Source organism: Glycine max, chromosome 19 (assembly GCF_000004515.6).
Source record: "Glycine max cultivar Williams 82 chromosome 19, Glycine_max_v4.0, whole genome shotgun sequence".
NCBI classification, from domain to species: domain Eukaryota; kingdom Viridiplantae; phylum Streptophyta; class Magnoliopsida; order Fabales; family Fabaceae; genus Glycine; species Glycine max.
The window spans coordinates 44,958,659-45,083,483 of NC_038255.2; the positions used below are offsets into that span (position 1 = coordinate 44,958,659).

The 124,825-nt window shown below is 32.5% G+C and overlaps 9 protein-coding genes, 1 long non-coding RNA gene, 1 other non-coding gene and 2 pseudogenes across 16 annotated transcripts; 10 read left to right on the forward strand and 3 right to left on the reverse strand.

Moving 5' to 3' along the window:
* The first annotated feature begins 1,448 nt into the window (after window positions 1–1,448).
* On the forward strand, window positions 1,449–8,157 carry LOC100776360 (uncharacterized). Of its 3 annotated transcripts, none has more exons than XM_006604527.4 (10): window positions 1,449–1,576; window positions 1,754–1,946; window positions 2,839–3,064; window positions 3,171–3,318; window positions 4,195–4,274; window positions 4,366–4,408; window positions 4,900–4,956; window positions 5,105–5,192; window positions 7,626–7,720; window positions 7,804–8,157. In XM_006604527.4, exons 2-10 carry the CDS (start codon window positions 1,790–1,792, stop codon window positions 7,897–7,899), a joined length of 990 nt encoding a protein of 329 aa, XP_006604590.1. In that variant the 5' UTR covers window positions 1,449–1,576; window positions 1,754–1,789; the 3' UTR covers window positions 7,900–8,157. The 3 variants fall into 3 exon arrangements, with proteins under 3 accessions (XP_006604590.1, XP_006604589.1, XP_006604591.1); XM_006604526.4 differs by having other exon boundaries at window positions 1,456–1,576; window positions 1,671–1,946; XM_006604528.1 differs by lacking the exon at window positions 5,105–5,192 and having other exon boundaries at window positions 1,565–1,946.
* Window positions 8,158–10,751: 2,594 nt separating this feature from the next.
* Window positions 10,752–46,860, forward strand: LOC100800961 (protein SHOOT GRAVITROPISM 6). Of its 4 annotated transcripts, XM_006604530.4 has the most exons (51): window positions 10,752–10,905; window positions 11,022–11,112; window positions 11,195–11,249; window positions 11,337–11,468; window positions 14,522–14,593; window positions 14,899–14,989; window positions 15,096–15,191; window positions 15,968–16,046; window positions 16,152–16,215; window positions 16,436–16,539; window positions 16,715–16,820; window positions 18,842–18,931; window positions 20,236–20,313; window positions 21,552–21,619; window positions 21,697–21,796; window positions 21,899–22,036; window positions 22,442–22,531; window positions 22,672–22,737; window positions 22,931–23,026; window positions 23,162–23,236; window positions 25,092–25,151; window positions 25,617–25,706; window positions 26,107–26,228; window positions 28,375–28,504; window positions 28,596–28,675; window positions 30,111–30,246; window positions 31,236–31,317; window positions 31,636–31,778; window positions 31,871–31,951; window positions 32,024–32,124; window positions 32,800–33,038; window positions 33,119–33,228; window positions 33,413–33,544; window positions 33,720–33,794; window positions 33,876–34,009; window positions 34,140–34,212; window positions 34,622–34,753; window positions 35,674–35,849; window positions 35,929–36,051; window positions 36,494–36,554; window positions 36,643–36,738; window positions 39,544–39,644; window positions 40,933–41,038; window positions 41,743–41,856; window positions 41,945–42,019; window positions 43,858–43,956; window positions 45,372–45,443; window positions 45,541–45,626; window positions 45,724–45,817; window positions 46,125–46,232; window positions 46,315–46,860. In XM_006604530.4, exons 1-51 carry the CDS (start codon window positions 10,875–10,877, stop codon window positions 46,492–46,494), a joined length of 5,133 nt encoding a protein of 1,710 aa, XP_006604593.1. In that variant the 5' UTR covers window positions 10,752–10,874; the 3' UTR covers window positions 46,495–46,860. The 4 variants fall into 4 exon arrangements, 3 of the variants coding, with proteins under 3 accessions (XP_006604593.1, XP_006604594.1, XP_014627235.1); XM_006604531.4 differs by lacking the exons at window positions 10,752–10,905; window positions 11,022–11,112; window positions 11,195–11,249; window positions 11,337–11,468 and adding an exon at window positions 11,527–13,500; XR_001386544.3 differs by lacking the exons at window positions 45,541–45,626; window positions 45,724–45,817; window positions 46,125–46,232; window positions 46,315–46,860 and having other exon boundaries at window positions 41,973–42,019; window positions 45,372–45,420.
* Window positions 29,615–29,772, forward strand: MIR4349 (microRNA MIR4349). Its single transcript, NR_048669.1, has one exon. It is a non-coding gene; the product is annotated as a microRNA MIR4349 (primary transcript).
* LOC121174123 (uncharacterized) lies at window positions 36,749–39,034 on the forward strand. The gene is made up of 2 exons (XR_005889940.1): window positions 36,749–37,154; window positions 38,634–39,034. It is a non-coding gene; the product is annotated as an uncharacterized lncRNA (long non-coding RNA).
* Window positions 46,861–52,869: 6,009 nt separating the features above from the next.
* On the forward strand, window positions 52,870–57,529 carry LOC100776894 (UDP-glycosyltransferase 73C2). Its single transcript, XM_003554355.5, is given in 3 exon segments — window positions 52,870–54,010; window positions 57,145–57,379; window positions 57,381–57,529. Coding segments are annotated over 3 exon segments (1,506 nt in total). The 3' UTR covers window positions 57,511–57,529.
* Window positions 57,530–58,098: 569 nt separating this feature from the next.
* LOC100777426 (UDP-glycosyltransferase 73C6) lies at window positions 58,099–60,317 on the forward strand. The gene has a single exon (XM_003554356.4). The coding sequence runs from the start codon at window positions 58,243–58,245 to the stop codon at window positions 59,692–59,694; it is 1,452 nt and encodes a 483-aa protein (XP_003554404.1). The 5' UTR covers window positions 58,099–58,242; the 3' UTR covers window positions 59,695–60,317.
* A 4,225-nt stretch (window positions 60,318–64,542) lies between these two features.
* On the forward strand, window positions 64,543–66,177 carry LOC100527132 (UDP-glucosyltransferase family protein). Its single transcript, NM_001248451.2, has one exon. It carries the CDS (start codon window positions 64,599–64,601, stop codon window positions 66,054–66,056), a length of 1,458 nt encoding a protein of 485 aa, NP_001235380.2. The 5' UTR covers window positions 64,543–64,598; the 3' UTR covers window positions 66,057–66,177.
* A 1,902-nt stretch (window positions 66,178–68,079) lies between these two features.
* LOC100777956 (UDP-glycosyltransferase 73C3) lies at window positions 68,080–70,581 on the forward strand. The gene has a single exon (XM_003554357.5). It carries the CDS (start codon window positions 68,815–68,817, stop codon window positions 70,294–70,296), a length of 1,482 nt encoding a protein of 493 aa, XP_003554405.1. The 5' UTR covers window positions 68,080–68,814; the 3' UTR covers window positions 70,297–70,581.
* A 185-nt stretch (window positions 70,582–70,766) lies between these two features.
* LOC102667860 (UDP-glycosyltransferase 73C2-like) lies at window positions 70,767–72,700 on the forward strand (annotated as a pseudogene).
* A 3,149-nt stretch (window positions 72,701–75,849) lies between these two features.
* LOC100801500 (UDP-glycosyltransferase 73D1-like) lies at window positions 75,850–77,362 on the forward strand (annotated as a pseudogene).
* A 455-nt stretch (window positions 77,363–77,817) lies between these two features.
* On the reverse strand, window positions 77,818–81,226 carry LOC100802034 (putative pectinesterase 14). Its single transcript, XM_003553519.5, has 5 exons — window positions 80,595–81,226; window positions 79,804–79,975; window positions 79,454–79,660; window positions 78,543–78,793; window positions 77,818–78,065 (listed from the first exon to the last, which is right to left on the reverse strand). Exons 1-5 carry the CDS (start codon window positions 81,014–81,016, stop codon window positions 77,885–77,887), a joined length of 1,233 nt encoding a protein of 410 aa, XP_003553567.1. The 5' UTR covers window positions 81,017–81,226; the 3' UTR covers window positions 77,818–77,884.
* Window positions 81,227–82,656: 1,430 nt separating this feature from the next.
* On the reverse strand, window positions 82,657–91,295 carry LOC100802562 (increased DNA methylation 1). Its single transcript, XM_006604536.4, has 20 exons — window positions 90,541–91,295; window positions 89,547–89,618; window positions 89,255–89,459; window positions 88,958–89,066; window positions 88,019–88,111; window positions 87,729–87,821; window positions 87,524–87,604; window positions 87,335–87,416; window positions 87,200–87,259; window positions 87,060–87,112; window positions 86,795–86,961; window positions 85,571–85,781; window positions 85,328–85,385; window positions 85,139–85,195; window positions 84,800–85,039; window positions 83,741–83,805; window positions 83,603–83,659; window positions 83,432–83,525; window positions 83,115–83,255; window positions 82,657–82,943 (listed from the first exon to the last, which is right to left on the reverse strand). The coding sequence occupies exons 1-20, from the start codon at window positions 91,030–91,032 to the stop codon at window positions 82,839–82,841; spliced, it is 2,535 nt and encodes an 844-aa protein (XP_006604599.1). The 5' UTR covers window positions 91,033–91,295; the 3' UTR covers window positions 82,657–82,838.
* A 19,284-nt stretch (window positions 91,296–110,579) lies between these two features.
* Window positions 110,580–113,956, reverse strand: LOC100778488 (probable 2-oxoglutarate/Fe(II)-dependent dioxygenase-like). Its single transcript, NM_001254669.1, has 5 exons — window positions 113,900–113,956; window positions 113,325–113,622; window positions 112,775–113,022; window positions 111,910–112,249; window positions 110,580–110,945 (listed from the first exon to the last, which is right to left on the reverse strand). Exons 2-5 carry the CDS (start codon window positions 113,613–113,615, stop codon window positions 110,697–110,699), a joined length of 1,128 nt encoding a protein of 375 aa, NP_001241598.1. The 5' UTR covers window positions 113,616–113,622; window positions 113,900–113,956; the 3' UTR covers window positions 110,580–110,696.
* Between the last annotated feature and the right edge of the window lie 10,869 nt (window positions 113,957–124,825).

The window sequence follows — 124,825 nt, forward strand, 5'->3', positions numbered from 1 at the left end:
ATTGAATTTTATGTTGTCATTTACAATCTAAAAATATATTATAGGAAAATGGAGAGTTAGGGCAAGGGTGGGGTAAGTAAAACCCAACCTTGACCCGTCCTGACATGTCTAGGAACACGTTCCTGGTTCCGGATATATGATTGAAGTTAAATGTAGATGGAGAACTGTTTCAACTTATAGTTGTGTTATTTTTTAAAAACATTTTCTTTTCCCAAAATTTTATTATTTTTTTAATAGGTTTAATTATTATTATTTTAACGAGTTGTTATTTTTTATATTGTATTATTTTATAGTGAAACAAGATAAAATAAAACACTAAACTCATTTTATCCATCTTTGTAACAATTTTTTAAAACTAAAAACTAAATCTAGTTTTGGTTTTTAAAAATTCCAAACTAAAAACGAAAAATCATTTCGTACAGGACTTTATTTAATTAATTTAATTTTAATTAAATAATACAATAAAAATAATGATTAAACCAATCACTTCAAATTTAGTTTTAAAATATTATTAATAACAAAATTAAAATGATTTTTTATGCAGGGAATTTTTTTATTTTTATAAACAATGAATGTTCACTATCTAGTCTGTTGTCTTACAATCGTGCACAATTTGTACAAGACACCAACATTTTTAAAAATGTTGAAGTTTCTCAACATTATCACTTCTCCACCATTCATTAGTTTGAATGTGTGTTTGGAATCCGTTTCTATTAGGGCAAACGGAATTTCCACTTTCTAAAGTATAAATTATAAAATATTTAAATATACTTTTATTTTTAATTCATATAAATTATATTTATTTTATTTTTTAATTCATATAATTTAGTTTTTATTTTTAATTCATATAAATTATATTTATTTTATTTTTTATCAATAAAGTACTTTAAATAAATAATGAAAAATATTATTTAAAGTGTTATAAGGATAAACAATAAAACAAACATAATTTATTAGGACTAAAAATAAAAAATAATAATTTATAAGTTTTAAATTAAAAACCATTAAGTTGAAGGAATAAAAAGATATGTAAGCCAACAAAATAAAAAGCAATCCAACTATTAGTTGTAAGCAAAATAAATAATTTTTTTCTTTACCTTTTAGTATAACTGATGTCATATTTTTTAATGGGAGAAATTTATTTAAACTTATCTTATTTGCTTATTAAAAGTCACTTAAAGTTTATTTTTCCTTAACCCTCTAACAAAAAAAGACTCTTTAATTTGGAATTCGATTAGGACACAGATAAAATATAAATAAGAATTATTTTTAACAAAAATTAAACTCAGATAATATTTAAATAATTTAATCTTAACTTTAACATATTAATCACTTATATTCCATCATTTATTGTTTAATTTAAAGAAACCAGGCCTAAATTTTTTTAATAGTGTATATTTAGTTTTATCACGTAAACTATAAATACAAAATTTAAGCATGTATCCATTACTGTTGGAAAGAAGGATGTGATGGATTATGGAAAATGTCCAGTCACCTGTGACCAGCGATGCGTTTGCCTTGTTGGGGGCAGTATTTTAGTCGGTAGTGGAGGCAACTGGCAAGTGTCAGGTTTAAGGTATTTGCTTTCGTCCTAGAATTCCGATTTATGTTGTTGTTGGGTTGGGACTTACTAGGATTAAGGAATGAATAACTAACGACTTGCGGAATAGGTGGCCCCCATCTTAATGTAATGCATTCCTAGTTTCAACCTCGTCAATGCCCACAATCTTTTCTTGTTGCCAACCTTCTCTAGGGTTCGTTTCTCTGTTTCTTAACTTTCTTCACACCAATGGCCAAGAAGAGAACCACGCCTCAGAAGAAGAAGACCCAGACGATAATTCCCATGCCAAAACATTCTCAACAGCCAAGAAGCTCACCTCCCAAACGCCGCACTGATTTCTCTTTCTTCACGCGCTCCCCCTCCTCCTTCTCCAACCCTACTTCTGGTACTTCTTTTTTTTTTTTGTGAATTTCCTTCTTTCACGTTCTTTTTAGTCTTTCTTGAATTTGTTCTGGCTATGGAATTTAATCGTTCTCTTTGTGGGTTTCTTGTTTGTTTTTATTTTCTTTTGAATTAATCGTCAACTGTTGACTGCAAAGCTAGTGCCGTTCGTGCAATTCCCCAATTGAATTGTCATGTTTTCGTGTAATAAGACGAGCAATTCTAAATGAAATCATTAAATTCCCTTTCCTCCTTCCTTGGTCAGAGGGAGTGTGTGATTTCTTGTATATGTCACGATTTTGTAGATGATGATGTACTTTTTAAAAATTTGGTGCGGTGGTAGTTTGTTAGCAATGTGGTTGAGCTGTGAAATAACTATGTGCTTTGACAAGGTGTGTGTTCTGACAAAGGAATGAAATCATTGTTTTGTTAGAATGCTAATGGCTTGTGCATACTGAAATTATTTTTAACTGTTTGATTTCAATCTTCCAGTTATGTGTATCTGTGTTGGAGGATATTATTTGCATTGCCAAATAATGAACACTTGTTGAATTTAGCTCATTGATATTGTCTTTTGTCATTTACAAAGGTCATATCCGAAGTCACATGCATCAACCTTTTAAGGTTGACTGCCTCCATTGAACTTTGTTGGAGCTAATTTCATACACTTGGTACTCTAAATCTTTGTTGTTGATGTTGCCAAGCATGGAGGTTTGGCCTGTAGTTTGTTCTCCATCTTCAAACATCTTACTATGTGTAACATGTGATTCAAATTGAATTATTCATTCTGTTAGGATTTAAATTCAGTGTCTGTCCTTCTCCTTCATAAGCAAACTTTGATTGAATTTTGTTGAAACATATGGCTGATCTTTCTTCTGACCAATTCTTTCATGCAGGTTCCTCACCAGGTTCATCTTCTGGTGAAGTGAGGTTGTCCAATGTTGCTTCAAGCAGTTTGCAGGGGAGGAAAATGGTAATGAAACAATTTTCTGAAGATATAATGGTTCAATGCAGCATTTACCAAGAGGGTAGACCAGTATGTTCATCTGAGTCTTTTGATACTCCAGTTGTGGAAGTTGATTCAGCTGTTCAAGATGAAATTCTCAACCTTGGAGGACATAGGTTTGTTTTGTGCAAGCGTGCTAGTGCAAATAAGTTGAGTTTGAGACCTTTCAGCTTTTTTGTTTCTTAGTAGACTGAAACTTTTAAGTTTTTGGTTTCTATATAGGGCTGCTTGCAATGAAAAAATTGATATTTCCAAGATGTCAGAATCTACCCGTCTTGAATCATATGTCTGTGATAGCAGTTCTCTTGCTGCAACTCCTGGAAATGTTGTATGGGCGAGGACAGATGGTCAAGTGTGGTGGCCTGCTGAGGTATTTACTATTACATCCTGCAGTATTTGTTGTTTTCTGTCCCTATCTATGTACTGGTTCGTGAGTCAATATGGCATATGATTAGACAGAAAGAATCCATAGATACAGAGCCCATCCTCTCTTCCAGGCATCCTTGAAGAATCTCTTGATTTTACATGAAGTTCACTTATCATCTAAGTTCTTCAGATGAAAATTCACAGTATGATATTGTAACATGTCCTTGTCTTGCTAATGGGAAAACTTGCTTTGAATTTTAAAACAGCTTTTGATATAATCAATAGCATAAATTATATATCAGTTCAAGCCTTATGGTCTTTCCCTTTTTCCCTTTTTAATAATTGATGTACCATAATGTAAATATAATTCTTGCTGATATAAATACAGGAGAGTGTCATCTTTATTATCTTAGCTGCAAACCATGATAAACTTCCCTTTTATTTCTCTGTTTACTCATTTTACCCTGTTCCTTTTTATTTTCCTTCGGAGATTTGTGAGACAATGTTCTCTCATGGGAACTCTAGAAGTTAAGATTAATGTTTAAAGTCCATTCAAATATTAAAGATTGAACTTTTTGTGCATGTTCATATCTTATACAATATGGCCTTGATTTGTCAAAACTTTTCTCATGTTGTTAAACTAAAAAAAGATGTGGAAAACCAATTACTCAAATGCTTTTGTAGTTTACAGTATTAAAACTATTGGTGCATATCTGTCATACTTTTGATGTTAGATGTTGAATCCAACCTTCTAAACATACTAGTTAATAAAATGGATAAGCTTATGACTTTGGCGTGAAGTTTATTTCTTTGTGTCACTATTTCATTTTGAATTTCATAACCCATTTATCTATTTTAATTAAGAAAATAAACTTTTCAGATCCTGGAAGAAACATCTGCATTATCCAACCCTGGCAGTGGTGGACATGTTTTAGTTCAGTTTTATGGAAATCTTCCCAGGTATGGTAGCATATATTTTCCAGATGGAAGTTTCTTGGATTTGCCCGACCTGTCTACTTATTGTACTGAATGTTTCTCTGTTCCTTAACAGTGCCTGGATTGATCCAATGACAGATATTTCAACTTTTGAGGATGTGAGTTTAATCCTTTTCATGGTATTTAGAACCTTAGAAGTCAAGCCACTATCTTGTATTTATATTTTGTTAACATTTAACTTCTAAGTAAAGCCATGCTAGATGAGGAGGCAGAAAGGATGCCTCCTCCTCATCTTCAACCTCAAAATGAAGAAATAAGAAGGTGGAGAAAGGAGGCTTATTTTTACTAATTGTAAATTTTCTAATATGTTTCCCCGCATCATGTTTCACAATTTTTGTAGTAAATTATTAAAATAGTGTTTTGTCATGAGTATTGTCTCTGCCATTGCAAATCCTTCTATTCTACATTTTTTTTTTAAATTTATGAATTCCCCTTTTCTTTTCTGTTGAGAGTTGGGTTGTTGAAGACTTACGAATTAGGAGGCATTTTTACACAGTTCTGTTAAGCAGGACATAAAATTTCAACAATTGTGAAGGAGATAGTGTATTGTTGTTTGCTTAATCACATTTGTGCATGATTTTTATTGCAGTCTTTTGAAGACAAGAGCAACAACCCTTCAGAAGATTTTCAACAGGCTTTAAAGAAGGTATGTTTAATCTAAAAAGAAAACTTCAGTATGTTTTGCTCCAATAAATTTTACAATTTTCAGCCAACAGAATCTGTATGTTATCTCTTTTATCCCTCCTCCCCCTTTCTTGGTATGATTTTTTGTGTGCTTATTTTATTGATACTAGGCCTTACAGAGGAAGGCACAACTTAGTTCTTGCCAAAAGTTGACTCTTGATAGGTCTGCTCACTCTGATATGCAAGAACGTTCATCTGGTACTATCTTGATTTCTACTTTGAATTATGTTGTGTATGGTGAAGACGAGGTACTAGTATTACTACTTTGTGTTACTTTCAAATATGCATTATTTAGAATTGGGATAGGAACACCAAAACTCAACAAGGCAAAGTGTTTACAGAAGAGTAGAAGAGAGAAAAATATTTATTGGAGAATTCAAAATGCATTTTGTTAATGATATATTAAAATGAATGAAACATGTGAGTCCTATTCAACAAAGAAAATATCCTAAAGCCTTAGGCAAAGCAATAGGATCAACATTACAAAATTACTTGAAATTTTAATTAAGAACCATAAAGAACTCGGTTTCCCAATTGCCAAGCTCTATATTTTTCAGATAAGAGCGAACCAAGTTGACACACGTATCCTCAGAAATGTATTTCTCAACAGCAACTATTGTGCTTGAAAACTCAAACCTAATACTCCAAAAGCTCTCTCCACGATTACATATGGGGGCCCCTTCAGTTTTAGTCTCCCATCTCTCCAACCTGGCCAGCCTTTTTTTCTCTTTTCTCATATGTAACTGTCCTTTTGTCTGCTTTTGAGAGTTTGTAACACAAACCGAATCGGCCCTTATTTTCCATCAGCCAAGGCAGTTAGCTTAGACCTTGTTAATTCCTTCCTAGTTCCTAGTGCATAACAATACTGTTTTCAGGCATGCCTTTTGTCACCATCGTAAAAACATCTGATGGATGGAACTTAGTGATAGGCATTTGCTCCTTCACATAGATGGCGTTTGCAATTTTGAACGCTTAGAATGAGGTATCAAAAACCTCTTGAATAACTTCAATATAAGGGGTGGATGAGGGTTCGCCAACCAATAGATCCTCCTTAACAAAGATAATGACTAGCTTGCCATCAATGACAATTTTCTACTTTTAGTGAAGTGTGGAAGGAACAAGCTTCACACAATGGATCCTCCAAGGTCTCCCCTGAAGGCCATTGTAAGTTGGTGTAATGTCCATAATTTGAAATGTTACCTCAAAGGTAATAGGATAAATCTGGGTTGACAAACTTATCTTTGCAATCACTTCTCCAGGAGACCTATCAAAAGCTCTGACTACCATAATGCTTGGCTTCATGAATGATCCATCATAAGACAGTTTTGCAAGTGGTGCTTTTGGCATCACTTTCAACTAGAACTTTTTCCAAAATATGGTTCATGCATTTCACTGATATGTGTAGGGCATTATTCTGCCTTGCCTCTTCCACTAGTATCTCATCATTAGTAAAAGGTAGGGTAATTATTGGTAGTGATGTTACCAATGATACCTTCAAATTTTTCCATGGAAACGTTATGGATGACGTGGGCCTTATTCAATATCTTCAACAATATCTTCTTGTGTGGTTTTGAATTAATATTCAGGGAAGGAAGTGATATTTTAGCACAAATTTGGGTTAGTTGGTTAATCATTGTGTACTTACTCTATTTTATAAGCTTTAGACTCAAGCTTTTTCATCAGAAACTACCCTCTTCTGTTCCTCCTCCCTTTTACTGTTTACACAATAATGAGTTCCTTATTAGTGATTCCTTTTCCTCTTCTTTGTCCTTCACCGCTTCCTTTGACTATTTGCCTCTTAGCTCGTTAGGAGTGTAGATCTGACCACTCGGAGTCACTGCAATCCTAATGATATTCGTAACATCACGAGCTTCTAAATTGATGCCTTTGACCGGTTCTCTTTAGAATTGTCAACACAAACTTAGGCATAGAAATGGGTGCATTCATGAGGAAAGATGAGTGCTACAAGCTGATAAAGCTTTTACATGATACTAGTGATGTCTGAGTGAATCAAATAATATTTGCGAAGTCCTTAATGGAGTCACCATCCAGAGTCTCAGAGAAGTTGGATAATCCACTGAAAATCTTTTACTTTCCTATTTTGTGACGTCCTCTGTTGTGATATGGGTCAAAATAAGAAATCTTAGAGTCCTATGGCTGCATAAACACAATAAATAGAAAGAACCCGTTTTATATTAGTGAAATTATTATTATTTTAACTAACAATAACATGCTCCGTGTGTTGATTGGATTGTCTTATGCCATTACACAGTCATTTTTTGTCAAAATAAAAGTAGTAGACCCAAAAATGTTTCAACTCATTTACAATATGATAAGTCAGTTTTATTTTGTGAATAATTTTAGCAAACAAAAGGGTTTTGGGACACTTTAAAAAAGTCTCATGTGCATTGTTTGTTATCCACACATCATTTCATCTGTTCTTGTATGTTTCATGTGTTTGTCAGCCTCAATTACAAAACTTTTTCAAACTCCTTTCACTAAAGCAGACACACATTACATACCACATACTGGATACTGCTTCATAGTTCATATGCTCGTGTGACTATTGAAGATTATAACTTGGCAATTTTCTCCTTTTTCCTTTTTAATATGAATATATGGTTTGAACAGATAAATGCACTTCAACTAGCACAAGCAAAACAATTGATGATGTTCAAGAGAAACGAAGAGGGAAAAGGGAACGTAAACCGAAAGTTCACTTTGATGTAAGTTTCTAATTTAAAACTCGTGGCATGATCACTATTAGAACTTGTTTGCCACGGGCTTAAATGAATAAATCCTCTTTCAGGAGGTAACATACCCAATGAAGTCTGAAAGAAAGGTTCGTCGGTTGAAGATAATGCGGTACCTCGGCCTTGCTCCTCCAGTTGGTTCTCCCTTTTGAGTTTTGACCATGATCACGAGTAATGCATATTTCAAATGTTTGCAGCTTTACAGCTGTAGTCGATTCTCCCTTTCTTTAACCATAATAATCATGAAATATGCATATTTCTAAAAATTGCTTCTACTTCTTGCCACTAGCTCTGTAAAATTTTGTAGGATTATATAGTCTCAAATAGTATTACATTACTATCTGTAAAATCCATATAAGAATTTCATGGAATATCAGATTAGTTCTCCAATAAAAGTTCCATTTAGCACATGTTTAGTTTGGATTTTTTTTTTTATCTTTAGGCAATATTTGTCAAACCTTAATGATCATTTTATGCAATGCACGTTAATTATTAAACCACCAATTCGAAACATGTGGCCAAAAACTAAATTCAAAAGCTATTATGGGGTGTAATTGGAACATTCTGATTTGGAAGCATCCGTTGAGAGGTTCATTATTGTACCATGCTTGAAAATCCAAATGCAGTTTATAATATGTTTGATAGAAATTTTGTTGAAGATTGAAAAAAGTGAACTTGTCAGGGAAACATTATCTATCGATGTTGAAGCCAACGTGACTACCCAACCACTTAGATCTGTATTATTGGTGATTCACAGCAGTCAGTGTTGCAAGTGATTTGCCTAAAATCCAGTCTCATATGTGCGTCTTATTCAATTTGGCAGAAACTTACAATAAAGTTTCTAATACCAACATGATGAAAAAACCAAATGAAAACCAGGAAATTGAATCAGCCAAAAGAATGGAATGAATAAGTAAAAGACGAAAGGGAGCATGAAATACTGTTTGTGGAGAAAATCTTGACATCACTTTAGACCGAAGAAGCAAATTCAAAATCTCATTATTATACAATGATACGTTAATCACTTTATTTAATTATTTTGACATTTTATGTATGGGTAGACTTATTGAATAATATTATATTAATTATAGGCTTAAATATTTTTTTTCCATCTAATTAGCATTTTTATTTTTGTTCTTTTAATTATTTTTTTCCGTTTTAATTTTTGTAAAATATGTTTATTTTATTTTTTATCCTTAAAACTCTTTATATTGTATTTTTTTCATTGTTCAAGACACTTTTTTTTATTATTCAAAGTATTATTAAAAACGCTCTAAAGACGAAAAATAAAACAAATGCATTTTATAAATGACTAAAACAAATTTTTTTACAAGAATAGAAATGAAAAAAAATACTAAATTGTAGTTAAAAAAAGTATTTAAGCCTTGATTATATCATCAGATAGCAATATAATAAATTTTTATTTATCAAAATTAATCTATAATTTGTGTTTACCTTTTTTTTGTTTCCTTAGCTATGTGACCTGCCTTGTGTTATGGTCTTACTGTCCCAGCAAAGGATTCCCGAGCGAGATTATTAGGGCATCCCGTAATAGTCTTAGAGGGAAAGGAAGGAACAAGTAAGATAATTTTGAAATCATGAAGAATACTTGTAGATAAAATATCACTGCTCCCTCTACAAGTCCTTAGATCCTATAAAACATTGGTGTTAATACGGGACAAATTTTTAAGTGTACAAAATGGAGGTGTTTGTGGGATTAGGTGATGTGGTTAATCTATTCGTGATTTATTTAAATTAAATACATTAAACGTTTGGTTAAATTTAATTGTTTAAACCATACTTAAGTTTAGTTTCTCACTCGATTATATAAATGTGTTAAGTTAGATTTTATAGACTCAACATATAACAAATTTTTGAATGGCTTTATTTTTGGGCAATTTGTGAATGACTCAACATTACTTTATTAAAAATGACTAGCTAGATATTTAGTAGAAATATTTATTATTTATGATCAAAATTATTATATATTTGGTTCTAAGTTAGAGTCCTGTGACCTAGATAAAAAAAAAAAACTGAAAACTAATAAATATAACTTAACTTAGGAACAAAATATAAATTTCTTGTGAAGCAAAGTGCAGCACAAAATCAAACATACTATATGTGAAAGCTTCCCACTTATAATATAGTAACAAAAAATTATTAATATTTATCATAATTATCTTAAAAGTTATTACTATGCTATAAATTATAAATAATTTTCAATTGTTAACACTACACTTTTTTACATGGAGAATGAAATTTAATTTTTTTTTTGTGGAAGAGAATGCGTGCAACCTAAGCTCTAATAAATTTGTTCACGAAATGTTTTCTTGTTGATCCTTGATGAGACGGAACCCATAGTTAAATGTGAAAAAGAGTAAGTTTTTTTGTTTTTATGTGGGGAAAAAAATATATTAGAAAAGATACTACAGGTACCAAAATCCATATGCATGAGGATCATACAAGTAAATATTAGCTAAGAAGGTTATTGACTATTTCCGCTCAAAGCAGGAATAGATAATAACTTTTCATTACAAATAATTCCCCCCCACGGAAAAAGTGATAAAAACAACATTTAATAATTCACAAGAACCATCAAAATGAACAGGAGTAAGTATTTATTTATGAATAAATAATTAAATTTATTCTCAAAAAGTGTAATGCGTTGCTAAAAAATAAAAAATATAAATTTAATATTTAAATACATAAAAAGTGTAAAAAATAATTTAATTATTAAATTTATGAGATCATTTAATTATTAAATTATAATTTTAAAAATTAATTCAAAAATAAATTATATTTTTTAAGATTAATTTAATATTAAATTACAAGTGACAAATTTGTCATCAAAATATCCGCAGAAGTAATTTATTCCACCTTTTACTTATTCAAAAATTATTATTATTATTTTTTTTAATCTATCAAGACTAATTTTTCAGCAACTCACACTTTTATCTACAAATTTGGCTAATTTTCCTTTATTTATTTATTTAGTGCAAGGCAACACATAACCAGCGGCCAGCGCAGCGTGTCTGTGTGTCCCCGGCGTGAAGACGCACCACACTTCACCACCTCTCTCTCTATTTATGTTGCTCTCGCCTCTCCGATTCTCGCACCTTCCATTTCCATGGCTTCCTCAACCTCAATTCCCGCATCCGGTACCTTCTCCTTCTTCTTCTTCTTCTTCTTCTTTGAACATTCCATAGTAATCTATTTCTCCAATTCAATTCGTCTTCTTCTGATCTCAATCAACGAATCAATCTCTTTCTCGCAGAAGCCGTGCAGGTTCTCCTCTCCTTGCTCGCCGATGACACTTCCTCCGTCAGAGAAGCCTCCATGTCCTCTCTCAAGGACATTGCCGCACTGTAATTACCTCTCTCTCCTCGCTGCTTTCCTTTCCCTGCTTCGTTCTTCAAAGCCTCACCGGTCATCGCGTGTTCTTTTCAGGAATCCTCTTCTCGTTCTCGATTGCTGCGCCGTCGTTTCGCGCGGTGGACGTCGGGTGCGCTTACTCTCTGCCTCTCTCGCTTTTCGTTTAGGTTTTTTGCTCATTCATTCGTTTATTTATTTTTCTCCCGTGGTGTTTCAGCGGTTCGGGAACATGGCTGGAGTTTTCCAAGTGATGGCGTTTGGAGTTCGAGCTCTCGACAAAAAAGACGTTGATTCTGCTTTCATGGCGAAGCTCGCTAAGATTGCTACAGCTGAGTTGATATCGTCTAAGGTGCTTTGCTTTCTGTTTTCTTGCAGGACTGAGTAGCTAGCAGCGGTAGTAGTTATAATAATGACTACAATTCACCGACAAATTCATTATAAGTTTAATAGGAATAAGTTTACAACTTACAACTACTCAAATTAATTATAGAATGGAGATGCCTCGTGGTGAAGAGGAAAAATTCTGTCAAGTCTGAGGGCTCGCAATGATGGAAGATAGTTTAGTTTTTGTTTTCTTTTACCAAAAATGAGGATTACCTTTCAATGGCATTTTCCCACTTTTTGATAGAGAATTTTAACAACACAGAACATAAGAAGTTAAGAAAGAAGGACCAAAAACAGCTTGCTACGTTGAATAAATGGGAAGTAAATAAATAAATAAAAAAACAGAAGCTAAATTACATCAACATAGCACTGATCAGCAAACCTGCTGCATATAGCAAAGGAATGTCCTAAAAGTCCATAGGCTGGGCATCATAAAGACACTAAGAAGGCAGATTTGTTCCATAAAATTGGCACATATTAATCCTGGAATTTTACGGGATATGTCCCCCAATTGCGAACACTCTACATCTGGATGGTGTCTATGATGTTGCAACAAAAATGGTCAAATTAAGATCCAAACACTAATAGCACATATTAGAAGGTTTGATAATTGATGTTACCTTCACGCTTGAGTTGATTTTGTTTCATTGTTCTCTGCTGGAGAAGAGGTAAGGAAGATTAAGGTGATCATGATTATTTGTTGATGTTGATTTGAATTCAAAGGATATTTTCCTTAAACATTAACCTCTCTGATTCATGGGGATGGGTTTTGAAGCTATTTTACATATAGTTTTTGCAGATATAAGAACCATTCTTGGGTCTTCATCTAACAGATGATTGAGCTAATATGTGCTATTAGTGATTCAAGGTTTGAAATTTAGCTGTCCAAATTTTAGTAGCACATTATTTGGCAGCCTCTCCCCCTTTCATTTTTCACATGGGCAAATAATTTGCTGGGAATTGAAGGCATGCAAGTCTGATATGAAAGAAGATTTGGATGAAGAAGACAGAAGGAAGATATAGGGTGACAAAATTGAAATTGGAAGTTACTGAATAAGAAAAAAAAGGTGGGTTACATGCTGGGCATAGTATTGATGGTTTTAGACTTACACATGCTAGTCATGGCCAGATGATTAACATATAGTCTCGGTGAATATGCTGGATTTATGTCACTTTGAACTTGAAAAGTTTGTTAGTATATAGTTGGATTAACATAATTGAGGACAAAGGAGTGCTCATTTGTTCTGGGGCTAAGTTTTGAACCTTATAGGTGGTTGGTGGTGCTCAAGACATTAAAAAACATGTTTATCAAAGAAAATGGTTTATAGTTAGGCCTACGGTGGCCTAGCTTGTGTTTTTGACTCAGTGAGAAACCAAATAATTGCTGTTAGGACTCAGAATCTAACGAGGAAGAAGCTAAAGAGAAGTTGTAAGTTGTATGATACTTTCAACTATGAGAGTTTGACTAATCTGGCAGGTTTGTTGGAAATCTTGGATTGTTTGATCATTTGGTTTATGTGGGTATGCAAACTAATATGCAGGATTGAGCAACTTGACTTTGTGTTCCTAACTGTATGAGGTTTGATGCATGGTAGTTGGTATCTACAATTTGTGATACAATTCGTACAATACGAGTCATGAAGCTGGTGTTATGAATTGTTGAACAAATCGTTTTTGTGCCTGTATTGCACCATGAATCGGACTTGAATCGCAAGAATCGTGATCTGGAGAAGAATTGCATGATTCTTGTGTAGGTTCTGTTAGGCCTCAGAAGGAGTGGCAACACCCTGTCTGTTGCTCTTCCAACGGCTGTCATGCCTGGCTGGAGTGGTGCTTTTCGCCACCAAAGTTGAAGGAAATGGCGACCAGAGTGGCCAAATCACATTGCACTTCAGTTCTAATTGCTGTTCCACTCATGGCTGTGCTTGCATCTTGTGGGTCAAAGAAAAGAGACGATCTGATTCACAAGCCTAACGGACCTAACCCCAAACGACAGTGTGTGTGTATACATATACTTTTTTTTTTTTAATATTTCAGCTACTTTGGACTGTGTTTTAGTTGCTAGACACACCGTGTTTCAACTATGACTTTGGACTGCCAGTTTTAATGTTTAACATGATATTTAAGTATTGTATACTTATATAGTATCAAACAATTTTTTTAATTGATATTATAGTTGTTTTTATTTCAATTACTGTTTAATATCTTTTACCATAAATTCTATTATAAAACATAGTAAAATCTGTTATAGTTTTTCAAATACAAATATTAAATTAATATACTATATACTAATATATAATAAATTTAATAGCAGAATGTTTATAAATTTTAATATTATTCTTATAACAAATTTTAACTAAACTCATGCATCTCATGCTCTTAAGAGTTATTTTTTTAGTTATTGATCATGAATATGTGCTTTACTATGTCTTTTAGTTTGCATATGCTATGTTTTATTACTGATCATGACTCGTAAGATTCACGATACTATTTGATTTGTGATTCGTAAAATGATCCGTTCGATTCACGATTTTTATCCCGATTCAACTACCTTGGTTTGACACTGTGCAATAACTTTACTTTCTAAAACATGAATTTGGATATTTAATTATTGAATCTCTATGGCGAAGCTATTTTGTAATAGCCATGATGACAATAATTTTTTACCAATAAATACTATAAACAATGAAAGACACTATTACAGTTTGTGTTGGGTTTATTAATAAACCATCAGTATCAACATTTAGTCTCACATAATTATACAACATTGAGATTTTCTTTTTCTCATAGAGTATTTGAAACACTAATTTGAGGAGTACTCTAGGCTTATTGTTCTACCTCACCATTCCTCTATTTGAAATGACAGTAAGTCTATTGTACTCATTATTAGATCCTTCCTTGTGTGTTATTTTCTTGATATTATGGTCATTTTAGGATATTCCAGCTGATGATGGCTTCACCAGATTTGGTATGTTAGTGCTCATGCTTTATTGGATTCACACTGGTTGTTCTCTGCAGGAACTAAATTCTGATTGGCAACGAGCAGCAACAAGCCTACTTGTTGCAATAGGCTCACATTTACCAGATCTCGTGAGTATCTACTTTTAGTACTTCTAGTACAGACTCTTTTATTACCTGTTAAATAAGTCTAAGTAATGAGCTGTTGTCTATACTCCATAGTTTTTACTTTATCTCTTTAACTGGGAATTATTACAATATTTTTCTATCATGCTAAAGTAATATCTCCCACTCATTTTACTTTCATGGGATGTACCATTGGCTTCTATTTATATTTTATATACTTTCTTTTGCACTTCTCCGAGTTTTCCTGGATTCTAAGCTGGATTCTTTGTCTCATGTCTTTAATCTCTCTTTCCAATTAATTGGTATTGCAGATGATGGAAGAAATTTATCTTCATTTATCCGGGGCAAATTCAGCATTACAGTCTATGGTTCAAATCCTTGCAGAATTTGCTTCTACTGATCGTTAGTAATCAATTTATACTATGTGCTTCAGCTGTCAAATTTTATTAGGGAATCACATTCTATGGTTAACACTGATGTGCTTTTCTTCCATATAAATCTGATACAGCCTTGCAGTTCATTCCACACTGGAAAGGTGTACTTTCACGAATTTTGCCAATTCTTGGAAATGTGCGAGACATGCACCGGCCAATTTTTGCAAATGGTATGGTGAATCGGTGATTTTTCTGTTACTTTGTTGATGGATGATTGGATGTTTAATATGTGATTCCATCTTTAATATCTTTTGGTGATTTATCTTTAACTGGTTGAAGTTGCTGACAAGTGCACTTTATGTGTAATATGCCCGGCCAAATTTAATTGCATGGGAAATTACTTATTTTGTAAATTTCATGCCATAATAGGACATTGCATAATACTGATAAATGCAAAACTGGCAAACCTTATCAATTAAATGTAGTTGTGTGTGATGAACAACTTGAAAATCTTAGAAACTTTAAAGGGCAGTGCATCTTGTAGTTTCTGAAATTTTAAAGACCTTGGCCAAGAAAAACATTTTAAGATAAGATTGGTGTCATTAATAGGGTAACATTTTGAGTGAATGGTAAAGTGTGGTTGGAGATTTCTAATTTAGCCTGGAAGTGAACAATCTTGGCGACTTGGTTTTGGAGCATGCCAAATTTGGTGATCTTATTTTCAATTTTTCATTGTACTTTTTTTTAAAGTTCACTCTAGATTTAGTTTTTAATGCAGTATATTAAGGCTCATAAACCAATGAAATATTTTAAAGTTGTTTTGAAAATATACAATTTTCTAAGTTTGTGATCCTTTTGCTTTTTGTTGTACTTTTAATTTGGGATCTCACTTTTTGATGGTGGGGCAAATGGGGGAAGAGGAATTTTGGCTAACCTTGCTCAAAGGTGTAATTGCTGTGGATAATCTGATTGATCTATTTAACTCATAATTTGTTATTGTTTGCAGCATTTAAGTGTTGGTGTCAAGCTGCTTGGCAATATAGTATAGATTTCCCTTCACATTTTCCCCAAGATGGTGATGTCATGTGAGATCAATATATAATCTTGTTTATTTTCTGATTCAACACATCATGTTTCCTTTATTTCTTGTCTGAAGGTGAGAAATATCTCTAATTCTCTATGTAGTGCAGGTCATTTCTAAATTCTGCTTTTGAGCTTTTGTTGAGAGTTTGGGCAGCTTCAAGAGATTTAAAGGTCACTATTATATTGCTTTATTTTTGTTTTTTTACATTCTACTGCTTATATGATTCTCTATTCTTTTCCTTGTATGAGTTGTATATATAAATTGAGTTTCTGAACTCATTTTGTTTGTGTAGATGAATTGACATTTGATAGTATATAAATGTATCATTTACATGATATATTTACCTGATTGTTTTTGATCTTTGTCTTATGTGAACTTATTTGGTTTTAGGTTCGCGTGGCTTCTGTAGAAGCACTTGGGCAGATGGTAGGTCTCATAACACGAACACAATTGAAGACTGCCCTACCAAGGCTTATTCCTACAATATTGGACTTGTAAGATTGATCAGTGCAAAGCATTTTATATTTTAGTAGTTCTCTATTATTGTTATTTGATGAGTGCTTTATTCTTATTTAATGAGTGCTTTCTCATAAGATCAGAATATGAAAGATACTTATAATATCAACATGTATTATAGAATGGATTCATATTCATCTTTTCTTCTGTCAGGTATAAAAAGGACCAAGATATAGCTTTTCTGGCTACATGTAGTCTCCACAATCTTTTAAATGCCTCTTTACTGTCTGAAAGTGGCCCTCCTATGCTTGATTTTGAGGTAATGAATACTATAATGTTCTTCTTTAAAAAGTTTTTTGGTTTTTTAGATAAGAATTTTGTTTAATAAATTTTGTGGTATTTTGAGATTTTTTAATCATACTTCTGGTTATTTGGTAATCTTCAATCAAAACTTAAAATTTGTCTTTGATTTGTTTCCGTTTCATTTGAGTGATGGGAGGGTTGCCATGTTACTTTGGAATGTACTATGAACATCTATGCGTTGCTTACAGATTAATAACTTTTTTTTTTCTCTCTGTTATTGTTTGGGCTAAGCACTTATATGTAGTTCTGAAATATCATAGATACTTGTATCTCCTTATGGTCATGGAAGAAGAGTGGTAACTGGTTTTGGGTTGAATGTTTGTTGTTGTTCTACTGAGTAATGTGGTGATCTTAAAAGTAGAACAACATTACTCAGTAGATGGGTACCTCAGGTACAATTTGGATAGGCCATGACACTTGTTGCAATTTCTAAAATAAAATAACATTGTTTTGATGCAAGAATTCCTACTAGTGAAAGACATAAAGTGGAAGGTCCTAGACAAAGGATACTTCTTGCATGCTCTGCCTATATACATTGATCATCCCCGTTTTTCGTAAACGCTCTTCTATTCAATTTTTCGTAAACCTAAAATGGTATCAAGGCCAGTTTTTCGTAAATGCTCTTCTCTTTGATTTTTCTAATTCCTTCTTCCACATCCATGGTATCAAGAAATTATGGATAAGATGAAGAAGATGAATAGAACGACGCCAGGATCCATGGAGAATCGATAAGCCGAAGGAGGATTCGCTACAAAGGAATAACTTTCTTGATAAGAGTCAATTTGATTTTCAGTCAAACACCAAAGAAGAGGCTAAGCTCTCTCTAAGCACAAACTTAATTTCAATTATGTCAAAAGTTCCTACAATTAAGAGTTTCTGAGTATTTATAGAACTAGCTTAAGAGGATAACTAAGCCTTTAATAAGGCCTATTTACATCAAGCTCAAGCCCATTACACAAATAAACAAAAATTAGGAATTTTCGTAAATTCACGCTGAAGGTGTGCGCTAAGCCAGACAGCTCGTGCTAAGCCCAATTTCTCCTAGGTTTGGAATTGCGCTAAGCCAGATAACTCGCGCTAAGCCACTGAAGGTGTGCGCTAAGCTAGACAGCTCGCACTAAGCCCACTGAAGGTGTGCGCTAAGCCAGACAGCTCGCGCTAAGCCCACTGAAGGTGTATGCTAAGCCAGACAGCTCGCGCTAAGCCCAATTTTTCCTCGGGTTGGAATTGGGTTAAGCCAGACAGCTCGTGCTAAGTCTGATAATGTGCGCTAAGCCAAGGTTTGTTGTTCACCAATCTTCAACATGCTCCAATTCAACTCCTTGTGATTTTCTCCTTCCGTTCCTTTGAGGAGTAGTCCATCCTTGATCCTCTTGGCCATCTCTTCTTGTAGAAGCTTGACTCTAGATTTTGTCATTGGCCCCTTCAACTCATAAAGTGTTTCTAGGTCCTTGTGCTCTTTGGATAACCCTCTATCATAGATGACTACATCTCATCTTTATTTATAATGAAGAAATCATAATCAGTATTGATTACATATCAATCAATTACTGATTATTAGGTAATTACATATCAATCAGAATCATAAGTTTCTATGTAATAATAATACAAGATAATCTAAAGATAAATGTAACACACACACACACACACACACATATATACAACCAGATAGCTTGTGCTGTAATCATAAAAAAAGAGGTTTGTGTTGCAAGCTTAACAGTTAAGATCTAACTGACTTATAACAGACTCCAGCTGTCCTAACAGAATGACAACTGGCTAACTAAGTCTGACAAGGTTCTGACTCAGCAACCGAGTCAGCTCAACAGACAATCTAACACAGCAACTCTTATACACATATGTAAAGATAATAGCCCATCACCAAGTACACTATCAGCCCCTTTGTATAAGCATTTGGTTTATCTGTATCTTGCTGGAATTTTATCACTTGAGAAATTTAAATAAAATAATTGGTTGCAGGATTTGACTCTTGTTCTATCAACACTTCTACCTGTGGTTTCTTTCAATAATGACAGCAAAGACCAGTCAGATTTCCCTGTGGGACTGAAGGTAATACTATCGATTTCATTTGTTGGAAACTTGGAACTATTTGAGTATGATTACTTCTGTAGCACCTGTTGCTGCAAATTCCAGCTTCATTCCTTTTTTACCAACTCTATTTTTTTAATTCTTTGAATTTAATGGTGCATGTCTTTTTAGTGTCTATTTGTTATTTTTGTTTCTTGGAGTTCAGTTCCAATAAGAGGCATAATGATTGGTGCAATTTTTCTTTTTTTTGGTGCCTTTTGCAATGAATGTGAAGGCTGATTGTGGCTGGGTAGTTCAAGTGAAATTTGTCATTATCATTTTGTGGAGATGTTCTTTGTCTGTGGGGTTGGTATATTTTTCTAGAATTTAATGTTAGCATTTATAGCCTGCATAACTTGTCTCTGATTTTAAGACAGAGTTGTCTTCTTTGACTTCCTGATGGGTTAGAAGGAAAAACTCCTGTAAGGAAGGAATGGTGTATCCACCCTTAAAATTTTAGTGGATTAAGAGCACAATGTGTTTTATATTAAAATCAAGGGTGGGTGGATACACCCGTACTTGCTCACTTTAGAGGATACTTATCAGGATTAGATGTTGTGGTTTCTCCATGGATTTGCTTTTTGACACTTGCAAAGAGGGTTTGGACTCTAGAGAGTCTTTTGAGATGATAATTGTTCCTTTTGTTCATGTTTTTTGCGGATGTCATTGGAGGTTTTTCTTTGGCTTTGTGCTAGTAGTTTCTATTCCTTTGATTTTCTTTTGGATAAGGATCTTCTAATGTGAGGTTATCTCTAAAGTGAATAAGGGTGTCTTAGAATGTGGGTTAGAATCTAACTCAACCCTAAAAAACTGGCTTGTAAGGGGTGGGTTGCCCCTGCTTATACACTTTACTTGGCACTATCTATAGCTAATATATGACTTGCATTTTTCCCAATGCACCCCCTCATGCTCAACACTTTTGGGTTTGGTGCATGGATAATATGGTAGGTAGCCCGTTAATGGATCTAGAATTGACTTTGATATCATCCTAGAATGTGGATTTGAACCTAACTCAACCGTACATAATTTGGTTTGTAAGTTGAGGGCTGACTCCCACTTATATACTTTATCTTGACACTAGTTGTAGCCAATGTGAGATTTAGGTTTTTTCCAATAGGGTGTATGTACCTATAATTTAATGTGTATCAGAATCTTAAACTACTAAGATTTAAGGGTTGATGCTCCTTTATTTGCTCACTTTGAGACTATCAATTTAGAAGAGCTTTTTCCTTTTCCATTATCCAGAGTAAAAAGTTACATTTAATTTGTTCAATTATGTATGACAGATGTATAATGAGGTTCAGCATTGCTTTCTGACAGTTGGCTTGGTGTATCCAGATGATTTGTTTTTGTTCCTTGTAAATGTAAGTACTTGCACATTTGATAGTATGTTGGTAATTCTGTATGGTCGCAATTCTTGACAGTAACTTTTCTTCCTTCCCTCTTGTTGATGAAAAAAGAAATTTTACTAAGATTAAAGGAGGATTAATATAATAGCAGAGGATAGATGAAGTCAACAAATAAAACATCAGGTAAAATTAATTAAATTACTGGAAGAAGCTTGAATAAAAATTTCAAATTGGATGAAGGCATAAAATAATCAATCAAATCAGGGCATGCTGTTTTTGTTTTCTTTGTTGCTTTCTTTCTAATTTCATTTTTGGTTGGTATATTTTTGTTAATAATTACAAAAAACCTATTTTGTTTTCAAAATTTATTGAAGAAATATTTGAAACCAGGAATCAGGATTAAAACAATGTGTGGGGTTTTTATAATTATTAAAACTTGTCAACTAAAATGAAGACTGAAAGCAAACCAAACATCAGTTAGGGTGTATTTAGTTTGTTTTTATTTTCAATTGATATGTTTTTGCTAATGATTACACAAATGATGCATTATTTTCTAAATTCTTCAATACAGGAAATGAAGTGAAAAAGTGTGTTTTTTTTTTTGTGATTACTAATGAAAGCATGTAAACTGAAAATGAAAACAGAACATAAATCAAACACACCCTTAGTTTTTGTAATATCTTGTTTCTTCAATTTAAAATTGGGTAAAATATATTTTTGGTCCCTCAAAATATTTCAAAATGTTGGTTTTAGTCCCCAAATTTTAGTAGAAACACGTGTTTTTACTCCCTAAACAAGGGACTAAAATCACATCACTTTTGGTAAAACATTTTAGTCCATACATTTAACAAAAGCAATGTGGTTTTAGTTCCTCAGTAGGGATTAAAATTGTGTTTCTAACTTTCTATTATTCCTCATTAGGGATTAAAAATGTGTTTCTATTAAAATGTAGAGACTAAAACTGTGTACAATTTTTATAGGGACTTAAACCAACATTTTGAAATATTGAGGGACCAAAAAATATTTTGCCCTTTAAAATTTAATTGTTGTTAGTATGTTCAGTTGAAGAGGGCATTTCATTGTTAGTATTTTGATTCCTTGGTTCTCTCTTTCTATTAAAGTCTATTCTTTTTCCAAGGAGAACAATATTATTAGAGAATGTAGACTAGAGTATACATTACTCTAATAAATATTCTTTTCTGTTTGTTGTACTATATAAAAGTTATGCTTCTGACTATAGTTCCTGCTTTCAGAAATGCAGGTTGAGGGAAGAACCATTGACTTTTGGTTCACTTTGCATTTTGAAGCATCTCTTGCCAAGGTTTCTGCCATTTCTAATCCTGATGAAAATTATTCGTAATTATCTAGCATAAGTTAACCTACAATTCTTATTTGAAGGCTGTCTGAAGCTTGGCATAGTAAAATACCTCTACTAGTCGAAGCTGTAAAGTCCTTGCTTGAGGAGCAGAATTTAGGTGTTCGAAAGGCACTTTCTGAGGTAAGTCTTTGTTGTTTTTTAAATATTAAATAAGAGAATTTGTTATTTTCACTAATAGGTCTATATATTTTGGCTTCTCATTCTTTCCTTATTTATTTATAGTTAATCGTGGTTATGGCTTCTCACTGTTATTTGGTTGGTTCGTCTGGAGAGTTGTTCATTGAATATCTTGTACGCCATTGCGCTATAACAGATCAAAATCGGAGTGATCTTGAGAGCACACCAAATAAGAGAATAGAGGTACCCCCTCTTTCACCTGCCTCAAAGCAAAAAATTGCAAGTACATATCTTTGAATTACCATGAGTTCTCATGAATTTTTAGTAAAATACGGTGTTACCTAGGAGCTTAATATGTGTATATTTGTTATTTTCTTGGATATAGCAGTTCTCTTTGCTCCTTTTCAGTGTTTTAGGGAGAGTTTCCTATGTTGATATGATTGGGAGGCTCTGTTGTTTTGAGTCTTCTAGTCTCTTTCCCCCCTTTCAATTCAATGTTCATTTTTGTTGTTATTTCTCTCCTCTCATCTATCATAAAATTTCTTCTTTTACTTTAAAACTAGAATAATGACAGGAATATTTCTTGTACCGTTTTGTAGTGCTTTTATTTTATAAATTATGGATCCCCTAACTCTTGGTTATTCTTAGATGAAAATTGGTGCAGTTACTCCTGGTGAGTTAAGAGCAGTTTGTGAGAAAGGTCTCCTTTTGGTAACTATTACGATTCCTGAAATGGAGGTAAATTTTATTTTTTTCCTTTTGATAATTTTTGTAGTGATTTCACTTGTTTTGTGGGACCTATTATTTCTTTTATTATCTATTTGCTAATTTTACCGGAAAACTTGTTTTGAAATTTGAATTGATATTGCATTTTACAGCATATTCTTTGGCCTTTTCTGTTGAGGATGATTATTCCATTGACCTACACTGGTGCTGTGGCCACGGTAAAAGTTCTATACTAGTAAAACTTCTGTAGGGAATTTCAACTCGATTTTCAGATGCTTGGCTAATTTTATACATCCATGTTGTAAGATTTGCAAATTGTAAGGATATATATGCATGCACTGTGAAATTAAGTTTTATTGTTGCAGTAAGTTTTCATTGACAAATTAGAAGACTTCATTACTACTTTTACAGGTGTGCAGGTGTATCTCAGAATTGTGGCGGCATAGGTCATATAGCAATGATATGTTGAGTGAGTGTAAAACCCGTCCTGATATACCATCTGCTGAGGTAGGATATCTTTAATGGTTTTTTTTTTTTTTTTTTTAAATTTTATAATTACCTGTACTGTCAATTGTTAAAAAAAGGCACCGTTTGCCATATTCAGCACATATCACCTGGTTGAATAATTTATGCTTGATATAGGAACTTCTTGCCCGATTGTTGGTGCTTTTGCACAATCCTCTAGCAAGGGAGCAATTGGCCACCCAAATTTTGACAGTGAGCACATTACATTTTTTAATATTGCACATTGTTCCTTTTGAGTTATTCATGGTATTTTCACATCTAGAGTCCTTCAGCATAATTGTTTTGTAATGTTGCGATGCTGTATATACTAAGATTTACTAATCTATTATTAGCTTTCATCTAAAACTTAAAGATGTTTACAAGTTTGTTGCATAGTTTCCTTACTGGTATCAGGAACTACATTTTTTCTCTCTTCTCTGTTTAATCAAGATTTGTAAGAGAGAGAATTCTGATTAAATTTTTTATTTATATGATCTGAAAAGTACTGAAAAAAAATGATCTGAAAAGTACAAAAAGTGATGAGCCTCTGTTATAAGTATATATAGACCAGAGGATCATCATGAGACAGGTGCCGATTATAACTGTCTGACAGTGACTATATAACTGACTAGTGACTAGCAGGAGCAGACTAACAAACCCCCTCGCAAGCTCAAGGTGGGTGAGAGACTAGAGGTAACTTAACCACCTTAAGCTTGTTTCTGAGAAATGAAAATCTAGTAGGAAACAGGGTTTGGTTAAGAGATCAGCCCACTGATTCAAGCCAGGGATGTGCTGCACAGAGTTGCTTAGCTAGAACCTTTTCTCTGACAAAATAGGATTGTGGGAGAGATTCACTGCAGTCTGCTCTGAGGTTATCACAGTAGACCACGGGAGTGTGATGGGGAACAACTAGCTCAGTAAGTAATGTCTGAATCCACAGAAGGGCCAGCAGTAGCAGATCCAAGGCTGCAATTTTCAGTTTCTATGCTTGATCTGGCTACCACAGTCTGTTTTCTTGACCACCAAGAGACTAAATCCGGACCAAGGCAGATAGAAGCTTCAGAAGTGGATCTCTTGATTGGGTTCTGCTTACCAATCAGCATCACAGAAGGTTCTAATGGAAAAGGGTTGATGAGGGTCATCTGGAGCATGCTGCAGGCCACATTGTAGAGTACTCTTGAGATGTCTAAGGATTCTTTTAACAGCAACCCAATGAGATTCAAGTGGGACAGACATGAACTGACAGATTTTATTCACAGAAAAGCATATCTCTGGTCTACTGATGGTGACACACTTAAGAGCACCAACAACTAACATGTAAAAAGAAGGACCAGACAGTAAATTCCACCCTGTTTCAAGAGTTTACAGCGAGAAAGCATAGGAGAGGAGATAGCTTCTGCTTCAAGCATTTAGTTTTGGCAAGGAGGTCCCTGTATTGTGTTTGAGCCATGAGAAGAATGCCATTGGATTGGGCCACTGGGGTCAAGCCTCAATCCTAGGAAATAATCAAGAGTGCCCGTTTGCTTGAGAGATCACAAAGTCCAGCTTGTGAATGAGGTGCTGAACGAGCGGAGGAGTTGCCTGTGATTATTATATCATCCGTAAATAAACAATGCAGAAGTTGTGGTAGTAAATGAACAGAGAAGGGGCATATTTCCTGTCTTTAAAGCCAAATTGTAGTAAAGCGGTCTTGAGTCTCTCAAACCAAGCCCTTGGAGCTTGTTTGAGACCATAGATGACTTTATGAGGCATGCACACTAGAGAAGTATCAGTGGCTTCAACGCCCAAAAGGTTGGGCCATGTAAACTTCTTCAAGGAAGCCATTGAGCAAAAACCTTGTTAACATCCAACTAAAAAATAGACCATTAGTGAGTGAGAGCTAGAATCAAAATAATCCTGATGGAGGCATGTTTGATGATAGGGGAAAATGTCTCATTAAAGTTTACTTAATATGTATGATGATTTTTTTTTTGTTGGTCTGATGGTGTCAATCACTAGGCTCTTTTTATTTATTTATAAGATGCACATATTTCCTTGGATGACATGTAAGTTTACATTTTTTTTGTAGGTCCTATGTCTTTTGGCACCTCTATTTCCAAAAAATATCAATTTGTTTTGGCAAGATGAGGTAATATTTTTCTGCTAAAAAAATGTTATCTGATTGAAATCTTAGTTCTTTGCTAATTTCTTTACCTTTTGTTAGAGGTTGACCCAAGTTTTCGGTTATACATTACTATTGAAACTTGTCATACTCATGCAAATAATTATTGAAGGTTTAGCATTTTCGTCTCTTGATTGTGCATCTATTGATACAAATACTGAGATCATAAAAGTTGGAGTTTTGTTAGGCTTTCTGATCCTTAAAAATATTTAGATGAAGCAAACAGTCTACAGCAGTTTTGTAATTTTGTATCAAATGTGCCTGTAGAATTCTGTATGTATTATTGATAAATCAATAAATGCTTCACATACTTATTTCATTTTATAATATAGTGTATCATAAAATGTGATTTTGAATTAGTTACAACTTAGAATTTCAAGATGGTTATTATAGATCAAAATGTAATTAATGTGTGTATTTGGTAAGCTCTAGATTCCAAAGATGAAGGCATATGTTAGTGATACAGAAGACTTGAAACAGGATCCATCATATCAAGACACTTGGGACGACATGATAATCAATGTGAGTGTGATTGACTTGTTTAACATCCTATCCTCCCCTTGTTCTACTGTATAATGTGTTGTAATTAGTAAGAAGTATTTGTCTTGGAGTCAAACTTTCTGATGAACGCATTAGCTGTTTTTATTCAAGTAGGTCGGGTCATTTAATTTGTTTGCTGCTGGAATATTTCTTGAATTAGGTAATTGTGAGCTACAAAATAATAGTGCTACTGAAGCGATCAAACATGTTTCTGAAATTGGTTTTGTTGCTAAGCAAAAGCACAATGGTTGATCAGTATATCAATTCTGGTTATGTGAAGCTAATTTAACTCACTTTGATGTCCTAGACATTGTGCTAAATGTGAAATCCAAACATCCTCCAGCAAGAAATTTTGATATCATCTCTTTATCTTGGGTTGCAGTTTCTTGCAGAATCATTGGATGTGATCCAAGATGCAGATTGGGTTATGTCTCTTGGAAATGTTTTTGCCAAACATTATGAACTTTATGCATCTGATGATCAACACACTGCACTTCTTCACCGGTATGAATGCTCTAACCTAAAGTGTTCTTTTGTAGATGCAATAGAAACATAATGTGTTAAATATTGCTTTCTGTTGCTTGAGAAGTTGTTTTATTCACAGTTCATGTTTATATGTTATCGATACAAAATAAGGAAAATGAAATTGTATTTGTACTGGTAAGATTCAGGTTGGCTACGGAATTTGAAATTGATAGCTAATGATTCATCCTTTGTCTGATGAAAAACAATGCCAGAATCAATGTTGAACTGCTTGTGCACTTTTGGTGTTATCCATATTGATATGGGGTTTGGTTGTTGGTTCAGTCTATTCATTGTTCCTGTGGATCTATGTTCTTATACAGTGATTAAATTGGTTGATTATGATATATCTACCCTTGTGTAGCTTAACCCTCCCCCATACCTTCGCTTAGGAGCCTTGTGGCACTGGGTTATGCTGGTTTTTATTCCTCACTGTTCTGTCTTTTCCCCCCTTCTTATGTTTAGGGGCCTTTGCTGTGCTCTTGTAAGGCTGTACGCACTTGAAAAGGTTTAGGTTTATGTTCAAGGGAACTAATGTTGCATTGGAAATGGTTCTTTTTATCCTCTCCTATCTCATGCCATGATTTTGATGGTATGAACCATTCAGCTAGGGTTATTGTAAGATATACCTCCTCACATATTTATCTTGAAGTTCTTTACACTCGTGCAAAATTGTGCTTTTGAAAGTTGCTATTACCTCCTATACAATGACAAAGGATGATGCTAATTTTCTATTAGATGAAATTCCATTGTCAAAATTTCCTTCATATTTTCTAGTTTCTACTGGACACTGTAGCTTGCATGAAATTTTAGTTCATGAAGTTTGTTTTCCCCTTTCAGTACATTTAATTAACTATATTATATTAATATATGGAAAAATAAGGTAGAAACAAAGCGTGTTGGAGATGCCATATCAACTAGAGATATGACTAAAATAGAGTATACAAGTGGGAGCAATCCTCACTTTATATGTCAGTTTTGTAGGATTGAGTTGTGCTCAAACCCAAATTCTAAGATGACATCAAAGTCTATCCTAGCAATTGTTGTTGACCCTATCAGGCCACCCCACTTGCAGATGTCCAATCTTGCAAACTTCACGCTTGAAATCAGGGATGGATCCAAAATTGTATCAAGGGGAATTTTTTTTTACACAATTATTTAAATATCTAACTTCTAATAAATAATTATTTAATAAATAATTAGTTTCAAAAAATATTTATTAATAATTTTTTGTGTAAACCTAAAGATAAGATCCACTTCTAAAAGAAAATTAAGCAAACGTCAACTCAACACCTTATTTTTTTTTATTCATTTTCCTCTATTAATATATTTTAAAATTTTTTTTCCTCATATATATAAGGGTGTTGAGGGAGGGGTGATCAAGGCCCTTGCTTGCCCCCTTGGTCCGTCCCTGCTTGAAATGGTCAATCCTTTGCGCGAAGAGATTGTGTTGGAGATCCCATATTGACTATTGATATGACTAAAATAGAGTATATAAGTGGGGGATAATTCTCGTCTTACAAGTTGGTTTTGTAGGGTTGAGTTAGGCCTAAACCCAAATTCTAAGAATATCTACCACTATAAGTTATACCAACTATTACACTATCTTTATGGGATGATTTAATTTAAAGTTGTATTGAAAGTTCTTATCATATAGGTCATATCTACGAAATGTTATGTTTATTAAAACGGTTTAAATCTCATTGATGTACATCAAAATTGATATAATATAGGGGTGTAATTTGATCCCTTTTCTCTCTCTGTGTATATATGAGAAAGAATCACTTAACAGTAAGTATCAAATTTTTGCACTTACACCACTTAATAATTTTATTTAGAACATGAAATTAACTAATCCAGTAGTTAAATTCTTTGATATTTTCTTATTGACCATGTATATCAAATTTCAAATAACTTTAAACATTCATTTGTATGTTATCCAACAATGAACATTTATTCATATTGTAAATGGCATATTATCTGTTAAAATAAAGTTGTACGATATGAATATTTTGGTTTTGTCTATACATGTCTCTCTATGCCTGCTTTCTGAAAATTGAACATAATTTATGGACATATTGAACTTAAGACTTGAAAGGGTGTGAAAAGCAATATTGAACTTGAACAGGTGCTTGGGAATTCTGCTTCAAAAGGTTAACGACAGAGCTTATGTCTGTGATAAAATAGATTGGATGTACAAGCAAGCAAACATTGCAAATCCAACAAATAGACTTGGGTTGGCAAAAGCAATGGGATTGGTAATTTAGCCTCTTCTTTTATTTATTTATTTAAATCTTGTTGGATTCATTTTCCTTTTCCTATTGCTTAACTTTTTTTCTATTTAAAAAGGTTGCTGCATCACACTTGGATACAGTGTTAGAGAAGCTGAAGGATATTTTAGACAATGTTGGACAAAGCATATTTCAGAGGTTTATGCCAGACTTATAGGATTGAGTGCATACATTTTTCTTTCTGAATTGGTTTATCAGCTGATATCATAAGCCCCTGCTGATGCATATGAATATTGAACATAATTTATGGACATATTATGTTGCCTCTTTTTCTAAATCTGCTCCCTCTTTTCTTTATGGTTCGAATGTTCATAAATAAACTTTACAAGCTATGTTGTATCATGCTGTTGTGTTTTTTGAAATGTTCTTTGATGAAGTTTTAATGTTGTTCTGATCTTATTGTCACACTCATGATTTATTTTCATCATCCATTGTCTCCTTTTATGTTTTTTTTTTTTATTTTCACGTTTTCGATGTTTGCAGTTCAATATCACATTGAAGGTCAAAACCCTAAGTATGTTTTTGATTTATAACTGACGAAATTGTGGCTCCTTGTGTAATATGTTAACAAACTGATAACTAAGCTTGTATATCTCCGTAGTATTACTGGAACTTTCTCTGTCACTGAAATTAATTTAAATGGACTCCAGAAACAGAGGATATCAATTTGCATTGATCCTCTTTAGCCGAAAAAGGAAAATACAGAATGCTAAGAGGATAAAAATCTTTACTTGATGCACATCACCCAATACCCAATCTGTTTCCTTCTCTTTATGCATTTCTCCCATATGTTTTTCCCTTGCTTTCATATACTGCCAAATCCCCATTCTGTCCCTTATTGCCTTGAGTCTCTTACCTATCCTTCCTTCAGGTGTTCTTAAAATGTTTCTTTTCTTTTCCTTTCTGAGATGCAATTAGATTCAGAATTTGTCTTATTTGTTTGTTCATATATATTTCCTTTGGTTGAACAATAGGTTTGCATCAGAACATGTCATCAGTTTAAAGAGAGATCTTTATTTCCTTTCATTGAACATTAACTTAGTTTGCATTAGAACATTGCAACATATTGGGAAAAACCCAAGTCCCATATTGGCTAGAGATAAGACAAAGATAGAATATATAAGTGGGGCGCAATCCTCACCCGAGCTAGGTTTTGGGGTTGAGTTATAGGGTGAGGGTTGCGCCTCACTTATATACTCTTTCTTGGCCTTATCTTTAGCCAATGTGGGACTTGGATTTTTCCTAATACATCCCCTCACGCCTAGCACTTTTGGGCTTGGTGCGTAGATAATATGGTGGGTGGCCCGTTAATGGATTTAGGATAGGTTCTGACACCATCTTAGAATGTGGGTTTGAGCTTAACTCAACCCCAAAAGCTAGCTCATAGGGTGAGGGTTGTCCCTCACTTATATACTTTTTCTTGGTCTTATCTCTAGCCAATGAGGGACTTGGATTTTTCTCTGTACAACAGTTCCTTAACTTACCCTTTGGATGCTTTTTTTCCTTTTCCTTTTCTAAGATTTAATTAGATTCAGACTTTGTGTGATCTGTTTGTAGCTTTCATTTGTTGCAGGATACTGTCATTGTTCTCTGATAGTTTCAGAACAGAAGAGTCTGATGACATACATGCTGCTTTGGCACTAATGTATGGATATGCTGCAAAGTATGCCCCATCAACAGTTATTGAAGCCAGAATAAATGCCCTTGTTGTAGGTCATCTTTTTTCTCTGCTTTTGACTCGGTAGTTATACAACAATCTTTACTTTGTTGTGTTGCTTTATTTCTTACCAGATACCAAGGGAATAAAAATTGCTGTGTTTGGAGTTTTCTGTTTAAATGCAGCCTTAATTTATCAAATACAGAAAGAGCTTTTATGAACAATAAAAGAAAAAAAATTGTTTTGAGGTATTTTTTTAAACATCAGCTTTCAAAAAGAGGCTAATAACAGTTTATATATTATTACAGTTTTTCCATTGATGAAAACAGGTTTATTAATAATGAGTAGTTTCTTACGAAGTCAGTTTGTATATTGTTGGGTTATTGCACACCGAGTAGGTGTATATATATACAAGGGTTTGCTAAGGTACACACTTGTTTTTTAGTATGAGTACGTTAGCAAGTTATAGTTAGATATTGTCTTAAAATACACCAATGGTGTAGCTTGCTAACACTCTCATACTAAAAATAGGTATGTGTACGTTAGCAAATGCTTGTAGGATTTGCTAACGTTACACACTTGTTTTTTAATATGAGTGCGTTAGTAAGCTATAACTAGAGATTCTCTTTAAGTACTCCAATGGTGTAGCTTGCTAACACACTCATACTAAAAAGCAAGTGTGTACATTAGCAAATCCCATATATATGATTTTGCCCTTAGTTGACAATAGATTGAACACAAGTAATAGAAAGACTAATGCTTGTAGAATAATGATTCTCATTACAAAAAAGAAAAAAGATGAATTACAGACTTATTTAAACTGAATATAGCTGGATTTCCAGCACAAAATCAGGAAATCTGATCCTATTTACTAGAAAATAATCTGAATACAGAAAAGAAATATCCTTATATGCATGAAAGCTACAAAATAGTAAAACAAGTGTAGGTTGGGTATCTCCTTTCCTGTAAATGTGTTATTTTGGTTATTTGCTTATGTTTGTAGTTAGGCAAAGTTGATTTGATGGTGTCATTAATGGGCAGGGCACCAACATGCTCTCTCGGCTTCTTCATGTGCGTCTCCCCAAAGCAAAGCAAGCTGTCATCACCGCAATTGATTTACTAGGTTTATAATTATCTTTTCCGAATTTAACTATCATTGATTTTCATGTTATTCCTTTCATTTTGTTACTTCTGCCCAATAATGTTGTCATCAGCACTTATGTGTTTTTCTTGTCACTTCTTTGAAAATTTTATGCTAAAAATGGATTGCTATGAAACCAACTTTAGAGAATGAACATTTTGTGAAAGTTGTGTTTATTTTTCCCCACATACTATAGTTTAAGAAATCATGCAATTCATGCTTTGTTTGTTTAAGGAATATATATGATGGCTGATTTTGTTCCATTAATTTTGTGAGCATGATGTAATTCTGATATTGCAGGTAATGCTGTCATTAATGCTGCTGAAAGTGGCTCGCCATTTCCATTGAAAAGAAGGGACCAACTGCTTGATTATATTTTAACTTTGATGGGCCGGGATGATGAAGATGGTTTTGCTGATTACAATGATCTTTTGCGTACTCAGGTATATAAAACTGTGCTAGGCCCAAGGTGAAGTCACTTGTTAATTTATGCTTGAGAGTATTTGAGTTTTCTAATGTGCTTCATTTTAATTAGGCCCTTGCTATAAGTGCCTGCACTACTTTGGTCTCTGTGGAACCAAAGCTAACAGTTGAAACTAGAAGCCATGTAATGAAGGTATGGGCATTTCATTTGATTTATATATAATTCAACCTTTTAGCCATCTGAGTTTCCTGATGAATTTGACAGGCTACGTTGGGGTTCTTTGCTATACCAAATGATCCTGTTGATGTTGTCAATCCCCTTATAGACAACTTGATTACTCTTTTATGTGCAATTCTTCTCACTGGGTAATTTAAGTAAAAGACTTCATGTTATTTATTCTGCTTAAGTTTCTGGTTTGTTTAAGTTACCTGTCCTTTTGAAGATTGTTTAACTTTATTGTTTTCTTGTACTCTGCATCATTGTGCCTCCCAAATGATTATTTTTGATATAGAAAAAAATGTTGCTCTTTTGTTAGATCTGTTTTAATTGCATCCTGGCTATCACTTGTAATTTGTTGTTGGCTAAAAGGATTGAGAGAATTTGCAAGAGAAAAAGAGAAAGAGAGAGAGAAGATTGAGATTGAGAAACTGATATTATTCAACCCAACCATAAACTGATTACAAGGATGAATATATAGTTGGATAACTACCAACTAACCTAACTGTCAACTAACCCAGCTGTTACAAAGCTGATAGACACTAACTAACTAGACTCTCAACTGATAACAGTCTAACTACTAACTGCAGTGGTTAGAATATCAGTTAACGAATAGAAAACAAAAAAAGAAAGCACTGCGAGTAATGAATATTCCCTTATATCGGCACTGCATTTTACGCATTATAAACATGATATCTTCGTCTTTCATCTCTCTTTTTTTAACTGCACCTGTCACTCAATATATCCCATTAAAAAGTTTGTTTCACACATATTAGATTGTCCTGTGTATTTAGAGTTACTTTTTTATTTTTAATAATATTTAGTGGAGAAGATGGAAGAAGTCGAGCAGAGCTGCTAATGCTTATCTTGAGGCAAATTGATCAATTTGTCTGTTCTCCTGTTGAGTATCAGAGGAAAAGAGGCTGTCTTGCTGTCCATGAGATGCTTCTAAAGTTTCGGATGATTTGTGTCAGTGGGTATTGTGCACTGGGCTGTCGTGGGAGTTGTGCACATAACAAGCAAATGGACCGAACTCTATATGGGAATTTTTCAAAGCTGCCATGTAAATATGTTCCATTAGACAGCTCTGAATTGCTTGTCTTTCATGTATTCTAAAGTATATTTTTTCTTTTCTACGGCCAGCTGCATTTGTATTACCAAGTCGAGAAGCTTTGTGCTTGGGTGATAGGGTAATAATGTATCTTCCACGTTGTGCAGACACAAATTCTGAAGTCAGAAAAATATCAGCACAAGTAAGTAGTATCTGAGAAGTCTTGTTCCTGTTATAAGGCACAACCTCTCCTTAAGTCCTTGTATAGCTTCTGGAATATAATATGGTCTATATTTTATAAAGTGCATGTTCTCTAGTATTCAATTCTATAGAGAGGACATGGCTGACTTGTTCTTAAATAGTCCAATTAATTGTTTTTTGTGCAGATTCTTGATCTACTCTTCAGCATCTCTCTTTCACTTCCAAGACCTGCTGGTTCATCTATATCTGCTGAAGATATAGAATTGTCATACAGCGCATTATCTTCTCTTGAGGATGTTATAGCCATATTGAGGAATGTAAGTTCACTGATCACCTTGTTTCACTACCTTGCTTGTTGTTCTTCTTTTTCCAACTTTATTGTATTTTATAGTTGCAAAGGAAAAAAAAATGAGACTGAAGATCTTGGTTTTCATGTGTATATATATATATATATATATATATATATATATATATATATATATATATATCCAGGATACTTCAATTGATCCATCAGAAGTTTTCAACAGGATTGTTTCCTCTCTCTGCATTCTGTTGACAAAGGAGGAGGCAAGTGTCTTTGATTCTGTGTGTGTGTGTGTGTATCGTATCTAAGTTATAATTAATAACTGTCTTGGCAATCATGTACAGCTGGTTGCTACACTGCATGGTTGCTCAGTGGCTATATGTGATAAGATCAAGCAGTCAGCTGAAGGGGCTATTCAAGCTGTTGTTGAATTTGTTACGAAGAGAGGGAGAGAATTGACTGAGATTGATATCTCAAGGTTTAAAGCATAGTTTATATACCAATATTGTTACTTGAAAAACCAACTTTGTTGATATCATCATATATCATCTTTTGAGCCGGTAAAATTTGAGCATAAGTTATGATGGAATTACATTTTTTGCCTATAGGACAACCCAATCATTGATTTCTGCCACTGTGCATGCAACTGACAAACATTTGCGTGTGGAAACTCTTGGAGCTGTATCCTTTTAATATTCTAATGTTTAAAGTTGATATATGTCATTGACCGTCTTTTGTCATAATTTTAACTTGTTGGAATCAACACAATTGTTTATAATATTGCAGAAATATTGTTTTTCCCTCTCTCTCGTGTGTGTTGTGTGTGTGTGTGTGTGTGTGTTCAGTACATGTTGTTATCTTATTAGAGGGCGAGCCCTGATGGTAAAGTTATGCCTTGGCGACCGGTTGGTCATGGGTTTGAATCTAGAAACAGCCTCTTTGCATATGCAAGGGTAAAGCTGCATACAGTGTCCCCTCCATACATTCACTTAGCGAGGAGCCTCTGGGTACTGGGATGCATCAGCTTTTTTTTATATGCTGTTATCAACCTGTTTACCTCAGGCAAATTCATCCTTTACTTGTGAAAAAGATTTCTTCTTTGGCTGAAAACACTAGCCCAAGAACTGTTTTTGATGAAGTCCTGGCTGCTGCTGGAAGGGATACAATCACAAAGGATATATCTAGGTTACGTGGGGGATGGCCAATGCAGGATGCATTCTATGTAAGTTTGTCATTGTTTTCAGTAAGAACTTCTTTACCTCACCATTGTACGGATTGTTCCCTGTTCAGTTTTGATCTTCAATTTATTTGCCTATAGAAATGATTAGAATGGTAGAAAAATAGTAATTGCAACTTGTAAGTAACTGTACTTCCTTGGTTGCAACTTGCAGTAAGTGTAAGCGTGCAATTTTGAGAACATGTATAAATGCTATTAAACATTGAGTTTGATGGTGGTGTTTCATAATCCAGTTTGTAATAATCTATACCTAAGAAAACAATAGAAGAATCCATTGAAAAATACCCTTTTGTAATTGGTTTTATTGAAAACGTTTAATTTTTTTATAAAACCTAGAGCACTGACTGATCAATGTAGACAAACCAACTTGGTGGGATAGGTTGATTGTACAAAAGAGTATCTTTGTTATGAGTTTCCAGTTCAATCTCTTCCTACTTACCATTCTTTTGTTCTTTGTTAATTCTTATCAACAACCAATTATCTCGTAAGTTTAAGCTGTGAAGGAACATGAATGATTTTATATTACATCTCTAGCATGCCCCACTAATGGAAGAGTCCTTTGGGCTTGAAACATGGGCAAGGCATAGGCTCACCTACATAATGTTTAAATTCAACCTTCTATTGAAAAAATGGGTGAAAGATGAATTGAACTCTAGACCACTTGGTCATAGAGGCTTTAATTTATATTACGTTATGAACAAACAATCCCAAAAGCTTAAGCTATTAGGTGATGACACAAATGATTTTAGTTTTTGCACTTTTATTTCTGATTAACATCCCTGTTCTTTAAATACCATTATAAAATGAGTTTCATGTTGTCATCTGTACTCCCATTTGAAGTTTTTTGTGTTTTTGTTTTGTTTTTTTTACAAATTAATTGATTTATAGAGTACAATTTTTTCCAGGCATTTTCTCAGCACATGGTACTGTCAGTTTTGTTTCTAGAACATGTGATATCTGTTCTTAGCCAGATTCCTATCCTTAAAGGTGATGTGGAGAGACTTGAGGATAGCCAGGTTGACAGTCATACAGAAGATGGCAAACTGCAAGCTGCAATTTTTGCTCTTACCGCTTTCTTCAGGTCTGTGTTATCAGTTATGCTTTTTGTATTTAAGATACATAAATCATCCAACAATTTCACAAACCATTATTTGATGCAGAGGTGGGGGAAAAGTTGGAAAAAGGGCCGTTGAACAAAACTATGCTTCTGTTCTTTCTGAGCTTACACTGCAACTTGGAAGCTGTCATGGTTTAACCTATTCTGGTCAGCATGAACCATTGAGGTGAGAGTCTAGCACTATTACTTGCATGTTGGCATCTATGTTTGTGCTGCAAGTAAGATATGTCTTTATTTTATTTTTTGTTTTATGTATAAAAAACACTGTAAAATTTAAATGTTGAAGATAATTTAAAAAATAGTATGTTTTGAAATGTACTGTTAATGTTATTTTTGGATAGTTTTCAAGGGAAATTAGGGAGATATTTAAATCTGTAAGTAAATCCCCAATGTGAGTTTTTACATTCTGACCCACCATTCTTTTTCTAGGACATGTTATTTTAGTCATATGATTTAGTTGGTGTCTTTAGGGGATGAAGATACCGAGGAAACTGAAGTCAGAGCTGTATTTATAAGTGAACATAAAAGTTGTGAACAATTACACATAAATATGTACACAACTGCACTTGTGGATTCTATGTATAATCCACTTTCATGTTCTTGTGCAGGAATCTTCTTACTGCATTTCAGGCATTCTGTGAATGCGTTGGTGACCTAGAGATGGGCAAGGTAGACAAACGTTTGAAAATTGCTCCATTTTATGGATGTAAGATATGGTCTTGTAAGCAAATTAATATAAAAATATTCCTTTATTCAGATTTTAGCTAGAGATGGAGAACTATTGGAAAATGAGAGGTGGATTAGTCTCATTGGAGACATAGCAGGCTGCATATCTATAAAGCGACCAAAAGAGGTAATATGATTTGAAATATAGTTCAACAACTAGTTAATGCATTAATTTATATATCCAGATGAGTTCATAATTTTATGACCGAAAGAAAATGCTACTAGAATATTGGAGTAGCTTTTGTTGTTGGTGTTGAAGTTGGAGATGTAAATCAAATCCATTTCTGGAAATTCTTTGACAGTTCAAAGCTATTAGTTTTAGGATGATTAAGTTATTGACATTGTATCTTAAATCATAATCTCTTTGATCAACTGATTAGGAGTTCAATCCTCACTGCCTCTATTGCATTAGGGGGTATGTTGGGTTACAAGTGTGAGGTGAAGTCCCACATCGAGTAGAAGTGGAAAGGTTGAGCACCATATAAGTGAGGAGAAGACCCATAAACCTGAGCCTTAAGGTTTTGGGTTAGAGTGTGGTGTCAGGTCTCCTTAAGTGGTGGCTCGTGGTCCACAGGTATACCCCTCGAATCTCCCCAACAATTGGTATCAGAGCCGATGGTTCAAGTTGGTGACCGACTCAGACGAGTATGCAAGTACCGCAGGTGGTCAGAATGGCTAGCGGCACAGCGTGCCCCGCAGGTGAAGCGGGGTGGCCAGAATGGCTAGTGGGCAGGGCAAGTACCGCAGGTGGCCATGGCTATACTCATGGATGATAAAGACTTCCGCTCGAGGGGGAGACTACCATGTGGAAGAGACTCACACTTGAAGGGGAGATGTGTTGGGTTACAAGTGTGAGGTGAAGTCCCACATCGGGTAGAAGTGGAAAGGTTGAGCACCATATAAGTGAGGAGAAGACCCATAAACCTGAGCCTTAAGGTTTTGGGTTAGAGTGTGGTGTCAGGTCTCCTTATGTGGTGGCTCGTGGTCCACAGGTGTACCCCTCGAATCTCCCCAACAATTGGTATCAGAGCCGATGGTTCAAGTTGGTGACCGGCTCAGACGAGTATGCAAGTACCGCAGGTAGCCAAAATGGCTAGCGGCACAGCGTGCCCCGCAGGTGAAGTGAGGTGGCCAGAATGGCTAGCGGGCAGGGCAAGTACCGCAGGTGGCCATGACTATACTCGTGGTCTCCTTAAGTGGTGGCTCGTGGTCCACAGGTATACCCCTCGAATCTCCCCAACAATTGGTATCAGAGCCGATGGTTCAAGTTGGTGACCGACTCAGACGAGTATGCAAGTACCGCAGGTGGTCAGAATGGCTAGCGGCACAGCGTGCCCCGCAGGTGAAGCGGGGTGGCCAGAATGGCTAGTGGGCAGGGCAAGTACCGCAGGTGGCCATGGCTATACTCATGGATGATAAAGACTTCCGCTCGAGGGGGAGACTACCATGTGGAAGAGACTCACACTTGAAGGGGAGATGTGTTGGGTTACAAGTGTGAGGTGAAGTCCCACATCGGGTAGAAGTGGAAAGGTTGAGCACCATATAAGTGAGGAGAAGACCCATAAACCTGAGCCTTAAGGTTTTGGGTTAGAGTGTGGTGTCAGGTCTCCTTATGTGGTGGCTCGTGGTCCACAGGTGTACCCCTCGAATCTCCCCAACAATTGGTATCAGAGCCGATGGTTCAAGTTGGTGACCGGCTCAGACGAGTATGCAAGTACCGCAGGTAGCCAAAATGGCTAGCGGCACAGCGTGCCCCGCAGGTGAAGTGAGGTGGCCAGAATGGCTAGCGGGCAGGGCAAGTACCGCAGGTGGCCATGACTATACTCGTGGATGATAAAGACTTCCGCTCGAGGGAGAGACTACCATGTGGAAGAGACTCACACTTGAGGGGGAGATGTGTTGGGTTACAAGTGTGAGGTGAAGTCCCACATCGGGTAGAAGTGGAAAGGTTGAGCACCATATAAGTGAGGAGAAGACCCATAAACCTGAGCCTTAAGGTTTTGGGTTAGAGTGTGGTGTCAGGTCTCCTTATGTGGTGGCTCGTGGTCCACAGGTGTACCCCTCGAATCTCCTAACAGGGTATGCATGTTGGAGATATGAATCAGAACCACATTTGGATATTCTCTTATAAGCTTAAGCTTTTATGTTTTAACTTTTAACTTTTTGGCTTTTATATCAATTAATTGTGTAGGCATTTGTATGCCAATATTTCTGTGTTTATATTTGATAAGTCTCAATTACCAGGAATGTGTGAAACAGGCTGTTTGATGTCATTGAGTAGTGGCCTGCTCACTAGCCATGAAGATTTCCTTTAATTCAGTTTGTGCTTTTATGAGAAAAGATTAGGTCTTTGTATGTGGAAAGTTTGCGGTATAATGGAGCATTTTACCAATGGAATGTAATGCAATAATTTTCAAAAATAAGTTTTTACTTACATTGGGTTTGGATAGGTTATTTTGGTATGACTGAAATACAATGATTATTTTAACTGATTGTTTAAATCACCATTATCATAAATAAAGTGGTATGTTAGTTTGATGTTAATTTGTAATTCAATGTCTCATCTCTTTATTTATAGGTTGCTTATTTTTAGCTCCACCCGGTCACCTCCCTACTCTTTTCCAATACAAATAATGAATTAAATGATATTTGAACTATGGAATAAAATACATGCATGAAAGAATCTGTCTTACCACAAGAAGTGATTGCATTGCTATTTTAGTTTAAGAATATATCTTGCATTTGAACTTCTGCTTTATCATTTGATAGAAAGGTGTACCATCAGGGATCAATTGCTTTCCTTGAGAGCTATTTAGTCAAAAACATTGTGCTGTGTAAAGTGTCAACATGATTGCTCCTAAGCATGTTGGCAAGAAATAATTGTGTTCTCATGAAAATTTTGACAAACTTTCTTGTCTTGTTGGAAACATAGGTACAAAATATTTGTCTATTTTTTCAAAACTCATTGGATCGACCCCAGAAATATCAAAGGGAAGCTGCAGCTGCTGCATTGTCAGAATTTGTTCGATATAGGTGTGTATAGAATGACACTTTGAATAAGTTGCCTCCCAATGATGCTGCAATATTTTATTAATGGCTCATTTGCTTTATCTTTTTGAAGAAAGCATGCCTTTTTAATTCAAAAATGTATTTTTTAAATTTTACTTTATGCAAGTCTTTTGAAAATAAAAATTAAAAAATAATCTATTTTAATGCTTTTTCAGAAATTAAAAATTATTTGCTTATGGGATGGGAAAAAACTCTTAAAAGCTGTTTTCCTTAAACCAAAGGGTCCCAAGTATTGGATGTTTTTGCAGAAACTTGTCATGTTTGTCTTTAACATATACTACCAGGCTTCATTTTTCATATTAATGGGATGGAATAATTTTCTAAAAGTGATTGTTGTTCCTATACTAGGGATTGAGGATCAAATCCGAGTCCCAATCTGCTTACCTTGGTCTTTGGCGTGCTTACTAAGCATGTTCAAGAGTTGGTGCCATGACACATGCTTTTTGAAAATGATATACTCTTAGTTAAAGAGCTGAGAGAGGGAATATGTGGTCAATGGTTTGTCCATGGACAATACATGATGGACTATAGAACACTGGCATTGTTTGATCCATGTAGGATGTAGCCAACCCCAGCTAGTAGTAAAAAGGATTGGTTGTTGTATACTTGGTACTAGGTACTAGGTACTAGGTCTACATTTGTATGTCCATAACCAATTACTTTTACTTATTGAATTACATGCCATTGACTTCATGGGCGATCTTCTTTTGTTTTGTTTTTGGGTTAAAAATATAAAATCATACCTGGTCCTCTGCCTAATAGTTTAAGGTTTTGGGGTGTTTGTTTTGCCTTTTATATTTTTAGAGATGATAGAAATCTTACGTGTTACAGTGAGTGCAATTATTTCTGAAAGAAAATTTTACCTTCCTCCAAATGGCCGATTGGAGTACTTCCAACACTAAAACAAGCATAGCTTTGGTTTTTTATGTTTCCATTTTCCACAACCAACTAGTTAGGAGTTTTGATCCTTGACAGTTCCATTTTTCATAATTAAATTAAATTTTTGCATATGGTAAAGCAACTTGAGGGGATGCATTAGAAATATAAAGTAAAACCATTTTTGAGCCTTCGCTTGATCCTTCAAGCTTTTAGAAGAGTCATTCATTGACAATGTTTCACTTTTTAACTTCGAATCATTAGATATTGCAGTTTATTGTGTTTGCATCATAATAATTAACCACGAGTTTTCTTTTTTTATATATTCCGACTCCTTAGTTGAAGTTCATATTCATTCCCATTTTCAATTATACAGTGGTGGACTTGGTTCACTTTTGGAGCAAATGGTTGAGGTTTTATGTCGGCATGTATCGGATGAGTCTTCAACTGTTCGGCGATTATGTTTGCGAGGATTAGTACAGGTCTTGGGTTTCATCCTATGATATTTTGTCATGACTCATGTAACCATGGTTTCTTTATTTTCAATTGTAATTATTTCAACATGAATTTAACTGTTTGAAAGCTTGATTGCTTGCCAATTATCTGCTCTTTTTTCAAATTGATTTTCCTATCTAAAGAATCTGCTTGATTGCTTTCCAATCATCTACTCACTTATCTTTCTGGGCATTTCTGTTGAGATGAGGATTAACTTTTTATTCAAAGTATTAACTTGTGAAAAAGTTTCTATAGACTATTGTATGCCAAACAAATTACAAAATTACTTTCATTGTTCATAAGCTTATTCAATATTATATTGTAAGAGATGCAGTTACTCAACTGCAATCTCAGGTAGTAAGTAAGCTGTTAGGTTAGTTATGACCGCTGTCATAGAGACAGCGGAATCTATAATCTATAAATAACGTAACAGCTCAACTGCTGTCTCTATGACAACTGTCATAACTAACCAAACTGCTTACTTTCTACCCGAGATTGCAGTTGAGTAACTGCATCTCTTACCATACTCTAATATTCATTGAAAAGTATTGCATGTATATGATAATTGTGCATCTGATATGATCATTGAATTGTGTCATGTTATCAGTTAGATTTTCAATTCTAGGTAGTATATCTCTATACACTTTTATGCTTCTCTTTTAAATCATCATTACCATATTTGAAATTGCAGATCCCATTGATTCATATTCTGAAGTATACGGCTCAAGTCTTGGGTGTTATATTAGCTCTACTAGATGATTTAGATGAATCTGTACAATTAACTGCTGTATCATGCTTACTGATGGTGAGGTTCTTTACCTCCTGTTTGATTGTGTTTACCTTTTCATCCATTCTAAATTCAGTTAGTTACTTTATGTTTTGGCTCTGTGTAGATTCTCAATTCTTCACCTGATGATGCAGTTGAGCCCATTCTGCTTAATCTTTCAATACGGCTTCGAAATCTTCAAGTATGTAAATTTTCTCTTCTATGAATCATTTTGATTTTATTTATTTGGGTTCTTAATGTTTATTAGAAGCTAGTGTGGTATGAGAATCAGTAGAGGTTGAGCTTATGCTCCTATAACACCAGCAGACCAGATTTGGGGCAAAATCTTAAGGTACCATCAGCAGTACTGAATGCTACAAGCTGGGCTGCTTGGGTCAGATTTTCTTTTTGCAACCATAACTCATGGTTGAGAGTGCCTTGAGCTTGAAAGTACCTTAAGATTTGTTTGACAGCCTTCAAGCATTCTTTAAGTTGGCAGGCTTTTTTGACTGCACAGCTGATTTCAGGTCTAGTCATTGTAGTGATTAGAGTCTGAATGAAGCTAAGACTAGAGAGCAGAACCTGGAGACTCTAAGCAGAAGTGGGACTGAACTGAACCAAGCCCTAATATCACCTTGAAACTATTGAAGAACTTAGAAATATTGAAAATATTGAAGAACTTTGCTTCAGTCAATTAACACTCAACATACTTACAATCATATATTCATCAAAGTATTAATTACAATGTGTTACTGTTATTTACAAGATTTAGTAAAAAGAAGAAAGCACTTATATTTGAGTTTCTCTTCTCTTGGGGATAGTTTGGTGTTAAGATAGATGCATTGTGTTATTTATCTTTTGTTTATAGGTTTGTAACAAGCTAAAGCTTAAGAAAGTGATAAGAACCTTAGGAGAACTACTTCACAAATGGTAGCCATTGTAGTTGGAGAGCCAAATGCCTTGTAAATCCCCCACTAGAACCCCATACTTCCAATGTGAGACTCAAGTTCCATACCTTGCAATTGGATTCTAACATCACACCGTGCTCCGCTTCCTTGGCATCCACGCAAGCTGGCTGTGCACTAATTTTTTAACATAGCAATGCTGAAGTCACCATCCGTCATTTGTAGCTGAGACGCAGTCGAAAGCTTTGATACCGATTGATAAGAGCATTGGGAGAACCACATCACAAAAGCTAGCCATTGTAGTTGGAGAGCTCAATGCCTTACAAATCTCACATAAGAATCCCCTATTTCCAATGTGGGACTCAAGACCCATACCTTTCAATTGGATCCTAACGGATAGCTGTGGTTTGTGGTGAGTGCTAGAGAGTATTATGAATATAGTTAGATTGTCATAGAATATCTTTATTGATTTTTGCTTTATTAGGTTGCTAGTCATATTGTTAATGGGCCTGACCTTGTAATAGTGTACTACTAGTATTTGACATTAATTTAGTAAATTTTTTTTTTTATCAGCAAATATATATATATATATATATATATATATATATAAATAATTGAAGTACCAGAGGTACTTAATACATGGGTAGGGAAGCCATACAAATGGTTCCATAGTCAGACAAACACAGTCTGAATAGGAACCAGACTATGACTACATATGAAATGTACATCTGCTGTTTATCCTATTTATACTACCCTCTGTTAATACAAAAAGCCCTGTCGGAGGTAATTTAGTAAATATAAGCGCCTTTAGTTAAAATATTGAACATCATATCTTTTATTAAATTGTGTTGTCTTATCTCTTTTCCTTGTTTAACACTAAGTCTATAAATGTTAACAAGAAGAGGGTAGTATATCCTTGTTTAGCACTATGTCTTTATCAAAAGTAGGAATTCATATATCCGTATTTGTGTATTATATAACTTAAAGATACTTTCTTCTTGCTTTTATAATTTCCTATGGATGTTTTATTCTCCCTTCATATTACTAATATTAATATACTTTCTGTTTCTATAAAAGAATAGAGAACTTTCTATTAATTAATCTTGGGATATTCTTACTACTTGTTAAAAAACAGACAAGCATGAATGCAAAGATGCGAGCCACTTCTTTTGCAGTATTTGGGGCGCTAAGCAAATATGGAATTGGGGTACTAAGTGAGGCATTTGTCGAGCAGGTATATTGCTAACTCTGAATGTAGTTGTACTTTATCTTCTTTCCTCCTTTTTTTTAAAATAAAAAATTATGGACTCAAGTAAATAGGTAGGTTCAATCTGTTACCAGTAAAGCTAATATATAATGGATGTTTGTCAATAATGGGTATTTGTAGATGAGAACAGAAAAAGACATTTATATTTTAATAAGGAAACTTTTCCTTGGGGGCTTACTATTTGCAATTATTTGTTATTTTCCATTTTTGGTTGCTTATTATTAGGTGACATAACTAGCTTATAACAATTTTACCACTATATGCTCATTTTGTGATTTCCAGTTTGGTTAATTTAAAAAAGGGTAAAATATGCTTTTAGTCCCTTGTTTTATTTTGATTTCTGTTTTTAACCCTCATAATTTTTTTATTGTTTTTAGTCCCTGACTTTTAATTTCAAATGTTAAGTGATGACATGGAGAGCATAAATTGTGTGTTAATTTTATGTTTAAGTTTCTGATGGCTTTTAAACTACAAATTTTCTGGCAGTCTAATGTTGACTCTAAAACATTTTCAGTGGTTTCAGGGTTTTGATTTTTTTTTTTTGTGTAACATTTCTGGTGGTTTTAGTCTGCTAGAAAATTTGCAGCAGTTAAAAAACAGCAAGAAACTTAAACAGAAAATTTTTCAGTGCAATTTATGTTTGTCACGTTATCACTTAACAATTGAAATTAACATTAGGGACTAAACAGAACAATTTATGAGGGACTAATAACAGAAATCAAGATAAAACGAGGGACCAAAAACATATTTTACTCTTTAAAAAATGTAGTCAATTTGGTAATAGCATGGGATAAAAAAGTGGCCACATTTAAACTTGTAGTCAATAGACTATTTGTGTCTTTTTTCTGCCAACCATTGATTTGTAGACTTATCCATGCTAAAGCCCCGAGCAAGCTTCAATGCCCAGACATCTCCATCTCCTCAACTAATCTCCAAATACAGAATTTCACTCTTATCTACATATTCCATTTTAAAGATAGTTTTTTCTTTACCCAATAACCAGATTTGGAATGTTCAACTTGGAAACTTCAGAATCTAGTGAAATACTTCATCAACTATCAGTGAACACATGAATCAAAATGAAGGAAAACAAAATGTTAATGTAGACCCTAATGTAATAATCTATGCCTTTTAGTAGGTACATTATACATGTATCTTGTTATATAACCAGTGTCAGTATATGCAAATAAAAAACACATATTCTTCGTAATATCTTCAAGTTGGCTAGTTTATCATGGAGTATTCCAAGGGATATGTCTTTTCATTATTTTGGTGAACCTTTTGATGGCACAGTAGGCCAACTGAACTGGTGATTGTCATATATTAGCTTTTCTTAATATTTCAGCAAGCTCATTCCATGTCAATATGATTGTTTTTAAAAGGTACATGCTGCTGTTCCTCGCCTGGTCTTGCATCTTCATGATGAAGATTTTAGTGTCCGATTAGCCTGTCGGGTAATCAACTATCATCTTGAACTTTCTTGAATTGGAGATTTGTAAATAAATGTCTAACATGATAAATGCTTTCTTTTTGAAACATACTGACCGATAGAATACCCTGAAACAAGTTTGCCCATTGATGGAAATTGAAGGAATGCTTGCTGTACTAAACACACACAGTTTCCTTTCTGATCATCGGTATGATTTGACAGATCGTAAAATTGTCTAGTTATGCAAGAATTTTGAAGAATTTCCTATGGGAAAATATGATAACTGGCTTCTTTTGTGTTTTTAGAAGTGATTATGAGGACTTTCTCCGAGACATTGCAAAGCAATTTACTCAGCATCTTCCCTCTAGAGTTGATAGTTATATGGCATCAACAGTACAGGTTGTTATTTAAACTTTGTTATAACACAATTAGTCATGATATTTTTACTGACTGAAATTAAGATTATGTTTGTTGGGATTAACTTATTTTTTGTGTAATGATGATTTTATAGCCAAAACTCGAGTCTTAATGAGACAGCATTTGAATTTTTTCAAAAGTGATTTTTCTCTAGAAGAGTTTAATTTTCATTTACTATCTGTGTAAATTTTTTTTACTACTTTCTGAACCCAATACTTTGTGGATCATTTTTCCTTCTGTTTAAATCTAAGGTCTTGAAAATTAGTTGTTTGCTTTCTTGATGAGGCAGGCTTTTGACGCACCATGGCCCATAATTCAGGCAAATGCTATATACTTCTGCAGCAGCATGCTTTCTCTATCTGACAATCAGCATATTTTAGCTGTTTATCATTCACAGGTATTTCCAGGATGTGCTTGGAATTTTTTGGCGTTTCAGCTAAAACCGAAGTTTCACCATATTTGTCTGTATCTTCTTTTAGGTCTTCGGTATGCTGGTGGGAAAATTGAGTCGATCACCTGATGCTGTTGTTAGAGCAACAAGTTCTGCTGCTCTGGGCTTGTTGCTGAAATCCTCCCATTTATGCTCATGGAGAGCTGTTGAACTCGATCGGTTAGAATCAACATCACGGAACCATGATGTGGAGTCTACGAAAAACTAGCAACAATTCTGGAATATATACCAAAATCATGATTAGCTATGCGCTTGAAGCACTGCCTTTTGGGAATGGTCGAGTGGACTAGGGTGCTGCTCCGCATATTTGTCATGTGAAAGTCACCCGGATATTGGAAGAGATCCCTTTGATGTTCGTGTACAGTGTTGTGTTAGCAATCGCCTCTTCCGTACTTATCCATTCTTTTGTTTTGTTGTAAAGCTTGAAATAGACCATCGATTTCTTAGTTTTTCTTTGAAATGTACATTTATGTTATGATCGTGTAAATTGTTGTATATTAGTCACACTAGAAACTACATCGCGGAGGAGATTTTTGCACATTTCATTATTTGTTTTAATAATTTATATTAAAAATTGATGGTGTCCAAGTACTAATAGATAGCCAAGGTATTTTAAATATTTGGTGCTCTTCGCTTCCCTGTCTCTTTCTTTGCGTATTTCTTTATAAACAACAATATAGTAAACTTCATAAGGATTGATTTGAGCCGCTTGTATGTGAACATATTTCCATTCTTTTATGTGTTGTGATAATTTCTGTAAGAAACTAACGATGAAAGGGAAAATAAATTGACTTCATCACGTGACTAAAGTTTGTTTCTTTTTTTAAATAAAAAATTACATATTTCTTTATTAAATGATTTTATGGAGAAAAATATTGAAGGTGTTCAGAAACTGGCTTTTTGTATTGAATGACATCCTTGCTTCATTACATTAGTGTAAAAAAAATGTAGCTGTCTTTTGCAAGGTATCAGCAGGGGAAGTTTGATATTTTCATGAAGTTATGAATACTTTTGGGTTTGACTTTGCATATACACTTTTAAGTATGAAATTAATTATTATCTATTATTTACTCATTTCTTCCAACTTTTCAAGCATTAAGACAATATATTGAACAATGTAATGTTTTACGTTTTTTCTTTGGTTAGTTACTGGATTTGGACTCACGAAGTTTCACTCAAAATTGAGGGGTATTTTTTACCTTTCACTCAAAATTAACACAATCAAGTGTTAGTGTAGGGAGTGTCAAAGAAGCATTTTAACAGAAGAATGCAGTGTAATATTCAAGGAATTTTTGTAATATATTTTTATTTATAATATTTAATTTTATAATTTTTATCATATATATTATTTTTAATTCCTTAGAGCACTTCTCATTATTCTTGTCTATAAGCAACATGAAAGTTTTGAGTGTTGTAGAAGTCCATGTATGAGTTTTAAAGAATCAAAATTTCTTTTTTTAACAAAAAATGTAGCATTTAATTTTACCAATATTTCACTAATTTTCTAAAAAAATCTTTCATTTATTGATTTTCTATCTAATGCCTTGAAAATACTCAATTTTTTAAAGCTTGTTTGTTATGAACTCAAATCCAACCAATGTTGGCATGGTTTAAAAAGAATGAAACTAGATCAAATGAGAAAAATCGTGAGAAGAACTAAATTTACCAAAGATTTTTTTTTTTTTGAGAACTTAACAAATCAAACCATGTTGGAAATGAATTAATTAAGTTTGGCCACTAAATTTAAAAAATAAAATAAAATAAAATAAAAAATGTCCACCAAAGTAAACTCAACTTCAATGGTTATCTAAGGAAGTTATTAATTTTCAGAAATAAGCTCAACCACTTAAATGGTTAAATGATTTTTATATTATTATTAGATAATTTTTTTCTCATATTATTGTGTATATTGAAATATATTTGAGTTCTTTGTTGTTATGTTTATTTTTGTGACCAATGGAACATAATTAATTAAGGAAAAAAAATGTTTTTAGGCCATATACTTTTATAAAATCTTATTTTTAATTCTTGTAGTTTTATATCATCTAATTTAGTTTTTATATTTTACAAAATACTTATTTTTAGTCATTTCTCATGATTTTAACGTTATTTCCTACATCATAAATAAATTATAATGTTTATTTATTACACGAATTCATGGAAATAATATTTAAGAAATAAATAAAATAAGAAGACACAAAAACAAATCTGCAACAATTGTTAATAATGGTGATGAAAATAAACACAAAAATAAATCCTTTAAAAGTTTTAGTTAAATATGTTCAGGGAAGACATATTGACAACTTTTTTTAAAAAAATAATCTTTTTAATAAAAAAATATACTCTATTTGATATGTGAAACAAAAGTTAATGTAATTTTTAAACATTCGATGAAGAGGAACTAAAAATAAGTTTTCTATAAAATATAAGTATTAAATTTGATGATATGAAATTTCGAACACCAAAAATAAAATTTGACCAAAGTATGGGACCGAAGACATATTCTTATGGTTAATGAATTATGAAGACACTAATGTTATACAGTGAAACCCTCAACTACAAGAATAGCCTTGTTTAGAGTTGAAAGGCTATTGTTAACTTTGACATCGACACGACATAGTCACAACATTTGGATTTTTATTTTATTTTATTTTTGAATTCATAAATTCATAACGTGGACTCGGGCAACACTAAGCTAGATATTTAAGTTAGCATCCGCTTTGTGTAATAAATTTTGTAATTAGTGTCGCACTGCTGCCACTGTGACAACTTCATCCGCTAATAGAGGGAAGGGTGTCACCGCAATCGTCGTTGTTTGTTCCACTCAGCATGCCTTTAGGTGTGAAGGCAACTTCAATAGCATCAGATTTAGCTTTTTATGTGATTGGGTTCTATGGACTGGGATAGATATGTTATTTTTTTGTCTCTGATTACTGTTTATGATCGGGGATAAAATTCTGTTCTTACCTCTGTCTTTACACTCTGAAAATTATTATATATTTGTATATATTTTTTTTCTAATTTTGAAACTAAAATTAATTTTAAATTTAAATAAGCCATAAAAATGTAATAATTCATAACATAAACTCAATCTATTACAATAAAAAAAAATGTCAAGTCTCATGAAAGGAGGAAATAAATAAAGAAAATATAATTAATATATCATTAAAGAATGGGGTGAGTAATTACATACTTGTTCCCGTTTTAAATAGGTCAAGACTGACCAACAATAAGTAAGATGTAAAACAAATTTTAAGAGAATTACTTTTACTTTAAATGAGAGAATTATGTATTTGATTTTTTGCTAAGATATGTGACATCTCTTTTAATAAAGGTGAGATTTTTTTCTCTTTTAAAAACTGGCGACAAATGTTTTTTATTAATGGGTCTATAACATGAGTTTTAACTATTTTATCCTAGATTCTATCTTGAGTCGGCTAATACCCATACTCAGTCAAAGTAATAATTTGTCAAAATTAAAACCAGTATTCCGGTATATGCACGTGGATATGAGAATATTTGTGATCCCTATATGTTGGTGCATCATTGACTTATCCAGTGTGTATTGACTTAAGGGTTGCACTAGTATAATTTTTTCAATTGTGCTAATTTTCCTGTTGATTTTGCTTAAAAATTCGTAGGAACACATTTCTTGTGAATTTTAATCCACATGTAATTTTTCTGTGGATAATAAGTTTCTGTGAATTATTTTTCACAAAAAGATGACCTGCAGATTTTCTTGTGGATTTATAATCTCCAAGAAATTTTTGGTCAACTTATTTGCAGGAAATTTTCTGTGGATTTTAAATTTGTTGGAAATTTCGTAGGTGACTTTTCAGCCAATTTTAATTTTGCAAGAAATTTTGCAATTAATTTTTCTAGAAATAAAAAATTATTTATTTCAAAATTTGTCAAAATATTCATATAAATTATTACCTTTTATTGTAGTTTTTTTAATTATATTGTTTTTGTTTTCCGTGAAATATTAATAAATACGTCAATCAATCAAAAATCCTGAGCTATGGAGGCGCTCTTCTGGCAGAACAGGGGTATGGGTCTATCAAGGTATCAATCTGAACTATGGAAATTATTTGGTGTGCTGTTATTTCATGTGTGTGGTAGACAGTGCGGACAGACATACTTTGATGGAAGATAGTCGTTTTGTAACTTGGTCCTGCCTTGCTAATTTTTCCCTGGATTTCACAACTCGTATCACCAATGGGCATACAGGGAACACAGGTGCGTGTATCACAGCTTCAAAGAAAGGTTTGAAACTCTCATTGATGACTTTCTCATTCTTACATGTTTGGTGGGTTCTATGGGCCGGTGGATGTGCATTTGTTCGCTGTCAATATTAATACTTTTGAAAATTTTGAAAATTTTTAAATTTTAAATACTTCAATTAAATTTTTTTATTTTTAAAATTTTATGTTTGCATAAAAAAAATTAAAATTATGAGGATGAAAAAAGATGAATATAAAAACAAGAAAAAATATGATTGATGTGTTTTCAAAGAGAAAAATACTAATGTGGCATGGAAAGTGGGAATCTACCACATAGCATTTCGTCAACAGCACAAGGCATGACCCAGGCCCCTCCGTGCCGATGAGCACCTCCGGTGCTATCACGCGATGGCTGCTCCCCTGACGAGCATCTTCTTCCCGTGATGGGATGGGTAGCGATGGCTGCTCCCCACATCTAATCGTGTTCCACGAGCTCTGTGTTTTTTGAAGACGAGTTCAAGAACAAAGATTTCGGGAACTTTTAGGTAGAAGAGATAATGAAAGTTATAAAGGAAATACACAAATATTTTGAAAAATTCTTCTATCAAGAAGAGAATTTCAATTTCTCATCTTTTAGAAAGAAATTGAAATTTCATATTTTTAGTTGTTTAAAATTCTGTTTTAAAATTCCAAAAATTTAAATTTTTCATAAAAAAACATTTAAATAATGAATTTTAGATTACAAAAATTTAAATTTTGTGATAAATTACTTTCCTTATTTTCTATCCAAATATACTCTAAATATCTCTTTGGATGAAGTATTTTAAAATTGAGGAAGTTTAAAATTCAGGAAAAATAAAATGCATCAATTAAAATTATTTATTTGGATAATCCAATTGTAAAAGCACTAAATCAAAATTAGCATATTTTCATTACTCACATTCCATATCTTAACTTCTCTCAACCACAATTTCTCTTTAAACTTAATTTAATTTCAGCGCACTTGATTCAATCTCCTCGTAACTATTTTGCTCCTTCACTGCACTTGATTTTGCCTCCACCGCTAAATCTGCGGCTTGCGAGTTCACCTGACTCCAATTCGAGGATAGCAACTCAGCATATTTTGACTTGTCAACTTTAACACTCTTGCCCTTTCTGAGGTTGCGAGATCTACAAAATCTGGAGTGGGTTTCATTGGATTTGGGTTTTGAAGATTAAGAGGATGGTTTTTACTAAGTAAACAATGGAGTGAAATCTAATGTTGTCTCTGCTCGTCAATGCAGTAGCACCGCCAGCAACAGGATCGATCTGTGAAAAGGAAGAGTCATGTTAATCCTAGATTAGAGAAGAAAAAAAAAGCAGAGATGAGAAATTAACAAACCAGAGAGAGCAATGGAACTGCAAAAGTGATTGTGAACGTGACACTAATGAGAGTGTGTGAGGGTCGAGCGAAAGTGTGAGGGAAGGTATGAGAAATGAGTGAACGAAAATAACTGAGGGTTTTCAAATTGTCTCTTTTTAGTCAAAAATTAGAATTCCTTAATTAACTGACATTTTTGTTTAAAATTTCTTGAATTTAAAAATCTTCCAAATAAAATATCCAAACACCAAATTTTATCTTAAAAAATTTTAAATTTCTATTTAAATTACTTTCCCTATTTTAAATACCTGTTTTAAATACTCATCTAAAGAGTGTGAATGATTTAGATTGTAATTTAAAATTCACTATCAGTTATACTCATTTATGACTAATTATACTTCATTAAGATGAGTCTGGACTGAAACTTTTTAATGCTGTTGTGTCAATTTCATAACCCACACTTCGAGTTTCATTAAATATAAATATACTAGTATTAAATAATATAGTATTTTTACAATTTTCTAATAATACTAGTATTAAATAATATGTTTTATAACGTGGATGTTTAGCAATGAGAAACTATAGAAAAAAGTACATCATAACTTTTCATAATACTTTTTTCTTAATGTCTAGTACACATCTTTTTTTTCTTGCTATCCTTCTTGTTTCGAAAAATATCATAAAAGAAGTTATATAAGCCACAGATAACTAGAGGCACTAAGCTAACCACATGCAAAAACCGACAGTGCAGATTTTCTGGTGATGCAAAAAGCCTCTTAAGTCGACCACACGATGCTATTCCCATCCAATATCCATGCACCAGAAGCACGTACTCACTTCACATAATCCAATTCGCATTGCATATGCTCTTACGTCACCACCACAAACTATGTCACTCTTTATAAAAATAGGAACAATCTAGCACACACTGCAAAGAGCAACACAGTCACATACACATACTACTACTCGTTTCATTTGCCTCTTGTAGTAGCCAATAGCCATGGTTTTCCAAACAAGCAATAATCCCCATTTCGTATTGTTTCCCCTAATGGCTCAAGGCCACATCATCCCCATGATGGACATTGCAAGACTATTGGCGCGGCGTGGTGTGATTGTTACCATATTCACTACCCCAAAGAATGCATCACGTTTCAATTCTGTTCTTTCTCGTGCTGTTTCATCAGGCCTCCAAATCCGGCTAGTTCAACTCCACTTTCCATCCAAAGAAGCAGGACTACCCGAAGGGTGCGAGAATTTCGACATGTTAACATCAATGGACATGATGTACAAAGTCTTCCACGCCATCAGCATGCTCCAAAAGTCAGCAGAGGAGTTGTTTGAAGCACTGATACCAAAACCAAGTTGCATAATCTCTGACTTTTGCATTCCTTGGACCGCTCAAGTAGCTGAAAAGCATCATATTCCAAGGATTTCGTTTCACGGTTTTTCTTGCTTCTGCCTCCATTGTCTGCTCATGGTACACACTTCAAATATTTGTGAAAGCATCACTTCAGAATCCGAGTACTTCACTATCCCCGGCATACCTGGTCAAATTCAAGCTACCAAAGAGCAGATACCTATGATGATCTCAAATTCAGATGAAGAAATGAAGCACTTCGGGGACCAGATGCGTGATGCTGAAATGAAGTCATACGGGCTAATCATAAACACTTTTGAAGAGTTGGAGAAGGCATACGTGACGGATTACAAGAAGGTGAGAAATGATAAGGTGTGGTGCATTGGTCCTGTTTCATTCTGTAACAAAGATGATTTGGATAAAGCTCAAAGAGGCGACCAGGCCTCAATTAATGAGCACCATTGCCTGAAATGGCTAGATTTGCAGAAATCCAAGTCTGTGGTCTATGTTTGTTTTGGAAGCTTATGCAACTTGATTCCTTCACAACTTGTAGAGCTGGCATTGGCCTTGGAAGATACTAAAAGACCATTTGTATGGGTTATTAGAGAGGGAAGTAAGTACCAAGAGTTGGAAAAATGGATCAGTGAAGAAGGGTTTGAGGAAAGGACCAAAGGGAGAGGCCTTATAATTCGAGGTTGGGCTCCACAAGTGCTAATATTATCACACCATGCCATTGGAGGATTCTTAACACATTGTGGTTGGAATTCAACACTTGAAGGGATAGGTGCTGGATTGCCAATGATTACCTGGCCTCTATTTGCTGATCAATTTTTGAATGAGAAGCTTGTTACTAAAGTGTTGAAGATTGGTGTGAGCGTAGGGGTAGAGGTTCCCATGAAGTTTGGAGAGGAAGAGAAAACAGGGGTGTTGGTGAAGAAGGAAGATATTAATAGGGCAATATGCATGGTGATGGATGATGATGGAGAAGAAAGCAAAGAGAGAAGAGAAAGGGCAACCAAACTCAGTGAGATGGCAAAGAGAGCAGTTGAAAATGGAGGGTCTTCTCATCTTGACTTGAGTTTGCTTATCCAAGACATTATGCAACAATCTAGTAGCAAGGAGGAAATAATGTCGACGCCTAAAGAGTCACAATTTTCATGTAACGTTTGATTTTTTATTTATTTTTTAAATAATGGCGATGATAAGAAAAGAGACTAAGTCGAACTTAAATTTTCATGTATCTATGCTAGCTCCTACTACTATGCAAATCCAAGGTATGCTTGATTTTTTTTTAACCATATGATATTTGCATACTCATTTTATTTACGCTACTTTTATACACATTTTTTATGGTTAAAAGATGAGAGAAAATTAAAGTTGAATTTCTTTTTATCGTAAAACAATATAAGTGTGAGGATAACGCCAAAAAAATGAGTGGGGCATGCATGGAATGTTTTCTTTTGTGAATCATAATAATTTGAAATTATTTTATTCGAAATATTCTTCTTTGCACAGTGAATGATAACAGGGGGCATCTAAAGAGAGAAGATGAGGCAGTATGTTAGCTGCACAAGCTGTTCCTTATTCGAAAAATACTGTGTTGTTATACTAAAACAGAATCATATATATTCTCGACTGTAGCTTAAAGTTAACACAGTAATTTTATATACATACTAATATATTCAATTTTTATTTTAAAATATTTTTAAGCTAAGTCTTTTAAACAATGAAAAAATAAAATGTTAACAGATATTATAATGGGGTGTTTGTTTAAACTTGAAAAAAACTTTAAAATAAATATTTTTTTATATAAATATTTTTTAAAGAAGCAAATAAGATTTATTTATTAAAATAAGTAGAAAGTTATATTTTTAAGAAGAAATAATTTAGATAAATACACTAGAAAATAAATGTTTTTTATAAATATTTTTTAAGAAGCAAATAAGATTTGCTTATTAAAATAAACATAAAACTATTTTTTTAAGCAGAAGCAATTAAAATAAACATTTATTTTAAGAAGTTTAAGCAAATTAGCCCAATATTTATGTATATATGTACAGGCTGATTGCTCATTTGGACCACTTTTACAAATATATTTTAAAATGGGTTTTTTCCAAAATTAATTACTGGCATGAATCTGTGTGGATTGACTTGCAAGCTTATCGACACATTAACACTTTTTTAATAAAATAAATTAGGTGCTACAAATATTTTGCAAGTCAAAATTGTGATTTTGATCATCAAAACAAAACGGTGCAAGTAATTAGTTGATTCATTTTAAAAATAGTTTGTAAAAGTAATTCAAATGAGTCAATCAACCTCTCTCTCTCTCTCTCTCTCTCTCTCTATATATATATATATATATATATATATATATATATATATATATATATACACTAAAAATTGTTATGAAATAAAATATAATTGTCACAAAAAGTTATATTTGTATACTAATATATATTATAAATAAAATTTATTGTTCAATAATATTAAATATTCAAATTAAATATTATATGTAATCAATATCATATTTAATATTATATATATATATATAAATATTCAACATGAAGTTAATTTAGGCAAATCATAATATATATTATTTAATAAAATTAAATATTATACTTATTGAATATATTGTCAAATTAATTAAATACCATTATTAAATATTAAATATTTATTATATTGTATTTTCAACTATTTATTAAACATAGTATATATTTAAAATGATTTTTTAATATTCGTAAAATTTTCAAAGATTATATTATTAAATATAATATGTATTCAAACTAAACATCATGGGAAAAATATTATATTCACTAAATATAATATATTTTTAAAATTTTTGAAATGTAATCATTAATTAGAGAAGTTGAATTTTTTTAGTGCATTAGAGAAGTTGAATGGATATGTCAATATTTAATAATATGAAACTGAAATTGAGACTAAATTTTACATTCAATAATTATCTTCAAGTCTATTTTACTAAACTCTTTATAATAATGTATCTTTGTTGTGATATTTATTACACGGTCATTGTAATTTTAAATAAAGGTTTATTTATTCTTCAACTAATTAATTATTTTTAATCCCGTCGATAAGAATATCTTTTAATACTTTTTATAAAGATAATTAAGGCTTGAATTCTTTAAGCATGTGATCAAGAATTCAAATCTTGACCGATATATATAAAAAATTATTATTGAGAGAGAATAACTTACCATCAATGATTTTATAAAGAATTTAAATTTTTTTATGACCGATCGAGATACTGTGTAGAATTATATGAAAAGAAAAGAAGTCTATTCATATATGCTTTGAAGAAATTTTTATCCGTGATTATGGACATATCCACCTAATTTTTCGTAAAAAAAAAAACAGCATGAAAATCTTCGATCACGCGTTAATTACCAGTGCTCCAGTATGTACGACGTGATTTACTAGTAGTAGTGACAGAGACACATTGATGCATAAAAATAAACACACCTTCAAGATCATGTATTTAATTATTCTCGTTGCTACGTCGAAACTTGTTCTTACTAGCAATTTTATTTGAAAATCAAGCAGACAAAATGCCATAGAACTTGACTCATAAGTGTCACATGATCCAAAGTGCTTACGTAAGCGCTTACATGACCATTCACCCATATTACAGTTATGCATATAAGTCTTGATGGGAAAACAAGCTAATAGCAAACTCAATCAGACTGAAAATAAATTCTCCTAAGTATTAATACCAAAAATATAATTTATTTGACGAGAAAAACTCCTCAATACAGATTAAAAAACATAATCGTTCAATCAATAACGAGCAATGCTGGAAGCCTTCTCATTCGGGGGTTGGGCACCTCAAATATTAATATTATCTCACCCTGCTATTGGAGGGTTTATAACACAGTGGTTGGAACTCTACCTTTGAAGCAATATGTGCTGGGGTGCCAATGCTTACGTGGCCACTATTTGCGGATCAGTTTTTGAATGAAAGTCTAGTGGTGCATGTACTAAAAGTTGGATTGAAGGTTGGGGTGGAAATTCCGCTTACATGGGGTAAGGAAGTGGAAATTGGTGTGCAAGTGAAGAAGAAAGATGTTGAAAGGGCAATAGCAAAGTTGATGGATGAGACAAGCGAAAGTGGAAAAAGAAGAAAAAGGGTGAGAGATAGAGAAAGGGGGTTCATCATATTCTAATGTGACCTTGCTTATCCAGGAAATCATGCAGAAAAACAAGAGAGATGTATGATAATCTTCATTTTCCATAAGCCATTTTGAAATAAAAGGCAACACCTAGCATGTAGATTTTCATTTAATGTACTTTCTTTTAAGTTCTATTCATGACCTCTTTCAAATTTACTAATTATCTATATTTTGAATTGTTTGCCATGACTTCATGATCTTTCTGAAATTTCTTTGTACTTTTGTAAGTTGATATCATAGTTTTAGGCAATTATTTGCTTTCTGTTGTCCCTTCTTATTGTATTTAGGAGAATAATTTTGGGGTTGGTATACGGGGAAATAATATTTTTTCGTGTTATTAACACGAAAAAGCTACAAATATATCCACTTAAATTTTTAAAAAAATAAACTTTGAATCTTCTTGGATGATGCGTTAATTACTAGTGCTCCTCCATACATGTCAGAATTTCTCCACACGTATGTCCGACCTGATTGTAGTGTGTGTATTAGGCATTATTCTAACAATGATTGTTACTCTCATGGACAGAGCTTGTGATGGACAAAGAGACAAATCCATCGATAAAAATAAACACTACTCTTAGATTATGTATTAATTTATTCTTGATCGATCCCATAGAAATTTGTTTTCTAGAGCTATCCGATTTGAAATCAAGCAGACAAAAGGCCAAAAAACATGACTCATAAGTGTCACATATATAATCCAAACGTGTTTACGTAAGCGCTTACATGATCATGCCCTTCACCAATAGTCATACATACAAGTCTTACAAATAGATAAGATGAAGCGAATTCCTTGTACTGTACCTCATCATTTCACTGCAAAAATATGGTTTCCGAAGCACAAAAGCCACACTTTGTCTTGTTTCCATTGATGGCCCAAGGCCACATGATCCCCATGATGGACATCGCAAAGATATTGGTGCACCGCAATGTTATTGTGACTGTGGTCACAACGCCACATAACGCAGCTCGTTTCACACCAATCTTTGATCGTTATATTGAGTCTGGCTTTCCTGTAAGATTGGTTCAACTTCAATTCCCATGTGAAGAAGCTGGAGTACCAAAAGGATGCGAGAATCTCGATATGATACCTTCACTTGCCACGGCCACAAGTTTCTTCAAAGCAGCAAACCTTCTACAACAACCAGTGGAAAAACTGTTTGAAGAGTTAACACCACCACCAAGCTGCATCATCTCTGATATGTGTTTGCCATACACAATCCACATCGCCAAAAAATTCAATATTCCCAGGATTTCTTTTGGAGGAGTAGGTTGCTTTTATCTTTTGTGTTTGCATAATATACGCATCCATAATGTTGGGGAGAACATAACATCTGAGTCCGAGAAATTTGTTGTGCCTGGTATCCCTGACAAAATTGAGATGACAAAAGCACAGGCTGGACAACCGATGAATGAAAGCTGGAATCAGTTTGGTTATGATGTTATGGCGGCTGAAATGGGTACTTATGGGGTAATCACGAATTCTTTTGAAGAGTTGGAGCCAGCATATGTAAGGGACTACAAGAATATCAGAGGCGATAAAGTGTGGTGTATAGGCCCTGTGTCACTCATTAACAAGGATCATTTGGATAAGGCTCAAAGAGGTAGGGCCTCAATTGATGTGTCCCAATACTTAGAATGGCTTGATTGTCAGAAGCCAGGGACTGTAATCTATGCATGTCTTGGAAGCCTATGCAATTTAACAACACCCCAATTGATAGAGCTTGGTTTAGCCTTGGAAGCATCAGAAAGACCCTTCATTTGGGTTATCAGGGAAGGAGGTCATTCAGAAGAATTAGAAAAGTGGATTAAGGAATATGGATTTGAGGAAAGCACCAATGCTAGAAGCCTTCTCATTCGGGGTTGGGCTCCTCAATTGTTAATATTAGCACACCCTGCTATTGGAGGGTTCATAACACACTGTGGTTGGAACTCTACAATAGAAGCAATATGTGCTGGGGTGCCAATGCTTACGTGGCCACTATTTGCAGATCAGTTTTTGAATGAAAGTCTAGTGGTGCATGTACTAAAAGTTGGATTGAAGGTTGGGGTGGAAATTCCACTTACATGGGGTAAGGAAGTGGAAATTGGTGTGCAAGTGAAGAAGAAAGATGTTGAAAGGGCAATAGCAAAGTTGATGGATGAGACAAGCGAAAGTGAAGAAAGAAGAAAAAGGGTGAGAGAGCTTGCTGAGATGGCTAACAGAGCCGTAGAGAAAGGGGGTTCATCATATTCTAATGTGACCTTGCTTATCCAGGATATCATGCAAAAAACCTAGAGAGATGTGTGATAATCTCATTTGTCATAAACCAATTTGAAGTAAAAGGCAACTCATTTGTCATAAGTGTAGTAGATTCGTGTGAATGTTGGGGCAGAAGTTCCAATGAATTGGGGAGAGGAAGAGAAAACTGGTGTGTTGGTGAAGAAAGAGGACATTAAGAGGGCAATATGCATGCTGATGGATGATGATGGAGAAGAAATCAAAGAGAGAAGAGAAAGGGCAACCAAACTCTGTGAGATGGCAAAGAAAGCGGTTGAAAAAGGGGGCTCTTCTCATCTTGAAATGACTTGGCTTATCCAAGACATCATGCAACAATCAAGTAGCAAGGAGGATATAAAGTTGACACCCAAAGAGTCGCAATTTACATGTAGTGCATGATGTTGTTAATGGTTAATCTTGTAAAAGTTTTCTAAATATTTTGTTTCTTCTTATGTAACTATTTTTACTTATTTGCGCGTGGGTAATGTCATGTTGATTAAGTATGTATGGGTATAGTCTGATTTTGGGGGAAATCGTACATGTAATGACAATGGGAACATATCTTATTTATGATACAAGTATAGGCACAATGTATGGCATGGCATTTTTCTTTTATATATTTCACAAAATTATGAATGAAATTGATGGCTATGTATGGTACTACAGCAAAAATACAGAAGTTGTTTTGCTCTCACATTTTCCTCTCTGTTTATGGTTTCTATGTTTCATGGTTCTACACTTCTAGTAATATTGTATGTTCTAATAGTGATATCTACAGTTGTGTTCTTATAGATTGTGTCTGAAAAAATTGAGAGCAGAGCTAAACTCTGGTGAGAGATCAAATGGCTGCGAGTAACATTATCTTTATTGTTCTTTAATTTTTGAAATTAACACATATAGATTGTCAAATAAGATAATTTTTGAAGTCTTTTGGTTTATGGGTGTATGTTGATCGAGATAAACAAGTTCCACTGTTTTGAGTTAATCCTACAATAACTCAAATCAAGAAACATGAGGAGGAGACATCGAAGAAAGAGAAAGTTTTTCCGTGTTTGCATTCAGCTTTGGTAGATAATGTATTCACAAGCGTTGTGCATGTCGAAACAATCGTTTAAATATATTTGTTTTTATAAGTTAATATTTTTATTTTATTTTTAGTTCTTATAAGTTCATTTTTTTCATTTTTAATCATGTAAGTTTATATTTTTTTCAATTTTAATCATTTTAAGATACTAATTATTTTTATTATAATATTATTGTTTATATTTTTAATTATATGTGAAATATTTATATTATTAGTATTAATAATTAAACATTGATACTAATAGGGATATAAATATCAATATAGCAATTGATAATTCTCAATTGCTAAAATGGCATGAACTTCTTAGTCTTCTTGACACAAATTTCTGTGACTATTTATTTGTCTTAACCCTCCAATTCATTCAAAGAAAAAGAGTATGATTAATCTGAAATTTAGTCGAAAGATAAATATAGCTTGATCAATAATTTTCTCTATCAAAGATCAAATTTAGATATTAATCAAACGATTCAATCTTAACTTCAGCATATAAATTACATGTCTTCAATGACTTGGTTTTTTCAGTGACCATTTGATATTTATTTTGAGTGATACAGCTAGCAAAATAATTTCAATCGCTAATTAATAAAAATGTGTTGTTATATAGCGACTGAAACACCTCAGTTGCTATTTTTATAACATTCTCTCTGTTAGCGACCAATATATAATCAGTCGGTTTGTCAAATAAAAGTTTCGGTCACACAGTAGGTCCCTAGCATTTATAAAAATATTTTAAAAATTTATGCAGCAGAATTAAAAATATTTTAATCATGACTATTACATTTAATTTTTTATTTTTATTTTTTCTTTCATATAATTTATGTGTAAAATCAAAAAATTATAATTTTTGATTAAAATTATACTAAAATACATAAATATATATATATGTAATAAAATTATCAAATATTAAAATCTTAATAATTATTTTTTAATCATTATATTCTTTATTCACCTTAGGAAAAATATATATGGTTGCAATTGTAATTTTTATAATTTTTATCTGTAACTTTTCATTAAAAGTTATACTTTTTATCTATAACTTTTAATTAAAAATTATAATGAAAATGTTTGAAAAATATTTAAGGTATTATACTGTAAAATAAATGGAAACTATTAACCTAAAGTTTGTTTTTTATAATATAACTATTTACAAGTGAATTAAAAAAATAATTATTAAGATTTTAATATATTATAATTTTAATTATTAGCTTTTAATTAACAAATATAAAATTTTAATTTTAGACATAAATGATATAAAAGAAAAATTAGAGATGATATATTAAATATGATAGTGATAACATCAATGATAAAATTTTAGAATAAGACAATTATTAAATTTTATTGATTATTTAAAATGGAATTGTTTAATCTTATTTTTATTTGGGATCAATTATATAAATCCTTAAAACAAATAGATATTTATATTTCATTGCTCTTTTTTAAAAATAAAAAAAAAATCTCTTTTCCTACCTATTTGAACTCAACCAAATTACCCCTCATAGCTCCAAACAATCTAGCCTTCCTACTTTCAGCTCGTTGCAATGCTCTTCCACTTTAAATTTTAAATAAACGAACTTGGATCATTTGTTTTTACTAGTGCTCCATATATGTCAGAATTTCTCCAAACTTGATTTTGACGGTAGTATTGTGTTATGTGTATTGAACATTATTCTAATTCTGATTGTGACCGTCTCATGGACAACTAGCGTGTGATGGATTAAACTAAGAGGCAAATTGATGCATAAAAAATTATTAAATAGTTATTTTCTTCATTGAATGTACATAGTATTTGACAAATTGTCTATAAAATTGAAAATTCAAACTCTAGTACCCAAAAGTGAAAAAATATAACAAATTTATTCTTCTATTAACTTTTATCTGTTACCATTAATGAAAAAGCTTATGTCATACATTCATCGTTAAATTTGTTAAAACTCTACATATTTATAGACGAAAATGACTATTTATCTAAAATATAAATTTATTCTTCATCTTCTCCTTTTTAATCGTTGCAAACATAACATTATAAAAAATACTCTTAAAAAAATAAGAAAGGAGTATAAGTTAAAACAAATATAATAATAAGCATAATTTGTTTGTTATTTTGAAATTTCTATTGTGACAACATTAGATAGTGACAAAATTAAGATGAATCTTATTTTTTGTAAGGATTAACTTAATGGTTGTGCATTTTTGTTCGAGTCTCATACATTTTGTAGATACCGTCACATTAAAAATTTTAGAATAATAAATAAATTATTTTTATTAATCAATATTAAGCTTATTATTATGTTTGTTCTAACTTATGCTTGCATTCTTATTTTTTAAGTACTTATTGAAATGTTATGTTTGGAACGATTAAAAAAGGGAAGATTTTGGATAAATAATCAATTTTATTCGAAAATGTGTAAAACACAAACAAATGTAGACGAAAGAAAATTAACGGATGAATAAATTTGTCTCACTTTTTTTACTTTCAAGACCTAAAATTTGAATTTTCATCTTTCGAGAATGAATTTGTCAAAACTCTATATATTCAGATACGAAAATAATTATTTAACAAAAAAAATGATAGATGAACATCCAATATAATAATGCATACAGATTGCAATCAAGAATTGTCATCAAAACTAGAAACAGAACGCTTGAACCTAAACTAGAATGGCAACATCTAGAAACAAAACCAATGCCAAAGAAGTAGAAACATAACACGTTTTTAAAATTCAAACTCCAATGTTTGATCAATCATGAAGGTCAGAAATCACACTCATGATGGTGGGTGGTGACAATGAATCAGGAACCCAATTGGTGGATTGTGGTGTGGAAGATGCAATGAAGCTTTCTATCAGTGTCCCCACAGCATCGCATCCCCACAACGGTAGATCTAGATCTGGGTCGAGCGTGTTGGTCTGCTGTTGTGGTATTGTGGTTGAGATTTGGGAGTTAAGTGGATCCCGGTGGATGATAGTGGTGTTGGAGGCACGGACGGAAGAATAGTTTTTTTTTTAATTAAAAAAAATAATAACGTGGAAATGCGTGTGCTTACGTGGTTAGTAACTACGCGTGATGACATGACATTCCGTCTATTACGTCATCAAATGAAAGAAGACTTCCATCTCCAAATTTTACTCAGACATAACTCGCTTCTTTTTGGGTGTGAAGCAGTGTCAAACTAAACTACCCAACAAGCATTAGCTCTCCCTGAAAAGGAGGTGATCCAACCGCACCTTCCAGTACGGCTACCTTGTTACGACTTCACTCCAGTCACTAGCCCTGCCTTCGACATTCCCTTCTTTGCGGTTAAGGTAACAACTTCGGGCATGGCCAGCTCCCATAGTGTGACGGGCAGTGTGTATAAGGCCCGGGAACGAATTCACCGCCGTTTGGCTGACCGACAATTACTAGCGATTCCAACTTCATGGAGACGAGTTGTAACCTACAATCCGAATTGAGGACGGATTTTTGGAGTTAACAGATATAGACTGTAGGTATTAACATGAAATGCAAGAATTTTCCAAGTATATGAGAAGAGAAATGAATATTAGGTAATTTTTAAAAAACGAACTATATTTAAGATATGAAAAATTTAATTAAGAAAAAAAAAATCACTGCTTCCAATTTCAAGTATTACTGACCAGTTGATTTGGAATCAAGCGACAGAGAGGCCACAAAACTTGACTAATAAGTGTCACATAATCCAACGTGCTTACGTAAGCGCTTACATAACCATTCACCACTACAGCAATGTGCATTATATATATACAAGTCTTACAAACAGACAAGAAGAAGCCAATTCATCGTATTGTAATTGTTTTGTATCTCATCATTTCACTTCAAGAATATGGCTTCCGAAGCAGCACCACACTTCGTCTTGTTTCCACTGATGGCTCAAGGCCACATGATCCCCATGATGGACATAGCAAAAATATTGGTGCACCGCAACGTTATTGTGACTGTAGTCACAACTCCACATAACGCAGCACGTTTCACATCAATCATTGATCGTTATATTGAGTCAGGGTTTCCTATAAGATTGGTTCAACTTCAATTCCCATGTGAAGAAGCTGGAGTACCAGACGGATGCGAGAATCTCGATATGATACCTTCACTTGCCACGGCCACAAGTTTCTTCAAAGCAACACAACTTCTACAACAACCAGCGGAAAAACTGTTTGAAGAGTTAACACCACCAAGCTGCATAGTCTCTGATATGTGTTTGCCATATACAACCCAAATCGCCAAAAAGTTCAATGTTCCCAGGATTTCTTTTGTTGGAGTAAGTTGCTTTTGTCTTCTGTGTATGCATAATATAAACATCCATAATGTTAGGGAGAGCGTAACATCTGAGTCAGAGTACTTTGTTCTGCCCGGTATCCCTGAAAAAATTGAGATGACCCTCGCACAGACTGGACAACCTATGAATGAAAGCTGGAAACAGATTAATGAAGAAATTAGGGAAGCTGAAATGTCTAGTTATGGAGTAGTCATGAATTCTTTTGAAGAGTTGGAGCCAGCATATGCAACGGGCTACAAGAAGATCAGAGGCGATAAATTGTGGTGTATAGGCCCTGTGTCTCTTATTAACAAGGATCATTTAGATAAGGCTCAAAGAGGTACGGCCTCAATAGATGTGTCGCAACACATAAAATGGCTTGATTGTCAGAAGCCAGGAACTGTAATCTATGCATGTCTTGGAAGCCTATGCAATTTAACAACACCCCAGTTGAAAGAGCTTGGTTTAGCCTTGGAAGCATCAAAAAGACCCTTCATTTGGGTTATCAGGGAAGGAGGTCATTCCGAAGAATTAGAAAAGTGGATTAAGGAATATGGATTTGAGGAAAGGACCAATGCTAGAAGCCTTCTCATTCGGGGATGGGCGCCTCAAATATTAATATTATCTCACCCTGCTATTGGAGGGTTTATAACACACTGTGGTTGGAACTCTACCTTAGAAGCAATATGTGCCGGGGTGCCAATGCTTACGTGGCCACTATTTGCGGATCAGTTTTTGAATGAAAGCCTAGTGGTGCATGTACTAAAAGTTGGAGTGAAGGTTGGGGTGGAAATTCCGCTTACATGGGGTAAGGAAGTGGAAATTGGTGTGCAAGTGAAGAAGAAAGATGTTGAAAGGGCAATAGCAAAGTTGATGGATGAGACAAGCGAAAGTGAAAAAAGAAGAAAAAGGGTGAGAGAGCTTGCTGAGATGGCTAACAGAGCCGTAGAGAAAGGGGGATCCTCTTATTCTAATGTGACCTTGCTTATCCAGGATATCATGCAGAAAAACAAGAGAGATGTGTGATAAGTCCAAATTTTGTAATTTTTCACTTAATCATCTGTCTTTTAAATGCTGTCCAGTGTTTTTTGTTTTAAAAATAAAAATCAAACAATGAAATAATAAGTAAACTCAATTATTCAAACTCTGTTTCTTGTTTTTACTGTATGCCCACTCCACACGCCTGCCACAATATTTTTTGAAAGGATAAAACGGAGTGTGTCCAGTTGTATTCCTTTGTCATTTTGACAAACATACAGGGCTTATTTGATTTTGTTTTTATTTTTTTATTTTAAAAACTGTTTCTTAAAATAATTTTGCTTTACTTAAAAATAAATTTATCACGCATAGTTTATTAAATTTTGAAAACAGTTTATAAAATACTAGTAGTAGTTATTTGTTATTTTACCTTTGTGATAAAATAAATAATTGACTACTTCTTACAAGGTAATCAAATTACATTATTTATTTATCAAACAAGTGTTTTTGTTTTTTTATTTTTAAAAGTAAAAATCAAACACACTTTAGATATACAATATTTTTATTATTATTTTAAAGGGCCCGAGTCTAAAAGCTAAACAAACATATTACCAATGAGTTTGGTATTGTAGAAATAGAAGGGAATGGAGAGGAAGGAAGAACAACGAAGAGAGTGGAAATAAGTTATTTGGTAGGGCAGAAACAAAGAGAAATTAAAAAAAAAAAAAAAGTAATTGGATCACAAAAAATTCCACGCTTAACTACACGGAAATGCGTAAAATTGTGCCAACCGCATGCTATAAATCGATTGGAAAATGCTAAATGTTAAGAATTCGTGTCACACGAAAACTAAAAAAGTAACCACCCGTGATTTGTGTCAAGTTTGTAGTTTTTTCTACCTATTTTAATTTAACATTTTTATGTATGCTTTCGTACTGAATATATTGGCTTTTTTATCAATCAGGTAAAAAAAAAATTCAATTTACGGATTGGGGTTATATTTTAAAAAATTACTCAATGATAAGTCATAATACTTCTATCTTAAAAGTTATAATACTGTTACAATTTATTATTTATTTTTTAATTTTTTAAATTAAAATTGTAAAATTATTTATGACTTGTAAACTTAATTTTTTTTACGATTTTAAAGTCATATTTTTAAAAAAATAACTAAAGTCCTAATATTTTACATGACTTTAAAGTGATAGAGCCTATTTTATTTTTTTAATTTTTTTAAAGGTTTATGAATTCAAAGTTATAAACCTATTTTTTTTATTAAAAAAACTACTGTTTTTTACTATTTGCAGCCACGTTTATGTTTTGTTCACTTATTTTCTTTTTGCAAATCTGTTTTTTTTTAATTTAATAGCATTTACGATTTTAATTTTTTAAAATAAAAAAATTAAAAAAATATTTAAATATATAATAAATAATATTAAGTTGATTTTATTAATATATTTTTTGTGATTTTATTTGATATGTTATTATTTTATTTTAATGTTTTATTATTTAAAACGTGTTATGTATATTTTTAATATAGTTTATTTTAAATATTTTTTATTTAAAGTTTAAATAATCTTTCAGTAAAAACTAAAAACAATATAATTAATACATTAATATAAAACGCACAATAAAAAAAACATAAAAATTACAAGTTATTAAAAATACAATATGAAAATTATTAATTAAGATAATTTAGATACGATGGGAGAGGCCAAAATTGTTACTATGATAATTTCCCCTTTCTTGTTAATTTATAATATTTATTTTTTTAAAAAAAGGAACCTTCTGTATTCCACGCTTTTATGGCTAGCTTGCTTGCTAAATTTTCTTTATTAATTCTTGATTTTTTCAATTCACCTTTCTTGATGCTTTAAAGTGACCAAAATTTTTATGCCCTTCTGCGTTTTCATCCTAGTTTCCTTTGTTTCAACTTCCAAGTTTCAACAATGAGAACCTTATTTACCTTGGATTTTGGTTATTTTATTTCCTTAAAGCTTAGCTTCATTAGTTTGTTGTGGACTTCGAGTTTGGTTCATCCATAGAGTGTGGATCGTGCTTGTACAGTAATAACATATAGTATAAAATATAAATTATGTGTAACCTTATCAATACAATTAAATTTTCCACCACAACTACCTGTATTTAAGGACCTTCCGCATAAAGAGTAGAAAGAGTAACATATAGTATAAAATATAAATTATGTGTAACCTTATCAATACAATTAAATTTTCCAGCACAACAACCACAACCACCTGTATTTAAGGACCTTCCAAACTTGTCAATACAATTAAATTTTCCACCACAAGAACCACAACTACCTGTATTTAAGGACCTTCCGCATAAAGAGTAGAAAGTGTAAAGGTGGTTGCAGAACCCTAAGATTACCACCCTCCTTTGACTATATCATTTTGTTTTCTGTCCGTTTATCACGAGCACTATATTGCAGCTGCACCTTCATACACTCAGTACCCTGTAATGAACCTGTCACCTGGCAATACTCATGGAATGGCTTAGTTAGCAGAAGAGAGAGAAAAGGAGAAGTTAGTTACAAATTATCCAAGAAATGCGGGTGTGAAGAAAGGCAGCAGCAGAGTGGTTAGGTGTGAATTGTGATTTTTTCTCTCCCTCTGAATATTCCCTGTGTTTCATCCTTATTTGTCTTTTCTGCTATTTTTCATATTGGAATTGTACTAGTCCTCACTGGTTGAGAGTGGAATTTGCATTTAGCAGAGCAATAAAACAGCACAATCTTATTTCCATCTTTCCTCTGTCGCATTGCATACCTTACATACCCTTCTACTCCATGGCTTTTCAAGCTCACCACCAACACTTCCTTCTTGTTCCCTTCATGTCCCAAAGCCATCTCATTCCCTTCACACACTTGGCCAAATTACTTGCATCCAATGGCGTCTCTGTCACCATAGTCCTTACACCCCTTAATGCAGCAAAGTTCAACACGCTCATTGACCAAGCAAAAGCCTTAAAACTCAAAATACAGTTTCATGTACTACCCTTTCCTTCCGCAGAAGCAGGGTTACCAGAAGGGTGTGAAAACCTGGACACCCTTCCTTCCCCTCAATACAAACACTTGTTTTTCTCTGCTTCCAATATGCTGAAAGAGCCACTTGAGAAATGGCTCTCAGAGTTGGAAACACTTCCCACTTGCATGGTTTCCGACATATGCTTACCTTGGACTACTACTGTTGCATCGAAGTTCAAGATACCGAGGGTTGTCTTCCACGGAATCTCATGCTTCGCCCTCTTGTGCTCACACAAGATTGGCCATTCCAAGGTGCATGAAAATGTCACCTCAATGTCAGAGCCATTCGTGGTGCCGGACTTGCCTGACGCAATTGAATTCACCAAGGCACAGTTACCTGGGGCAATGAGTCAGGACTCGAAGGCTTGGAAGCACGCCGTTGAACAATTCAAAGCTGGGGAACATTCTGCAGCAGGGATATTGGTGAACACTTTTGAGGAGTTGGAGAAGATGTACGTGAGAGGGTACGAGAAAGTGGGAAGAAAAATTTGGTGTATAGGACCACTTTCTTTACATGACAAGTTATTCTTGGAAAGGGCTGGGAGAGATGGTAATGAGACATCACTGGATGAATCTGAATGTCTAAATTTTCTTTCTTCCAACAAGCCTTGTTCTGTGATCTATGTCTGTTTTGGAAGCTTGTGTCGCATTAATGCTTCACAACTAAAGGAGATTGCTTTGGGCTTGGAAGCATCAAGCCACCCCTTCATTTGGGTGATTGGAAAGAGTGATTGTTCTCAAGAGATAGAGAAATGGTTAGAAGAAGAGAATTTTCAAGAGAGGAATAGAAGAAAGGGTGTCATCATTAGAGGATGGGCACCACAAGTTGAGATACTGTCCCATCCTTCAACTGGTGGGTTCTTATCTCATTGTGGTTGGAATTCAACACTGGAAGCAGTTTCTGCAGGGATTCCAATGATAACTTGGCCAATGTCTGCTGAGCAGTTCATCAATGAGAAGCTCATTGTGCAAGTGCTGAAGATTGGTGTGAGGATTGGGGTTGAAGCTCCTGTAGACCCCATGGAGACACAGAAAGCATTGGTGAAGAAAGAGTGTGTGAAAAAGGCTGTTGACCAGCTCATGGAGCAAGGTGGGGATGGGGAACAGAGAAGGAACAGAGCTAGAGAGATCAAAGAAATGGCTCAGAAGGCAGTTGAAGATGGTGGATCATCAGCTTCAAATTGCGAATTATTTATTCAAGAAATTGGGGCAGTTGAAGATGGTGGATCATCAGCTTCAAAATAGCCATGAGTCCATCTTTTGGGTTTATTTAATAAATAAATTAGTCATGGGTTCATATCCGTTGGTTTTATTTTATAAAGTAGAGCAAATGCTTTTCCTACTACATTTATGTTCTTTCTATGTATTTTTTTTCTAAAAAAAATTAAGTGAATTGAATTCTAAAGACTCATCAGAGCATACCTCAAAATTTATGGAGACACTTATAGATTACCCACTAAGAAAACCTGTTTCATCACTCTCATGCCCCCACTTATGTTTGTTTCACGCATTCTTATCCAATTGTATCCCATTAATGTTTATTTAATTGATGAAGTATCTAAGCTCTTAAGAAAATATGTATAATATAAAAACGTGTTCTTTGTTGGCTGAAAGCCACACAATCCTAGTCAAACCATGCCGGCTTGACTCATAACTTGCATAGGTAGGCGCTTACATCACAGAAATAGCTATAACATATAGCATACTTTTTAATTGAAATTTCTAATAGATCATAAACAAGTGCATTTGAGAATAGTGTCTGTTATTCGACCAATCTAAATCCAAATGGCATCCCAAGCACCTCAGCTTCACTTTGTTCTGTTTCCTCTCATGGCCCCCGGCCACTTGCTCCCCATGACAGACCTTGCAACAATATTAGCACAGCATAGCAACATTGTTACAGTAGTCACAACCCCACATAACGCTTCTCGTTTATCAGAAACTTTTGCTCGTGCTTCTGACTCAGGCCTACACCTCCGATTAGTTCAACTCCAATTTCCATCACAAGATGCTGGACTTCCAGAAGGGTGTGAGAATTTTGACATGCTTCCTTCAATGGGTATGGGCTTGAGTTTCTTCCTTGCTGCAAACAACTTTCTGCTGGAACCAGCTGAGAAAGTGTTTGAAGAGTTAACACCAAAACCAAACTGCATCATCTCTGATGTGAGTTTGGCATACACAGCCCACATCGCCACCAAATTCAACATCCCCAGAATTTCTTTCTACGGAGTTAGCTGCTTCTGTCTCTTGTGACAGCAAAAGTTGGTCACTTCTAATCTTCTCGAGAGCATAGCCACGGATTCGGAGTATTTTTTGATACCTGACATCCCCGACAAAATTGAGATCACCAAAGAACACACGCCAAGACCAATGCATGAAAACTGATGGAGCGAGTTTGTCGACAAAATGGCCGCGGCTGAAGCGGTAAGTTATGGCGTGGTGGTGAATTCTTTTAAGGAGTTGGAGCCAGCATATGCAGGGGATTTCAAGAAGACCAGAAACGATAAAGTGTGATGTGTTGGCCCTGTTTCACTCAGAAACAGGAATCAATTGGACAAGGCTCAGAGAGGGAACAAGGCTTCAAGTGATGCGCACAGTTGCATGAAGTGGCTTCACTTGCAAAAAACAAATTCAGTAATTTACGTGTGCCTTGGAAGTATATGCAATTTAATTCCGTTGCAGTTTATAGAGCTTGGTATGGCCTTATAAGCAGCTAAAAAACCATTCATTTGGGTTATCAGGGAGAGAAATCAAACACAAGTGTTGAACAAATGGATTAAGGAATCCGGGTTTGAGGAAAAGACCAAGGGGGTGGGTCTTTTGATTCGAGGTTGGGCTCCTCAGGTACTGATATTATCACACCCTGCAATTGGAGGGTTCATAACACACTGTGGTTGGAACTCAACCTTAGAAGCAATATGTGCTAGCGTGCCAATGCTTACATGGCCGTTGTTTGGGGATCAATTCTTCAATGAGAAGTTCATTGTGCAGGTACTTAGAATTGGAGTAAGAGTTGGGGTGGAAAGTCCGGTAATCTGGGGTGATGAAGAGAAAAGTGGGGTGTTGGTGAAGAAAGAAGATGTTGTGAGGGCTATAGAGAAGTTAATGGATGAGGGAAATGAAAGGGAAGAGAAGAGAAAAAGGGCTAGAGATCTTGCGGAGATGGCTAAGAAAGCTGTAGAAGGAGGATCTTCTCACTTCAATGTAACCCAGCTAATCCAAGATATCATGCAACAGTCCAACAAAAACTAAGGATTATCTTCGGTTTCGGTTATCAAAAGCATATTTATATATACTATTTCATGAGAAGTTCCTTATTTGCTTATTAGCAAATCAGTAAGATATATAATGGTATCTTTTGTAATCTTGAATATTTGTGTGTGAGCGTGCCAAAGGATTCTTGCCCTATGTTTTTGCTGATTATGTAAGTCCACTTATAGCACGTTTAATGAATCAACTAACATTAGTGATATTCTTTCCAACCCTCAACAAGCTAATTAGGAACTTCTCATGATATATATATATATATGCCTATTGATAACCTAAGATGATCGTTGTACTAGCCTTTGTTGGACTGTTGCATGATATCTTGGATTAGCTGGGTTGCATTGAAATGAGAGGATCCTCCTTCTACAGCTTTTTTATCCAATTCCGCAATCTCTTTGGCCTTTTTTCTCCTCTCTTCCCTTTCATTTCCCTCATCCATTAACTTCTCTATAGACCTTAAAACATCTTCCTTCTTAACCAACACCCCAATTTTCTCTTAATCGCCCCAGAGTACCTGACTTTCCACCCAAACTCTTACCCAATTCTTAGTATCTGCTCAACGAACTCTCATTCAAGAATTGTTCCCGAAACAACGGTCACGTAAGCATTGGCACGCCAGCACATATTGCTTCTAAGCCGCAGTGTGTCAATACCCCAATAGCAGGTGTGATAGTATCAATACATTAATATAAAATACATAATACAAATGAAAGAAAAACATACAAAATACAAGTTATGTTAGTCATGTCCTTGTTTCTATGGACAGTTAGTACGATTATGATATTCACTTTTATCTAATGAATAGTTTTTAGGCCTATTTGAAATTAGTTCGTCCATCTTATTATGTCGACTTCTTGATGTTTGTCATCGTTTCAAAGGATCAACCATAAAATATAGACCTAAATATTGAGGTCATGTGTCTTCATAATTTAAATTGTAAAAAACATCCGTTATAGTTACATGCGAGTAAGATAGTCAAAATACTTAAAATTGTCCACGATCATATGATCATTCATTCATTGTTTTTAATTTTATTATATATTTTTATTAATATATTATCTAAATTTTAAATAAAAAAACATTTAAATAAAACAATATTAAAAATATATAACGTAATAAAACATTAAAATAAATTAATAGCATATAAAATAAAATCATAAAAAATATTTATTTATTATACATTTAAATAATTTTAAAAAAAATGAAAAAAATTATAAACTATAAAAAGATTAAAAGATTAAAAAAAGTGATTTACGACTTTAAAGTCGTAAAACAAAAAAAATATTACTACAACTTTAAAATCATAAAAAAAATTAACTCAAGTCATAAATAAGTTTACTTAGAAGTGGTATTATATAACTTAAAAGTCGTACTACCTGGTACGTTAGATCATTTTTTAAAACTCACCCAGGAAAATCACGCTTAAAAATACCCTTTTAGTAAAAAAGCCTAAAATTCTCACACCCTTCTGGAAGCCCAGCGTCTTGTGATGGAAATTGGAGTTGAAGCAATCTGAGGTGAAGGCCTGAGTCACAAGCACGAGCAAAGGTTTCTGAGAAACGGGATGCGTTGTGTAGGGTCGTGACTACTGTAACAATCGTGACTACCTGTAATAATCTTTTAAATATGTTATTATATAAGACTTCAAAATAAATTTATATCATATAAATAAGTTAGAATTCATTTTCTTCAAAATTTGGTGTAGAATACTAAGCTCGACCTTAGACATGTACTCCAATGCTAGAAAACACTAATTTTCACTACACATTCAACATAGGACGCGCGTGATAGTTTTATGTTGAAAAATACATCAAGTCACAATTTTTTCATGAGATACTTAGGGTGGTTTGATTGAAGAGAAAAAAATTATTATTTAAGAAGAAATTTTCAGAAAAATAATGAGTCTCACTTCTATTATACTATTTTAATTTAAATATATTTTTTTTTAATTTTCTTTCATTCTTTTCCATTCCACATAATTAAGTCAATCCATAAAATTGCAGATTTAAATATGTGACTTCCAGATTATTAACATAACACTCTAACCAACCGAACTAATAGATTAATTATATTATAAAATAATTAATGTCGTTATATATAATACTAAAATTTCTATTATATATTTAATATAAATATAAATTTACATAATAAATTCTATGACAACTAATTTTGATTTAATAATTAGTTTATTTACATATATAAATTTTGATCTAATTAATTTATATATGTATCAAATATATATTATAAGTTTTACTATTATATAACAACATTAATTATTTTATAATATAATTAATTTATCTTAGTTGATTACTAGTCAGATATTTGAATCTGCATTGCCCATAATGGACTTACAGATTTGCAATTTTACATAATTGCCGAAATATTTTTTACCTGATGTCTAGCCAACAGTGAAGGCTATTGGAGATTTATTTGTGGGCTATGACTACATTTGTTATGCGTGGGGCCCATTTTAGCTGCTATTTAAACCTTTTTGCAAGACTCGCTCATCAGTATACGTTGGAAGACAACTTCTCATAAGTACAATATTTTAACTATATCTTTTGCTATTTTTTTATATAAAAATTAGATTTTATCTTAATAATTTATATAATAAAGGTTAACATATATTAAAGGTCGACAGTAATTGGTAAGATAGAATTTTAGTTTTAATTAAAAAACAATAGTGAAAACTCAAATTTTGTCTTAGTTTTAAAATGGTTAAAATGTTTATGGTTTACGACGAATAAACGAAAATTTCAGTGAATTCACTAGTATGTAATTTGCTTAGAAACTTCTTCATTTCTTCTCATGGGATATTACATACTCGAATCACGAAAATTCAAAGGTACATTTGCTAAGAAACCTATATTTCTTCTTTAAAATTGATTATATATTACTCTTCAAAACCCACGTATTTACGAAGTTTACTTGGAGGGACGGAAGGAACCTTCTTTTGAAACTAAGCTTAGATAATTTCAGTATCCAATGGACGGCTTTCTAGTATTTTGTATAGGTATTATACTTTTCAGCGTTTATATAAATCATCACAAAATACGCGTCCCCAATATGATTGAAGTTAAACATATTATAGTTATTTTCAATAGATAATACTGAAAGAACATTAATTATCTCATTTTTTTAATATATAGATAAAGTATTTTTGAATTTTATCAAGTAACATATTTATGGTCTAAATAATATTCTGAATATAAACTTTTAAACTGTATGCATGAAGTAAAAGGTAAATATAAACTGTTTATTTGTAAAAATAGAAGAGAGTATCAAAAAGTTTATCCTAGCTAACGCACAGGACATTAATTATCTACATTTTAATTTGTTTGTTTTAGTATTTTATCGCCATAAAATAATATACTCTCGAAGGTTTGAGATCATCAGCGGTTTATAAAGAAACGTCACGTGTGACGAGTGGTCAACAATATATTGGCCTTCTCGATATATGTACCAAACCTATTTAATTTACACCAAAGAAAATAACATTTTATTAGCCACATAATTTTACTTCATTACGTAATGGTTTTGCCACTGAAGCAACCTCATTTTGTGTTAGTTCCACTTCTTGCACAAGGCCACATGATCCCCATGGTGGACATGGCAAGGATTTTGGCAGAGAGAGGGGTTATTATCACGTTGGTAAGTACCCTTAACAATGCCTCAAGATTTGAGCAAACAGTTATTAGAGCAGCAAAATCTGGCATTCCAATTCAACTCCTACAAATCCCATTTCCATGCCAAAAAGTTGGACTTCCATTAGGCTGTGAAAACCTTGATACTTTACCATCAAGAAACCTACTCAGAAACTTCTATATTGCCCTTGAGATGACGCAAGAACCTTTGGAGAAGTACCTCCAAACCACCCTTCTCCTCCAAGTTGCATAATATCAGATAAATGCCTATCTTGGACTTCTACAACAGCCAAGAAGTTCAATATTCCAAGGCTTGTCTTTCATGGAATGTCTTGTTTTTCATTACTTAGCTCCTATAATATCAAGCTCTATAACTCTCATCTTTCTTGTTCTTCTGACTCAGAACCTTTACTCATACCAGGATTGCCTCAGAGGGTTGAGATAACCAAAGCACAACTCCCTGGAGTATTTTTTTTCTCTGCCTGATTTGGATGATTTTAGGCACAAAATGTTGGAGGCTGAAATGTCTGCTTCTGGGGTTGTGGTAAACAGCTTTGAAGAATTGGAGCATGGTTGTGCTAAGGAGTATGAGAAGGCCTTGAACAAGAGAGTTTGGTGCATTGGTCCTGTGTCTTTATCCAACAAGGATGGTTTGGACAAGTTTGAGAGAGGAAACAAGCCTTCAATTGAAGAGAAGCAATGCTTGGAATGGCTAAACTCAATGGAACCAAGATCAGTTCTTTATGTGTGCCTTGGCAGCTTGTGTAGGCTTGTTACATCTCAATTGATAGAACTTGGGTTGGGTTTAGAAGCATCAAATCAAACTTTTATTTGGGTAGTCAAAACTGCAGGAGAAAATCTTTCAGAGCTAAATAATTGGTTAGAGGATGAAAAATTTGATGAAAGGGTAAGAGGTAGAGGACTTGTCATAAAAGGGTGGGCTCCGCAAACTTTGATATTGTCTCACCCTTCAGTTGGTGGATTCTTGACCCATTGTGGCTGGAATTCAACCATAGAAGGTGTGTGCTCCGGGTTGCCAATGATAACATGGCCTTTATTTGCTGAGCAATTCTTAAATGAAAAATTTATTGTGCAAGTTTTGAAGATTGGAGTTAGAATAGGTGTTGAGGTTCCGGTAAGGTGGGGTGATGAAGAGAAAGTTGGTGCAATGGTGAAGAAAAGTAGAATCATGGAAGCTATAGAGATGTGCATGCTGGGAGGTGAAGAGGAAGAAAAGAGGAGGAATAGAGCAATAGAGCTTGGAAAGATGGCAAGAAATGCCATAGTGAAGGGAGGTTCATCTCACTTCAACATTTCATGCTTAATTGAAGATATTATGAAACATTAATTAATTAGTACGTAGTATACTAAATATGCAGGGTATTAAGATCTTTGTTACAGCCGATGATTAATAAGCGATCTTTGTTTTTCCTTGTGTCATTTTCTCATGGATGACTTATAATGAATAAAATAAAAATAAACTTTTTGGTACTAAGATAAGTAAGAGACTACAATACTTTTCATGATAAAATATATATGATATTCTGCTTCTGCCATTGACCGTTTTACATATATATGTAACTATACTTATAAACTGTATGCTTTTTTGGTCTTTCATTTGATGTGGTATGAAGGCTATTATTATCAATGTACTTTCCTTGTTTCTGTTTATTCGTCATACACAATAGCTATTTTATATGGTGTGATTATTAGTTAAATAAGAGAATTCATATACAGGGATTAAACACTCAACAGTTAATTATTCCTCTACAACTTGGTTTGAACTTTTATAAGTTACTTTAAATGTACTCATTAAACTGCTGAATGAGCGAAAGAAAAAATAAAGCCTTGATTGTACTTATTGGGCAAATATATATATGTACATATATATTTAGCAGTTGAGCTTTATTAATTGTTTCCCATTAGATATATGAAGGGTTAACATAGTTTTGAAAATAATCAAGAAGCCAATCAGTTCCATCAATGTACGAAATATTCGTGTAGGAGTTTGCTTCGTAATCCCTGAGTTGCTTGGCATAAGGGACTCTGGATGTATAATTTGCTCCAGGTCCAAGACAACGGTACTCCCCAAAGAAGACACTCCTGTGTTAAACCAAAAATAACGCTCTGTCAATCAAACCAGATAGTGAATAACATAGACAAACGTTTTTTTGTTTTTTTTTTTTAATTTCTTGTCTCTGTTAATGCATTAAACCAAAAATAAGGCTCTATTAAATTCTGCAAATATACTTTCGAACATAAACATGTCACGAAACTTAATTTACTCTCTAACATGTATGTTCAACACTCAAAAATACTGTGAACCGTTAATCAAATATGTGTCCCTAGTTTCTCAGTCAGAATTTGAGTAACTAAAAATTACAAATTTTTATCTAAGAAGGGTTAAAAAGAATATTTTTAAAATTGGAAAAACTAAAAAGTACAAATTTTTATTTAAGAGACTAAAATAAACATACCTCCTTATTTGAGGGGGAAAAACATAATTAAGAAAAAAAAATCATGTGTTGAAAGTTGAGTTAAAAGAAAAAAATGATAAGGACGAGGAGAAGAGATACAGACTGGTCTCTAGAGGGATCTCTCCAATCATTCCATCCATCAGGAGCTACGACATCAGACATGTATGTTCTTGAGAATACCACAGTGGCATAGGCTCCCCATGCTCTTCCAAGCCACACTCTCCCACTCCCAACAATGCTGCAATTCACAAAGGAAAATCCACTTTCCTCATTCATCGATTGTCTCCCTTGAGCGGTGATCGACCCGCTAATCCCATCCTTCTCTTCTTTTGCTACACAGTTTATGGTACAATCCTGCACATGCATATCAGAACTTAATTATAAGTTAATTTCTGAGTTTTCCAAACCATATATCAAGTTTTCTTTCAGAATGATATCAGATTAATTGCATACTGCAATTCAAGAGTGTGTTATAAAACAAACAAAAAGAATGTTTTCAATCTAATTTAAATTATGTGAGTCAAAGTTAGTTAGGATTTCAGTCCTTTAAAATGACATGAAGTTATATAATGAATTGAAAAATGAATAAAATAAATTTTAATTAATTTAAGTATGTATATGCTAGAATGGCATTTACTTCACTTTGTCAAATGAATGATATACGTTTATATACCTTCATATAATAATTAGGATTTTGTTAACTAGTATTTTTAGCACATTGGTTAAAAAATTAAAATAAAAAAATATTTAATGTGAAAATTATAAAAAAAAACGTAAAAAAAAAACCGTAAGAACTTAACATTTGTTTAATAATTAACTTGTCATTTAATTAATGCCCCCATATGAACATTACTAGTTTCACCTAATCTTTCAATTATGATGGGGCCACTAAAATTTAAAGTCGTATCATTGCAGAGGATATAATCTGTTAATTTGTGTATGTGGCAAAGGATATATTGCGGTAGACAAGACATACTTTAAAGGCAAGGCAGTTATTTATTTATTAATTTATACCTCATAAAGTGATCTAGCATTTCCAAATATGAAATCAATGGATCCTTGGATGAAGCATTCTTTAAAATAATGTCTCCCACCATCATCATTGAGTGTGTCCTGCGCACCATAAAACCCACAACCATAGAAAGCTGCTTGATCACCGGTTACCCTCAGTGCCACTGCTTGTGCCCCAACAACTCCTGGTGACGGTGGAGGAGCCGTGTTCTTTTTAAAGAAACAAAACGTTAATTAAGATCTCACAAGCCGCAAACATGGCAATAATATATATATATCCACGTACGATGCAAGCATGCAACTTAAGTAACCAATTAAATTGCATGCAGCTTAACATGCATGCTTAATATTACCTTAAAGCTGATGTTGTAAGCAGTGAACTTAGAAGCAAAGACGGCGAAGGAGTAGCTATAGGAAGTACCGCCGGTGGAATTTGCGGTGTCGTTCCATTCTATGGTTGTATTCAGATACCCTTGACCTTGAACTATCAAGTTTGTTTTGTTGGCCTGCACCACTACCTTCTCTCTGTGATTTGTAAAAGAATTGAGAATTTTTCTTTTAATTTTCAAAATAAATTTAATTGATTTAACTTTCCTTCAAGTGGGGTTGTATATGTTGTTCCATCTAAAAGTTTGAGTTTTTTTTCTTTCAAAATTTTGGTGTATAATGCTAAAATAGCCCTTGTAAAAAATGGGATTGAGATATAATAGGAAAGCCCTATAATTATCTATGTAGGCAAGCATATTTGATCATGCCCTACAACTTGGATTGAAAACAGTTAATGATGTGAGAAAGAATCATTCAAGGATAATTCTCACCTAATAATTTAAGCTTTTAGGTAGTAAGTTCATGACATGGAATAAGAACCTTTAGGACCAAGTCATCTAAAATTTGATCCCTTACTGCCTCCAATATTATTACCAACATTAAATTTTAACATACGGTAAATAAACCTGTGCATTAGTTACTCTTGAGTCTCACAAGACTCTTGAATGTAAGAGATTCTGAGATCTAATATTAATTAAACCATTCATTTTAAAATTGTTATGTTCACAATATGTTTTAACAAATGAAAAGGAAGGCAAAAGAAAAATGGAGGTGATTTGGCAGAAAGGATGAATTAATAAAAAACTGAGATAACAACCTGTATGTGCCAGAATCGATTATGATAAGGGTGGTATCAGAACTAGATTCAGGAACAGCATCAACAGCTTTCTGCACGCTACTGAAGTTAGCACAGCCCTTTAAGTCAACCGTGAGAACAAGACTCACATTATAGTCTTGAATAAGCTTGGAATCCCATTTGGACCTGTCACATTTTTCCTTATGACTCCTCCGGTGATGATGTCTCCTCCTAGCTATACTTGTTATCAGAGACATAAAGTGTTCAGCGCCACTAAGCTTTATAATCTTACTAAATATACCAATCTGGAAACTGAAGCTATCTTGAGGACTAATGGCGGTGTTGGCAGCGGGGGAAGGTGGCGTGGTATAAAGAACAAATATGATAGAAAAGAGAAAAATTACAAAGACAGAAAGCCAAAAGAGGGTTCTGTTGAATCCCATCTTTTAGCTTTATGAAATGGTGTAGTATATTTGAGTTATTTTGAGCTAAGAAACGGGTTTGTGGTGGAGAGGAGGAGAGTGAGGAATGCTTTTATTATGTGCATGTGAAAAGGGTATGCTAGTGATGCTTGATTGGAGTGGGAGGTAAGAAATGTACGTATTGGCCTGTGTCATGTCTAGCTAGGCGTGTATAGAGGTTCATACTAAAGCCTGCTTTTCAAAGCATTATGGATTTATCTAGGAAAACATTTTATGGTAAGACAAAGATGCGCAGTAATAGATTGGAAGATGGACACGCTAAGTAATTGCACAAATACTGAAAATAAAAAAAGTTTATTATAGGTGAGGATAGAATAAATGAAGGTTCATATTCATTCATTATTGGGGCGGTGTCAGTGAGACTATTGATAAATATGTTTTATTTAATTTGTTTCATTCTGAAAAAGAGTGAAGTTGGGTTCTTAGCTTGGAATGCACTGTGTTCAGTTTATATTGCAGATACTTCGAATTGAATCCGTTGCAACCACCCCTCTTGGACTGGTGTCTTGCGTATTGTTGATTAATACTTGGCTGAGAGAAATTCAGGGGTTGTGTTGCAAAACCAAACGATAACAGTGTGTACAGAACAATTATATCGGCACAATAACACTACAAGGCTTATATATTTTCTTGCGAAGAAAAATAATGGAAGCTACGAATTTAATCCTTCCGAACTTTTAGCCTTAGTTGGGTTAAAATAAATTAAGAGCATAAATAATTTTAGCAGATATATTTTTGGGTATATCAAGAGTAACAGTTTTATTTTTTTTGGCTAGCATGTGATGCCAAAGTGACATTTTAGTACATATTGGCATCGTGAATATATTTCGTATGCTATCAATCTCGTGAAACGAAGCATACACAGCATATATGATTATTCACAATTCTCGCAGAAAAGAAAACGACGTATGTTCAAACACCTATATAGATAAAAAAAAATTACAGAAAAATGAGAAATACAGCATGAAACCCTAAATTAAAAAAACAATTGTATACCTTTCCTCCTAGGTGATGAAGGATGCTTTATGTTATGTTTTTTTAACTTTTCCTGTGATTCTTTTTTAGTCGGCTATATAGTCTCGTCTTTTAACAGAACCAAACAAGAGAAGAAACTTAGGGATTGTGTAGAAGGAAAAAAAATATTCAAATTAAAATAGAGAGAAAAAGGTACGAAACCCACATATATTTTTAAAAAATTCTTCTCATTTCTTCCCCATTTCAACACAACCAAACCACCCTTTATTCGCTTATCAATTTCTTTCTCTGCTCATTTACTTACATCAAACACCGTTTTAACTGTTGAGCTGCGTAGATAATTTTTTTAATAATGTTGTGAATAAAAGTTAATTTTTAACTTAAGAACGAATACTAAAATTACTATTTTAAGTTTTTAAAATCTTTAAAAAATCATTAATCCAGTATATTAATCAACTCAAATGTATAAACATCAATATTACAATACATGGAAAATTGTAAGCCAAAGCCTACATTCGCAGACAACGAACTTGTGGCGCTAGTATTATCGGGTAAAGATATTTTATATTTCGAAGTACTTGTCCGAGATCAAGAACTTCTAAACTTGTATATTACTAAAATTAAAATTAAAATAAAAATAGAATACATGGCATTATAAATGTTTAAACAAATGGCAGGAACGCTTCAACAATGGCTTCAAATAGCCAAAAGTTTAATATATACAAAACCAGAAGAAAGGGAAAAAGGAAGCGAGAAAGCTAGGGGTTTTCCCCTTTCACGATTGATTTCGTTTCTATAAAAAAAAATGTCATGATTGATTATTGATGACCCGACACGAAGGTACCATTTTATGCAGCATATTGGTCCCTTTGAAACTTACCATCTGATGGCAGTTCTTTCTATAGTTGGTGAGCTGCAGCACAAGATGAAAAACAAAATAGTGTTATGACAAAAATGCAGATTGCTAAGTTATCTGCCACAGTAACCTAGTAAGAGCTAACCCGCAAAAATGCTGGACTGAAAAGAAGGCCAAAAATTTTAACATAGCTACCACATCAAAAGTACTTAAATGCAGAATACATACCTCATCTGGATTCATCTTGCTAAACCCAAATTTATCAGTCCATATTGATTCTGCTTCTTCTGCAGCTGGCAGTACAAGATTCTTCACATTCAAGAAAGCCAGCAGCCTCTCGATGCAGGAGAAGAGTGTTTGGAAGTAGCCCTGCTCAGATCAAACAAATACAATTATAATTTATAATTAATGCACTATAAAAACAGCTGTAAGTGATCATAATATACATCAATCAATGGAAATTCTAGAGTGCAGAAAATTTGAAATAAAGAAAAGAATAAGTTGCAAGCAAGGAAGACAACCAGAAGAACACTACAGCCTATTACCTTTCCATGGTTCCCATTACTCGTTGCAACTAAAGGGAGTTCAGCAACATCTGAGCCAAAAATTCTAAGCATGCCCGCAGATACCACAGATGAACTTCCACATCCAAAAAACAAACTGTAAGAAGTACTGTAAACATTAAAGAAAGTTAAATACAGAAAACCACTTCTTACTTGACTATTAGTAATGCACAATACATTCCTCCAAACTCCTGACCTCGCACATTCCTCCTGTATGTGGATGGAACTTTAATTGAGACGAAGAAAAGAGAGAAGATAAAGACAAAAAAAGGTTTAAAAGGAGTTTCTAACCCATAAACCATGGCTGGAATAAGGTCACGTCCACTAGCTGCATCAACTATAGGATTAAAGCATTCCTGAAACAAGCAGGGGAGCCTCGTCTCAATCAATCCAATTATTAATGTATTAAATGATTGAAGATGGTTTCCCAAGGGATAAAACAGAAAAGTGCCACCAATAGACTGAAATTGTAACAAATTTCACAAAAGCAATACTTAATGCAAAGCGCACATAATATATGCAGAACTTGTATACAAGTTGAAATGAAAGAAATAGAGTTCAAGGACTTTCTTTTCCAGGTGGGTCTCAGTCCCCACAAAATAGCTTCCTGAGTTGAATGGTGGGAAATGGGATCATCTGATCACATGCCGATCCTACAGCTAAAAGGCCATACAAACCCACCAATCATACCAAAACGACTGTAAAATTGTGCAAGCTCACTAGGAAGATTGCAATTTTGACTGTTGCGGGCATGATAAAACCAGCCCTTGCACAAAAACATGAACGGCATCACTAAAAAAAATGGCGAAGCTCAAACCAGAGGAGGAGGCATGACAGAAATCAACTAAAAAAACCTTATCCCACTTGGCATATGACAGAAATCACAGACAAAAATTCACATATCACCAGTGGTGACTGCACAGTGATGACCACTTTGTCAAAACAAGACCTGATACTCTATGCATCACAGGGACGTGTGAACACCATGGTAGTGTAACAGCACCAGAGATGTGGAATCCCCGTTATTGGATACTCTGTTCAATGTTTTCCTAAAAATGGTACATATACATACATACATACATATATATATATATATATAGCAGTTTTAAATCATATAATTCAACCACAATCAGCATCAGGCTGTGATTGGAGACCACTTGGAGCACAACACATAACAGTGTAAGGTGAAGCTTAACTGAGAAAAGGAAGGACAGTAACAAAAAATAAGGAGGTAAAACACCAAAGCAGCTCCATCATTTGTTAGGGAACAAACAAGGAAAACTACCTCTATAAAATTAAGTAGAACAAAAAATTATTATTGATAAATTCAGAAGGGTAAGCAGTAATTACATGAAAGATTGAAACAGCCTCCAAAAGCAATGGTCTAGTTTCAGGAGAAGCAATTTTGCCATTAAGAAGCCTCCATCTTACATCAATGATGGGTTCTAATCCTTTTTCCTCTTGCTTCTTCTTTATAACACCCAAGAGAGATTCAGGGAGTCTCTCAGCCCCCTTAACCAAAAGATTCTCCAAAGTAGAGTGTATTCTTGTGCAATCATTGCAACAAAGCCAATTACCTTCTGGCAGTTCCTGTAATTAATTTGACACATATGATGCCCAACAGGCAAAAGAGAAGTTGGACTCAAAAGTAATATATCCTTATATAAAGACATGACAAGAACAGCATACCTTTAAATATGCCATCTTGTGATCCCTCAAACAACCAACATGATATTCCTTTTCACACTGCAACAAAAGCAAAAGGGGCAAACAAAAAGCTAGCTCAATAAAACTAAGAAATAGAAACTTAATATTGCACCTATGATTATAGAGGCCTTGTAGAGAACATCAAAATCAAAACTGGATCAGAATGCATACCTGATCGCAGAGTATTATTGTGCGTGGACCAAACCCAGATCTGCTGAAATCAACACCCCTACATGAACAAAATTTTATCTTTATATTGTATAGCTCGGTGCAATCATGAATATACAATATTGGTTTTCATTAACTTGAACATCAGAACATATCCGCATGGTGGCAATTGCCAGTTTCAGGTAGAATGTTAGATGACAGCTAAGTCTATAAAATGTATTTTAATCTTTACAATGAATTTGTTACCTGCATAAAGCACAGCTACTAAGATCAGCTTCAATGTCTTTGACTATGCGAATGCATCTATTGGCAATCTGTTCAATAGGATCAACTCCTTCAACCCTTCCAGCTGCCACAGCATTGGCGTTGTGCGCCACAAACTTTTCTCTCTGGAACATGTTTTGGCAAAATTGGCAGTACCAGTCACCACGTGGAATACTTGATAGAGCTGCACATTCTGTACATTTTCAAACATAGGACAATAACAGTTTGCTTAGAAGATGACTATCTCATAATTTACCCAACAAAGCATATATTCCTCATGCTGCATCCATTCAGAAAATCTTGAAACAAAATTAAGACATCAAAAACAGAAGTTTCAGCTATTTCTATATTAAATAAAAGATAATACCATTTAAAAAGACATGCAAAATATAATAGTTCATACAAATCTTTCCTAAAAGCAAGGTGAGAGTACAAATTTGATTAGACAAACAATCTCATTCATAAAATATATACAAAATAAGTTCAACGGAAAAGACGCTGCTAACTTGTAAGCTTTTAGATAACAAATCTAGTATAACACAACTATTAACTTTACCCAAGCAGGAAAAAAATATATAAGTACGGCCAAAAATAGATAAATAAGAATTTCTCTAATTCCTTATCTTTTGTTATTTTTGCAAAGAGTTATAGAAGACGCAAGTGCTGAATTACAAAATGGCGTCTTACATTTTAGGTAACCTATGAATTATAATCATGATCATCATGGTCACTTAAAGTCTTCTGTTGTCCAAGAACCTAACATATTATCATCTTAGGCAGTGTTTTTCTTAACTCGGTTTGGTGATCAACCCAGTCAAGGTCCAGGTCAACCAAATAACATATTTGTATATTAATGAGCACAAATAAGTGCATACTAACCTATCACGGAGTATGACTAACATATAACTGGTGCAGTAGTTGCTATCACCTGAATTAACTGTGGTGCACTAAACATTTTGCAAAACTGATTCAAATCATAAAACTGGCACAGGTTTAACCTTGATTATAGCCAGTTTAGGTCGGTATCTGGCCTAATAGGCTACTTGGACCAGTTACCTAACTGATTCATCAAGTAATTTCGTTTGAACAACCATATAGTAATGAAAGGATATAATAATAGTGGGGAAGAAAGATGATTCCACTCTTCAAACAATTGTAGCAAATAGATAATTTGTCCAACAAGGTTTTTTGTAATGTATATCTGACCTTTATGAAATGCTCTTGGGCATCCATCACAAAGCAATAGATTACCACCATCCCAACAAACAATGCATAGATCATCATTGTCCTTTGCAGAGTATTTTCTATCTTTTGAGAGAGATATTGCCAACTCATGGAGAGACACCCCATTTGACGTGTAAATGTATGCATAACTGGCCAACATTATCGTACTTACATTAAAATCTATATCCATAATCAAAAAGCAGTTTAATATCCCTCTCATCAACTCCCAAGGAAGAAAATGACTCACGGTTTCTTGCGAGAAGCCCAGCCTGCATGGACCTCAAACTGTGAAGGGCTGATCTGCACAACATTTAATACATTGAAACCAAATTATACTTACAGATTCTTAAGGAATACCTACAAATATACGAGTGTAAGGAGCAATACCTCAGTGTTGCAGCATCGACAAACAATTCCAGAGCCCATTTTGAAACCTTCAAGCAATTTCTGTCAACCAAATGTGACTGTTAACATAATAATAGACATACAATGACCTGTACACAATACGCACACAAAAACAACCTGTCCACGAGCATAATAAGCTACTTCAGTTCCATCAGGCAATCCATTTTCTTCAAAAACTAACTTATGCAATCGCTGATCCCTTGAGAAGAAGACATAGGATTAACAAAATGATTGTCATCAGCAACGAGTAATAAAACAATGCGGCCAGATAAATACACAAAAATGAAAGGGTTGTAGGGAACTAACTTCTTAGTTATCCTCCATTGACTCTTATTAGATTTCAAATTTAAAGTTTTTTTGGGGGACTTCAACTTTACTGACAGCGACCTGGTAATAAGTAATAACAGTTGATTATAATAAAGAGGGAAAAAAAATTGGCTGTAACAATTCACCCACAACCATATTATCCTAAATACATCAAGAGTGACAAAATATGAAGGTAGATACAAACTTCTTTTTCATCTTCAACAAATTTTTCTTCCGGGGTAGAACAGCCACAGAAGCATTCTTGGAAGTATTTGAACAGATAATCCTTTTTGATGCCCTTAATAACAGAGTTGGCAGAATGTAAGTTCAGAGAGAGAGAGAGAGAAAGAGAAGACCACATAACAATTATCAAAGAATTCATGGAATCTATGAAGTTTCAAACTATGTAACAACATAGGCCATTGGATACGCGAAAAACACCATGCAAAAATATGTAAGAAATACAGGACAGATGAAATAGATATGAATACCAACTTTGTTCTTTTCTTCCTGTGTCTCTTAACTTGTGAAGAGACAGACAGCTCAGAAGTACTGGATGGGTTGGAAAGAACCACTGGTCTAGGGGACCTGAAATATTGTTATAAAATGGTAAAAGAACGTATAAAATTAGAGGGAGCAGGGGAAGAGATAGAAGACATGTCATTGTGCCTTCCACGTGGCTTCAAGTTTCAAGTTTCAACATTTTGAACCTAGCCTTGATTTCCATTAAACTGACATTATGTTATTTCATATGAATCATATGATTATATTCCTGGCCCCAGCTTAACAAAATTAAGCTATTACTATTGTCTACAAACTTTAAATCGCAACCTTGTTTAGACAAAAGCAATTGATGTATATTCACATGTCATAACCATTGTGTGCTCAGTGACCCACACTAACATGATAAAAACTCGAATACTGGGTGCTGGAATCATACATGTACTGGTTACTGGTTAAGTAAATTCAATTTTAATCATTAAAAAGAGAAAAAAAAAAAAACTTAAATATCTTTCTAGTCTGTCAAATTTGGGTCAAGTTCATTTTTTGTCCCCCAAATTAAAAAAGTGGTTTTTTTTTTGTCCTCATAATTTGAAAATAGTCCACTTTAATCCTTAATTTACAATTATTTTGTCCCTGGTTACGACTAAAACTGGGTTATTTTCAAATTAAGGGAATAAAAAATCACTTCTAAATTTGGGGGTCCAAAAGCAAACTTGGCCCAAATTTGAGAGACCAAAAAGATATTTAAGCCAAAAGGCTTACCAAGTTGATAGATGAGAAGGAAAAAAATAAAATGTTTCACTTTTCTGTATTAACCTACTTAAAAAGAGCCGATTAAACAATCAAAACTCGATTATATCTAGAATTTCATCATGATGCAGGTCCTCAAACATGAGTATAACTAACAACTCAAGTAGAAGAAATGAGTACCTAACTCTTTTGCCAACTACGTTATTTGAACTTTCTTCAGACTTCCTTGATTCCACACAAGAACGGCATATAGGCCCCACTCTTTCCACAAACGAAGAAGGGAAACATCCTATGGGGAAAATAATAATACTAACAGTAAGCACTGAATGAAAACAAAAAAGGGGAGGGGGGGGGGGGGGGGGGGGGGGGGGGGACTCAATTGCATTTTCCCTTGATTTTTGCAAATAAAAATATGATCTGCTTGACACTCTGGCCAACAAAAAACTGATGACTTTGGATAACAGAAGCAAACCTCACCTTTGCACCTTTTACATGTAAAGTATCTTTCTTCATGTGGAGAACAAACAAAATTTTGAACTGTCACCTCCAAAGTATGCAGGGTAGCTCCCCTGCATGCTCTCAACAGATCAAGCAGGCTCTTCCCATTTTCGAGGCAAATATACTGCGCAGCTCTCCTATATTGTTTGCAAGCATGGATCTCGAATTGGGAAGGTGGAATAACCTACATAAAAATAATAATTTAATATTCGGCAAGGCAGTCCAAGACCAAAGAAACAATTGGGTATGTAAAGACAGAATCGTAACTCACCCTGCGTCCATTGCATAGACAGCACGAGCACAATATTCCCCCATCTCTAATCACACCTCGTAATCCCGAAGCCTACAATAATAACATATCAAACTATCGGGCTCTAAACATCATGGGCAAACAAAATACTAAAGCAAGCAACTCTCTTTCAAACAGAGTACCGAGCACCAGCTAGAAGGATAATTAGGAAATAATTTCACAGGTTCGAATTCTTAGATGCTCAAAAGGCTAGATATAATAATACTAATAGTCGTGTCCTACTTTTAACTACATTTATAACGTTATGAATTATGACTAAATTGGTAAATGCCTCACTCTAACTGCAGCTAACAAGTCCTCCTAAGTCCTAACTATAAAAAGGTTATTGACTCTTAACGCTTCTCATAAGTCCTAAATCCTGATGGCTCATTTAATTAACTAGATACTCACTCAATAAGTCCTAAATTACTCAATTACTATTTTTTAAAAATAAATAAATAAGACGTGGCACAAACTTTTTTTGGTTGGGGAGGAGGATATCCCGACTCTACCAGACCTAGAATCAGTCACTAATTCAATTGGTCCAATAACGTGTGTGAACTGTTATGAAGCTACTGATTGCATCTGATATCTGACATTCATGCTACAACACCATGTTAGTGACGTGGCACAGTTTGTCTATTACCAAGTAAAAAATGAGTTTACCTTCAATTTAAAATACATGTTGATATCGTTCAAAAGACTATCCAAATTCGATTCTATTCGAAAATAATTCTTAGTCATACTTTATTTATTTTAGAGCCAAATTCCAAATTACTCATGTCCTTTCCCCGGTGATCCGAAGGTTTAAGACCCAAAAAAAAATGCATGCAAATATTTCCCACTAAAATTGATAGCTAACATGCAATATTACTATATATATATATATATATATATATATATATATATTCTAATAATTTTATTTTCCAGAATGTAATGTTCTTCATTCACGCAGATAATATCAAAACGAACGAACCTTCTTAATGCCGCCCATGTAAACCACGGAAACGCCATCAAGAAAACCTGTATCAAAGAGCTTTTTCACAGTCATAGGCTTCCTGTTGACCACAATCTTCTTCGACATCTTCAACTCCATCTTATTCCTCGGAGCTCCCAATGCACCGTTGATTCCGCTTCCGCCATTCGCAACTACTTGTTCCGTCTCACTCACAACCATCTGATCACAACACTCAACCTTCGCTTCCAACGCCGATCGCCGGCTCCGCTTGCGCGTCCTCGCAACCACCTCTGTGGACTCATTTTTCAGCTTCTCACACTCTCCGTTCTCCGTTTTAACTTCAACCTCGGCGTTATCCTTCAATTCCGCGTGTTCTGAAAAACCGTTGCACGAATCCAGTGACCTCTTGGCGCGAGTGTAGACAATGTAACCATTCACCACCGAAACTTTCCGAGGCTGATCCGTCGAAACGGCCGCGTATTCCGTCTCCGGCTTCACGGCGGCGTCCATGAACGGCTAAATCTGCGAGAAATTGAGATGAGACCTAAGCAACGGAGAGGGGAATTGAATTGAGCAAACGACCGTAATTGAACATGAGAATCAGCGTAGGGGTTTTGGTTTTGATTGGATTGGAAGAAAAAGGGGGCGAGGAAGGAAAAAAAGGTTTCACTGGCACTGGTTTCACTCAATCAGTGAGGCACAGAGAGAGAGAGAGAGTGAGAGAGAGAGAGAGATAACGTCGTAGAAGATGAGATTTGAAGAAAGGGGAGAATGGCAGATCCGTAAATAAAATTCATCAATTTAAAACGAAGTCTTTTCAATTGACAGAAATGCCCCCCGTCACTTCACAAAAATTGAACTAATTATTAAATTTAAAATTAAAATGGAGAAGTATATTTAAAATGAATAAAAAAATAAAAATACTTAATATATAAGATTAAGATAAAATAGGTCGCTTAATGAGGAAGAGAATTACTTAAAACACTTCCATTCAAATTTATAATAGAAGTCTAGATTAAATAAATAAAATTTCAGTAATTTTTTATATCAAATAAACCAAGAATATTTATTTGATAAACTTATCAAGTGTGGTTTTAAAAATCTTACACAAAGATCAAAAAAATATTTTAATCATAAAGAAGTATAATTTTATTTATTTGGAACTGAAGAAGTAGTCATAGGTTAAGTTTCAAGTAGAAAGGGAACGCACTCAAAGATTGCTTAAGTATGTCACGAAAAAACACCGTTTGATGACCTAATATCACAGTTCCCATAAAAAGGAAGTAACTATGTGTTAGTGGTGGATCCGATATCTTCCCTTTTAAGTTTAAGTCACACAAATGGCTTGAGGTTTACGTATGCTTGAACTATTTTGTGTCTAACAAATACTAGTAGTATTTTGTCAGTTTAATTATCGATTTGATTTTGTATTTACGGTGAATATTCACTTTAGTTTCTATATTTTGCAAGCGGTGACAATTTTATTCCTGTATCATGAAAATAATTGATTTTAGTTTACAAAAGTATAAATATATCAACAATTTAATCTAACCAACAAGTTATTTTTGTTTTTGTTAACGTTGATTATATATGTAACATATCATTGCTGGCGTAGCAAAATTACATGTGCGAGGGGCATTTTACATTAGACAAAGGTATTTTTTAACTAAAATGTCATTAAAACTTTTTTAACTTTTGATTTCAAAAGTTTTAAAACTAGCCGCTATTTTGAAAAGAAATTTATTCTTCATGGTTTCGTGCTAATGCATTCTTTTGCAACGATATTTTGGTCCTCAACAAATATAATTTCATAATAAAATGGTTCGTGATAATTAACCTCCATAACATAAGTTCGTATAAAAAATTAATTTGAAGTCCACTACGATGAATAGCTATGGAGATAGTCAAAAAAAAGAAATAGCTATGGAGACAGAGGCATTAAAACAGTTAGGTAAACAAAGTTTTATGAATAATTTATGTGATCTTATTATTAAAGTAAATTCATATTCATACTAATTTACATTTGAGGTTATTTAAACAAATCCAATTGAAAAGTTTTACACACAATTTTAAGCAAGCATTTGGAAGCCCAAATGATTGGAAACATGTTATTATTGGCTCTATAAAATTGTTCTTAGTATTTATTAGTCAAGAATAATTATCAAAATATTCTTAAGCATTTCACCTCACATACCACTCTTTTTCATTTCTTTTATCTTTTCCTCTTTTTCTTTCTTAGTTTATTCATTATTTTCCTCTCTCTTCCCTCTTGCATCCACGTTGTTGAATGTATTTTTTTTTTCATTTTTGTAAACAGAACAAAATCATAATTTTATTGTACATTTTTATACAACATAATGGAATTGTGATTTTTTTGTGTTATAGTTTTTATTACAATGGAATCATGATTCAAATTCACATCCCAAGAAACATAATAGAATCATGATTTCGTTATGTTACACAAATTTTAACACAATGAAATCACGATTTCTTGAATAACAAAACTTGTTACATAACAGAATCGCGGTTCTGTTGAAATGCAAATTATTCAATAACCAATTTTTTGTGTTGATTGTATAAGTCAATGGATTGAAATACATATATATTTGATGAAGTTACAATGCCACCTAGATGGAAAAAATATAGATGATGAAAGTCAAGATTTCTTTTACCAATCCTTCCTTTTATATGGAGTCGAGCCTAATAATATTGATATGGGGATGATGATGATGAAAATATAGGCGGTGATGACACTAATATGCATTCACAACCTAACTATCCTAACTTTTCTAGTTATTTCATGACTTTCCACATAGGAGTCTCACGCTAGCTACATCTTCTCTTATTGCAATTGGATTTATCAATGGAAATCACTTTGTGCAAGTATACATTATTCACTAAAGATATTATTTACTTTTGTAAATTAATATTGATTTATTCGCTAACTCCTACTTTTATATGATAATGCAACTTTTTAAGGGATAATTGTCTCTTGTCTCCTATTGTATCACACTGGAGAAGATATTGCACACCCGAAGCTTGTTCATGGCAAAAACCTTACATGAAACGCATTTAAGCTTTCAACTCAATACAATTTCAATCAGTTAGAGAATCTCAATATGTTATAAGCATTTTTAAGGATCGAAATAATTTTAAACATTCGATGATATGCATCTCCATATGTAATAGATATTTCAATGAAATTTTGTCTAATACATAAGTTTTTTTCTCTCTATGTGACCATAAGAAAAACAAAAAAAAAATGTACAATGGAAGTGTGATTTTGTTGTACTTTTTTATAGAAAAAATTGTAAATAATTCCATGATGAACATATTTGTTCAATTTTCTACAAAAAAAATGCAAATATGTTCATCATTCGTATGATTCATACGGATTATGTAATTCGTATGAGTTAATTCGTATGACTCATACAAACGGATTACGTGATCCGTAAATATTTTTTTAAAAAAAATTAATAAATTAATTTTTTTAATAGAAAATATTTTTTATTTATAAAAAATATACAGATTAAATAATTCATATGAGTTATATCAAAATTAATTGTAATAAAAATTATTATTTAAATTTACATGCGCATTAAATATACATTAGAAATTTGTAGTGTTATATATAGCAACATTCTTTATTTTATAACATAATTAGATTATTAGCTTAGTTTGTTAAAATATTGTGCTAATAACTTGAAAGTTACAAGTTTGACTCCTGCTTGAGCCAGATTGAGCCTCATACAGATCAGTTAATTTGTATGAGACTTACAGATTAGCTGATCTGTATCCCTTTTATGGAAAGGCAAAATGGGAAAATCGCAAAATTGTTGGGTGTATCAACAATTTTGCTAGGTGCAGGTAGCAATGCCCAAAACATTTCGGTCCAAGTTCACCAGAAGTCCAGAACTATATCCTATATGAACATATATCATCCAACCCACCCATTGGCCATTCTAATTTCAGCTTAATTAATTATCATTTAAATACGTCTAATGGGTACGTAGTACAAATATTAAAATTCTGTAGCAATTAAGAAGTCTCGAATCAAACACTGTAAGTACGTCTTGGAAATTAAACTATCAATCCAGATAGATTGCATGCTAGGAGTAAAATTACTGAGCAATCCTAATATAACCTCTATGTTAAGTAAGTTTAGATAATCCGTCATTATTTATAATAAATTTTGTTACTTAAATTTCCTTAAATTAGAAATTAACTTGCAAAATTCAGGTAAGGTTTACCACAAGTTATTGGTTCAAGTAATATGGGATTTGATTTATTTAAGTAAGATCTTGATTTAAATTTATGAATAAAAAAATATGATTGAATGAAGAGAATCCTATTAAAAGTGATTAATTAGATTTTCAATAAAGATTAATTATCACAAAATTGATAAATATTTTGTATCAATAATATGGTTAAAAAGAGGTTGATAATGTTCAATAGGGAGATTAAAAAGAGAGAAAAATAAAAGGAGGATTTTTTTTTAAAAAAAGTTATTTAATATTTATATATGAAAATAAAAAAATGAAAAATTATATTTTTAAACAAATTATGGACATGCCGTATAACTCATTCGGTAATTCCTATGTAATAAGAAGTCATCTCACACTAATTTTTGTGAAGAGAATGGGAAATTGAAAGAAGAGGAGAATAAAAATAAGAGAGGGAGAGAGAAACCGACACGTGGTGGCAAGTTCCAACATGCAAATAAAATCGGCAGGTTAATTAAAATCTGCAGATTAATCAATATTACTCAAAAATAAGATACGCTTGAAATTTTGAAACTGCTATTTTGCCTTATTTCCTAGGAAGTTGCAAAACACGTTTACCACACTAGATAGTGGAGAGCTGCTTTAGCTTAAAAAAAAACACCATATACCCATTGCAGAAGTTAGTAGCATTATTATGTCCAATTTTAGACTAAAATGTAAGAACTAAGAAGCAAAATAACTTACCCAAGTGAACACAACAACATACTGTGACAACAGTTCTCTAAAAACCAACATTTATTGGCTGCCTATTATACTATATATTAGGCAGCATCATATCATACATATTGATACTTGATAGTGTACATATATATATATATATATATATATATATATATATATATATATATAATGCAATTCTAATTTAAACACAAAGTACAAGATAACAAAGAGTACAATTAATAGTACATAGTATAGGGATATTACATATATATTGCCAAAGTTCCCCTGAGAACTTGATTCACACACAAAGTGAAGTGAGTTCGAGGAATTGGAAAATGCCAAAGGATGGAAGTTGCCCTTTTGAAGAGAATTCGCCCTTAAGAAAAAGAACGGTTCATTCCCAGCAATCTTTCAACTTATTACATAATATTCATGCTCCACCATGATTGAACCAAAAGGAAACACCGACAAAAATGCACCATATGCATCTCCACCACCTCCACTGCCACAGAGGCAGCGAGGGCTATTATTCGAGAAGGGGTGCAGTTTGGAGAGGGTTCGAGAATGAATGTTGGATTGGGTGTTATAGAATGAATTGAAAGTGTGAGATGACTTATGTATATAATAGCTATACAGTCTAGCTAGTGTGGGGGGGTGACTTTTTGTCAAAGGTAACATAAACAAAACAGAAAAGGGTGAAATGGAGATTCTCAATTGAGCATCTTCCAAAGCATATGCCACTGCCACCTCCATTGCTCTCCACATCTGATATACACTTTTCCGTAAGGCATCATACGTATTTTCTTTTTGGCGACACACGATGGACCGTTTTCCAAAACTGATCTAGTTGGTATATATAGTATCCCACTATCCCCTAAGCTTTCTCTTAACTATAGCTACTTGAGCAGTTGAGCTATCGGTTCCTTGTTACCTAAACTACCTACCATATATAGTATCCTTTCTCCTTTCCCAGTTCATCACTCTAGTTACATTTGTTACCTAGCTATAATGCCTAACTTACCTTTATAATAATTATGAGCAGGGAAAACACGGTTACAAAATTCAGATAGATTTACCATATGTTTGTATTCTAGTTGAAGTTGTGGTAGTATGCATTTTGATGCAATCCTACCCTGCAAAGGCATTAAATAGAAGACTCCAAGAAGATTAAGCTAGAGATGAAAGAGAAGGTCCTAGGATTCTCATGAGTCTTAGGATAGATTTTGGGCTCATGGAATAAGTATGAGTCCGTTTATCTTTGTACATATTAGATTAAGGTTTCATTATTTTTGGGCATTGTATTTAGGGCTCCATAATATAGGTAAGATACCCTAAAAATGTAGGATTTTTCAGCCCTTACATTTTAGGGCACCTAGATTAGTTTTTGTATTAGGGATAGTTTTGTAATTTCACATGCATTAAGTGAATATTTGATGTGTGTGGTTGAAAATAAATTTAATTGAATGGGGAGAAGTCCAATCCAATTAAATTTTAGAGGAGGAGGTGAACATTTACTTGATACACCCCATTGTCACATCATATGGACACACTTTGTGCATGTCCTTCATGCTTTACATGCTTCATGACACCTAAGCACACTTAAGAATCTTGGACTTGATCTTGGATTAGTGGATTGAACCATAGTTAAAATTCACTAATCGTAATTAGTTAAATTTTAACTCCACAAATTCAATTTCAAATTCAAGTGAAATTTGAATAGAAATTCAAATTTTCCTCCAATTTTATGTGACACTTAGACTATAAATAAAGGTCATGTGTATGCATTTTTTCAACTTTGATCATTTGAGAATTAAACTTCAAAGTTCAGACCTCTTTTGAGGCACAAAATTTTGTGCTCCTTCTTTCCCTCTCCCTCCATTTATTTTCTCCTACCTTCAAGCTCTTATCCATGGCTTCTTATGGTGGTGAGCTTCTTCTAGACTCATCTTCTCCTTGAAGTGGCGTCTCCAATCATCTTTCTCCTTCTCCATTTCACTGCCATCAAACTTCAAGAAGCAAATGACTCCATTGATGAAGAAGATCCAAGGCCTACAAGCTCCACATGAAGTTACATCACATTCTCATAAACATCTAACAAATGAATGTGGACGAATGCAAAAGATAACCTTTGGATCCATTGACAAACGCCATTTCAAGAGATGCAAATGTTTAATCAAACATGCACGTATGTGTTTGCTATCTCATCACATCAACATTGATCGAGGTTTAAGCCAACACATATTTATTTATAGCTTCTTATAAATTAGAAGGACTTCCACGTATATGTATAATGGTATATTGTATGTTTCTGTTAATTCTCAACCTATTATATTGACTTGAGCGTGGATTCTATAACTCCTGAGAGCACCATCTCATTAATAGAGGAGTTCCTGGATTGCTTTATTTCATAAGGGATAACATCATAGCAGTGATAGCAACATTCTCACAAGGCCTTTCAAGCACATGAACTAGGGATAACAAATTTTGTACACTATGATATTGCGTTTGTATCAGATAAATATAATTATTTGTTGGTTTCTGATGTTGTGCTTTGATAACTGCGAAATATGAGTTAATTTAATAGTCAATTTTAGTTAATAAATGGATGTAATTTTTTTACTTTATTATTGTTTTTAAGGAAATAATGAAGAAATTAACATCTTTGAAATTTTTTATTAGCAGAATTTAAAAGAATAAGATCTCAAGTGCTTTAGAGGAAAAATTGATGCAAAAACTGGAAGAAAAAGTCTTAAAGAAAAGTTGGAAGAATTTGACAGCTCGTTTAGTGCGCCCTGCAGACTTAGCACGTTGTAGGCTTAGCCCGCACTGCAAGCAGACTCAGCACGTAGAAAGCCCACAACGAAGTCCAAAATGTGCGCGAATTCAGCCTGAAAATTAAGCTACGTGAAGCTTATATAAGGAGGAGGAAAAAGAAGGGAAAGACACACGGAGTCTCAGAGCTATCCAAAGCCTAGGCATACCCCTTAGGGGAAATCCTCTTTTCTTAGTTACTCCCCATTTTCTTACTACTAGTCATCCAACCCCTTCTTCTATTAGCATCTGAAGTGTAAAGTCTCTCATGATTATGAGAGCCTAAACCCCCTTTATTGGAACCTAGCAGCCAATGTCCTTATAATGTATTTGTTCTTTTTATCTATTAATGCAATTTCAATTTTTATTGTCTTTTTTCTACTCTTCATCTCTATTGTGTAATTTGGTCATTCATGCATCTGTTTTTAGGGGTTATACATTGGAAAATGGTAATGTCTAAAGAATTTGAAAAAGACATCTCGACCTTACATTACATAGAGTGACTTTGTTGTGTCTGAGCATACATCTTCTACCTAATGTTATTTATGATTCAATCTTTGTAAAGGGATTTGGGAGAGAGAATACATAAATTAAGCTATTTATCATGAGGGATCAGGATTAAGCATATTAGTATATGTGAATGAAAATTAGAAAAACATGTTAGGCCTCAACATAATTGTATTCTGAAATCATCATTTGTTTATCTTGTTTATTTTATTATTCTTGCCTCTTTAAATTAAATTTCTTTCTTTCTTCTTATTTTTATCTTACTCTTTCTATTGTTTACATATTGAATATTTATGAACGCAAGTACAAACAAAGTTTTATAGACTTACACTCGATCTTCTGTTTTAATCTTTACTACTTATAATAAAATTAATATGATTATCAATCTCGTATGTGACTAAATAAAGATTGCAGAAAGAAACTTCATTTCTAGGGAGGAATTCAAGCATTTGTGCCCCGCCCCCATCCCACCACATTATTTCATTATGTAGCTGCAGTTTGGCTGTGATCTTTGAGATATTACGGACAAATGCGACTGAAGCAATTTTAATAAAAAAAAAAGCCTAAAAAAGATTATGTTGTACACGCAATTGCAGTTATGGACCACTTTTTGAAAATAATTTTTCAGAATAATACTCCTTTGCACATTTATTACTCTAACTTTTTTACACCATCAATATTATCACCTTAATTTGTTAATGACATCTGAATAATAAGGCAAAAGCACCAAAAGGGGTAATTTTTTTGTAATTTTTAAAATGAGAATAAATTTTAAATTAATACCCAAATAAGCATAAATTATAGGTAGTTTACAATTTCTGATCATGAAATCGTAAAAAGATGGATGAATTTGTTTTTTTGAACTGAAATTATAAAAAGTAAATGATTTTTTTTTATTTGAAGTTTTAAAACAATTAACAACTTCAAAGTGGTTTAATTTTTTTAATTAATTATTTGAAGTTATAAAAGGTTATACAACTTCAAAATTGTCAAAAAAAATTATTTTAAATTAATTTTTGGACTTTAAATTAGTTTTAATTTTTAGTTTTATTTAATATTTTATTTTTGCCTTACCCTGACGACTTCAAAGTCACTTGCCTCAGCCTCCTGTGTAGTACTTTTTATTTTTTATTTAAATTTTTTATTTTATTTTTAAATTAATTTTTATAGTTTTAATTTATAATTTTATTTAATATTTTATTTTTGCCTCAGCCTCACGGTTTCATAGTCGTTTGCCTCAGCCTCCTGTGTAGTAGTTTTATTTTTATGTAGAAAATATTAAATAAAATTATAAAATAAAATTAATTTAAAATCTAAAAATTAATTTAAATATAAAAAAATGTTTGATGACTTTGAAGTCTTATAACCTTTTATGAATTCCAATAATTAATTAAAAAAATTAAATAACTTTGAAGACGTTAATTGTTTTACGACTTCAAGTAAAAATTAAAAAAAAAATTACTTTTTACTATTTCAGTTACAAAATGAAAAAGTTAAAGTTGTCCATCTTTTTGTAACTTCATTTTCAGAAATCATAAACCACCCTACAATTTATTCTTTTTTGGTATTAATTTAAAATTTGTCTCCAATTAGTAAATTAAAAAAATTACCCATTTGATACTTTTGCCGAATAATAGTTAGTCATGAAACTTACAACAACATAATGAGCTGAAAATTTCCTTATTGTGGTTTGCTTGACGTATAAGATTCATCTCTTTCCCTTTATATTTTTCACACTTACAAGGTTTTCACTGTAGTAGTATTAAAAAATAAAAAGTAAAAGACAAGAACAAAAAGAACAGCACCTAGGAAACTAACTGTTTTCCTGTCTAGCATGTGCCATTAGGAGAAGGGATGGGCAAAAGGTATAAAAGGAACAGCCTCGACCACGCGTCACAGAATATTTTATTGTTAATTTGAGCAGTTTATACAGGGAAAAGAAAATATCAACTTTAAAAAAGTTTTAGTTCTGTTCAAATGTTAGGTTGTTAGGCTTTCACTTTCTTCCTTTTTCTCTTTCTCCTATGTATCTTAATCTTAGTGATTTATATTCTTTATGACAACAGCAGCAGCATCATTCGTAACTCCCTTTTAGATATACTATACTCTTCATTTTCATTGAGTAATGCATTCCTTGACTAGAGGATTTACTCCTTGAAGAGCATGTTGAGACCAGTTTTAAGCACTTAATTAGGGGGTTAAGAAAGACTCCCCCATGATTAGCGAAGAAATAAGTGGGTTTACACAAATCGATAGCTGGTCCAAAACAAATGAATGAAACGCATAGTGCACATCAAGCCAACCAATTATATATTTTGAGAATATTTAGAATTTTTTTTCTTCTAATTTTCTAAAATAACTTTTGGTAAAGGACAGAACCGTTATATAATGAATAGATTTCACTTAAAGGGTAAAGTAAATAATTTCACCATGTGTATAAAAAAAAAGTAAATAATTTCACTGTGTTAATATAAAAAACTGTCAAAACCATGTTGCTATAGGCACAAGCTACAAATATTGGTGCTGACATGAAGGTGGATATGTGTTGGTGTGTGATGAGAAAACAAACACCTCCTCGATGAGAAAACAAGCAAGTATTCAGTTATTGATCGAAAGATCAACTGATTTACAATTATACATACATCATAAAGCATGAATATATACGAAAATCAAATATTGATTTTTTTTTCTAGAAAAATTGTTACTTAGTTTATTTTTATCGATTTTAAAGAAGCCGAATTCTCTCCTCTAGACAACTCAAAGTGTAAATTACACAATAGTATAAAATTATATTACATTTACATACCTCTCCTCTGGACACACCATCAGTCATTTCTTCTTTTTGTTCCTTACACACATTCGTGAGAATAGCATAACAGTGATAAAGATTAAAGAAAGGCCTACTGATATTTTGAATACGAGGGAGTAAAGACGCCAATTACATGCAAAAGTTACGAGCTTATCTGAGCTAAGCATATCTTTTATTTCCATTTTTCACAACGGGAAAAATCCACTTTGTAAAGTAAAAACAGAAAGAAGGGGATAGTGACATACGTCAGCGGTGTACTTTGAACTTCCATAAGAGAGGCATATCATTTGATGCCAGAATAACATAGTAAGATACTTTCACCTGATTTTTTTTTTCTTTTTTGCTTTTGTCTGTGCAGCAAAAAAGTGACTTAGATTATAGAAATTAGAAAATGTTTTATAAAACAAGGCCTGTGTAGCCACCCTCATTAGTGCATGCATGTTTATATTAAAGTTTGTAAATTTAAATTTATAAATTGAGTTTGTAAAAACAATTCAAGTTTTGTTTTTATAAAATTTGAGTTTTCAAATAACGTACTTTTGAAAACAGGTCAATTATACCGTGCACAAATTTAATAAGTTTGGTACAATACACAAGTTTTTTAAATCCTTGCATGAAAATGTTGAGGTTGTCTAATCTAATATTCCGTTTTATCGTAAAATAAAAAAAATTATTTAAAATTTAATGGAGTTTTAAAAAATTAAATAAATGAGAGGAAAGAGTTTTTGTTAATTAAAATAATGATTTTATAGTATTAGAAAATAAATAGAGAAAAATAATGTTGTAGAAAATAAATTGATGTTTTAATTGATTATTTATTTAATGAAAGAGTAAAATAAAGTTTTTTTTATAAAATAATAAAATAAATAAAAATAGAGTAAGTAATAGGCTTAGAGTACCGTAGTTATAAACAGAGATATATTCTGTCAGTTTTTACAATTACGATGTGTTTATACGTCATTTATTTCTCTTAAATTCGTTCTCCCTTCTTAAATCCTCTTTTTTTCTGCATAGACCAACATTTGTTCCAATAAAACTATGATCTCAGACTTATTAACCGTTGGATCGTCCTAATATTTGGACACCATCTTTGAAACTCATTTTCGAACATTTTCACCGTTGAAATTTGTGAAATAAAGTCTGCAGAGAGAGAAATTTCCCTCGCACAGAGACATTGAAATCGAGACTTCAATCCATTCTCCTTCTCTCTAACGCTTGAAAACCCTAGCAGAGCAACTAAAGGAAAAGCTTGAGGAATCTTAAGAAACCTCTAGAGATGCCACTATCATTGTTGGACTACACACGTGAGCCCGCTTAGAGGTAATGAGTAAGTTTTTCACAATTGGGATTATAATGAACATGTGTAGGGATCCTTATATGATCAAATTGGGATTTATTTTGGGATGTTTACTGTATTGTAATTTTGTCTGTACAATGATAACTATAAGTTGCTCATGTTAGCCGGGTCAATGGATGCCTTGATGTGAATTGGATGGTTTAATTGAGTGTTTGGTTTTGAATGTTAGAAACCTAGAAATTTGGAAATTTTTTATTTTTGCATGTTTTATTGAAAATTGATTGAGGGGTTTTGTTCCCCATGATGTGATCACATGTTAAGTGTTATTCGTTTTGAATTTGGGTATGTTTTGAAGTCTGAATTGTACCTCTTTTACTTCACAAAATAAAGGTTTTTCATGAAGCACAGTCGTGCTTGATGAGAGCATGCTTATGCTTAGTGAAAATTAGTTGGTTTAAGCCCGTACTATTTTTTTGACCACGTGAGTTAACTTGTAGCCTAAAAATGACTAATAAATGATTGAATTAGGTTTTGTGGTCTTCATTAAAGTTGTAACCTTTGATGTTAGCTAACAAATGTTGTTGGTTTCACCTGATTCGGAGTTGTATAGCCCTCTAGAGAGTCAAATTACTGAGCAAAGGTCGAGCTGTCAAGATTAAGCAATGATCCAATGTTTACCTTAAGTTTAGACATAGTTAATGGTAAAACATATTTTTGTGATCGACATAAAAGTTGTAGATAATTGTCTTAACTTTCAAACAATATAAGTATGAACTTAATAGGATTAGTACATCCCCTGTACTTGTAATTTTACTCTACAAAGGTCGTAGTAATTTAGGAGGAAATGTAAGGATATACTTGTTTGTTATACATGTACGTGTGATAGCTATTAACTGAATGAATAAGTGAATGATTATATGCCTTAAATGTTGGAAGAGCGCTATTGTATGATGTGTGTGTGTGTGTGTGTTTTGTGTCATGTAAATATTACTATTGTGTGATGTGTATATGATTCATGAAGCGTAATGACATGACATTTTGGGATTATGAAATTGTGATTGAGATTGAATATAAGTGGCTAGTTGAACATATGTTAATTTATGAGATACACGTTAACATGTGATGGTGGATTGTGACATTGTGAGATGTTAAATTATGGATATGAAATATGGTTGCGAATAAGTGTTTGGTTAATACTTGATGTGATGTAACTTGTGTTGTGAATTGTGAATTATACAATAACTTGACTGGTGTTTACCTTGAGAAAAATGTTTATGCACGAGGTGTTAAAAAGGAAAGTATTGGGTTCCAAGTTAGGAACCTAAGGTGTTAAAAGCAAAGTCTAGGGTTCCAAGTTAAATTGTGCTAGCTCTTTTTCTAGAAGGGCAAGATCAATTTAACAAATTAAAACAACTTTTAAATACTTTAGTTAGATCTCTGGACTATTTTTTCAGTTAGATCTTGAATTTTTATTTGTTTTTAATTAGTTCATTGTCATTAACGATTTAACGGTAGAAATCTAATTAAAAAAACAAATAACAGTTTAAGAATCTAATTGAAAAATTATTTAGGAACCTAATTAAATAATTTAGGGACCTATTGAAGAATTTAAAAGTAAATTAAGAAATATATTAAAATATCACTTAATTGAATAATGTATTGAGTGCATTATGTTTGTCCAAACAAAGTTTGTAAGGAAAAACTAGAAATGCAATCAGGAATTGATGTTTTTGGAATTAAAAACACTAAGTTTAGAACATGCAAATGTGAAAAAACAAAGCTGTCAATACTCAATATTGAATTTAAAAGTAGTCTATAGATGCTTAAGAAAAATGCTGTGAAAACTTGGATAGAATTTGGAAATTACTCACAAAGTCCTTGAACTATTTGAAAATTTTAATTTAGTCCCAAAACAATTTTTTCAATTAGTTCTTAAACTTATATTTGTTTTTAGCTTAAATATATTTTTAATTCTTCAAATTTTTTAAAAGCTACTTTTAGTTTTTTTATTTCTTTGCACTAATGTTGTCATGTGGTGGTTTCTCACTATCCGTTTCTTTTTCTAATTTAATTTCTTTAAAAATAATTTGTGAAAGTTTAAATTCATTAGAATATATGTAAAAAAATCATCATAATTCATCTTTCATGTTTTTTTTATTTTTCTTCTTTAAAATCGTAAAAAATGTAAAATAAAAAACCACCAATCTATATGAGTTAAATATTTTGGCAATTTAAAATCATTAGAAATTAATTTTTTAAAAATTAAATTAATAACATTTATTTTAATAGTTAAAAATTATAACAAATTATGAAGACATAAACATAATGAATAAAGAGGAATTAAAAATAAATTTTCCATAATTTAAGAGACTGATAAAAATAATTTTATTTTTTAAAGAAAAAATAATTATCCAAATTTAAAGCACTAAAAATATGTTTATACCTTTATTTTTTAATCAGCTACATGCTGTAGTGGGCCGGACAATAAAATTAGACTCTTCAAATGAGTTAGTGCACTCAAATATTAGGCCCAAAAAAATGGTTGTTAAACAGAATATACCAGTTAATGCCTTAATGGACAGTTGATCTCATAACAATTAAAAGCTTTGATTCTTTCATGTCACTATTCATTGGTTGGTAAACATAATATACTAATGCAGTAAAAGAAAAACATAATATACTAATTAAAGTTCATGACGCTGATTTATAAAAAATCAACGTTTAAAATTACTGCATCCTCTTTTTCTTTATTTAAATTTTTTAGTGCAATTCTGAAAAAAAAAGCAGTGCAAATTGGTATGGAATTATTATACGGAAGTTATATAAATGCTGAATAACAAAATAAGAAAAAACAGAAACAAATAAAATTATAGAGTAAAATACAACTAATAAAATGCAACAAAGCTTATTTTGTTTTTTTTTTCCTTTTCATGATTAGTTAACAAAAGAATCATGCATTTTAGCATTTTGGTAGTACTATTAGTTTAAATCTTTTGTAAAAAAAATAGTTTAAATATTTTGTAATATCAACTAATGTTGTCATAATTGTAATTTAATTCAATAAATAAAATTATATAAAAAATATATATTACACTATGCAGGATCCATCAAATACATGTGACATGTAACCTGAAACTCAGATATACATATCAACTCTTTATGTTTGTCATTATATATTTTTTTCATATATTTTCACTTACTCTCAAAATTCACATATTTACTTAAGTGTTGGAGTTATTTTTTTTTGTTCTCTTAACAAAGGTTACACTTAATCCGATGTGAAAAATTTAAGAATCCACCTTATCCACGTCCACGCTAGCTCCCAATTTTATTAAATACATATATTAAACTATAAATTAAGCCCCGTGCACTGCAAATTCATTGGGCTATTGTGAATAAAATTTAACATTGATAGTATAAAAATATATTCCACTATTGTTTGATTAAATATTTTTTATGGATCACATGTATTATTGTTGAATTGAAAATCAAGCTAAATGAAGGCTCTTTGCCAGCCCTTGCGTGGATATTTGATTTATTTTTTAACAGGAGGGACTGATCATATCATCCATATATATCAACCACTATAAGAAGTCAACTCCTAAAATATTTTAAGGATAAGATCATGCCACGTTAGAAATTAGTATGATAATGTAGAATGAAGTATGAAGTATATAACGTGATATAGATTAAGAATTTAAAATTAAGTCAACTATGTTAAAGACCTGCATGTGGACATGGCTAGCTAGCTGGGTCAAGTCAATTAATTTGGCAGATATAGATATAGTCCAAAATAACTCCTACCAATCCCATCAAGGTCAAGGTATACGCACGCACAATGCATCTTCATTCATTACTGCATCTGCATGCATTTACCAAGAACTACTTGCGGCGGCTTAAAATATATCAGTTTGGACTTCTGAAGTTCGATGTTCGGAGTTGGACTTTCAAAACACACGACGTAGTTAATCTTCTACTCTTACCTAGAACACACAACGGTTTTCACGTTGCGATACGTCGATTAAACTTAATTATATATTTAGCAATCTGTACGTCGGCATCGACTTTTGTTTTTACATTAATTTGAATTGTTCTTAATATAACTTTTAGCTTTCCCATTCTTAAATTTATTTTTGTTAGATTGAGTCAAAATCCACAAAGTACAATTGAATGATTTGGCTCTATTAATTTGTTCTTCTTTTACTTTTATCTTTGACGAAGGTTTATAGGAGGCAAAATATTAGGATTCATACAATTAGGGTATCAAAGACAGAGAAATTTATGAGTTGTTTTACTATATTTTTAATAATTAATAACATTGTTCTGTCAAAAAAATAATAATAAAATTGTACTCTTTTCGATAATGCATGTCACATATATCATCTTTTTTTATTTATTTTAATTGTGTTAGTCAAATTTTTTCAACCAAAAAACTCTCTAAGTGTAAAGTTTCTTAATGAACTTCACAATATATATATATATATATATATATTCATTTTAATTTCAATTTAATATATTTGAATGTTAATTGTTGAATAATAAATAAATATATACTTCATTAAAAAATACAATCTAACATTATATTTTATTTTATATTAGACATCCACTACTAAAAGAGACAGAACCTGCAGTTGACAGCAGAAACAACCTAATGATCAAATGAGTCTCACATCTCAAATTGTATAAGTTAACTTTTACTCTAAGGGGATACTCAAACTCAAACTATTGCTTGAAATACTACTTAAGTGTCGGTTGCAGTAGAGGCAACTTAAATGATGGAGAATTGGAGATATGTGTTAACTCCGCGCAGGTTTGGTTTTTCTGTATTTGGGTTGGGTACGTACCTCTTGTACCCTTTTGTTAATATATGTTCTTTTTGGCTGATTAAATAAAAAGAACAATACAATGGGGTCATGCATGACTAGATCTGAAGTCATGACAATATACCATCTAACTAGTGTGTGCATCTGGATTTGTGGATTTACATTGATTAATTATTCGATTCAAACCTTGGTCATTATCTAAGATAATTTTAAAATTCTTGTAAGGCGTTGACATATATACAATATAGTTAGCACTCACTTCACAGTTCACACCTTCTCTTTATATCTCTTCTCTTCCGTGTAATTATATAACCTCCAAATATTGTGAACTCTCATTTACATCAAGCCAAATTGAAGGTGTGTAATAATATAGGGACATTTTTTTTCATAATATTTATATATAATAAGCAAATTAAGGTATTTATTAATATAGTAGTACAAAGGATCTGCAACGGTCCAACTATACAATCTTTTAGACAAAATCAGACTTTACATTTTGACCAATGACCATATGCATGATCTCTACAAGATTAAAACAAGGATTTGAAAATAAAATTTCTGACCCATCCATCCTTCATGCAAATTAAGACTAAGAATGAATGACTTGTATATTCTCAATAATTGAAAATTTTGGCTGAAGTATAAAACCTTAAAAATGTAGTCTTGAATTTGATATATATATATATTAAAAAGAAAATCCACAAAGAGTGGGATCTTATAACACATGAATGTTGTTTGAAATATATCTCATTATAATCCCATACGAGGTAGAAGGATTGAAGTACAGTACACATCCTAATTAATCCTGAGAATATTAAAAAGACTAAATGAAGTATGAATAATTTCAGCTAATCATAGTAGCCATGTAAATAGCATGGGTGATATATGTCATGCAACAATATAAATTTGAAGTATTAGTCTATAATTATAAAAAAAAATTATATATATATTCCCGCCAGAGGAAAATTAACGTGTTTTCCATCTATATACTTGGAATTACTAAATAAAAAATTGAGCCAATAACTTACTGACGAACATGAATTTCCAGTTAATCAATCATATGGGGATGCTAATCATGAGATTATTTTTCGCTATCATGCTAGAGGCCCTGTGTCTGATATTGTTATATGAGGACTGAGGCATCTAGCAAAAGAATATTCTTTTTATTTTCTTGGTTTGCATGCATAATATTCCTCTTCATATAATTTTAAATCTACATTCTTCTTGTTAGAAAAAAAATCTACATTCTTTTCTGTTGAAAATTCTTAACTATACGCACGAGAAAATCCCCTGCAACGCAACGGTCCGGATGAAAGTTTTAATGGGGGACCCATACAGAAAGCATATTCAGAAGTAAAATTTCAGACAAAAGTTATTTATGTAAAAAGAAAATTCAGACAGAGGCACAGGGCTAGATTTTTTTTCAAGAACCTACAAAAACAGTGTACAAGAAATCAAGAATCAGTCATAATTTATGTAATTTAGACAGAGATATAATATGAAAAATATTTGGTTAACGTACGTCAAAGTGGGGCAATAATAAGTCATCTCTTTTTATGTTGAGGTATATTATGCGTGTGTGTTAAAAAAAGATTAAAAAAATGAGAGATACAAATAATTATATTTAAATGTTAAATACGGTACTAATATTTCTACGTTTAAACAATAGAATTTAAAATATATAAGATATTCTAATGCATTGGCTGCTCTGTTCAACATGGAATGCTATTAAAAATTTATGTAATAGTAAATTTTCTTATTTTTAATTGTTGTGCTGAAAATTTTAAATATCGTACTATTTGACGGTGGAAAATTTTACTTACCATATCAACATGCGATGGCGTACAAGACACTTCATAATTCTGGCGTAGCATATTGAAGTCATGCACAAAGTTACTCTCATATACGTACATAACACGAATACGGACAAATAAAGGGTAGCTGGTTAATAATTCTTCTCGTTTGAGAAACCCTAAAGGTACTTAATTTTATTTATTGATGACTTGATCCATATAACATGACTATGTTTTTTTCAGACAAGGATTTCAATTATTTGTGATGTTTGAGAATTTTTTTTTAAGTAGTAGAAGAAAGGAGAACTACCCATCAAACATAATAAATTTTGTAAAGATTAATGTGTAAAGCAGTAATTTTCGATTCTATTAACTATACATCTCAATAAGATGATATATTTGCAAGAGTTATATTATTGGTGCAATATTTTTTTATTTACAATATTTACTAGAATAAGATACTTTTTTCTTATCACGTTAATTATTTTATCTCAGGTTTGTTTTCCTCTTTTTTTCTTCTTCTTATTGTTTCGTTTTTTATTGTAAAAGAAAATGTACAAATTCAGGGTACAATTATAATTTTTCCATTTAGAAGGAATAAAGCATATGATTCAGATGGTTCATTTTTTTTTTTACGTTAAAATTGAGATGGTTCATGAATATTGCATGTTGTTTGAGAAAAGGATCGATGCTTATGCATTTTGGCCCAGTTACTATTGTATATCACTAAATACATAAAAAAATGTCAACAAAAAAGTTAATCTAGTTAGTAAGAAATAAATTTATGTGTCATTGGGATGTGAGATTCAATTTCTATTATCAATGTAGGTAATCTATATGCATCTTTTTAAACGTTAATTGAATCTTAAAATTTGTCTTAATTCAATTTATCTAAATTTTTTGTTTTCTAAAAAAGTACATGGAAAGTTGTATGATACAATCTCCATTTTAAGCTTGACTGTTTTATTCTATACAACTCACACGTACGGAGAAGATCAGCGAGACAAAGATCACAGTCACACACAGAACAGTAATACTACTACTACAAGACAAGGAACTACAGCGAGACTGTTATTCATGAATCATAGACATTGAAATCAATTCAAAATTAAACCATGATTAATGTTACATGTTGTATCCCTCACTTCAACTCTTGTTTCTTTATTTTGGTCTCTAATATATCAATTCAATTCAGTGTAACACTTTTCTAGACTCGAGGAAATCCTTTTTGTTAGGCTCTGTGGAGGATACGTAGGCAAGAAAGGTCCCAAAATCAGTGTCCATGTAACGCTTCGGATTCGCTTCGTCAACGAGTTTTGGCGACGGTCTCACCGTGCAGTTGAAGGGAAGGCTGTGCAGCGAAGCCACCGACACCCTACTCTTAATTTCATTCGCCACAACTCTATGCAATACGCTCTTGTATTTTCCGTTGCTATATATCTGTTAATTAATTCCAACCCATAAAATAAAATCATGATCAGCACAATATATACAAACCACAAATATGATATTTTTGCAACTTGTCATGTTTTTTTAGCTTAATTTCCCAGTACTGTTTATTTTAATTAACGGCCGCTCTCACCTTTGTCATATTCTGTTCTACTTTCTAAAGATGCAGTACACGCACTCACTTTTCATCACGATGTAGTACACACACGCTATAATCACACAGTAAAAACACAAAATAATAGTTCTAATTAAGGTGCATTAGAAAAGATAAATGATTCTAACTATTTTGCTGCATTTAGATTTTATTATGCATGAGAGATAAACAATAATATATATTAAGATATTTATTCATGTTGTTATAAATTAACTCATGCACTTCAAACAAAAAGTACTATTTTTCAACTTAACCATATCTTATACAGGTCTTTAACTTAACTAATTAACTCAATTAGACAAAAGATTGTAAAAATATAAAAATACTATTTTTCATGGTATAACTAATGATTAATTAATTGCTATCCCCCAATTTATACAGTTGTTCATCATGCCGCTAAAAAAACAAGATATTTATTTTTTTTGAATAATTTCAAAGTAATCATGTTATAGTGTTATTCAGTTTGGCTAAAATATATTATATATTTTTCTTATCATGCTAAAATATTTATATACTTATAAAATTTATTAGCAACAATTTTAAATAATTTATCATACTATATTTTTTTTAGACGGCAAAAGAAGAATTTTATTCAAAGAATAAGAAGTGAATAGAAATTATCATACTGTAATATTATATTTATAAACTATTTCAATGATATATTTTTGTATAGATATAATATAGTGTATAATGTATATTTGAGTACCCGTTGAGCTTACAAAATTGTGTGTTAAAGTGCATGTAACTATATTGAGTGTGCATCTTCCATTTTTTTAAAAATGAAGAGAATTTATGGATTACCTCTAAGTGATCACCAACATTGACAACGAAGGCATTGGGAATGGGTTGAACGGTGACCCATTTGTCTTGGTGTTGGATTTGCAAGCCTTCTACCTCGTCTTGTAGGAGAAGTGTGAGGAAGCCATAGTCGGAGTGAGGGGGCATCCCAAGGGTAAGGTCTGGTTGAGGGCATGGTGGGTAGAAATTGGCCACCATCATTTGGCTCCCATTTTCAAACTCTTTGAGAATATTGTCATCCTCTTCTTGGTTGGCTTCCACAATTCCTAAGCTCTCTAGGATGGCTTCCATTACCACCAGGAACAAATGTTTGGTTTCTTCTGCGTAGGTGGCCACCACTTTCCTGGTTTTAAATGAAAATTATATATATATCAAAGCCAGCACTTGCATGACAGTGTTGCTTAATTTTGGACCATATTTTTATAACAGAATTCACGTATATTTTGATAATTTAATTACTAGATATTAAAAGCATACAATATTATTATTTTTCTTTGTTTATCAGTATTTTAAAAAATCATTTTTATTTATCTGTCATTTTGAAGTTTAAAATATCCTTTTTTTCAATTATCTTCTTAATTATAATTTTTAAAATTTTAAAATGACATGAATTACCAATATCAACGAAATTGTTAGCGAAATAAATGAGAATAAGATTAATTCGTAAGAGATATGATTATAAAAGATAAATAACACAAAAAAAAATAAAAAATATTTATTATATTTCTTAGTTTGATCTTAATCAACAAATAAAAAAAATAATTTTTTTCCTATTTACTTATTTAAATATAGTTATAATTCTATCTAATGAATTAAGCTAGCTGAACCTAACTTGCTTGTAGTAGTACACTAGTAGTCCACTACTCACCGAAAGTCCACTGGTGAAGCAGGCCAATGGAGGAGTAAATCTGGTAAGGGATGGCACAGGAGTTTCAAGAAATCCCTCCAACACAACACAGTGTCTTTGGTTTGGCTGAAGCTGGTCCCACATCGAACCGGTGCTCGCATATCAGTTGTCATGTACTTAGCTCTCTCCTCCAAAGGGAGATCGAAGAACCTCCCACTCACATCTATCATGCTCCTCACAACATCCTCCGAGATGCAATGATTTACCAACTGCATCAATCCAACACAACAAACTTCAATCACATCACTTTCTAATTCTTCACACTAATGATTAATTTCCCTTAAAATCTAATTAAGTTTCTTTGCATATATAATAATATATGTAGCTTAACATTCATGCACGAGGCTCCATTTTGTTTTTTATATCATATCATATACTCACTTAGGCAGCATTAAGTGAATGTGTTAGACATTTTATATTTAATATTAAAAATACTATTTTAAATCCATTAAAAAAGTTAGAACAACAAACAAAGGAGAATCCGTCTTCAGTCCATGCACCAAAGTCTTACCTGGAAAAATCCATACTGTTGACAAGCATTGGCTAGGGATCGAAGGACTTGGGGCCTATTTGGACCAAGCAATTCGGAAAAATCAATGATGGGTAATTGAAGATTTTGCTTCACAACATTTGAATCCTCCACACTACTCTTGGTGGGTCTTTCGGAAACAGGAAGTATGTACTTCTTAGGCACCGCATTAAGATGACCTTTCTCACACAAGTGTTTCACTCCTTTCTGATATTGACTTTCTGGGATATCATCCTTGCCCTTTTGCTCATTTAGTGCCATTGCAGGAGACATATAGGACCTGCTAATGTAAAGTAATTAGCATGTGGAAGTAAATTATATAAGAACATTCATATATATATATATATAACTGGAGACAAAGGCAAATACTATATATGCTTAATTTTATGTAATTATATAACTAAGGCTTTTTTTAATTTCCTTAATTATATCTATATATATTTCTATGCATATGATCTTTTGTCTGTGTGTGTTGTGAGAGATCAAAATGTGCTCTTCTCTTTAATTGGAAAAATTAGAGAGATGAGCATAAATTGAGTTGCAAACGCTAACACTACCTTAGTTGAGAAAAAAGGTAGTATCTTATGAGGGTTAGAAGGAGAGAAACTGAAAAATAAGCTTGAATGGGGTGTTAATGTAAGAAAATTTTTGATGTATATATAGTGAAGGGAAGAAGAAAAAGTGGGGCAGGGAAGAGTAGCATGTTTCGAAGAAACCGGGTTGAGAGTTCTGAACTTGACGACTAATTCCATTCCATTCCAAGTTTAACAATACCGTTGACAAAAGTTCAGTGAGACCATGGAGGAGGACAGATAATTAATATTAATAAGACCCCATTCTTCTAATTGCTAGTCTCTTTCTTGGCTAGCACCTACTACCTCTCTCGATCGGTCTCCTTGTGTTTTTCTTATTACTAGTTTGATTTTGTTTGTTTTCATTATTATAAAGTCTCAAGACGTTAATTTAAAAAATAGTCATTATAGAAACTCATGTATAGATATACTAGTATAGCTGACTTTTGGGGGTGCATATAAATCATTAATTTGGATAATAATACCCGTATACCTCTTTTAACGTGTAGAGTAAATAGAAGAAAGAAATAAAAAAAAGAAAAAAGGAAAGAAAAAATAATTGACATAATAATGATATAGAAAAAAACAAATACATATATATTATTATATTTATTATAATAATATATTGTTTGTCTAAATAAAATTGAATTCAGATCCTATCAATACATCTTAGGTTTGATTATTGAGAATAAAAAAAATATAATTGAAAAATAAAACTCTTAATTATAGGTGATTAGCTAAGTTTCTTGTTGATAATTGATTATCAAGAAAGTCAATAAATACTTTTGTTACTATTAAATCAAACCTAACATACAACAGTTATATCTTTCGCTTTTAATCTTTTTGTACTTAAACATTTGAACTTTAGAAGTTGTGTATCCTTCGATTATGATTAGGTTAAGTCATCAAAGAATATAATGAATGACTCAGGACTTGATTTAAACTTAAATCTATCATATTGGTGTGATATATACTTAATTGGTTTATGCCCTTACCTAATCATGCCTTTTTGTATCCTATCAAATCTTAATGTATTTTACCACATATCATCATATCTCTGGAAATTAAGGAAATATAATGTAATTAACCCTTGAATATTGATATAAAACCTAGGCTAGCTTGATCTAGTGAAAAAGCATGTTACACATTTTAATGTTCTAAGTAGGCATCCTCTAATCCTTTTCGAGAAAATTCATCCCGAAACAACTTCGAACTAACAATATGACTAAAAAATATTTATTCTATTAAAATTTTTTTGTGGACTTTTCTATTAATATATTACAGTCTTTTCCCTCTCTTTTCATCCGGTTAGGTTAAATCCGGTTTGGCTAAAGTCAGTTAAGTATAGCAGCCTTCATAATTATCATGCCTTTTCTCATTTGTTTTTTAATATTCAATCTCGTTCTTCTTCTAGTAATTCATTTTTGATGGCTGCGTGCTGTATACATGCCTGTCTGCTAGCTATAATAAATAATTGAAAATTCAAATCTTTAATCCGTACGTGAATTTACTTTCCACGTCATGTTTAAACCTTTTGTGACCCAAAATATATACACAATAATAATACATGTTTCGCAGGCAGCTTTTATTACCACGCCGGTAAGATATATCTACTCTCGATCGCTGTAATATTTTGTTATTAATTAATGGGTAAGTAGTGTTTTCTGGTTTCCATTCTTAATAATAATTAGCACTCTTTCTTCGTCTGTTTGAATTTTGATTTTGACTCCGGTATCCATTCTTAAGTAGTGTTTGAATGATGATTGTACAATCTTTACCTGGTAACTTCACTCATTCTTTTGTCTGCTGAGTGGATCTACATTGTTTTTATTATTTTTTCTAGAAGGGTTGCACGTTTTAAGTTACAGTCAATTTGGCTTTACTTAAATTAGACTGGACTGCTTCGAGAAGCTATAATGATAATTGTTTAGCTCGTTAGTTTCAAAATTTAATCTCACTTCAATATTTCTCAATTACGAACCCAATACTTAATATACTATGTTTGGAAGGCACGAAAGTAGAAATTGTTAACTTGCTCTGGGAGCATTAATTTGGAGAATCTTTTTGCTTAAGGCTTGCTCGGTTTAAATATTTGGATTTATTCATGCTGATTTTTTTATTTGAAGTAATTACTATTTAAAATTATTTTTTAAATGATATTTATAAAATTATTTAAAAAATAGTTTTAATAAAATTATAAATCTTATATCTAGAATTAATTCTACTTATTGAAAAAATAAAGAATCATTTTTATTACTTTGTATAATGAATTAATTTGAAATTCAAAATGTTACCCAAACGTTCGTGCTTATTACAGCTCAAACGTGATTTTAAAAGAAAACAAAAATAAACATGCTAGTACTACATTAGTTAGTAATGGATAACGTGTAAAAATTGTTGTGTTTGGCCGTTTTGAAATATAATGTCCTCTGATTTGATATATAACTAAACGTCTAAACTGGTAGATGAATTTCACAAAGTTATCGTTTGATGATTAATTAGTTGAATGTAAAACTTATTCTCTTGAAACATATATTATCGAACACATATGAATGGGAATTGCACCGCCAAAATGAATTGCAATTCACCAATTGTTGTAAAAAAACCTATTGTTGCCACGTTACTTGTCCTCTATTGTTTGCAATCTTGTTGAAACTACTGCTACGCATAAGTTGTCGGTCGTAGTGCTTACGGATTTATTCACCCTTTTGCATCCTATATATATATTTCCCTTACAATTATTTTCATTGGAAAAATCTACATGTACACCCTAAAAATGTGGTGTATGAGTGAAAGAAAGAAAAAAGATGAGGGGAAAATAAAAAGAAGAGAAAGAAACTAATTAATGTCATAAATGATGTAATCAACAAATAAAGAAAGAAACAAAAAATAGATGAAAGAGATGGAAGAGAAAATAAGTATATAATAATATTCTTTTTTAATTTTACTTTTTTTTTTCAAGTAGCTAGTAATATCTTATACACATTTGATGTATTTCACTTCTGCTAGCTAGCTAGCCAGTCAATCGTGTACTAGTATATGCCTTTTTAATTATTTTATGGAGTGAATATCCTTTGTGATATATCATTTGGAATAAAAAAAAAAGAGACCACTACTAAGAGCATGTTTGGTTGCGAATTGACACCCCTGAACGTGGATTATGAGTGGTCAAATGTGAAAAAATTGTAAGACTGTGATGTTTGATTTACCATGCTAGATGTGATTCATCAAGTAAAAATCGATTTTGGAAAAAGCTACTTAGAGTTGCTTTTGCATCATAGAGAATCAATTGATTATTTGATCTCTCATTTTTGCTCTCCAATCTTTTCTAGTGTCAATGAAGCTAATACATGGGTCACTTCTCTCTTGGTTGTTGCCGCTACCACCCTGCCATTGATTTCCTTCCTTATGTTACTCAGGAGAGCAGATGGAACGAAGTTACTTCTTCTGTGTTATCTCCATTCCTAACCAATTAAAGAGGTAAAGAAAATGTTAAACTTCCCTTTTGTAATATGCCCACAATCCACCCCAATATTTACTACTTACACCATTAGTTTTTACTTATTTTTTAAGAGCTTTCCACTTCTTATTTGATACTACTCATTTATTGCTAGTTTGTATTTTAATTAAGTTTGTAAGTTTTTATTAAGGAGGTGCATTTGCGGTCAAAAAAAAATTTAAGGAGGTGCATTTTATTTCACAAGCTTTTTTTTTTTTTTTTACAGAATTTCACACAACAGTAATTTTTTTTTTACAGAATTTCACAAGCTACTATATTATGCATTTTAGTTATTAATTTTATTATAAACAAATCATGTTACAAATTTTGCTATTTATTTTAAAATTAATAGTCTATATATCAATATCAATATAATAAATCAAAATGCAAAAGACATCTACAAACAACTGATTTTCGTAATTAATTATACACTCAAATAAACTTTGAAAGTTACTTTCCAAACATCATTGAATATGAAAATTAATTTTCTAATATATGTATCCAAACAAAAATCACTAAAATCACTATTATTCAAAATCAGTTTTATAAAATCTTGTTAATTTTGAACCAATTTTACGAATGTTCATCTAAACATACATACATATGTTTAAAATTAAATTAAATATGCAATTAGTTGGCTAAGAAACGTGGATTCTCTCATTTTAAAATTATAGATCATGATATACTATATCATGTACTAGTAATTTGAAATAGAAATAACATACATAAATATACGTGGAGACTTAGTATTTTCTAGTTTCAAAGTTGCGTGCTGTGAATTTGGATAGACGAAGAATTGACTAGGGGATAATAGACCTATTATTTGAACAAAGTCACTCAAAATAATTTATGAGTTTGAATACTCTGTAAGGAGGAGGGTTCCTAGAGAGTACTGAGTATTCTCTAGTAGGGTTCCTAGATATCACTGAGTTGTTTCGCCTATAATTAATTATTAAATTAAAATAGGTGTGAGATGTTAGGATGATGTCAAAGACAATACTTAACACCATCTCGTTAACTTCTAACTGGGTAGGTCATCCTCGGATGCAAATTCTCTCTCTTTGCTACATCGTGCACACTAATTAAGCAGAGAAACTAGAGATCATCTTCACCAAATCATCATCGCTTTAATTACAAAAATGAATGAATAATGGGCCAACAAAAAAGCCAAAAGTATATGTTAATTAAAATCAAATGTTCTGAAATTAATTCATACACAATTAGCTACATACATCATAAGAAAATAAAAATAAAGCAATATGTGTTTATACACCGGTTCGGATTGTCTCCCATACCGGAGAGGAATTTTATTCGATCGTTTACACACACATACAATTTCTCTATAACCTTTATTATCCTGAAAAAGCAAGTTGCAACAAGGGCACCTTGTGTCCTTGAACTACTAATATCTTTCTATTAATCTAGCCTCCTTAGTATCCTGAAAATAATAATAAAAAAAAGCAAATGATAATACATGAATATTCACATGTTATCTATCGATTAGGCCTTTAAACCTGATCATAGACCTGACTTACCCTCCGTGGACAAAGCTTGCATAAGAAACCTTGAATTTTTGAGATATTAGATTCTCACCGATGTTTAAAATTAGTTTATTTTATATCGGGGTACATAGTTTATAACTGGCGGGTTAACCATCTAATTTGTTGCCCGTTATGTATATTCTAATCCAAAACAATAATGAATGAAATTGGTATGGTTAAAATCAAAATTTCAATTTAAACCCTTATTCTGTTTATTTCAAAAATTAGATAAGATCTAAGATATTGTAAGAGTATATAATTTATACTCTCTAATATGTAATGTACATAAGATAGTTTGATAGATAGTGTATAAGCTATTTTATTTTATATTTGAGATAAATCAAATAATATTAAGATATCATAATATATATATATATATAATATGACAATATTACTTTTTATTACAATTATATAATAATTTTAAAATTAGTTTTAAATATATGTTTAAACTTTTAATGTATAATTCCTTTTAAAATTTTACACATTGTTTCATTTTTTTTCAAATACACACACGTACACATCCAGTCTACCAAGTAGCCTTAAGTTAAAAAAAAAAAGGAATTCATATTTGAATGTTTGAGAATGAACTGATTATTTTTCAAAAATAATTGATTTTCATAGTCTTTCAATATAGTTTTACGATTTACAAAAGTTCTTCTAAATTAAAACTTAATTTAATTGCTATAGATTTTAAAAAGCTTATCAATAATACCTATTATATCTGGTTCTGCATGTGGTTAATAAGAATTTTTTGTTTTAAGTTTTGGATTCATCGAGTTTTTGTGGATGAAAAACTAAAAACTTACAAAAGCTTACACCAAGTAATTACTTGATTCAACTTAATAAGCATCTAAATTAACTTTCAAAGATTAACTATTAAGGCTTAAAAAGAGAAAAGAAAGAATAACTTCATAATATGTTAAACGCATATATACATGCATGGAAATAAAACTAAAATTAATCAACCTATCAATTTAAAATATATTAATCAATTTTTTTTATATTACTTTGACTTTTTAACATTTGTAGGGTCTAGCCCTGACAAATCTATGTCATGTTTTGGATTATATTTTTACAAGTTGCATTAAGTTTTGTCCTCATTTATATAAGATTTTTGCCTTAAATATTGTTATTTTTTTATCAGAAAATCAAACAGATTTTATTTTTATCTGATAATTATAAATATTTTAATTACTTTCTTACATTATAAATATTTTTTGTAAATTTCTATAATTATAATAACCTCTACATTACAAGTACATATTTTCTTGATCTGAACTAAAAAGCATCCAGTGCGCATCAAAACCTATACCAGTGTATAAAAATATCAATTCAATTTACAGCATCGAATTCTGTCTCACGAAAGAATTGATATTTTCATCTATGCATGTTTTTGGAGATATGATTTAATTTACTGTCTCGGTCTCTTTGTGTGTACATTTTATTTTTATTTATACATAAAAATAAAAATTAATTTTCAATTTAATTATAATAATTTACGTACTCTATTCAATTCAATTAGTTGAGATAAATTTCCTTTATGCACATTATTTTATTTGATCGGTTTTAGGAATATATATGAAGTTCTTAAGTTTATTTTCTATAGGTCATTTAAAGCGCAAAAATCAACCATAATAACTAACTATGTAACGAAGATTGTAGAGTCCACTTCACGGCAGATCTATGTGCTGGTTTGGCATATGATCAGACACCTGCAACTCTGCAAGTGGGCTTTGTCTCCATTAAATAATTTTAACGAATTGCTGAATATTGAATATCACATCCTTCCCATACACTATATATTGTGTCACTTGATGAAGTTCTCAAGTATGATCTAGGGGGAGGCTAATTAATTACTAGTAATTATATATGGCATATATAGACTCTAGCAGTGAGAGTTGATACATGCAATTGAACATTTTTATGCAAATGATTTTCGGTTTCTAATGTCTGCCATTAAACTTTTACACTCTACATTATCATGGAACATATTATCCCAAAACTAACTAAATAAATATGTAAAAGATACACTTCAAAAGTAAATTATAAATTTATGCATGTAGTTAGATAGAGGTACGTACAGAAGTTCTACTTATAAATATACGGAACGCGTTGATTTTATGCATATAAGCTATGTAAATTAAGTTAATTAATAATTAATAGTATTGTTTCATAATAAATAATAATACAAATATTTATTTCAGACAATTATTTTTTATTTAAAGCGACGATGCATCAGTTGTTGATTAATTTAATATACATAACTTACTAACAAAGTCTACACTAGTTTCTCACCTCTCCCATGCTGAAATTATAATTAATACTTATCCATGCATTACAGCTGTTGACCTCTAAGTTTTTTGAACTTATGCACTTGGGTTTATATGTATCAATTATTAAACTAAACGATAATTATTAATTACGTGAGTATGCGCGTCAATCTATATACTAAGCACTCAATATATAACCAGTTAATCAAATGATTAATTTTATCAGTTAGGTGATGTACGTTAATAATTAATTAGTATATAATACAACCTGCAGGAAGAGATTTGAGCTATTAATTAATTGAAACCCTATGAATGGATCCATGCTTAGATATAGAAATATAGGCAAGGTACAACAGTTAAGAGTGGCATGATATATATATGATCAACGATAATAAAGTCTATATAATAGACAGATCACGAGAGACAGAGCTATAAAGCCAAGCTAAGCTAAGCATGTAAGTTAACAGTTTAGGGCAAAAGTATTATTCGCTGTCCCCACCAATAAACGAATGGGGGAAAATTCCAAGTTTTAGTCTGGTCTAGCTCTTATCATGTTTCGTGCAGTGGCCTTCTAAAGTGATGGAAAGTGATGGAAAGAAAAATAAACATAAAAGGACATGCATTAATTCGAAAAGTAGTTAAGCAAGTGTTTCCAGCATCAATAACCTTTAAGACAAGTTTTATCGTTTTATAGTGATGTTATAAAGAAAAATAAACATAAGTTTGAGAGTTAACATCCTACCGTTTGAATTCAAAAGATAAAATGCATATAAAATTAAATTTTTATCATTAAAGTTTAGATAATTTAAAGTAAAAAATTATATTTTAATATATAAATTCTAGTTAAATGAATGTATTAAAAGTTATTTTTGTTAATGATAATTTTTATTATAAATAAATAAGAGAATTAATAAAAAAACACGACACATAAAGAAAAAGTGTATGAGAAAAGAGATTATGAAACAAATAAAGTTACTTGTTGAGAGAAAAATGTCTTTACATAAGAGTGTTATTATTCCTTATAACCATTGAGTGAGTAAAGTACTCGAATTTGTATATCAATTAGAATGTGTTACAATTTTATTTTGAGACAATTCTGTTAACTTTTATAAATGTGAATAATTTAATTTGTAAGAACATTAATTATCCAATAAATAGAGACATTACAATGGAAGTTAATAAATTTTGACCAGTTTATTGCAAAGAAATTTATATTATCAATTAATTAAAAATACTTTAAATATATATAACAACTCATCTTTAAATTACACTTACAATGTATTTCAATTGAATTCTAAATTTTTTATATCTATTTTTCTCTTCTCTAAAGCATATCCATCCCCATTTGTCTTACTGATTGAAAAACTTCAAGTTTGTCCTATTTCCTCAATTCATTGGATGGGATTTAGCCTAACTTGTCGCGCCTTGCCTTAATATTGTATCGTGAACGACAAACATCGCTTCATAATATTTTATGTCCTGTCACCCCCATTTCGCTCGTCTCACTGACTTTCTAGCTAACAACTACTTTTCGCTAATCATCAGTGCTTCAAAATATAATTTTGATCTGATATTCATATTTTTTTAGTTTGGTTTTTTAAATTTAAAAAGTTTTATTTTAATTCTTTAAAGTGGTTAATGACTTGATAATTTAAATTGATCTTTCTATTGGTTTTTCAACGTCAACTATATTGATTTTGAGTGACAGGAAATATCTATGTATATCCAATGTGTCATCTCTTTCTTATGTGTCATCAAATTGATCAAGTTGATGTAATAAATCAATAGAAAAACTAATTTAGTCTAACAAAGATATTTTAATAAATAAAAGAGAAACTTTTTAAATTTAAAAAACCAAACTAAAACTAAAAAAAGACCAAAAAATTATTTTACCCTAAATTTTCTTTCAAGCACTTTAGAGTTTATACACCGAGTTTCTTATTTCCTATAACTAGAATCAAGGACGGAATTAGAAAAAAATATTTTGTGAGGAGGGGGGATTTCTCAAGTGATAAGGTAAGAAAAAATATTTAAGGGGATGCTTTCAATTGGTAAGAAAGAATTTGGTTTTGTCGTCTGACAACTATTTGACATTAGCTAGGTGGAAGAGCGAATTAGTTTTTCTAATTGAACATCCAAAGAAGATGAATCCATAATTTATCATGCAATACATTAAGGGACTCAAGTATACTATTTGATTTGGGGTCATTAAGCCTAAAGAAGTATCATATCTTTTTTTTATGGTGAATATAGAATTCGCCTTGTAACTACATTAAAAAACAACTCAAGCATATAATTTAATTTAAGATCATTAAGTCTCAAGATTATCATCTATTTTTCTGATAATGAATATAAGATTGATCCTACAACATTTGATTTATAGTCTCATTAAACCTTAAAAAAATTCATCTCTTTTTCCAACGATGAACACAAAGTTAATCTTTCACCTACATTAAAGGAAAACTCAAAATACCATTCAATTTAGGATCATAGAACATTAAAAATATCATCTTTTTTTACGTTGAATAATAAATTCATCTTTCAACTGAATTAAGGCACAACTAAGCATAGTAGCATCCATGCTTTTCTGTTTTCATGGTCACGATCAACCTTTTAGGGTTTATATACCCAGATACCGATTCTTGCACAAGATCATGCGTTATTGAATAAAAAAGAACCAAACAGTGTCAAACCAAACAATGTAGCCAATAGGCAAACAATTTAAAAGGAAAATTCAAAAATTGCGATTTGAAGAAACCCCATTGCTGTAACAAATGAAGAAATATCCTTAAAACATTAAACTCACTTTTGGGACAGATGGCGTTTGATTGACGAACACACCAATTACGTCAAATAAACTATGAAAAATTCCAAAAAAAAAAAAAATACAATTTTAAAATCAAGAGAAATAAAAAGATGTGACAGTGATAAAAGTCTCAAAGATCACAAAAAGAGATATTCAGACGAGTGACACTGTTAAATTTAGTATTGCAAAGTTTAAAAAGAAATTGACTGGACTCTTCATTCATCATCGTGGTCCAGTCAAGAAGCTGATCTTTCCTTTTGTTATGCTATTTTTCCTAATAAAAGTAACATAAGATTTTTTTTTTGATGATACTGTAGCTATAAGCTAGTTGGCCCAGAAATTAATATCTTTGGTGAAGCCCAAAACTGTGTTGCCGTTTCATTTTCTTTTCCTGTTGTTCTTTTTAATACCAATAGAGCGTCGTATTTCTTTATAGTTTGAAACTTGAGTGTTATCAAAATGTCAATCATCATCATAGGATGACTACTCTAGATGGTTTGGAAGATATCAATGACCTTACCATTTGTATAATAGGATTGGTCATAACAATTATGAATTTTGACTCTTTTGAACTTGATCAAGGATAACTATTTCATTACTCTCTTTTAAACTGCGCAATACTAGAGCCAAAAAAGAGACACGGGGAGACAGATGAACAACATGGAGTCATCTTCAGTAATAGAAGAATAAAAATATGAAGAAAATAGTAGAGAATGATACTGAAAAATATGAACATCTAAATATCAAGGTTTCATCACAAGCACTGGCATCAATCTGAAACGTGGGCTAATTTCA

Excerpts from the sequence above, each read along its gene's own strand:
- LOC100776360 (XM_006604527.4), top strand. The coding sequence starts at position 1,790 with ATGGCCAAGAAGAGAACCACGCCTCAGAAGAAGAAGACCCAGACGATA. Across the intron at positions 3,319-4,194 it reads AAGTGTGGTGGCCTGCTGAG|ATCCTGGAAGAAACATCTGC; the intron begins GTATTTACTATT and ends TAAACTTTTCAG. Across the intron at positions 7,721-7,803 it reads AACCGAAAGTTCACTTTGAT|GAGGTAACATACCCAATGAA; the intron begins GTAAGTTTCTAA and ends ATCCTCTTTCAG.
- LOC100800961 (XM_006604530.4), top strand. The coding sequence starts at position 10,875 with ATGGCTTCCTCAACCTCAATTCCCGCATCCG. Across the intron at positions 23,027-23,161 it reads CTGATATACCATCTGCTGAG|GAACTTCTTGCCCGATTGTT; the intron begins GTAGGATATCTT and ends TGCTTGATATAG. Across the intron at positions 42,020-43,857 it reads TACGGCTTCGAAATCTTCAA|ACAAGCATGAATGCAAAGAT; the intron begins GTATGTAAATTT and ends GTTAAAAAACAG.
- LOC100777426 (XM_003554356.4), top strand. The coding sequence starts at position 58,243 with ATGGTTTCCGAAGCACAAAAGCCACACTTTGTCTTGTTTCCATTGATG.
- LOC100527132 (NM_001248451.2), top strand. The coding sequence starts at position 64,599 with ATGGCTTCCGAAGCAGCACCACACTTCGTCTTGTTTCCACTGATGGCT.
- LOC100777956 (XM_003554357.5), top strand. The coding sequence starts at position 68,815 with ATGGCTTTTCAAGCTCACCACCAACACTTCCTTCTTGTTCCCTTCATG.
- LOC100802034 (XM_003553519.5), bottom strand. The coding sequence starts at position 81,016 with ATGGGATTCAACAGAACCCTCTTTTGGCTTTCTGTCTTTGTAATTTTT. Across the intron at positions 79,661-79,803 it reads CTTACAACATCAGCTTTAAG|AACACGGCTCCTCCACCGTC; the intron begins GTAATATTAAGC and ends TTCTTTAAAAAG. Across the intron at positions 78,066-78,542 it reads AGAGATCCCTCTAGAGACCA|GAGTGTCTTCTTTGGGGAGT; the intron begins GTCTGTATCTCT and ends GGTTTAACACAG.
- LOC100802562 (XM_006604536.4), bottom strand. The coding sequence starts at position 91,032 with ATGGACGCCGCCGTGAAGCCGGAGACGGAATACGCGGCCGTTTCGACG. Across the intron at positions 85,386-85,570 it reads AGTAGCTGTGCTTTATGCAG|GGGTGTTGATTTCAGCAGAT; the intron begins GTAACAAATTCA and ends TTGTTCATGTAG. Across the intron at positions 85,196-85,327 it reads CAATAATACTCTGCGATCAG|TGTGAAAAGGAATATCATGT; the intron begins GTATGCATTCTG and ends CTTTTGTTGCAG.
- LOC100778488 (NM_001254669.1), bottom strand. The coding sequence starts at position 113,615 with ATGTCTCCTGCAATGGCACTAAATGAGCAAAAGGGCAAGGATGATATC. Across the intron at positions 113,023-113,324 it reads AACAGTATGGATTTTTCCAG|TTGGTAAATCATTGCATCTC; the intron begins GTAAGACTTTGG and ends GGATTGATGCAG. Across the intron at positions 112,250-112,774 it reads GCTTCACCAGTGGACTTTCG|GAAAGTGGTGGCCACCTACG; the intron begins GTGAGTAGTGGA and ends ATTTAAAACCAG.